Raw genomic sequence first — 132,151 nt, forward strand, 5'->3', positions numbered from 1 at the left:
CCCAAACCTTGGGGAATGTCTATTCCTGTCCCTCGGGGGTGTTGGGAAGGATCCCAAGAGCCTCCGATGGATCCCAGCACGGAGGAGATCCCGGGAACCCTTTTTTCCCAGAGCAGCAGTTGCTCACCGAGGCAGCTCCAAATAATTCGGGATGAATAAATCCCTGGATTCCACCACGCGGCTGCTTCGGGTTTCCCACTGGGAAGTCGTGGTGGGAAGGAATCAACCCCATCCCTGGTTTTGGGGAGCGGGGGGAGAGGCACCTCCGTGCCGTTGAGCGGGACCCAAAGCCCGCCCTGGAAGGTAGGAATTCCATGGGAATTCCGTGGGAAAAGCTGATTCCCTCCGCAGACTCGGGCGGCGCCGTCGGAAGCTCCGACGTCGTGATCCTGCTGCACGGATTCCCGACTTCCAGCTACGACTGGAGCAAGGTGAGGGCAGCCGGGGGCACATCCCAGGGGGGTGAGTCAGCCCCGCTCCAGAGGAGAATTCCCGATTCCTTCCGGAGGCCCCACTCCGGGATACCCGCCCTGTTCTTCCTCTCCCAACAACCCCGCATGGGATCCAAGCTCTCCTCACATTCCCACGCTCCATCCCAAAGCTGGGAAAGACCCACAGCTATTTACTGGAGGGGTTTGGGATTTTTGGGGATGGTCCAGCTGTTTATTGGGAAATTCGGAGCTCCTGCTGTTTTCCCGGAGCTGGAAGATGCTGCCAGGGTGGAGCAATCCCTGGCTGCTCCTTCCGGATGCTTTTTTAATGGATTTCTCCCTCTTCCCAGATCTGGGAAGGGCTGACCCAGCGCTTCCACCGGGTGATCGCCCTGGATTTCCTGGGATTTGGCTTCAGCGACAAGCCCGTGAGTATCTCAGGGAGGAGGATTTTCCTGGATGCTTTCCAGCTCCAGATCCAGGCACTTTGGAGCTCAGTTTTCCCTCCCATTTACACCTGGAAAAGGGATGAGACGTAGGATAACAGGGATCAGTGGGAGGGACGAGGGAGGTTTGTGGTGGGGCCTCACTTGGGTTTGATGATCCCAAAGAATTCCTGGATCCCTTTGGAGCACGGACAGTGTGGACACCACCGGTGATCCAGGACATTCCGTTGCTCAACCCAGGGTCACAAACTCCTGCTTTCCATCCCATTTGGGGGTTTCTCCCAGGATTTGTGGGCTCAGGCTCTCACCGGGGCCCCTCTCCCGCTTTTCCAGAGGCCCCACCGCTATTCCATCTTCGAGCAGGCCAACGTCGTGGAAGGGCTCGCGCGGCACCTCGGCCTCCAGCGCCACCGGATCAACCTCCTGGCCCACGACTACGGGGACACGGTGGCCCAGGAGCTGCTCCACAGGTCATTCCAACCCCTGGCACCCCATGGACACCATTCCAACCCTTGACGCGCCACGGAGACCATTCCAACCCCTGGCACCCCTTCTTGTCCCTGTGGACACCATTCCAACCCTTGACACGCCATGGAGAACCATTCCAACCCCTGGCACTCCTTGTTGTCCCCATGGAGACAATTCCAACCCCTGGCACTCCTTGTTGTCCCCATGGACACCATTCCAACCCCTGGCACTCCTTGTTGTCCCCATGGACACAATTCCAACCCCTGACACCCCTTATTGTCCCCATGGAGACAATTCCAACCCCTGGCACTCCTTGTTATCCTCATGGAGACAATTCCAACCCCTGGCACTCCTTGTTGTCCCCATGGACACAATTCCAACCCCTGGCACTCCCTGTTGTCCCCATGGAGACAATTCCAACCCCTGGCACCCCTTGTTGTTCCCACGGACACCATTCCAACCCCTGGCACCCCATGGAGACAATTCCAACCCCTGGCATCCCTTGTCCCCATGGAGGTGATTCCAACCCCTGGCACTCCTTGTTGTTCCCATGGAGACAATTCCAACCCCTGGCACTCCTTGTTGTCCCCATGGACACCATTCCAACCCTTCCAACCCCTGCACCCTTTGTTGTTCCCATGGAGACAATTCCAACCCCTGTCACCTCTTGTTGTCCCCATGGAGATGATTCCCAGCAATCAGTGGGATCCCCCTTTTCCTCGTCCCTCCCAAGGCTGAGAGCTCTCAGGGTGTGTCATTCCCGAGGGTCCCACCCATCCAAATCCCAGCAGGGATCCAGGGATGACCCGGCAGTGTCCGTGCGACCTCCTGGGCGGTCATTCCTTGGATCCTGGAGAGGTCTGGATGTGTTCCACCTTCTCCTCTGGTGTCCCCAGGTACGAGCACAATAAAACCGGGAGCATCCTGATCAACAGCCTCTGCTTATCCAACGGAGGTGAGGATCTCCTGGAAAGGCGGGATGGGGATCCATGGGATTGGGATCCATGGCATAGGGTGGCCTTCCCACCTCCCTCGCCTGAATCCCAAGGGAAGCGCAATTAAGGTGCCGTGATTAGGAGTCCAATCCTGGCTCCCTGTCCCACATTCCATGGCCCCACGAGGACGGGGAGGGACCGGGAAGTGGGGAGCAAAGCACTTATGGATTTACAGCTCTGTTTTCCCGCCTCCTTCCAGGGATTTTTCAGGAAACATACCACCCCAGGTTCATCCAGAAGGTGAGCTGCTCCCCTCTCTGTCCGGCCTGACTCCCAGTATCCCAAATAAACACCCCTTGGAGCGCCGGTGTCCCACCAGGAGACCTTGTGGGCATCTCCGGGGTTAGGGAGTTGTGGGAAAAGCTCTCCAGGGAGACAGGATTGATCCGTGTGTCCCATCTCCTGTTTTCCCATCTCCCCAGCTCCTCCAGGATGGTGGTTTGCTGTCCCCCCTCCTCCTGCGCCTGATGAACTTCTTCTTCTTCTCCAGAGGGTGAGCTGGGAACAGTCCACAGGGATGGGAGCCAAGCAGGGAAGCGGGAATTCGAAGGGATTCCTGGCTGGGAGGGTGGGGAGGGGCTGGAATGGATTTCCCAGAGAAGCTGTGGCTGCCCCTGGATCCCTGGAAGTCTCCGAGGCCGGGTTGGAGCAGCCTGGGATAGTGGAAGGTGTCCCTGCCCGTGGAACTGGATGATCCTTAAGGTCTTTTCCAAGCCAAACCATTCCATGATTCCATGAATTAGCAGGTGTTGGGGCAGGTGAGGGCATGCCCTGGCACCATCCCAGGAGAGATTTTCTTCTGGATTTGAACCTTGACCTTCCAGGCCATTCCCCCTCCAGGCTGAGCTAATAATAAACCACCACATGGCTTTTTCCCTGCTTTCCTTCTCTCCCACAAGAACTGGAATTCCACATTCCAGAGGCAACAAAACCCCACCCAAGCCCTGCCTTTGGTGCACAGTCAGATTTAGGGATTTTTCCCCCAAAAAAGCCCTCTCCAAACTCCCTTTTTTTCCCAGGCTTGGAGCAGTTTTTGGGCCCCACACACAACCCTCCCAGGCGGAATTCTGGGATATGTGGACGGCGGTGCGGAATAATGACGGGAATCTCGTCATGGACAGGTAGGTCACCACGAATTCCTGCAGGGGATTAGTTGGGACACCTGCTCCGAGATTCCCAGAGCTCATCCAGGCTCTCCAGAGCCTCCAGCTGCTTCTGTTGGAGCCTGGGATCATCTTCATCCCCAAAAAAAGAGCTGGGGTGTGATGTGGGAGCAGGAGTTCCCACTGGGATGATGCAGGGCAGGGAAATAAAGTTTGGAATTGGATCTGAGCCTGCAGTGATCCCATGTGGGAATTTTTTCATCTTTGGAAGTCAAGGGCTTGGATTTGGGGGGGGGTGTTCGAGGACTGGAGATAAATCTGTGGCAGGTGAACGGATCCCTTGGAATTGTCCCAGGAGAGCTTTGCCTCTGGATTTGAATGACCTTGATCTTCTTGGCCATTCCCAGAAGTTCCAGTGCCAAATCTCCAGTTTGGGAGTTTGGGAAGGACCCGTTTGCTCCAATTTGGAAGTTTAGGAAGGTCCTGTTTGCTCCAGTTTGGAGAGTTTGGGAAGGACCCGCTTGCTCCAGTTTGGGAGTTTTGGAAGGTCCTGTTTGCTCCAGTTTGGGAGTTTTGGAAGGACCTGTTTCCTCCAGTTTGGGGAGTTTGGGAAGGTCCTGTTTGCTCCAGTTTGGGAGTTTTGGAAGGTCCTGTTTCCTCCAGTTTGGGGGTTTTGGAAGGTCCTGTTTGCTCCAGTTTGGGAAGGACCCGTTTGCTCTAGTTTGGGAGTTTGGGAAGGTCCTGTTTGCTCCAGTTTGGGAAGGTCCTGTTTGCTCCAGTTTGGGAAGGTCCTGTTTGCTCCAGTTTGGGCTTTCAGGAGGATTTCTTGGCTGTGAGTCCAGCATCCCTGTTCAGTGTGTCCTTCTCTCCTTTTCTCCCCCTGGAAAAACCAAGTCACTAAACTCCGGGATGCTGTTGTGGTGCTGCTGTCCCAGGGAGATCCATGGGAGATGCAGATCCCCCCTCACCATCTGTGGCCCCGGGAGCAAATCCCAGGCTGTGCCACCCCTGGAATGTCCGTAACCAGGGATTTCTCCTCAGTGTTTTGCAGTACATCAACGAGAGGAAGCAGCACAGTGACCGCTGGGTCAGGGCTCTGGTGTCCACCTCTGTCCCACGTGAGTAGGAATCCCTGGAATCCCTTCCTTTCCTGCTTGGGATCGGTGGGAACTGTCCCCTTCCGCTCCTTGCCGGAGCTTCCCGTCATCCCGGTGATGATGATGGAGCTCCAATCCAGGGGGAACATCCCAAACTTCCAGCTCAAGGCTCAGCCACACCTTGGCAAGGGAAGTTCATCCCACTGAGCACAGCAACATTCCCTGAGCGGCTCATTCCAGGTGCTGCTCCAGGGAAGTTCCAACCAGGACCCGGAGGCTGTTGGAGCCCCTGGATTGCTCAGGGCTCCATTGGAAGCTTCCCAAGCTCCACGTGAGGGGGGAATTTGGCCCTTGGCTAAATTTAGGGATGTCCTTGGGCGTAAATTCCTCGTTCTTCTCTCTCCCAGTGCATCTCATCTATGGCCCCCTGGACCCTGTGAATCCACACCCGGAATTTCTCCAGCTTTACAGGTAAGATCCCACCCACCACTGAGTGGGAATGTGCCCCTGGGGCCTCATTCCAAGGGATATTTTGGCTGCCTTTCCCTGCAATCCCGTTCTCACAGAGGCTGTTCTTAATTCCCACCTGGAACCAAGCGACTCCAAGTCAGAGCCTTGTGCAGTTTGGGAACTGTTTCCCTTTTTTAGGCACCAAAAAAATTAAAAATCACCATTTTCAGTCAAACCAGTGACAAATTTTAAAACCACAGAGGGAAGATTTAATCCCCGAGGGAATTTTCTCCTCCAAACTAACCTGGAGGAAATCCAGCACTCGGAAGACTGGCCAACTGGGGCTTTTTTTGATCCCAAATCCATGTTTTGTGTGGAATCCCAGCCCTGCCCTCCTCACTGGTGGCACCGGGCTGAGCCTGCTGCTGGTCCTGTGCTTAAGCTTAAGCTTAACTAACCTTGCTCCACTCTTCCCACAGGAAGCTGCTTCCCATGTCCACAGTGTCCGTGCTGGATGACCACATCAGCCACTATCCCCAGCTGGAGGATCCCACGGGATTCCTGAACTCGTACCTCAACTTCATCAACTCCTTCTGAGCTGCTGCCGCTCCAGTTCTCGCCCTCTGCTTCCCAGTCAGGCTTTGGGGGGCAGGAAAAAAACCTTGGCTTTACCTCCCAGAGCCAACACTTTGAACTCAGGGCTGCACTCGGGCAGTTAAATCCTTTGGAACACCGGGAAAACATCAGGCAGGTGTGGGAAAAGCAAAGAGTTCTGGGATGCCAACAGCTCTCCCACCCTCCGGACCGGCCTAACCCTGGATTTAGAGGTGAACTCGGCATTAAATCAGTGTTTCTTCCTTCCTTCCTCACCCTGGCTTGGTAAAGAAACACCAGTTCAGCAGCAGAGAGGTCCCTCCGTCCCCTCCCCTTCCCAGTTTTTGCTATGGGATGTTTCCCATTCCAGCCCAGTACAGGCTGCACCGGTGTTGGGAATTACCTGACATAAATCTGCCTCAGGAGATGAAGTTCCATCTCTTTTGCACATGGATTTTCCCGCCAGGAAGAACCACAAAGACACCGTCAACCTGCAGGTTTCCCTGTGGTTTTTTTTACCAGCCTATGTTGGGAATTTAATTTGGGAATAAGGGGCTTTTTTTGTTGAACAAAACGGGCCGGGTTTGTTTTTTTTTTTTCTTTTCCTGCGCTGAAAACCAGGCAGAACCAGAACAAGAAATCTCTATTTTATTAACAGTGATTCGTAGGAACCCCGCCGCTCGAACCAGGGGTTATTTTCTGGTAATAAAAACCGATTTTGGACAAAAAAAAAAAAAAAAAAGGCAAACAAAAAAAAAAAAAAAAAGCCTGACTCCCGTTTACCTCACCCACCTGCACACGCCCCCTTTTCTCTTCCCATAAATTAAGTGGGAATGTGTGAGTGGCACGGAGGGAAGGGGACGTGGGAACGGCCAAGCCACCGAGAATGGGACCTCGTAGAAAACATTTTCCCAGATTTTTGAGGAATAAAACCCACATGCAAAAGGACAGAGAGGCCTCTCCAGGGGCCAGGTCCCGGCTCGGCCTCAGCCCACGGCCGCCAGGATGACGTCGACGGCCGCCTCGTCCTTGCTCCTCACCGTCACCTGCATGGTCACCCCGTCCCCCAGCGCCAGCCTGGCCCTCACCAGCACGTCACAGCCGCCCCTGTACACACCTGGGGGCAAAGACAGGCAGGGCTCAGCTTAGGAGAGGCTCTGAGCCAGGCCTAACCCAGCAGCCGACAGCGAGGCAGAGGAGTCACTGCCCCGACGGGTCGCTCCGACCCCGCGGAGCTCCAGGGTGGGGGGAGAGGGGATGGGAAGCTGGGAAAGGCCCTGGGGGGGCTGGTGACAGTGGCCTGGGTGTGCCCAGTGGGGCAGGAGGCCACTGGCACCTGGATTGTGTTGGGAATAGTGTGGCCAGCAAGGCTAGGGAAGGGATTGTGCCCCGGTGCTGGGACCTGGTCCCTCGGTTCAGGAAGGACATGGAGGGGCTGGAGCGTGGGCAGGGAAGGGAAGGGAGCTGGGAAGGGGCTGGAGAACTCCTGGGGGAGCTGGAGGGGCTCATCCTGGAGCAAAGGAGGCTCAGGGGGGACCTTCTGGCTCTGCAAGTCCCTGCCAGGAGGGGGGAGCCGGGGGGGGTCGGGCTCTGCTGCCAGGGAAGAAGGGACAGGAGGAGAGGGAACGGCCTCAGGCTGGGCCAGGGGAGGGTCAGGTTGGATATTAGGGAAAATTTCCTCATGGAAGGGGTGGTCAGGCCTTGGAACAGGGTGGAGTCCCCACCCCTGGAGGGATTTCAAATCCCTGTGGATGTGGCACTTGGGGACATGGTCAATGGTGGGCTTGGCACTGCTGGGGCTGGTTGGACTCCACGATCTCAGAGGGCTTTTCCAACCCAAATGATTCCCTGATTCCAGAAGAAGCTGTGGGTGCTGCAGGGCAGTCCAGGAAGTGTCTTTAGTGACAGGACCTTGGGAAGGAGATGATCCTGGAACTGCCCTTCTGAGATAACCCCGGGCAGGGAATTTATTTGGGTGTCTGCTCTGGAAGTTCTCAGTCCAGAGGATTCCACAGGCAGAATTCCTCCATTCCCAGAGACACAGAGCTCAGCCTGAGCACATCCAAGACAGCAGGATCCAACTTACTGCTTCACTGCAGCCTTTCACAGGGAAAAAAACCCCTCTTTTCTACAGAGCAAAAGCTCCCAAAACAAGAGCAGAACCTCCCAAATAATTTCCCTTCCTTTAGCAGAAATCTGTGGGGACGTGGAAACGTGGGATCCAGCAGCAGGGAACACTCACCAGCCAAGTAGAGCGTGTGGGAATTCTTGTTCTCCGGCACTTTATCCGACCTCTCACAGGGCTGCATTCCCAGGAACTTCACGATGTTGTTGACAGCTTCTGCATTCAGGGATGAAAAAAGGAAATTACCTCCAGGTTAATTCCCTAAAAATATATATCCCAGCCTGGCAGATTTACCACCAACAAATGAGGGGCTGTCTCACCATCGAGGGTTTTGATGGAACTGAGGGCAAAGGTCTCTTCCTTCTCAAAGTCATCTCCCACTTCTTCCCAGGCCGCTGCAAAGTTGGGCTTTAAAACCTTCTGGATGTGGTCGGACACGGTCACTTCCAAGTCTTCCAGCTGAGGGGAAAAGGGAGGGAGATTTTCAGGGCAGTGGCAGGAAAGGAGCCTCGCCCTGGGGAGGGAAAGATCCAGCGGCGTTTTGCCAGGACAGCTCTGCCGTGCCTGGCTTGAATTTTTGGGAGAAGCACGTGACAACGGCTCCTAAAAATGGGGAAAACCTGGGTTTATTCTGGTCATTTGTAAACATGAAAAACATCCACACAGAAGGGACTAAAAGAGAAGAGAAAATCAGGTCATTACTCGGTGGCTTAAAGCCCTTTATAGCCCTCACTGGGCATCCACCAGGAGAGATTTCCTCAGGATCCATGGAATCACACTGGGCTGGGTTGGAAGGGAACTGAAGGATCATCCAGTTCCATCCAGGGACACCTCCCACTATCCCAGGTTGATCCAACCTGGCCTTAGACACTTCCAGGGATCCAGGGGCAGCCACAGCTTCTCTGGGAACTCTATTCCAGCCCCTCCCCACCCTCCCAGCCAGCAATTCCTTCCCAATATCCCATCTCTCCCTGCCCTCTGGCAGTGGGAAGCCATTCCCTGTGTCCTGTCCCTCCATCCCTTGTCCCCAGTCCCTCTCCAGCTCTCCTGGAGCCCCTTTAGGCCCTGCAAGGGGCTCCAAGGTTTTCCTGGATCCTTCTCTTCTCCCAACACTTCCTAACACCTGACTTATATTTCCATGATAAACAGAAGTGCAAAAGCCTGGGGTGGAAAGACTGACTGTGAAAACAAACAGTGGAAATCATTCCTTCCTTTTTTTCCCTGCCTGCCCCCACCAATCCTGTCTCCACAGGGCAGAAGTCAATTTTTGGGGAAGGCTCCAAAACGACAAGTTGGGGAGTATTTTGGCGCTCCAGGCAGGAACATCCTTCCCTCCGAGCGACTCCAAGGTCCGAAAGGAAACCATCCCATGTGTATTCCCAACTAATGGCAAGGGGAAAAGAAGGAAGCAGAGCCTGGACTCACCACGTACTCATCCTCGTAGCCATCCTCCTCTGGCACCCCCGTGTTGGGGTCGCAGTCCCGCACCGTGAACTTCATGGTGCAGCTGAAGGTGCAGGACACTGGGAAGCAGAGAGAGAAATCTGGGATAATCAGTGCCAGAGCCCTCCCTTCCCAAAAAAAACCCCAGAGACTGGAATGAGTATCCATCAGAAATATGCTGATTTTAAGGGGAAGGCCAAAGGGCTGTGGGATAACAAGCACCCTGATTCCCAGTGGGATCCAGGAGGGATTCCACCAGGATTTCAGCCAAGTGGAGCGCGATGCAGAGTTCAGGGAATTCTGATTAGTCCTAATCTTGCCTGCTATTAAAGCAACAACCACTGCACTGACGAGCTGAGTCATGTTAAACCCACTGCAGATCCAGTGGTGAGGGATAAAAGAGAGAAAGGGAAGTCTCGTGGCCAGGAAAATCCCATTCCTACATTTCACAGTTGATTCTAATTCACTAAAGAGAGGAATAATTCCACTGGCCAGTTATATAGAGTCCTAGACTACTAATACTTTTATGATTTGCATTATTTTTTAGTGTTTGTATTTTCCTTTGACTGGTTCTGATCTTTACCATCCCCAAATGTTCATGTGCTCCTCGCCTTGATTCCAGGTACTCAATTCCAGTTTCCACCACCTGCACCCTCTCAAATCTCCTTTAAATCCCAGTTTTAACCACCCAACACCACTCAATGTTTAAAATCCTTTGCACACACACTTGGGTTCTACCCAAAACCCTGTGAGAATCCCGGGATGCCAAACCCCAAACGCTTGGGTGTTCTCCAAACCTTTCCTTTGAGGGATTTTGTGCACAGATGATCCCTCCCAAGGGGTACCTGCAGTGGGGTCGTCCTGGGGGATCCTGACCAGGGTGTAGCACATCCCAGGCTGGTTGTAGGCCAGGCTGGGAGCTGGGATGCAGCAGAGCACGTCGTAGGCGTCCGACGGCTCCACCTGCACCGTGACCCTCTCCAGGAGCTGGTCGTTGAGCGTGTTGGTGCAGTCGAACTGCGGCAGAGCACAGGACAAAAACATTCCCCGTGGAGGGTTATTCCCTGAAAACGCTCCCCTGGCAGGCAGCAGCCACCCCCCAGCTCCCTCCCATCCCGGGAAAAGCCAGGGAGATCCCTCACCTGGAAGACGATGTGGTTCGGGAAGACGTGTTTGACGCAGCGCACGAAGTACTCGGTCTCTGCTTCCGTGAGCTGGACGGGCTCGGAGCACCAGAACAGAGGACCCAGGCTCTGGAATTCTGGGATGGCTGCCAGTTGTTCTGGGGAGGGAGGAGATGAAGGTTAAGGATGGGATTGTCCACTGCTCCCACCGGTGGGGATCATCCCAAGGCTTCACAGGATCAAGGAATGGTTTGGGTTGGAGGGGAACTGAAGGCAGGGACACCTCCCACTATCCCAGGTTGCTCCAGCCTGGCCTTGGACACTTCCAGGGATCCAGGGGCAGCCACAGCTTCTCTGGGAAATCCATTCCAGCCCCTCCCCACCCTCCCAGCCAGCAATTCCTTCCCAATATCCCATCTAACCCCGCCCTGTGGCATGGGAAGCCATTCCCTGTGTGCTGTCCCTCCAGGCCCTCCTCTGGGAGTGAGTGGGGTGGGAAGAGCTCCCTGAGGGCTCCTGGGGGTGGGAAGAGCTTCCTGAACCCTCCTGGGGGTGGGAACAGCTTCCTGAACTCTCCTGGGGTAGGAAGAGCCCCCCAAGGGCTCCTGGGGAAATGGAGAGAGGAGAGCAAGGGTTGTGTGAGCTGGAGGTTGGAAAAAGCTGGACCCTGGAATCACAGAGTGGTTTGGGTGGGAAGGGAAATGAAGGATCATCCAGTTCCATGGGCAGGGACACCTCCCACTAGCCCAGGTTGCTCCAACCTGACCTTGGACACTTCCAGGGATCCAGGGGCAGCCACAGCTTCTCTGGGAAATCCATCCCAGCCCCTCCCCACCCTCCCAGCCAGCAATTCCTTCCCAATATCCCACCTATCCCTGCCCTCTGGCACTGGGAAGCCATTCCCTGTGTCCTGTCTCTCCATGCCTTGTCCCCAGTCCCTCTCCAGCTCTCCTGTCGGAAAGTTCTGGAAACTCACTGCTCTTCTCCTACCTTGAAATATATCCTGGCGTGAAGGAGCCACTTTCTCGGGTTTGTTGGTCACCAGGGCAATCTCTGGGGAGAAAAAACAAAGGCTTTGTGCTCTCAACTACACCAAAACTCTGCCATATCTCCACCAAAAATTCCTTAACCTGTTGGATTCCCACATGTCCTGCTGCAAACCACTTCCAGCCCAGGTCCTCTCTCACACTGAAATATCCTTTTTTAATTTATTTTTGTGAGGAAATATTGGATTTTATGGAGAGAAATAACCCACATTTTAGCCCGGTAAAAAACCAGAAGGAGGAGGAAAAGGGGGGGGGGGGGGGAGAAGAAAAAAAAAAGCCACAAAGCTTTTCTTAAAACACTGTGCAAAGTCAGAATGCAAAAGGAGTTGTGCAAAAGGACATGGAAGAAAGCCAGGGAAGTGACTCAGCACTTCTGGAAGGGAGTTCTTCCAAAGGCTGTGAACTAATAAACCCTGCTTATGCACAGACTTGCCTCTGACAACGAGATCAGGAGAACAACAACGCCCTGAAGGCTCTGAGCTGGGCCTACACCCCGCCTAAGCCCAGCCTAAAGTGGTACCTGCTTTCTGCTCGAAGATCGGGGCCGTGGCCAGAGGGACTGTTTTCATGTCGAAGGGTTTGTCCGAGGGCTCCAGGGTGTATTGGTGCAGGGCCTTCTCCATCCCAGGGACGGACACTGTCAACCCTGCGAGGCAAAAAAAGCAGGAAAACTGGGTGTGAAGAGCAGGAACGGGCCCACAGGGGTGATAAAGGCTCTTTTCCCGGTGACAAACACACACAGAGCACTTGGAGACACCGGGCAGGATAAAACAACCTGCTCTGGAGGTGACACAAAGCTGGCAAGGGTAAACATTTGCCTCGAGCAAAGTCACGCGGAGAGGATCTCAAACGTGTCACTCTGCTCCCATGAACTTTCAGTTAGAGACAGTAAAGCAATTTCACAGCCAAGGCTGGCAGCAAGACGTGTTCTCCTTGTTTTGTCACGGAAAAAAGACGGAGCAAAGGTCAAGAAACCCGTCCCAGGTGAAGGCCCAGTCAGTGAGAAAAGCCCAGCTCAGACTCCGGCCCCCGTTTCCCAGCCAATCCACACCACACTTGGCTGACTCTGCCGATCTCAGCAAGGGCTAAAACCAGAATTAACCCGTGAAAGAAGAGCTCAGAAGTGTTTTGTCCCTCTCACTGACCGTTGAAGATGTAGGCGGCGTTCAGGGCCAGCTGCCTCTGCTGCAGCACGTTCAGGTAGAAGGTGGCTCTGTCCCGCACCTCGTCGTCGCTGTCCATCATGCACCTGGATTTGGGGGGACAGCAGGGCAAGGCTCAGCCCAGGAGAGCCCAGAGCTGAGCTTAAAGTGGCACTGGAAAGGCTGGACTTGATATTGGAACAACACTCAGAGCTCCCTCAGTGCGTTGGCGGCCAGTGGTGTCCCCAGGGATCAGTGCTGGGCCCAGTCCTGTTTAATGTCTTTATTGAGGATCTGGAGGAGGGGATGGAGGGAACCATCAGCACATTCCAGGTGCCCCCAAGCTGGGGGAGTGTTGATGTGCTGGAAGGCAGGAGGGCTCTGCAGAGGGCCCTGGCCAGGCTGGATCCAGGGGCTGATTGCAAGGGGCTGAGGTTCCCCAAGGCCAAGGGCCGGGTCCTGCCCTTTGGCCACAAGAAGCCCCTGCAGCTGCAGGCTGGGCCAGAGGGGCTGGAGAGCAGCCAGGCAGGAAGGGAGCTGGGAGTTGGGCTGGGCAGGGAGCTGAAGAGGAGCCCGAGTGTGGCCAGGGGGGCAAGAGGGCCAAGGGCTGCTGGGCTGGCTGAGGAAGAGTGTGGCAGCAGGAGCAGGGCAGGGCTTGTGCCCCTGGGCTGGGCGCTGGGGAGGCCACCCCTGGAGTGCTGTGTCCAGCTCTGGGCCCTGAGCTCAGGAAGGCCCTGGAGGGGCTGGAGCAGGGGCAGAGAAGAGCAGCGAGGCTGGGGAAGGGACTGGAGCCCAAGTGCTGGGAGGAGAGGCTGAGGGAGCTGGGGGGGCTCAGCCTGGAGAGGAGGAGGCTCAGGGGAGACCTCCTCACTCTCTGCAACTCCCTGCCAGGAGGGGGGAGCCGGGGGGGGTTGGGCTCTTTTCCCAGGCAACCATCAGCAAGACAAGAGGGCTCGGTCTTCAGCTGTGCCAGGGGAGGTTTAGGTTGGATATCAGGAAGAATTTCTTTGCAGAGAGGGTGCTCAGCCATTGGAATGGGCTGCCCAGGGAAGGGGGGGATTCTCCGTCCCTGGAGGTGTTTAAGGACAGACTGGATGTGGCATCAGTGCCATGGGCTGGGAACCACGGCGGGGTTGGATCAAGGGTTGGGCTGGATGAGCTCAGAGGTCCCTTCCAACCCAGCTGATTCTGGGATTTGCAAATGAAGCAAAAAATCTGAAAGGCAGGAGCTGAAGTTTAACTTGAGGCTTAAACCCAAGTGGAACATCGGGAAAACGAGATGAAATCATCTCCTAACAAGAGCCCTGAAATGGGAACACCCCAGAGCTGCTCAGGCAAACACTGAAGTTATTTATGAGTAAACTGGGAATAGATTTTCTTGCTTCAAAGGATGCCTAAAAAATAATAATGTTCACATGTAGGGAAGCTCTGCAGAGGGAGAGTGAGTTTTTATGTGGGCAGGGAGGGATAGGATAAAGGGGAACAGTTTTAAACTAAAAGGGATTTAGGTTGGATATTGGAAAGGAATTGCTGGGTGGGAGGGTGGGGAGGGGCTGGAATGGATTTCCCAGAGAAGCTGTGGCTGCCTCTGTATCCCTGGAAGTGTCCAAGGCCAGGCTAGAGCAACCTGGGAGAGTGGAAGCTGTCAGGGTTGGAACTGGGTGGTCTTTAAAGTCCCTTCCCACCCAAAACTGAGGATGAACAGAAGCTTTTGGGACTGGATCCCTCTGCTCTGGAGCCAGGCTGGGAGAGCTGAGGGGGTTCCCCTGGAGAAGAGAAGGCTCCAGGGAGAGCTGAGAGCCCCTGGCAGGGCCTAAAGGGGCTCCAGGAGAGCTGGAGAGGGACTGGGGACAAGGCCTGGAGGGACAGGACACAGGGAATGGCTTCCCACAGCCAGAGGACAGGGATGGATGGGATATTGGGAAGGAATTCCTGGCTGGGAGGGTGGGGAGGGGCTGGGATGGATTTCCCAGAGAAGCTGTGGCTGCCCCTGGATCCCTGGAAGTGTCCAAGGCCGGGCTGGAGTGACCTGGGATAGTGGGAGGTGTCCCTGGATGGGCTTTAAGGTCCCTTCCAATCAAACCATTCTGTGATTCCGTGATTTGTTACCCACCGAGGAATGTTCCAGACCAGCTCACTCCCACACTTCCCCGACCAATCCCATCTTTTCCCTGCCTGTTCCCAGCAGTTCCTGCTCCCTCCGGCCACGCGGGGAAGGCGCAAAACCGACACCTCCCAATTCCCCCGCCGGGATCGACAAATTCCGGCCTCGCCGCTCCCGTTGTGCCCCCCCAGCTCAGCACACGCCCCCACACCCCCCCACAGCCCCCCCAAAACTCACCTCTGCAGCAGCACCAGGATACTGGGAAGCAGATTCTCATTCTGGGCCCCAAACTTTGCCAGGGCGCTGACGGCGGCTGGAGAGAGAGCAGGGAAGAGAACAGGGAATGCCGGAGGGGGGCTCGGGTCACACCCAAAATTCCCGATTCCCAGCTTCCCACCCCACCCCATAAAACCTTTTGGAGTTGAGGGGGAGGCTAAATTTGTTCCTGTGTTTTCAGTTGTGTGTCAGGGAACGTGACAAATCCGGGGGTTTTCCCACACAACCCCTCAGCAACCACGAGCTCGGCGCCGGCCCGGAGGAATTCCACAGCCGGAGGGAAGAGGGAGGTGTTTGGGGAAGTACAAACCCCAGAAAAATGAAAGAGGGAATTCCCAAGAAAACAGGGAAGTAGCAGGAATTGCCTCTCAACTTCAAGAGACACTCCAAGAAGGGCCTGGAAGACGATATGTTACTTCTAGCCTGTAAAATATCCTGTAAAATATTCTTTAAAATACTTCTAGCCTCTAAAATATTCTGTAAAATATTCTGTAAAATACTTCTTGTCTGTAAAATATTCTGTAAAATATTCTTTAAAATACTTCTAGCCTGTAAAATATCCTGTAAAATACTCTGCAAAATACTTCTGGTATGTAAAATATTCTGTAAAATATTCTGTAAAATACCTTCTGTAAAATACTTCTAGTCTGTGAAATATTCTGTAAAATACATTCTGTAAAATATTCTTTAAAATACTTCTAGTCTGTAAAATATTCTGTAAAATATCCTGTAAAATACATTCTGTAAAATACTTCTAGTCTGTAAAATATCCTGAAAAATATTCTTTAAAATACTTCTAGCTTGTAAAATATTCTGTAAAATACATTTTGTAAAATACTTCTTGTCTGTAAAATATTCTGTAAAATACTTTTAGTCTGTAAAACATTCTGTAAAATATTCTTTAAGATACTTCTAGTCTGTGAAATATTCTGTAAAATACATTCTGTAAAATATACTTCTGGTCTGTAAAATATCCTGTAAAATATTCTGTAAAACACTTTAGCCTGTGAAATATTCTATAAAATACATTATGTAAAATACTTCTAGTCTGTAAAATATTCTGTAAAATACTCTTTAAAATACTTCTGGTCTGTAAAATATTCTGTAAAACATCCTGTAAAATACATTCTGTAAAATACTTCTAGTCTGTAAAATATCCTGAAAAATATTCTTTAAAATACTTCTAGCTTGTAAAATATTCTGTAAAATATTCTGTAAAATACATTTTGTAAAATACTTCTTGTCTGTAAAATATTCTGTAAAATACTTTTAGTCTGTAAAACATTCTGTAAAATATTCTTTAAGATACTTCTAGTCTGTGAAATATTCTGTAAAATACATTCTGTAAAATATACTTCTGGTCTGTAAAATATCCTGTAAAATATTCTGTAAAACACTTTAGCCTGTGAAATATTCTATAAAATACATTCTGTAAAATACTTCTAGTCTGTAAAATATTCTGTAAAATACTCTTTAAAATACTTCTGGTCTGTAAAATATTCTGTAAAATACTCTTTAAAATACTTCTAGTCTGTAAAATATCCTGTAAAATATTCTTTAAAATACTTCTAGTCTGTAAAATATTCTGTAAAATATTCTTTAAAATACTTCCACTTTGTAAAATATCCTGTAAAATACATTCTGTAAAATACTTCTAGTCTGTGAAATATTCTGTAAAATACTCTGTAAAATACTCTGTAAAATATTCTTTAAAATACTTCCAGTCTGTAAAATATTCTGTAAAATATCCTGTAAAATACATTCTGTAAAATACTTCTATTCTGTAAAATATTCTTTAAAATACTTCTAGTATGTAAAATATTCTGTAAAATATTCTGTAAAATACATTCTGTAAAATACTTCTTGTCTGTAAAATATTCTGTAAAATACTCTTTAAAATACTTCTGGTCTGTAAATTATTCTGTAAAATACAGTTGTAAAATACTTTTAGCCTGTAAAATATTTCTACTCTGTAAAATATCCCGTAAAATACATTCTGTAAAATATTCTTTAAAATACTTCTAGCCTGTAAAATATTTATTCTGTAAAATACTTCTGTTCTCTGAAATACATATTCCCTGAAATACTTCTGTCAAATACTTCTCTAAAATACTTCCAGTCTGTAAAATACTTCTAGGCTGTAAAATCCTTAAAAAATTCTGTAAAATCCTTAAAAAAAAAAATCCATAAAATCCTTAAAAAATTCTCTAAAATCCTTAAAAAAATTCTCTAAAATCCTTAAAAATTTCTGTAAAATCCTTTAGAAAATTCTGCAAAATCCTTAAAAAAAAATCTGTAAAATCCTTAAAAAACCCTGTAAAATTCATTAAAAAAATTCCATAAAATCCTTTAAAAATTCTGTAAAACCCTTAAAAAAAAAATCTGTAAAATCCTTAAAAAAAATTCTCTAAAATCCTTAAGAAATTCTGTAAAATCCTTAAAAAAATTTCTGCCAAATCCTTAAAAATGTTCTGCAAAATCCTTAAAAAAAAATCTGTAAAATCCTTAAAAAAAAAATCCGTAAAATCGTTTAAAAATCCTGTAAAATCCTTAAAAAAAAGCCCTGTAAAATCCTTAAAAATATTCTGTAAAATCCTTAAAAAAAATTCTGTAAAATCCTTAATAAAATTCTGTAAAATCCTTAAAAAAAATCCGTAAAATCCTTTTAAAATTCTGTAAAATCCTTAAAAAAATTCTGTAAAATCCTCTAAAAATATTCTGTAAAATCCTTAAAAAATTCTGTAAAACCCTTAAAAAAAAAATCTGTAAAATCCTTAAAAAAAAATCCATAAAATGCTTTAAAAATTCTGTAAAACCCTTAAAAAAATTTCTGTAAAATCCTTAAAAAAAAATTCCATAAAATCGTTTAAAGATTCTGTAAAATCCTTAAAAAAACCACCATAAAATCCTTAAAAAAAAAAAAAGTAAAATCCTTTAAAAAATTCTGTAAAACCCTTAAAAAAATTCTCTGAAATCCTTAAAAAATTCTGTAAATCCCTTAAAAAAAAAAATCTGTAAAATCCTTAGAAAAAACTCCATAAAATCCTTTAAAACTTCGGTAAAACCCTTAAAAAAATTCCGTAAAATCCTTAAAAAAAATTCCATAAAATCCTTAAAAAAAAACTCCCTAAAATCCTTTAAAAATTCTGTAAAATCGTTTAAAGATTCTGTAAAATCCTTAAAAAAAAATCTGTAAAATCCTTTAAAACGTCTGTAAAACCCTTAAAAAAATTCCGTAAAATCCTTAGAAATATTCTGTTAAATCCTTTAAAAAAATATCCATAAAATCCTTTAAAAATTCTGTAAAATCCTTAAAAAAAACCCCTATAAAATTCTTAAAAAAAAAAACCATAAAATCCTTTAAAAATTCTGTAAAATCCTTAAAAAAACCCCTACAAAATTCTTTAAAAAAAAATCCATAAAATCCTTAAAAGAAAAACCCCTAAAATCCTTTAAAAATTCCATAAAATCGTTTAAAGATTCTGTAAAATCATTAAAAAAAACTCCTATAAAATTCTTAAAAAAAAAAAATCCATGAAATCGTTTAAAATATTCTGTAAAACCCTTAAAAAAATTCTGTAAAATCCTTAAAAATATTCTGTTAAATCCTTAAAAAAAAAAAATCTGTAAAATCCTTTAAAAATTCCGTAAAATCCTTAAAAATATTCTGTAAAATCCTTAAAAAAATTCCATAAAATCCTTTAAAAATTCCATAAAAATCCTTAAAAAAAAATCCGTAAAAACGTTTAAAAAAATTCCATAAAATCCTTAAAAAAAAAAATGGTTTAAAAAATCTGTAAAATCCTTAAAATATTCTAAAAAATCCTTAAAAATCCATAAAATCCTTTAAAAATTCTGTAAAATCCTTACAAAAAAAAAAAAACAACTATAAAATTCTTAAAAAAAATCCATAAAATCCTTTAAAAATTCCGTAAAATCCTTAAAAATATTCTGTAAAATCCTTAAAAAATTCTGTAAAATCCTTACAAAATCCTCTAAAACATTAAAAAAAAATCCATAAAATCCTTAAAAAAATTCCATAAAATCGTTTAAAAATTCTGTAAAATTCTTAAAAAAAACCCCTAAAAAATTCTTAAAAAAAAAAAATCCATAAAATCCTTTAAAAATGCTGTAAAATCATTTAAAGATTCTGTAAAATCCTTAAAAAAAATCCCTATAAAATTCTTAAAAAAAAAAATCCATGAAATCGTTTAAAAATTCTGTAAAACCCTTAAAAAAAAAAAACTATAAAATTCTTAAAAGAAATCCATAAAATCCTTTAAAAATTCTGTAAAATCCTTAAAAAAAACCCCTATAAAATTCTTTAAAAAAAAAAAAAAATCCATAAAATCCTTTAAAAATTCTGTAAAATCCTTACAAAAATCCCGTAAACCAGGAGTGGCCTCGCGCCGACAACCATCGCCCTCCCACATTCCCAGCCCCCAAATTCCAGGCGGGAATTGCCAAGCGGGGTGGCCACTCACCGGCCCGGACGGCCTCGTTCTCCAGCACCACCCTGTTGAAGATGAAGCGGATGTACTTGGAGGGGGCGGGCGTGCGCGGCCCCTCCTTGCCCAGCAGGTGCAGGATCTTGGTGGCCAGCACGGTGTGCTCGCAGTCCTCGATGAACTCGCACAGGTGGGCCAGCCCGGCCTCCTTGCTCTCGGGGTTCTCCTCGATGATGCCGATGATGCAGTCCACGATGGCCCTCTTGTACTCGAAGCCGCCCTGGGGGAAGGGGGTGGCACGCTTTGAGAACCCCAAAATCTTAATTCACAGAATAGAATCATAGAATCATGGAATCGATTGGGTTGGAAAAGTCCTCCGAGATCATCGAGTCCAACCCTTGGTCCAAATCCAGTCCATTGACTAGATCATGGCACTCAGGGCCACGTCCGATCTGCGTTTAAAAATCTCCAGGGATGGTGAATCCACCACCTCCCTGGGCAGCCCATTCCAATGCCTGATCACTCTCTCTGTAAAGAATTTTCTCCTGATATCCAACTTAAATCTCCCCTGGCGGAGCTTAAGCCCGTGCCCCCTTGTCCTATTGCTGAGTGCCTGAGAGGAGAGACCAACCCCCACCTGGCTGGAACTTCCCTTCAGGTAGTTATAGACGGTGATGAGGTCACCTCTGAGCCTCCTCTTCTCCAGGCTGAACAACCCCAGCTCCCTCAGCCTCTCCCCGTAGCACTTATGCTCCAGTCCCTTCCCCAGCCTTGTTGCTCTTCTCTGGACCCGCTCCAGCCCCTCCATGTCCTTTCTGAACTGAGGGGCCCAGAGCTGAACACAACACTCAAGGTGTGGCCTCACCAGCGCAGAGCACAGGGGAAGGATCACCCCCCTGCTCCTGCTGGCCACGCTATTTTTGATACAGGACAAGATCCCATTGGCCTTCTTGGCCACCTGGGCAATTCCCTACTCCAAACCCCCTCCCACATCTCAACCCGGTGTGAGACGGTTTCCATGTGGCCACCTCTCTCCACGACAACCTCCTCTTCCGTTCTGCTTGTGACACTGACTCAAAGAAACCTCTGCCAATCTGAAAAGCACTTTTATTACGGCCGGGGAATGCAAAAGGGGGCAGGTGTTCTCCCCAGAGCACTCCCCCGAGCCAAGAAATAACAGAGCCTTTTATACAGTTTGAAAGTAGCAAGCTCAAAATTATCTTTACACACGCTCTTTTTGCAGCCTGTCTTATCTAAACAGACATCTAGTTTTACCTCCTATTCTCACCATTATAGAGTAGTTACCTAAAGTTTTATCATTTCAAACAGTTTCAGGTTATACACCCTACTCTACTGTGCTAAAAAGCTTTTCCCTATTCTCTAAGCTTTTTAAGTTTGGGCAGAGACTTTTAAGCAGTTTTACATTTTGCAAAGTCACACCTTCATAGCTAAATGTCTAATATTTCATTTCATTCTCTATTTCAATGTTTATATTTTGGGTAAAACCTCAAAACTCCAAGGGTCACCACCCCCTGGGGTTTTACCATTTTGTAACTGCAGGGGAAAAACTGTTTCCCCCCCACCACAGGGGGAAAAACCAAGGGCAGTGACCCAACGGTGAAGGACCAGGAATCGGAACGGGGAAAATTCCACAAGTAGAAAAAGATATACAGTGATTGAAAAGACTTTATGATACAGACTTCACAGTTATTATGTATATACACATTATATATATATATACATATTATATATATACATATATATATATACATATTATATATATACATATATATATGTATATACATATTATATATATACACATATATATGTATATACATATTATATATATACACATATATATGTATATACATATTATATATATACACATATTATATATATACATATATATATGTATATACATATTATATATATACACATTGTGTGCTTCCCCAGAATTTGTATTCCCTGGGCATGTCCAGGTTTGTCCACTCCCCTGCTTTCCTGCAGATTGTCTGGAGAAGCTGCAGAGAGGAGGCAGCCTCCATTCACTCACTCCTTTAAAATCCTTTAAAAAATTCTGTGAAGCCCTTAAAAAAAAAATTCTCTAAAATCCTTTAAAAAATTCTGTGAAGCCCTTAAAAAAAAATTCCATAAGATCGTTTAAAAATTCCATAAAATCCTTAAAAAACCCTGTAAAATTCTTAAAAAAAAAAATTCCATAAAATCCTTTAAAAATTCTGTAAAACCCTTAAAAAAAAAAATCTGTAAAATCCTTAAAAAAAATTCTCTAAAATCCTTAAGAAATTCTGTAGAATCCTTAAAATTTCTGCCAAATCCTTAAAAATATTCTGTAGAATCCTTAAAAAAAACCCACGTAAAATCCTTAAAAAAAACCCACGTAAAATCCTTTAAAAATCCTGTAAAATCCTTTAAAAAAAAAATCTGTAAAATCCTTAAAAAAAAAATCCATAAAATGCTTTAAAAATTCTGTAAAACCCTTAAAAAAAGTCCGTAAAATATTCTGTAAGACATTTCTAGTCTGTAAAATACTTCTATTCTCTAAAATCCTTAAAAAATTCTGTAAAATCCTTTAAAAAAAATTCCATAAAATAGTTTAAAAATTCTGTAAAATCCTTAAAAAAATCAATTCGCAAAACCCTTTAAAAATTCTGTAAAATCTTTTAAAAAAGTTCCATAAAATTGTTTACAAATTCTGTAAAATCCTTAAAAAAAAAAAACAATTAGCAAAATCCTTTAAAAATCCTGTAAAATCTTTTAAAAAAATTCCATAAAATCGTTTTAAAATTCTGTAAAATCCTTAAAAAAAAAAATCACAAAATCCTTTAAAAATCCTGTAAAATCTTTAAAAAAATTCCATAAAATCGTTCAAAAATTCTGTAAAATCCTTAAAAAAAATAAATCTGTAAAATCCTTTAAAAAACCCCATAAAATATTTTAAAAATTCTGTAAAACCCTTAAAAAATTCTGTAAAATATCCTGCAAAATATTTCATGCTGTAAAACGCTTCAAGTCTGTAAAATATTCTGTAAGATACTTCTAGTCTGTAAAATACTTCTGTTCTCTAAAATCCTTAAAAAATTCTGTAAAATCCTTTAAAAAAAATTCCATAAAATCGTTTAAAAATTCTGTAAAATCCTTAAAAAAAACCAATTTGCAAAATCCTTTAAAAACCCTGTAAACTCCGACACCCCTCAATAAAGCATCCATTTTGCAACTCTACCTTGTCTGCAGGGTCTCCCTGCACTTTCCAGGATCCACAACTGGGAGGAGACCATTCAGTCCCTGCACTTTCCATCATCCACATCCCACACAGGAGACCCTTCAGTCCCTGCACTTTCCAGGATCCACATTTGGGAAGAGACTCTTCAGTCCCTGCACTTTCCAGGATCCACATTTGGATGGAGACCCTTCAGCCCCTGCACTTTCCAGGATCCACATTTGGATGGAGACCCTTCAGTCCCTGCACTTTCCAGGATCCACATCTGACAGAGGAGACCCTTCAGCCCCTGCACTTTCCAGGATCCACATCTGGGAAGAGACTCTTCAGTCCCTGCACTTTCCAGGATCCACATCCCACACAGGAGACCCTTCAGTCCCTGCACTTTCCATGGCACATCTGACACAGGAGACCCTTCAGCCCCTGCACTTTCCATGGCACATCTGACACAGAAGACCCTTCAGTCCCTGCACTTTCCAGGATCCACATTTGGGAGGAGACCCTTCAGCCCCTGCACTTTCCAGGATCCACATTTGGGAGGAGACCCTTCAGTCCCTGAACTTTCCAGGATCCACATCTGAGAGGAGACCCTTCAGTCCCTGCACTTTCCAGGATCCACATCCCACACAGGAGACCCTTCAGTCCCTGCACTTTCCAGGATCCACATTTGGGAGGAGACCCTTCAGTCCCTGCACTTTCCAGGATCCACATCTGACAGAGGAGACCCTTCAGTCCCTGCACTTTCCATCATCCACATCCCACAGAGAACACCCTTCAGTCCCTGCACTTTCCAGGATCCACATCTGAGAGGAGACCCTTCAGTCCCTGCACTTTCCATCATCCACATCTGACACAGGAGATCCTTCAGTCCCTGCACTTTCCAGGATCCACATCCCACACAGGAGACCCTTCAGTCCCTGCACTTTCCATGGCACATCTGACAGAGGAGACTCTTCAGTCCCTGCACTTTCCAGGATCCACATTTGGGAGGAGACCCTTCAGCCCCTGCACTTTCCAGGATCCACATCTGAGAGGATTCAGTCTCTGCACTTTCCAGGATCCACATCCCACACAGGAGACCCTTCAGTCCCTGCACTTTCCAGGATCCACATTTGGGAGGATTCAGTCTCTGCACTTTCCAGGATCCACATCCCACACAGGAGACCCTTCAGTCCCTGCACTTTCCAGGATCCACATTTGGGAGGAGACCCTTCAGCCCCTGCACTTTCCAGGATCCACATCTGACAGAGGAGACCCTTCAGTCCCTGCACTTTCCAGGATCCACATCTGACCCAGGAGACCCTTCACCCCCCAAACCAGAGCCCCCCAGTGCCCCCCTCTCCAGGTGCCCCACGTACATCATCCCTGAGCATGTTGGACAGGAAGGTCATCATGACGCTGTGCTTCCGAGGGTACTTCTGGCACAGGGCACTGATGGCCTGCACCACCACCACCTGCAGGGCAACACACAAGGACATCACTCAGGGCTGGTTTTCCACGGAAAACGCAGGGTTTCATCTCAATTTGATGAAGTTCATGACCAAGGATAAAAATCAGGTGGTGGATTCTCAGAGTAACAACCTCCTGTCAGCCTGGCTTTGCAAGAGGGACTGGAATTTGGGGTGGACTACAAACCTAATCCTAACCTCCCAAGTCTTTTTTGCCTTGAAAACCCTTTTCCAGTTTCAAATTTGTCTGGTATTTAATTTTCTCATTAAAAAAAAGAATTTAAGGTCACTGTGAGCACACAGTGACTCTGCTGTGCTCTCAGGGCATCTCCATGATGGAAAAGGGACAGGTGATCCATCCTGAACCAATTTAGTACCAGAATTTATAACCTTGAAGTATTACATATTTATAAACTTTAAAAACTAGGTAGAAATTTCATAATTCACGCTGTTTGCTAAATATGTATCAGACTGAAATGATACAGGTTCAACCAGAACAGTTAAAATCCCTCTTCCTCCCCAAAGAGGAAACCAGAAGGCAGGATAAGGTTTTGCAGGATATTGCACAGGAGCCAGGAATCCACCAAAGGACATTTATCCTTTCCTGGAGTGCTGGGAGGAAAGGGCAGAGCCAGGAATCCACCAAATAGCAATTATTCTTTCCTGAAGTGCTGGGAGGAAAGGACAGAGCCAGGAATCCACCAAAGGACATTTATCCTTTCCTGGAGTGCTTGGGAGGAAAAGGACACAACATGGAATCCACCAAATGACAACTCTAGCCCTTCTTGGAATGGTGGGAAGAAAGGACAGAGCCAGGAATCCACCAAAGGACATTTATCCTTTCCTGGAGTGCTGGGAGGAAAGGACAGAGCCAGGAATCTACCAAAGGATATTTATCCTCTCCTGGAGTGCTGGGAGGAAAGGGCAGAGCCAGGAATCCACCAAAGGATATTTATCCTCTCCTGGAGTGCTGGGAGGAAAGGGCAGAGCCAGGAATCCACCAAATAACAATTATTCTTTCTTGGAGTGCTGAGAGGAAAGGGCAGAGCCAGGAATCCACTAAAGGATATTTATCCTTTTTGGGAGGAAAGGACAGAGGATATTTAAGCTGGAAAGCAGAGCATTACACCCCAACTTCAACCTGGCTTTGCTCTGGCAGACCAAGCCACGGCCGGATTAAAATAAAACAACAACGGGAAAAGCTTTGTAAAAAACAAGAAATGGGAGAAAAACCTGCAGGTGGCAAGAGCAGAGGCCTCCAGTGGCACACCTTAAACTCATCTGAGATCTCTGACACGAAGGAGGAGATCTGCTTCATGAGCCTGTCCACGCTGCTCTCGCTGCCCGTCTTGAGCAGCGTGGTGATGGCCAAGGTGGCGATGCTGCGGTTGGAGTCGGTGATCAGGTTCTCCAGGTCCAGGTTGCAGGCAGTGACTGCAGAGGGGTGTTTCATGGCCACCTGCAAGGAAAGGCAAAGCCCCAGTTACATGGCAGCAACATCCCAAAGGCCAAAGATTTCGGGTGCGAGCGACGCTTGGCTGGAAGATTTTGACGTAACGCGCGGGTTCTTTTGTGTCAGCATTTCCAGTGACTTTGAGTCACAAAGTGCTGCTGTGCAGCTCTGAAATCAAGATGTTACTTCCTTCCCACGGATTTTGCAGGGTTAAATAGCCAGCACTCTGCTTCCTCACAGCTGAGAGTTCACAAGTTACCAAAGCACAGCTCGTTGTACCCCCCACAGTCCAAAAACGAGCAAGTGCGGCCTGGATGCAGAAAGGATTTCTGACACCCCAGGATATCCGGCATGGGAAAGGCAATTCTCCAGCCTGGAGCAGCTCCAGACAGAGTAATCACATCACTGGGCACTGCTGGGTTGCTGTGGAGGTTAAAACTTGAGGTAGCTCAGAGGTTTTGGGAGCACTCACTTTGTTCAGGGTGCGAACGGCCGCGTATCTCAGGACGGGCTTGGAGGAGCTACAGAAAAGCTGCAACACTGGGAAAGGAAAAGAGAGCTTCTTTCAAAGGAAGGGAATAAAGAGGGAAATCTAATCCATCTCCATTCAGCTATGCTAAATATTCATGCAGCTCTGTGCATAATTCAGCAGGTTAAAAATAACCTCCTGGGTTTTATCTCCTGATCAATAACAGGGGGGTGGCAGAGTTGGCTGGGGCACGGCTGGGCATCCAGTTCTCTTCTACTTCCCACGGCCTAAAGGGGCTCCAGGAGAGCTGGAGAGGGACTGGGGACAAGGCAGGGAGGGACAGGACACAGGGAATGGCTTCCCACTGCCAGAGGGCAGGGAGAGAGGGGATATTGGGAAGGAATTGCTGGCTGGGAGGGTGGGGAGGGGCTGGAATGGATTTCCCAGAGAAGCTGTGGCTGCCCCTGGATCCCTGGAAGTGTCCAAGGCCAGGCTGGAGCAACCTGGGATAGTAGAAGGTGTTGGGGTTGGAACTGGATGGCCCTTAAGGTCCTTTCCATCTCAAACCATTCCAACACTCCCTCCCACCCCAAATTCCCACAGCTGGACAAAGGCAAGTCCCCCTGTGCCACCTCTGCTGCCCGTTCTCCAAAGCTCGGGATGAAACACGGAAAAGGGATCCAAGTGCTTCTCACCCAAAAGCCCTTTAACTTGGGCACGAGCACTAAACTCAGGGGTTGGGTATTTTATTCATGCTGTACTGTCCCTGCTGTGCTTCACTGCCCTTTTTTTGGTGTCTGAGGGGCACAGAGGGCCCTGCCCCACCTGACACGGCGGGTGCCAGCTCCCTGGCAGTGCAGTTGGGGAGGTGGATGATGGCAGAGGCGGCTTCATAAATCACCATCTCGTGCTTGTTCCTCAGGCAGCTCTCGATGAAGTCGAACAGGGGACTCTCGTGGCTGCGAAAAGAACCATTTGGGCTGGAAAAACACCTCTCCAGAATCATGGAATCCCAGAATCAGCTGGGTTGGAAAAGCTCTCCGAGATCATCCAGCCCAACCCTTGATCCAACCCCACCGTGGTTCCCAGCCCATGGCACTGATGCCACATCCAGTCTGTCCTTAAACACCTCCAGGGATGGAGAATCCCCCACTTCCCTGGGCAGCCCATTCCAATGGCTGAGCACCCTCTCTGCAAAGAAATTCTTCCTGATATCCAACCTAAACCTCCCCTGGCACAGCTGAAGACCGAGCCCTCTTGTCTTGCTGATGGTTGCCTGGGAAAAGAGCCCAACCCCCCCCAGCTCCCCCCTCCTGGCAGGGAGTTGCAGAGAGTGAGGAGGTCTCCCCTGAGCCTCCTCCTCTCCAGGCTGAGCCCCCCCAGCTCCCTCAGCCTCTCCTCCCAGCACTTGGGCTCCAGTCCCTTCCCCAGCCTCGCTGCTCTTCTCTGCCCCTGCTCCAGCCCCTCCAGGGCCTTCCTGAGCTCAGGGCCCAGAGCTGGACACAGCACTCCAGGGGTGGCCTCCCCAGCGCCCAGCCCAGGGGCACAAGCCCTGCCCTGCTCCTGCTGCCACACTCTTCCTCAGCCAGCCCAGCAGCCCTTGGCCCTCTTGCCCCCCTGGCCACACTCGGGCTCCTCTTCAGCTCCCTGCCCAGCCCAACTCCCAGCTCCCTTCCTGCCTGGCTGCTCTCCAGCCCCTCTGGCCCAGCCTGCAGCTGCAGGGGCTTCTTGTGGCCAAAGGGCAGGACCCGGCCCTTGGCCTTGGGGAACCTCAGCCCCTTGCAATCAGCCCCTGGATCCAGCCTGGCCAGGGCCCTCTGCAGAGCCCTCCTGTCCTCCAACACTCCCCCAGCTTGGTGTCTAAATCATCAATAAAGACATTAAACAAGACTGGGCCCAGCACTGATCCCTGGGGACACCCCTGGGGACGGATCCCAGCTGGAAGCAGCTCCATCCCCACCACTCTCTGGGCCCTCAGCCAGTTCCTCACCCAGCACAGGGTGCCCCTGGCCAAGCCCTGGCTGCAGCTTTTCCAGGAGCCCAGCCCTCATCCCAGCACCACCCTACACATGCACCACCTTTCACGTTTCAACCCCGCCCTTACATCAGAGCTCTACATTTATTGTTGTTCATCTTTGCATGATGTTCCTCCCACCAGAAACGCTGCACTCTACAAATAAACACTTCTACCAGTACTTAGAGAAGTGCACTGAAGAGCCAGCTCTCAATTAACAGTCTCGGGCTGGGATCATGGAAAAGGGATCGGGATTTTCTGAAACAGCCGCGTCGTTTCCCACAAGTCACAACTCTCGTTTTCCAAAGGAAAAAAAAAGGGGGAAAAGGAAAAGCAGGTACTTGTTCTGAAGCTTTAAGTGCTCCCAGGATACCACTGATAAAAATGCCAGCACTCAGCTGAGTCATTCTGCCCCTGGGTTTCATTTTAACACAACAGTCCAGTCTCTATGTGTTTTTAAACGTTAAAAAACCGCTGCTGTTGGCTCAAATCCTAATTAATTTGTGTGATTGCCCGCTGCCTTACCCCTCCTCGGACTCCCTGAGGAGCTTGCTGGCGATCCTGATGAGCATGCAGTAGGCAAACTGGGACTTGAGCCCGGACTTGGTGAATTTGTTGAGCATCTTGGAGACGGCGAGCCGGTCGTTCCTCCTCAGGTGGTAGAGCACCCCCAGGGCGTGGTACTGCGGGAGGGGAAGCACAGGGACAGGCTCGGAATCGCTCCTGTTTTCCGGGAGAAATCCCTGCGGAGCTCAAAAGGGACGAGCTTCCCGATGGATTTCTGCCAAGAGCTGCGAGGTTTCCAACCCAAACCCTCCAGTGGTTCCCAACCCAGACACCCTCAAGGGTTTCTGAGGATCCAAAGGGCCCCAGAGGTGATTTACCCCCTTTTCTCCCCTTTAAATATAACTTCAGCTCACTATATATATAATAGATACAATAATATATATTAATATAATATACTAATACAATATATTATAATATACAATATAATGTACACAATAATTGTACATATTATGTAGTCAGCTGAAGTTATATATAAGATATAAAATATATATACACAATTGTATGTATATTGTATATACAATATATCTAATACATTGTATATATTATATATATAATAGAACAGCAACTAAGAATGACTGTAAGATTATATATAATTATATATATCATTAGATACACATAATATATACAATAATATATATAATATACTAATATAATATACTAATATATTATAATATACAATATAATGTACACAATAATTGTATATATTATATAGTCAGCTGAAGTTATATATAAGATATAAAATATATATACACAATTGTATGTATATTGTATATACAATATATCTAACATATTGTATATATTACATATATATAATAGAACAGGAACTAAGAATGACTGTAAGATTATATATAATTATATATATCATTAGATACACATAATATATACAATAATATATATAATATACTAATATAATATACTAATACAATATATTATAATATACAATATAATGTACACAATAATTGTACTAATATATTATAATATACAATATAATGTACACAATAATTGTATATATTATATAGTCAGCTGAAGTTATATATAAGATATAAAATATATATACACAATTGTATGTATATTGTATATACAATATATCTAACATATTGTATATATTACATATATATAATAGAACAGGAACTAAGAATGACTGTAAGATTATATATAATTATATATATCATTAGATACACATAATATATACAATAATATATATAATATACTAATATAATATACTAATACAATATATTATAATATACAATATAATGTACACAATAATTGTATATATTATATAGTCAGTTGAAGTTATATATAAGATATAAAATATATATACACAATTGTATGTATATTGTATATACAATATATCTAATACATTGTATATATTATATATATAATAGAACAGCAACTAAGAATGACTGTAAGATTATATATAATTATATATATCATTAGATACACATAATATATACAATAATATATATAATATACTAATATAATATACTAATACAATATATTATAATATACAATATAATGTACACAATAATTGTATATATTATGTAGTCAGCTGAAGTTATATATAAGATATAAAATATATACACAATAGTATGTATATTGTATATACAATATATCTAATACATTGTATCTATGATATATATAATAGAATAGCAACTAAGAATGACTGTAAGATTATATATAATTATATATATCATTATATACACATAATATATACAATAATATATATAATATACTAATATAACATACTAATATAATATATTATAATATACAATATAATGTACACAACAATTGTATATATTATATAGGCAGTTGAAGTTATATATAAGATATAAAATATATATACACAATTGTATGTATATTGTATATACAATATATCTAATATATTGTATATATTACATATATATAATAGAACAGCAACTAAGAATGACTGTAAGATTATATATAATTATATATATCATTAGATACACATAATATATACAATAATATATATAATATACTAATATAACATACTAATATATTATAATATACAATATAATATACATAACAATTGTATATATTATATAGTCAGCTGAAGTTATATATAAGATATAAAATATATATATACAATTGTATGTATATTGTATATACAATATATCTAACATATTGTATATATTACATATATATAATAGAACAGCAACTAAGAATGACTGTAAGATTATATATAATTATATATATCATTAGATACACATAATATATACAATAATATATATAATATACTAATATGATATACTAATATAATAAATTATAATATACAATATAATGTACACAATAATTGTATATATTATATAGTCAGCTGAAGTTATATATAAGATATAAAATATATATACACAATTGTATGTATATTGTATATACAATATATCTAATACATTGTATATATTATATATATAATAGAATAGCAATTAAGAATGATTATAAGATTATATATAATTATATATGTCATTATATACACATAATATATACAATAATATATAATATAATATACTAATATAGTACTATAATATAGAATATAATATACACAATAATTGTACATATTATATAGTGAGCTGAAGTTATATACAATATATAAAATATACATACAAAATGGTAAATATATTGTATATAATATATACTATATAATAGAATAGTAATTAAGAATGATTATAAGATTATATGTAATTATATATCATTATACATACATAATATATATGCATAATATATTATATATAATTATATATCATAATTATATATATTATATAGAATTAAATATATTATCTACTATTATATTATATAATTATAACCACCAATATATAACATATTATATACTCATATAATAATTATATTATAATTATTATATATATATTATAATATATATACACTATATGTATAATTATATATCTAATTATACATAAGATTATATATATAGTTATATATATGAGAATGACTATAATATAATATAAAATTAAGAATATTATTAATATCATAATAATAGTAAGACTATTATAATAATAATAATAATGCAATGTTATTTTTATATACTTAGTATATATTATATATTATATTTTATATACTTAGTATATATTATATATAATAGAATAGCAATTAAGAATGATTATAAGATTACATATAATTATATATATCATTATATATACATAATATAGATAATATATGATAATGTAGTATATTATATATAATTATATATAATTATATACATAATATAATTATATGTATAATTGTACATAAGATATTTAATTATATATAAGCATTATTATATATAAGAATGACAATATATAAGAAGTATCATCATATAATATTAAGATTATTATTAATATTATAATAATATTAAACCTATAATATTATAATAATAATGTAATGCTACTTTTATATATAAATCATATTATTAATATAATAATATTAACACCCAACAACAATGTAATAATGATTATATATAACATATAACCAGCTCACCACATCACACCTGCATTTCTAACACACTCCACACACCCAGGGTATCCCAAGGCCTTGAAAGGACCACAAAAATCCCCCAGGGATTTAGGCTGGAAGCACAGAGGAACATTCCCCCAGCTGCTTGGAATATTTGGGGGAAAATGCTGCTGATGTGGATTTTTGACTGATATTTGGGCTGATCTTTGGTGGTCCTGGAGCAACCGGGGGACCTTGGGAATCACAATTGTTGTTTTTCAGAGAATGAGGGGAAAACGAGAACCGGGTCCTTTTTCCAAGGGTTTTTTAAGAATTCCCAGGATACCACCAAAACCCCGGAGCCTGTTTAGGGTCCCCCCCAAAACACACCTGCACCATGATGTTGTCACTGGAAGCTGCCTCCTGGGCTTCGTTGATCCACCGTTTGACCACGTCGTAGCTGATCTTCATCATGTGCTGCAAGAAGCCACAAATCCAGACTGCAAACAAACCCACCTCGGGTTTACCAACCTCTTCATCCCCCACAACCACAAACCAGGTGTTTATTACGTTTCAGCCTCAAACTACCACGTTTTCATCTCCTTTTAAATCAAAGTATTAATTAACGAGAGCTTTCCCTGCCTTTTTTCTCCCACGCGAGGGAGAGGAAAATAAGAGTGAACTTCTTCATCTTGCCCTCCTGGCAAAAATGAACCTGAAGGGGTTAAATCCTTAAAATCTTTAAAAAAATTATCTTTAGGGTAGTGGTTTCATGGCCCCTCCCTGCATAAATTAATCTTCTGGACTAATTGGGAGAGAGGTGATGAGATTTCGTAGTAAATTATTATAATTAATGTCCTCTAAAGCAAGAGAATGTTGAAGGAGTTTGAGAAGATAAAGGAAACTCCATTGCCACTGTTTTTATGTCCCAGTGAGGAGATGAAGGGTCATCTCAAGGGAAAAGGAGATGGAGACTCAACTCAAGGGAAAAGGAGATGAAGAAAGAACAAAACAGACAAATCCCAGCCCAGGAGTTTGAGGAGCCAAAGGAAACTCCATTGACACTATTTTTATGTCCCAGTGAGGAGATGAAGGGTCATCTCGAGGCAAAAGGAGATGAAGGGTCATCTCAAGGCAAAAGGAGATGGAGACTCAACTCAAAGGGAAAAGGAGATGGAGACTCAACTCAAAGGGAAAAGGAGATGGAGACTCAACTCAAAGGGAAAAGGAGATGGAGACTCAACTCAAAGGGAAAAGGAGATGGAGACTCAACTCAAAGGGAAAAGGAGATGGAGACTCAAAGGGAAAAGGAGATGAAGGGTCATCTCGAGGGAAAAGGAGATGAAGGGTCATCTCGAGGGAAAAGGAGATGAAGGGTCATCTCGAGGGAAAAGGAGATGAAGGGTCATCTCAAGGGAAAAGGAGATGAAAGGTCATCTCAAGGGAAAAGGAGATGGAGACTCAACTCAAAGGGAAAAGGAGATGGAGACTCAACTCAAAGGGAAAAGGAGATGAAGGGTCATCTCAAGGGAAAAGGAGATGAAGGGTCATCTCAAGGGAAAAGGAGGTGAAGAAAGAACAAAACAGACAAATCCCAGCCCAGGAGTTTGAGGAGCCAAAGGAAACTCCATTGCCACTATTTTTACATCCCAGTGAGGAGATGAAGGGTCATCTCAAAGGGAAAAGGAGATGAAGGGTCATCTCAAGGGAAAAGGAGATGAAGACTCAACTCAAAGGGAAAAGGAGATGAAGAAAGAACAAAACAAACTAATTCAAGCCCAGCCTTAAAATAATTTGGTGCCTTACTTACCAGGGAAGACACCAGAGCAGAACTGGACACACTGGGGACTTTGTCCACGATGGCTTGTTTCATGTATCTCTCGATGGCCTGTAACATTGTTCCCTGGGAAGGGGAAAAGAAGGGGAAAAAAAGAAGTGTGGGTACTTTGGAGGAAGAGAATAAAAGCAGCAGAAATAAAAGCACCCTTTTGTGGTTTAAATCCACCTGTGTCTCCCGGAGCAGGGAGGTGGTTTGTACTCACGTCAGTGATCCTGCACAGCGCGCGGATGGCCGGCCCACGGTAAACATCCTCCTTCCCTGTCATGTCTTTGGTCAGACTGCAATAACCACAGACAGCCTGTTAGAACTGCCTTAATATCTCCAGGATTTGTGACAGATCTCCTTTTATGTCTCCCTTAATATCTCCTTAATTTCCCCTAATATCCCCTTTTATCATCCCCTTAAACCATCTCCTTGATATCTGCTTAAATATCTCTTGATTTCTCCTTTATCATCTTCTTAAAACACCTCCTTATAACATCTCCTTGACATCTCCTTGACATCTCCTTGACCATCTCCTCGACACCTCCATGACCATCTCCTTGACACCTCGACATCTCCTTGAACCATGTCCTTGACCGTCTCCTTGACATCTCCTTGATCATCTCCTTGACCATCTCCTTGACCATCTCCTTGACCATCTCCTTGACCATCTCCTTGACCATCTCCTTGACCATCTCCTTGACCATCTCCTTGACCATCTCCTTGACCATCTCCTTGACCATCTCCTTGACCATCTCCTTGACCATCTCCTTGACATCTCCTTGACCATCTCCATCATCTCCTTGACATCTCCATCATCTCCTTGACATCTCCATCATCTCCTTGACATCTCCATCATCTCCTTGACATCTCCATCATCTCCTTGACCATCTCCTTGACACCTCGACATCTCCTTGAACCATGTCCTTGACATCTCCCTGACCATCTCCCTGACATCTCCTTGACCATGTCCTTGACATCTCCTTAGACATCTCCTTGACATCTCCTTGACATCTCCTTGACATCTCCTTGACATCTCCTTGACCATCTCCTTGACCATCTCCTTGACCATCTCCTTGACCATCTCCTTGACCATCTCCTTAGACATCTCCTTGACCATCTCCCTGACATCTCCTTGGCCATCTTCTTGACATCTCCTTGACCATCTCCTTTTGTGATGCTCATCTCATCTCACTTAGTTGTCACCAATTAAAATTCTTAATAAATAAAATTCCCAGCAAATAAAATTCCCAATAAATAAAATTCCCAATAATGAGTTATTTGAAAGTTATCACCATCAGATTCTGTGGAAACACAGATTATTTCAAAATCCACACTCCATAGTGTTGCTCTGCCACAGGCCTGGTTTAATTAGTCACCCATTCTTAATAGTTCTGCTTGTCCTACCACGTGAAATTTTGATTTAATAATAGTGAAGCTCAGTTTGCTGAACAGCTTAAAAACATACCCAGTAGAAAATATACGTAATATAAACCTATATTATAAAATATAGATAAAAAAATATATAAAATATATCTAAAATAAAGTGTTTGGCACATGCTACTGAGCCAACTTTTGCCCTTGCAACAACAGCAATGATTATTTATAGTCCAAAAAATTGACAGTTCAGTTAGGAGACTGAAAAGGGGCTTTGCTTTGCTTTTCCCTGACACAAAGTGAAGTCACAGCTTAAGCTGTGACAAATCCACAGAGCACCAATAATTAAAAAAAAAAAACCAAACAAAAAAACAAAGTAGGAACCAGCTGATAACTTTTGTAATTTAAAAAAAAAATCGCCCGTAATTAAAAAAAAATCTCATAATTAAAAAAAACCTGCAGCCTTTTGCCCTTTTGGGAAAAGAGAACGTGGGGAGAAGAAAATAACATTTCAGGAGAAAATAACATTTCATGTCCTCTGTGTCACGTTACAAAGCCCAATTTCAGAACTTTGCAGCAGTTAAAATAAACACTTGAAGAGGCAGTTTCAGAGCTCTGATCCTGGTTTGTTTTGGGTTTTTTTTTTGGAGTTCCCCCACCTGCTTGTGACAATGATGACGTCCTCCGAGATGTTGGCCATCTCCTTGATGGTGAGGTAACACATCCTTCGAAGGGTTTGCTGTGGGAGCAGGGCAGAGAAACATTAAAAACTCAATTAAAAACATCAATAATTATTTTCCTAGAAGTTTTAGAACTTGAAAGAAAGCGAAATAAATTTAACTCGAAGAGCTAAAAAAGCTTTTAAACAGAACACATTCTGTTCAAAGTTATGTGCCATGTGTAAAGCTACGTTTGATAACTGGATAACAGCAAAACTCCCTGTTATCAAATCAGAAGAGTAAGAGAGAAATAGCTTGTAAAAGGAGAAGAATAAAAAGAATATTAATTCACATTAATTATATCAGAAGAGATACATCACATCTGCAGGCAGAAGCCTCACAATTATCAGTTAAAAGCTTTGAAAACAGCTTGTCAAAGAAAAACCAGAAAGTGACAGTGTCTTTGAAAGAAATTGGTATTTATATTTTACAAGACCCTCTAAATGTGGATATGAGTAAGCTTTAAACAGCCTGTACTCCCTCACAGTTTTATTCCACCTTAAACACGTGGACAAATCTCTAAAAATCAGACCATTTTTAACAAAAATTAATGAGGTCCATCACATGAAGCATCCCGAGTTTTTAAAAGGGATCCCAGCAGGACTTCTCATCCTGCTAATTCCCAAGTTTAATCCAGCATTTTTAGGATGTTCTCATCCCTCGGCTCGAGAAGATCAAGCCCTGGTGGTGCTGATCCATGAGCAGAGCCCATTGTTGCAGGGAACACAGAATCACAGAATCACAGAATCAGCTGGGCTGGAAAGGACCTCCAAGATCATCCAGCCCAACCCTTGATCCAACCCCGCCGTGGTTCCCAGCCCATGGCACTGATGCCACATCCAGTCTGTCCTTAAACACCTCCAGGGATGGAGAATCCCCCACTTCCCTGGGCAGCCCATTCCAATGGCTGAGCACTCTCCATGGAAAACATTCCTTCCTAATATGCAACCTAAACCTCCCCTGGCACAGCTGAAGACCCAGCCCTCTTGTCTTGCTGCTGGTTCCCTGGAGCAGAGCCCGACCCCCCCCCGGCTCCCCCCTCCTGGCAGGGAGTTGCAGAGAGTGAGGAGGTCTCCCCTGAGCCTCCTCCTCTCCAGGCTGAGCCCCCCCAGCTCCCTCAGCCTCTCCTCCCAGCACTTGGGCTCCAGTCCCTTCCCCAGCCTCGCTGCTCTTCTCTGCCCCTGCTCCAGCCCCTCCAGGGCCTTCCTGAGCTCAGGGCCCAGAGCTGGACACAGCACTCCAGGGGTGGCCTCCCCAGCGCCCAGCCCAGGGGCACAAGCCCTGCCCTGCTCCTGCTGCCACACTCTTCCTCAGCCAGCCCAGCAGCCCTTGGCCCTCTTGCCCCCCTGGCCACACTCGGGCTCCTCTTCAGCTCCCTGCCCAGCCCAACTCCCAGCTCCCTTCCTGCCTGGCTGCTCTCCAGCCCCTCTGGCCCAGCCTGCAGCTGCAGGGGCTTCTTGTGGCCAAAGGGCAGGACCCGGCCCTTGGCCTTGGGGAACCTCAGCCCCTTGCAATCAGCCCCTGGATCCAGCCTGGCCAGGGCCCTCTGCAGAGCCCTCCTGCCTTCCAGCACATCAACACTCCCCCAGCTTGGGGGCACCTGGAATGTGCTGATGGTTCCCTCCATCCCCTCCTCTAAATCCTCAATAAAGACATTAAACAGGACTGGGCCCAGCACTGATCCCTGGGGACACCCCTGGGGACGGATCCCAGCTGGATGCAGCTCCATCCCCACCACTCTCTGGGCCCTCAGCCAGTTCCTCACCCAGCACAGGGTGCCCCTGGCCAAGCCTTTTCCACGGGTGTGCCATGGGAGACGGTGTCAATGCTTTTGATCCACAGGCAACCGTTTAATTCCTGTTTGAGTCGAGCAGGTGGGGATTTATTTGCAGGTAAAAGCACCAATTATAATTATAATTTTTGTATGAAGTCTCTGTCATTATTCACAGCCTTAACAACAGCAATCCAGCTCAGAACCCACCCAAACAACCCACAGGAGAACCACGTGATTATTCAGCCCTTTGTTTCCAAAGCAGGAATTGCCTCCAGGCTCGGAGGCGCTTCCCTCCCACATCCCAAAAATCCAACTGTTGTGCAGTCCCTGCAAGTCCAGGCTAAAGCAGCAGAACACCAGGTACTCACATCATTAGACTGGAACAGCCTGGTCATGGCAAAAAAAGCTTCCGTGGCTTCGGTGGTTCCAAAGTGTTCGCCCTGGAATTCCCATGGAAGGAGCGAGAGGAAAACCAGTGTTGTTACTGAGCTGCCTCCACCTTAATCCCTTCCCACGCACCAGGAATCTCTTCCCACGGATTTTCCCCTCCCTCACCTTCTTTCCCAGGGGATACATGCCAAGTTTACCCCCGGGGTTTCAATATAAATCCCATTCCCAGAGAGGGAATAGTTTGCTGAGCAGTTTTCCTGCTGACAGGATGAGCTGGGAAACTTGTTTCCCACTGAAAGCCGGCAGGAATCAGCCTTGGGAATATTCACTCTGGCTGGGAAGAAATTCCAACAGTTACCTGGTTCAGCAGGTAAAGGATCTTGGTGAGGATGTGAAGGCATCTCCGTGGATTTATGGGGGTCTCATTGAAGATCCGTGCCTGGAAACATGGAATAAATACTGATTTAGTGTAAAGCAACGATAATTATTTCTCTTTCACCACAAAAAGTAAAGAAACCTTCAACCAAGTCACTTATAATTTTCATTCAACTCTAAATATGTGTCCCAGAGAACACATTCCTGTCCTTCAGCTCACCCATCTTTAGTTTGCTGGATCTGAACAACCACTCAATTTACCACCTGGGACTAACAAAAATACCTTAAAATAAAACATTTTTTATTCGGAAACAAAACACTTTTTTCCTTCAGAAAGAGCCCCCTGAGACTCCACGTATCCACATGGGTCACGTCAGATAAAGTGACTTTATTTACACCCTCTGTGGTTTTAAATTAATTACATGAATTTATCCATTCACATTTCCTGAAGGGAAAAAAAAACACCCCAGAGTTAAACAGCATTATATCCTGATTATTCCTACCTCCTGGAGCACAGCACTCTTCTCCAGATGCTGGAAAGGATTGGAGCCACTACCTGAGGAAGAAGAAACCAGTTAAGGAAATGAACTCCTCACAAAACTTTCTTAGGAATCCTTTTTGTTAAGTTGTTATGTTTAGAGCTACAGGAAAAAAAAAAGGAGGGGCATTTTCAACATAGCTGGAAGGTGAGGAGACGAAAGGAGTTTAACAGTTAATTTGCATTAATATCCTTTTACATAAAAGGATTTGCACCTTAATTTTTTTTTTGCCTAGATTCCCTATTTTTATCCCTTGGGGCACCAAAAGCACTAAAAGGCATCAGGGCAAGAGCTGATGATCAGGACCCGAAACAGAAGTGAAACCACATCCCAGAGCCACCATCGGACACAAAAACCCCTCCAAACCCTCCTACTGCTCCTGCCCCTCAGCAGCAATCCCTCCTTTTCTGACCGTTTATTCCTCGTTCTCACACCCCCAGCAGAAGGAAAGCGAAAATGAAACGAAACAGTCCAGGCAGAGGAGATGCTGAAAAGCTTCTCTGAAGCCTTTTGGGTTTTGTTTGCGTATCAAAATGGCTTATGAAGCGTTTATTGTTTTAGATATTACAACGCTGTTCAGGCACGGAAATAAGTATAAATACAAAAATAAACATCTGGAATCTCTTCCTGAAGGGAGGAAGCACCTGCACGGGGCAGAGATGGATAAAATCCTCTCTGTGTGGACACAGGGAGAACAAACAGGCCCCAGTTCCTTCGGATTCAGAAATACTTTGACAGTCAGTTTTTAGGGCTGAAGCACAAATCTCCCCGAGCTGGGAGAGGCGGGAGACCATGGAATGGTTCGGGCTGGAAGGGATTTTAAGCACCATCCAAACCCACCTGGGAGGGGACACCTCCCACTATCCCAGGTTGCTCCAGCCCGGCCTTGGACACTTCCAGGGACGCAGGGGCAGCCTGTGCCTGTTCCTCATCACCCTCAGGCCCCTCCCGAGCACCCCAGGCCCCCCGTACCGGACTCCTCGTCCTTCTTATCGAACTTCTTGATCATGGCGGCCGCGCTCCCTCAGCCGCTCCCGCTCCCTCCGAGCGCCGCCGCCGCCGCCTCACGGCCCCGCAGGAAGCACCGCCCCCGCCGCCCGCCGCGCCCGCTGATTGGGCGGCGGAGCTGTCAATCAACCCCCGGGGCGGCTTCGCGCCTTCGCGGCGCTGAAGGGGCGGGGCCGGAGGGGGGGGGGAGTCTTAAAGGGGCCGCGCGCGTTGTGTGAGGGGAGTGTGAGGGGACGGGCGCGGGGGAAGGAAAAACGCGTGGAAATCGCGTGGAAATCGCGTGGAGCTCCCGTGGCAAAGCGGCCATTTGAGCCCCCCGGCAAAAAAAAAAGAGAACTCATGTGTAAGTCGCGTGTACCTCGCGTGTAAGTCGCGTGTAACTCCTGTAGCTCACGTATAATTCGCACATAACTTACATGTAACTGATAACTTACATGTAACTCCCATGTAACTCCCACATAACTCACAAGTTATTCACGTGTAACTCACCTGTAACTCCCATGTAACTCCCACATAACTCACGTGTCATTAGGAATTAAAAGCTAAAAAAAAATTAGAAATATAGGTCAAAATTTAGGAATTAAAAGTTAAAAAGATTAGGAATAGGGATATGAAAGTTTGGAGTTAAAAGCTAAGAAATTTAGGGATACGGAAAAAAATTGGGAATTAAGAGCTAAAAAAATTAGTAATTCGGATACGAATTTAGGAATTAAAAGCTAAACAAATTTGGAATGAGGATATGAAAATTTGGAGTTAAAAGCTAAAACAAAAAATTGGGATCATGGATAAAAAAATTAGGAATTAAAACCTAGAGAATACACTTAAAAACTTATGAACTAAAAGCTAAGAAAATTAGGAATATGGATAAAAAATCAGGAATTAAAAGCTGAAAAAACCTGTTGCAATATCATTTTCCCCAGTGTTTTTATTCCATGGCTCAGCCTTTGATCCATCCTGCTTAATTATACTCCAACCACATCCAGGTGGAATTTCCTCCTGGAGGAATTCCTGCTCTTTTTATTTGTCCTTAATTCCTTATTATTATTATTATTTCCTTGGAGGGGCTCCATAATTTTGTAGGCAACATGTCAGCACTGCAATTTCTCCCTGGATCAGGGAAACCCTCCCTCCTTCCTTATTTTCAGGGCCCTATTTTGATTTTTCCAGGTGCCTCCATCTTTAGGACAGGGGACTGGGACTGCTACCCCTTGCCTGAACTAATTAACAATAATTCCAATTAGAGCAGGGAAGCAACCTGCTGGGAAATCATTCCATTTACAGTCAGCAGGGGTGAACCACACCCTCAGATATTCCCGGGAGATAAGAAGATTTTTGGGATGAACTCACATCCTGAGGGGGTTTTACAGGGCCTTGGAGCAGGAACACGTGTGGGAGCCGACAAAAAATGAGGGAATTCCTGGCTAATTCCCCAAAGGAAAGCAAAAGCAGATGGATCATTTCTGCTCCTTTGCTGCCCACAACCCTTCCACGTGTGACATCCGAGGACAAACAGGTAAATCCCAACAGAGCTCCTCAACCACTTCAGTGTGTGCTGGTGCATCCCCCCGGCCTCCCCCTCCCTGGAATTCCCACTCCCCATCCCAGATGGATGGCGAAGTGTCCCCTGACCACACCAGGTGGGCAGGACTGCCCCAGGAATTCTTGCCTGGCAAAATTGGGAGTGAATTGTTCCTGCCGGGAACAGCAGCTGCCCAACCGAGGTGAGGAACCAGTTAATCCCTGAAAAAACCTTCCAGTGCTTCCCAGCTTGGCTCATGGCCAGGAGGTGAATTCCATGATGGCTGAGGGCAATCATGGAAATCGCAGAGTGGTTTGGGATGGAAGGGAATTGAAAGATCATCCCATTCCACCCCCTGCCGTGGGCAGGGACACCTCCCACTGTCCCAGGTGGCTCCAACCTGGCCTTGGACACTTCCAGGGATCCAGGGGCAGCCACAGCTTCTCTGGGCAAGGAGGCCTTTATCTCCCTATTTCAAGATTCCTTTATTTCTCTGTCTCTTTGGAGGCTCAGAAGGAAGGGGTCTGGAGTTCATGGCAAAGTTTGATTAGCACTCGCTCTGTCAGGGCCGGGCTGATTGCTCTGACCACTAAATTAATTCAGGTAAAACCCAAAACCAGGCGCCAAGAGAAGCTGGAGAGACACCTAGATCCTAAATATTGGAATTTTGATGGGAGACAGCGTGAAGAAAGGGAAAAGGAAAGAACCCTCCTGCCCTGAGGGACTCACCTCATCCAGGGTGTGGTAGGAGCTGAAGTCGAAGCTGGTGCTTCGCTCCCTCTGGGCGCTCTCGGCCATGTCCTGCTGCTCCTTGTCCAGAACATCCTAAAAGGAGACATTCCAAGGGTGAGAAAAGTCTGCTTCGGTCACAACATGAATTTTAAAACGCAAGTGTTTGTGCTGAGTTAACCAGAGAATTCCTGGAATGGTTTGGGTGGGAAGGGAACTGAAGGATCATCCAGTTCCAACCCCAGGGACACCTCCCGCTATCCCAGGTTGATCCAACCTGACCTTGGACACTTCCAGGGATCCAGGGGCAGCCACAGCTTCTCTGGGAAATCCATTCCAGCCCCTCCCCACCCTCCCAGCCAGCAATTCCTTCCCAGTATCCCATCTAACTCTGCTCTCTGTCAGTGGGAAGCCATTCCCTGTGTCCTGTCCCTCCATCCCTTGTCCCCAGTCCCTCTCCAGCTCTCCTGGAGCCCCTTTAGGCCCTGCAAGGGGCTCCAAGGACTCTGTGGCCCAATTTGGAACTGGAATTTGGGGGTGGTCTGTGCCAGGAGCATCCAGAGCTTTGTTTTTCCTCCTGGATCCAGCATTTCCCTTGGCTGGGAATGGTTAAACTGGAGAGAGACCTGGAAGCACAGGGGATGGAGCTTAAACCTCTTAATTTCCTGGAATCATGGAATGGTTTGTGTTGGAAGGGGCCTTAAAGATCACCCACTTTCAAGCCCAGGGACACCTCCCTCTATCCCAGGTTACTCCAACCCGGCCTTGGACACTTCCAGGGATCCAGGGGCAGCCACAGCTTCTCTGGGAAATCCATTCCAGCCCCTCCCCACCCTCCCAGCCAGCAATTCCTTCCCAATATCCCATCTATCCCTGCCCTCTGGCACTGGGAAGCCATTCCCTGTGTCCTGTCCCTCCCTGCCTTGTCCCCAGTCCCTCTCCAGCTCTCCTGGAGCCCCTTTAGGCCCTGCCAGGGACTCTCAGCTCTCCCTGGAGCCTTCTGTGGGTGGGCTGTTAAGGAAACCCCTTGCTGACGATCTGGGAGCCACCTGAGCTGGGAATGAGGCCCCTTTGCAGCTCCACCCCTCACACCCCCACCCTCAGACCGGGTTTTCTTACGGGATCAATCCCAGGTTTCCCATTCGGAGCCTCCGACCTCTCAATCCTTAAAACGACTTAATCTCAGTGCAATAATTAAATGACAAAACAAGAGCTGGTGGCTCCTGGGGGGGGGGACCCCCAACAAAGGACACCCTGGATTTTTACACCCCCACAGCCTGAGGGTGGGAAAAGTCTGGGATCATCAGGTCCTTCCATGTGTCCGAGTGTCACCGGGATGGGCCACAAAGGTCCCTGTACCCGTCCTGGCTGGGGACATCTCCCAGTTTCTCACCTCAGGGCTCAGCCTGCGGCTCCACCCCAAACTTCCCGCACTGAGAGCATCCCCCAATGTTCCTTAGCCCTAATTTTTCATGGAATTCCAAGGATTTTCCTGGAAATCTACCGAAAACGAGCCGTTCTCCAGCCCGACCAGCACAAACTCCCTCAGGGGTTTCCTGTTCTGGAAGACCAGGAGCTGCACAGCTCATCTGCACCAAAATCCCACCCCAAAAAATTGGGACACCACGGGGTTTTGCCCACGGCTTTGGAAGGAATCTTCGGAAAAGAAGGGCTGAACCATCCCAGGAGTGTTTTCCTCCCCCAAAGCCACATTATCAGCCCCAGTTCTTGCCCGGCCCGAGGCAGTTCTTGCCCTGCCCTTCCCAACCTCCCTCACGTGGGATCCCAGCCTGGCCAGGGTTCATCCAGCCAGCCCTGGGAATCCGGGATAGCCCGGAATTGCCCTGGAACCGGGGCAGTGTTTTCACCTGGAACCTTTCCAGTCACCGCCCTCGGGTGTCTCTGCCTCGTCCTCCAGGCTTTTGCCAGGTTTCTGGGCTCTCAAGGGTAGTTCTCACTCCTGGAGGGGCAGAGGGAGGATTTTCCTGCTTCCCAGGAGGAATTGGCCGGGAAATGCTACGATCCAAATTATCCTTTTCCTTCCCTTTCCTAGATATTGTAGAATATATTTTATTTATTTATTTATTTATTTATTTATTTATTTATTTATTTATTTTCTATCATGTTATTTTATTTATTGTAATACATTTTATATAAAATATATTTGTATATTCATATTCATATATTTATTGATATGTATATTATATATAATAGATATTCATAGTATATAATATATTATATATAAATATATATTTATAATATGTAATTATATATGTAATTATATATATTTATCTATAATTATGTATTATATATAATATAATATATAATATATGATATATAGTTATATAATATATAATAAATAGAAATATATAATATATATTTTATATATAATATATAAATATAATATATAATATATATAATATATTATATATAATATATGATATATATAGTATATAAAATATATAATATATAATTATGTAATATATATTATACGATATTATATATAATACATTATATATTATATATTGTATTATATAATATATAATCATATATTTTATATATATATGAAATATATATAATATATATTATATATATTTATTATATGGAAAGATATATTATATGAAAATGTATATTATATTAAAAATTATATTTTTCTATATCTTTTTTCCCGATGCTCTGTGCCAAGATAAAATTCCAGCTGTCAGAATAAACAGAGGCAGACGAGCCCGTAGCCGGGGAGGATTTGTTGTGAGCAGGATCTGTGGGAATCCTGGGAATGCTGCGGGATGGAGCCCGACACAGGAGCTCTGCAGGTCTCCCTTTGACTTCCAGTTTGGAGGGTTATTTGGGACCAGCAAGTTCCAGTTCCAGCACTGGAACCTCCTGCATCCCCAGGGAATCGCATCCGGATGCCCCCGGGGCGCTGGAGGCAGGAATTGCATCCCGCGGTTCCCGCGGGTGCCACATCCATCCCCCTGGGCAGGGATATCCTGCCGGGATCGCATCCCTTCCCGAGGGATCGCATCCCTTCCCGAGGGATCGCATCCCTTTCCGAGGGATCTCATCCCTTCCCGAGGGATCGCATCTCTTCCCGAGGGATCGCATCCCTTCCCGAGGGATCGCATCCCTTCCCGAGGGATCGCATCCCTTCCCGAGGGATCGCATCCCAGCAGTGCCATGACCCTCCTGGGCACTGCACTTCCCAACATCGCCCAGAGGCTACTTTTTCCCGGGATATCTCACCCCCCCTGCCTTGGGACACCACCCCCCCGCCCTGATTTTGCACCCCCTGCCCTCCAAACATTCCATCCTCCTGCTCTCCCATCCCCTCCCCGGCTATCTCACACCCCCTCTCTGCATGTCATCCCCTCACACTCGGGAATTCCATCCCTCTTCGGGGACCAAATTCCACACATTTCCCCGCACAGGCTTTGTATTCCCTGGTTTTTGCATCCCTCCAGCTACTGCATCCCCCCTCGATATTCCAACCACTCCAGCCCCGGTATTTCATCCCCCCAGCTATCCCATCCCCCCAGGTATCTCATCATCCCCCCGGGCATTGAATTCCCCTCTCTGGGTGTTCCATCCCCTCCTGGGTATTCCATCCCTCTTCGGGGACCAAATTCCACACATTTCTCCCCCCGGCTTTGTATTCCCTGGCTATCGCTTCCCGGTATTTCATCCCTCCCGGGTATCGCGTCCCCGGGATCCCGAATCCCCCCCCCGCGTCCCGAATATTCCCCTGGATCCCGAATATCCCTCAGGGTCCCAAATATCCTCCTGGGTCCCAAATTCCCCCCGGGTCCCAAATATCCCCCCGGGTCCCGGATATACCGTCGGGTCCCGAAGCCACCCTGGGTCCCGAATCCCCTCCCCCCCCCCGATCCCGGATATCTCCCGGGTCCCGAATCCCCCCCTGATCCCGAATCCCCTCCGGGTCCTGAATCCCCCACAGGTCCCGAATATTCCCCCGGGTCCCGAATATCCCCCCGGGTCCCGAATATCTCCCCAGGTCCCGAATCCCCCCCGGGTCCCGAATATCCCTCCGGGTCCCGAATATCCCGCCGGGTCCCGAATATCCCGCTGGGTCCCGAATATCCCGCCGGGTCCCGAATATCCCCCCGGGTCCCGAATATACCCCTGATCCCGAATCCTCCCCAGGTCCCGAGTACCCCCGGCTCCCGAATCCCCCCGGGTCCTGACCCCCCTTCCCTCGGAGCGCATCCCGTCCCTCCCCATCTCCCCATCCCGGCAGGGCGGCGCATCCCTCCGGGTGGCCCCGTGTCGAAAGCGAAAGCGAAACCCTTCCTTGCCCCGGCGGGACAGCCCGGGCAGCGCCCCGGGGCCCCCTCGGAGCCGGAGCCCCTCCAGGCCGCGGAGCTGCCCCCGAGCCGCTCGATGGCGCGGCCGCTGCTGCCGCTGCTGCTCTGCGGGACCTTCTCTCTGCTGCTGCTGCTGCTGCTGCTGCTCCGCGCCGCCGCCGACACCGGTAAGCGGGGCTGCCACGGGCTGCCCGGCGCGCCGGCGGCGGCACCCAGCTCTTCCCGGCGTGGCCAGGTTACTCCCCGGGGTGCCCACTCCTTCCCTGGGGTGCCCACACTCTCCCTGGGGTGCTCGCTCCTTCCCTGAGGTGCCCAGGCTACTCCCTGGGGTGCCCACTCCTTCCCTAGGGGGATCACTCCTTCTCCGGACTGCCCACACTACTCCTGGGGTGCCCACTCCCTCCCTGGGGTGCCCACTCCTTTCCCGGAGTGCCCTCTCCTTCCTTGGAGTGCTCACACCTTCCTTGGAGTGCTCACACCTTCCTTGGGGTGCCTATACTACTCCTGGGGTGCCCACACCTTCCCTGGGGTGCTCACACTTCCCCCAGGGGTGCTCACTCCTTCCCCGGGGTGCCCACACTACTCCTGGGGTGCCAATCCTTCCCTGGGGTACCCACTCTTTCCCCAGGGTGCCCACTCCTCCTCCGGGGTGCCCATTCCTTCCCCGAGGTGCCCACTCCTTCTCTGGGGGTACCCAATCTTTCCCTGGGTGCCCAGGCTACTCTCTGGGGTGCCCACTCCTTCCCCGGGGTTTCTAGCCCTTCCCAGGGTGCCCACACCTCCCCCAGGGGTGCTCACTTCTTCCCTGGGGTGCCCACACTCTCCCTGGGGTGCCCACACCTTCTCTGGGGTGCCCACTCCTTCCCTGGGGTGTCCATACTACTGCTGGGGTGCCCACTCCTTCCCTGGGGTGCTCATACCTTCCCTGGGGTGTCCATACTACTCCTGGGGTGCCCACTCCTTCCCTGGGGTGCTCATACCTTCCCTGGGGTGCCCATACTACTCCTGGGGTGCCCACTCCTTCCCTGGGTTGCCCACACTACTCCTGGGGTGCCAAATCCTTCCCTGGGGTGCCCGTTCCTTCCCCTGGGTGCCCACTCCTTCCCTGGGGTGTCCAGCCCTTCCCAGGGTGCCCACTTCTTCCCCGGGGTGCCCACACTACTCCTGGGGTGCCAATCCTTCCCTGGGGTACCCACTCTTTCCCCAGGGTGCCCACTCCTTCCCTGGGGTGCTCACTCCTTCCCTGGGGTGCCCACACCTTCCCTGGGATGCCCACACCATCCCTGGGATGCCCACTCTGCTTCCTGGGATGCCCAGGCCACTTCCCAGGGTTCCTGCTCCGCTCCCTGGGGAAGCTGCTCCACTTCCCAGGGTACCCAGGCTGCTCCCTGGGCTACTCCAGCTCCCACTCTGAGTGCCCATCCTACTTCCCAGGATGTCCATGCCATACCTGGGGTGCCCACTCCGCTTCCTTGGATACTCAGGCTGCTCCCTGGGATAGCCCAGCTCCCACTGGGGATGTCCCTGCCACTCCCTGGGATGCCCACGCCGCTCCCTGGATGCCCAAACTGCTCCCTGGGTGCCCCAACTGCCCCTGGGGATGCCCAGGCCGCACCCCTGTGCTCCCCTTGCACCTCTCCGGTGCCCACCTCCCTCCTGGATTCCCGCCCCACCTCTCACCAGCGTCCAGGGAAGCTGGGGGGGGGTTGCAGGCAGTGGATCCGTGGGAGCCGTGTGGCTGCGGGATTTCACCCCGGCTGGGCTCTGCGGGTTTTCCGTGGGATGGGATTGTCCGTGGCTGCCGGACTGGGAGCGTCCCGTCACGTCTGGGCCTCTCCAAGAGCACCAAATCATGGAATCACTGGAGCACTAAAGCTGAAAAGGACTTTTAAGGTCGTGGAGTCTGATGATTAACCCGGCACTGCCGACGCCACCACGGAGCCCTGTCCCCAAGTGCCACATCCACAGGGATTTGAAATCCCTCCAGGGATGGGGACTCCACCACTGTGACAGAGCTGGACAGCGCTTTCCAGGAAGGAATTTTCCTCAATATCCAACCTGACCCTCCCCTGGCCCAGCCTGAGGCCATTTCCCCTTGGCCTGTCCCTTGTTCCCTGGAGCAGAGCCCGACCACCCTGGCTCCAACCTCCTTCCACAGAATTTTAGGGAGCCAGAAGGTCCCCCCCGATCCCCCTTTTCTCCAGGATGAGCCCCCCCAGCTCCCTCAGGAATTCTCCAGCCCCTTCCCCAGCTCCATTCCCTTCCCTGCACACAGGGAAAAGCTTTGGGAAAAATCCCATGCCAGAGCAGCGATCCCAAGAACCCCCGGGAGCCTCTGGCAGCCCTGAAGCTGCTATGAAACACTAAAGGAACTGAAAATGTGGGAAGTGGGAAGGATTTGTGTGGAAATACGGCCGGAAGGGAGCGCAGAGCTTTGGGACAGTTCAGTGCTGCCTCTTCTCCAGGCTCCCATCTGCTGTCAAAGCCCTGGAAAATGAACTCATCCCTATTTATAACGGGATGACGGGAGCGGCGAGGGCTGGGGAACATCCTCAGGGACAAAAATAAGCGGGAAGAGCCGCCAGTGCTGGGAACACCCACTAAAAATATCCTTCCCTGAAGTCAACGCCCCCTGACCACCAACCTCAGACCTTGGGACAACATTCCTGGCGGTGGTGATGCAATGAGGACCCACTCGGGGCAGAAAATGTGGTTTTATGGGGTGTTAGAGAACGGGAATTTAGAATTTATTTCTCTTAGTTCCAGTGCTGGATAATTTGGGATGTGCTACTGCATCCCCCTATCCCATCCTCTCCTGCTTTCCAAAAATTTTTACAAAAATATTGTAAATACTTTTCAGTTAAAACATGGGAAAGTTTCATTTATTTCCATGATTTTGGTGTTCCTCGTGAACTCTCCAGGCGTGGGTCCAGACCTCCGAAATTCCCCTTTTCCCAGCTTTTTTTTTTGGCTTACGGTTTTCCGACCAAATAAACCCTGTTGGTGGTGATTTTCCAAGGAGAACAGTCAGGTTTTCACAGTGTGGATTCTCCGGTGTCTGTGGTTGTGCATCCCCCCGGAGCTGGAGGTGGACATGGAATGACATCCCCACATCTGGGATACCCTGGCCTTGTTCCCAGTGTTTTGCTTCCCAACATCCTGGAATTAGCTCCTCCTCACCGGCATCATTCGGGATCGCTGGCGGAAAAGGACAAAAAAAAAAAGCCAAGTAAAAACATGAACTTCATCCCTGTAAACACAGAATTCGGGAATATTGAACGCTTTCAACCTGGATATCTAATCCCAGCAGGATGCAGGGAATTCGGATGGAAACAAGGCAGCTGGAGGCACTTTCCTGGAAAGGCTGGCACCGGGCATTGAGGCTCAGTTGGGATGTTGGCCAAGGAATGGGATGAATCCTTGGGCACTTGGGCTGACACATCCATGGCAAATCCCAACTCCCCACCAAGGGATCAAAGCCCAAATCCAGACCACGCAACTCCAGGGCCGGAAATGGGATTCCCCAAATACTTCCTCCCCTTTTCCCCCCTTGGTATTTTGTCTCATCAAACAATCCACGGCACGAGACGCCGGATTGGGATCCTGGAGAGCGGCGATGTCGGGGTCTCGTCATCCAAGGACCGGGAATTTTTTGGGAAGAGGAGATTATTTTACAGTCGAATCAACTGGGGAAAAGAAAAAGTGCTTCGGAGGGATTGGGAGGCACAAACAGGACTGGCAGGTCCCTGTTTTTCCAGGATGTTTGGATGCCTCTGGCTGAATTTCCTGCAGGAGTTGGAGCTGGAAGAGTTTTTCACTTGCTCCTGGCACGGCCTCAGGTCTGGGGATGGGTGAGCGGGTTGTGGAACAGCCCAGTTTCCTGGGATTCTGCTTCAAGGAGTTGATGTTTCCAGCAACTCCCTCTGGGCACTTGGGGATGTTCCAAGGCCAGGGATCCACCCCGGCGGAGCAGATTCCCCCTGGGATGTTCTGGGGGCACAGGAATTGGGGCAGGTGACTTTTAGGACGAAGGGTTTTATATCTGGGAGTCTCAGCACATTGTGCTCCTGTTCCCATGGTGATCCCATTCCCACTGTGCTTCCATCCCCACTGTATTTCCACCCCCATCATGCTCCCATTCCCACTGTGCTCCCATTCCCACTGTGATTCCATCTCCATCATGCTCCTGTCTCTACTGTGCTCCCATCCCTGTGTTTCCATCCCTATCATGTTCCCATCCCCAACTATGCTTCCATCCCCATCATGTTCCCATCTTCATCCTGCTTCCATCCCCGCAGTGTTTCCATCCCTACCATGTTTCCATCCTCATTGTGCTCCCATTCCCACTGCGTTTCCATCCCCATCCCACCTTGATCCCGGCCCTCCTGGCTGGACACTGCTCCAACCCAGCCGGGTGTCGCTCCATCCATGCCAGGGATCAGCTCATCCCTGCTGTGCATCACATCCCAGCCATGCATCGTTCCATCCTTTCCCTGCTTCCCATCCCAGCCCTGCACTGCTCCATTCTCTGTGCGTCACATCCCATCCATCCCTCACCTCATCCCAGCCATCCCTCACTCCATCCCAGCTATCCCTCTCTCCATCCCAGCCATCCCTCACCTCATCCCAGCCATCCCTCACTCCATCCCAGCCATCCATCACATCCCAGGCATTCCTCACCTCATCCCAGCCATCCCTCACTCCATCCTGGCCATCCCTCACTCCATCCTGGCCATTCCTCGCTCCATCCTGGCCATCCCTCACTCCATCCTGGCCATTCCTCGCTCCATCCTGGCCATTCCTCGCTCCATCCTGGCCATTCCTCGCTCCATCCTGGCCATCCATCGCTCCATCCCGGCCATCCCTCTCTCCATCCCAGTTCTCTCTCCATCCCAGCTCTCTCTCCATCCCAGCCATCTCTCACTCCATCCCAGCCATCCCTCACTCCATCCCACCTATACATCACATCCCAGCCATCCCTCACCCCATCCCAACCACCCTCTCTCCATCCCAGTCATCCATCACTCCATCTCAGCCATTCATCTCTTTATCCCAACCACCCCTCACTCTATCCTGGCCATCCCTCTCTCCATCCCGGCCATCCATCACATCCCAGCCATACATCACATCCCAGCCATTCATCTCTCCATCCCGGCCATTCCTCTCTCCATCCCAGTCATCCATGGCTCCATCCCGGCCATCCATGGCTCCATCCCGGCCATTCCCTCTCTCCATCTCAATCATCCATCGCTCCATCCCAGCCATCCATCACATCCCAGCCATCCCTCACTCCATCCCAGCCATCCCTCACTCCATCCCACCCATCCATCACCCCATCCCAGCCGTGACCCCTCCATCCCAGCCCTACTCTGTGTTATCCCCACTGCACCTCTCTCCATCCCAGCACTGGATCATCACCTCTCCGTGCTGGCTCCCATCGGGATACAGGCGCTTCCAGCAGCTGGGGTCATGGATGAGCCATTCCCACTCTCCAGCAGGGATCCTGGTGCCGGCATAACCTTGGAGAAACCAGGAAAGGGGCGAGACTTTAACAGCCCGTTGGGAAATCAGCCTCAAGCTGAGGCCAAAGGGGAAAGCAAAGCCATAACTCACAATCCCGGGATGCTGGATCCCAGCTGCAGCCTCCAGAGGGGGAGAAAAAACCCTGGGAACCAGCTGGAGGATTCATGGAGCATATGGAATTTTTCATGTCCGGCTGGAAAGTGAAGGGAGGAAGGAGGAGGTGGGGAAGTGCAGCAGCTGGTGGCCGGATGGAGCCGGGGCTGCTGTCCTGGAATGGTCTGAAATGGGGATGGAATGACTGAAAGGGGACGGAATTCCACAAACAGTCTTTGGTGGATGGAGGAGCTGCTCCAGGTGACCACAAGGATGCTGGAAATAGAGTTTTCCCTCTCCCATTCCCTGGAGGAGCTGCTCCAAATGACCACAAACATGCTGGAAATAGTTTTCCCCTTCTCAGCCCTTGGAGGAGCTGCTCCAAGTGACCACAAAGATTCCAAAAATAGAGTTTTCCCTTTCTCCATTCCCTGGAGATGCTCCAAGTGACCACAAGGATGCTGGAAATCAAGTTTTTCCTTTCCCAATCCCTGGAGGAGCTGCTCCAAGTGACCACAAAGATTCCAAAAATTGAGTTTTCCTTTTCTTGATTCCCTGGAGGAGCTGCTCCAAGTGACCACAGAGATGCTGGAAATAGTTTTCCCTTTCCCAATCCTTGGAGGAGCTGCTCCAAGTGACCACAAAGATTCCAAAAATAGTTTTCCCTTTCTCCATTCCCTGGAGGAGCTGCTCCAAGTGACCACAGAGATTCCAAAAATAAAGTTTTCCCTTTCTCCATTCCCTGGAGATGCTCCAAGTGACCACAGAGATGCTGGAAATCGAGTTTTCCCTTTCCCAGTCCTTGGAGAAGATGTTCCAAGTGACCACAAACATGATGAAAATACAGTTTTCCTTTTCCCATTCCCTGGAGATGCTCCAGGTGACCACAAGGAGGCTGGAAATTGCGTTTTCCCTTTCTCCATTCCCAGGAGGCGCTGCTCCAAGCGACCACAAGGATGCCAGGGATGGTTTTCCCTTTTTAATTCCTGTGTACAGACACAGCCATCCCGGATTATTTCTGGAGGCTGGATGAGGCTCTCCCAGCTCCAGGGCAGCATCCAATCCCTACATCCACCCCTAGCCAGGATTTCCTGGAATCACGGGATGGTTTGGGTTGGAAGGGACCATAAAGCCCATCCAGTTCCAGCCGTGGGCAGAGATACCTTCTGCTATCCCAGGTTCCTCCAGCCTGGCCTCGGACACTTCCAGGGACGTTCCCGGCGGTTTCCCGGTGTCCCGGTTGCGATTCCGTGTGTTTTCCATCCCTCTCCAGCGCGATGCAGCCGCCCCAAGGCCGTGGCCAACGCCCACATCGAGGTGGGGAACAACACGGGGCTCCACGCCCTGCTGCGCTATTCCTGCGACCCGGGATACAAGCGGAAAGCCGGGACTTCCAACCTCATCCAGTGCGTCCTCCGGGATGGATCCGCCCGGCCCGGCTGGACCGACCCCACGCTCCAGTGCATCCGTGAGCTCCCTGTGGGAATCGGGAACTGGGAAGTGGGAATTCCACTGCCGAGGGATGCGGGGAGGGGTTGTGTTCCCCGTTCAGCGTTTTGAGAGGAGATTTAATCCCTGGAATAAGTAATGGATGACGGGGGGTTGGAAAAGCAAATCCAAAGGTTAGGGCTCGCCGGATTCGGCGCTCCCGGAGCCGGGGGGAAAAAAGATGGGAAAAAAGATCCGTCTGGGGAAAAAAAAGATGGTAAAAGGACTGAAAATGGGGATTAACTGGAATTAATTAATTAGAACTAATTAGAGTGAGAATTAATAACGAATAGAGGATGGAATATTAATTAATGAACTGATGGGCCAATCAACACTAATTCCCAAAAACGGTTAAAAGTTTGGATAACTGAGGGATGTTTTTGTGGAGTGACCCCCCAGTCCCTCGTATTGGATGATGTCCCTTTCCCATCCCAACAAACCGGGGTCGGAGGGTTTATTCCCTGTTTTCTTGGTGGTGTTTTCCCACAGGAGACCCGGCGGCTCCTCCTCCACAAACCCCCGTCCCCGCGATCCCGACGGAGCCGAACATGGAGAGCACCACCTGGAGGGGTGAGCAACTCAAAAATTTCGGGATTTTCGGGAGACACAAACCACCCCCCCCCCCCATGGTGCGGGAAGCGAAATATTCCAACGGTGCGGCTGAATCCATGAAATCCCTCCCATGGAATGGCACCGCTTTGGGGGCCGCTGGATTTGGGGTGTTTTTCGATTTGGGAATTGGAAATGGAATTCAAATGGAATTTTACACCCTTTTCCCTGCAGGAACCAGCCCCACTTCCAGCCCTTCTCCGGCGGGAAAGCCCGGAGCTGACGGGACACGCCCGGAGACATCCACACCGGGAGAGGGGACAACCCCGCTGCCCAACGCCCCCTCGGACAATGCCACAGGTTGGGATGCTTCCCACGGGAATATACCCCCCCTCTCCCGGGGATAATTCCATCCATGAAAAAAGCTCTTTTTCTTTTCCCAGTGGATTTTTTCTTTCCTTCTCCCCAAAACTCCTTAGCGACGCTCTTCCCACTATCCCGACTTTTCCAGCTAAAAAAAAGGTTTCTCCCTTCTTTTCCAGCTTCCAGCCAGACCTTGGCCTATTCCATTGGTAAGACGAGCTTGTTTTGGGAAGCAGGGGCTCATTTTCCATATTTTTTAAGCTTCCAAGCCCTCGGGGCCGTGGGAGCTTTTATTCCTTGGGAATGTCACCAAGGTGGGAAGGAGGCAGCACCCAAACTTCTCCCTGGAAAGGAGAATTCCCAGTTTTATCCCTGCCAGGGTGGGGAGGGCACCTTGGGACTGCATCCAAGGTTTTTATGGCTCTTTGTGGAGCTGTTTGGTTTGGAGCCGGGCTGTGCCCTCATCCATGACCTGGAAGACCCTCATCCATCCCTGTGGCTTTTCCACAGGGTTCCCGGCGCTCCTGGTCACCGGAATCGTGGCCTCCTTCTGCTGCTGCTGGAGGAGGAAAACGTAAGTATTCCCAACCCCACCAGGTCTTCCCACCCCAGGGATGAGTTTTCCTCGGCCTCCGTGCTTCCCTGAGAGCCGAGGAAAGGCCTTGGAATGCCGGGGATGCTCCTCTTCCCTTCCACAGGCGCCCACGGCAGGGCTACGACGTGACACCCGGGGACATTCCCATGGTGGCTCCGGCCCCCAGGAATGAGGAGGTGACACCCGGGGACATTCCCATGGCGGCTCCGGCCCCCAGGAATGAGGAGGTGGCATCCCCCGGGATCGTTCCCACGGGATGAGCGCCCGCAGCTGGGAAACTCGTGCGCCCACCAGCCCCAAGGATGCTCCAGGATCCCACGGGAAGCCGGAGGCTTCCCTGAGCGGTGGCACATCCCGAGCTCCACACGGAGCAGCCTCATCCCAAGGGACGCGTGGCTGCTCTTCCCAGCCTGAACCAGTGATTCCCATGGATGGCACGGCTCCAGGTCCCACGGGCGAGGGGGTTTTCCGGGATTGGGAGCAAGGATTTGGAGGAATTGGCCCCCTGTGGATGGTGGGGGGTGGCAGGGAGCGGGAGGGGGGGTCTGTGTCCCAGGGGAGGGGGTGGGATGCTGGGATTCAAGTGTTTGGGATGCTGGGATTTGAGTGTTTGGGATGCCAGGATTTGAGTGTTTGGGATAATGGGGTTTGGGATGCTGGGATTTTGTGCTTGGGAGCTGGGATTTGGGTGTTTGGGATGCCGGGATTGGGGTGTTTGGGATGCTGGGATTGGGTGTTTGGCATTTGGGATGCCAGGATTTGGGTGTTTGGGATGCTGGGATTTGAGTATTAGGGATTTGGGCATTTGGGATGCCGGGATGTTGGTGTTTGGGATGCTGGGACGTGGGTGTTTGGGATGATGGCATTTGGATGTTTGGGATGCTGGGATTTGGGATGCCAGGATTTGGGCCTTTGGGATACCGGGATGTGGGTGTTTGGGGTGTTTGGGATGAAGCTGAGCTTCCCTGCTCCAAGCAGTGCCCATTCCCTATCCAGCAGCACATCCAGAGCTGCCCAACCGGACACCAACCCCACCCCTAGAGCGGCTTTGCCCCCGAATTCCCTGAGATCCCGGGAATTAGGTGGAGAGGGCCCCATCCAAAGATCCCTCCACACATCCTCACCCCTTTCCTGCTCTTTTCCAGCCAAGGCTTCCAGCCCCATTCCGCCCTCGGACGCAGCTCAGGGATCCTTTGGAAGCACTTCCAGCACCGATCCAGGCTCCGGATTCCTGATCCCCCCTGGCTCTGGCTGCTCCCAGGGATCCCAACCCGGAGCACTTTCACTACAATTTACACTTCTCGAGAGACCAAACTTAGGAAATATTCCAAGGAAAAATATTTCCAGGACGCGACTCAGGGAATATTTCCCTCGCTGTGGTTTTCCTTCATCCCTCGGTGGTTTTTATCCACTGTTTTCCTTTATTTCAGGACAGGCAGCTCTGGTGCCTTTTTTTATGTATAAATATATATATTTTATATAAAATCACAGAGAGCAGTTGATTGTTGAACTGACTGGGGGGTCTCAGCCAGGATTGGGAAGGATTGGATTGGGATGAAATCCATCTCCACAGCACCGAGGGCTCATCAGGCACCGGAATTCCCATCAACAGCCCAAAATTCCATGTTCTTTCCCGCCTGCTGTGCCTTGTCCTCCTGTTTGTGGGGAAGGAATCGGCACCATGGATGTGTGACAGTCCAGACCCTCCAGCCATGGAAGTTGGAAGTGCCTCTCTCCCACGGGATGGTCGGAAAACAGCCGGGATGGAGCACCGGAGGTTCCTGCTCCGACGTCCACGTCCCAATCCAAGCGGGAATTCCTGCCCCCAGGGTGAGCGGAGCAGGGAATGCGCTCCTGGAGTCAAACCCTTCCAGCAGCTCCCATGGGAATAACAGGATGCATGAGGCTCTTCCTGCTCCGGGCCTGGATCCAAGGGCAGATCCCTTCCAGAACCACTTTCGGTTTCGCTCTTCCGTGGCACAGGCTCTGGAATTGCGGCACAACCGAGCACGACCCACCAGGATTTTCCCAAGAGCTGGAATTCAATGCAGCCAAAGCACTTGTTAAAGAAGAGGAAAACGAGGAAGTTTTAAGGCTTTTTTTTTTTTTTGGTTATAAATGGAGTTTTAGGATTCAAAACTCTCTCCGGTTTGTCTCCAGGTCAAACCGAAGCAGTTCTTCCCTCACGGTTTGGTCCTGGGAAAAGGGAAGCAAAGTCTGGGAAAGCCCTTGGCTGCCAGGAGGGGGAATTCATTCCCTGGGAGGGATTAATGATTTCCTCCCATTGCTGGCCAGGGAAAGTCCATTTCCCAGAAATAGCCTGTTCCTTTGGGAGCTTTCCAGGGTTGCATTTCCTCTTCTTCCAGCGAATCAGAGGGATTTCACGGAGCGCTGACGTCAGGGAGGAGGGAGGGATATCCAGGGAAGTTTGGTCGCTGTGATGGAGGTACACAGGGATAATGCTCCAAAATTAATGCTGATCCAGTTCCTAAAGTGCATATGCTTTGGAATATTCTGCTTCCCAGCTCCTAGAAGGCAAGGCAGGGCTGCAGGGAAGGTCTCCCAGAGCCTACGGGGTTCCTCCGGAGCCGGGCTGGAATCCCATTCCAATATCCACCCAAATCCCGCTCCAATATCCACCCGATTCCTGAGCTGGGATGCGCCAACGGGCTTTGGGAAGCTGGGAGGGCTTCCCTAGAGCTGGCAGGGCTGTTCCTGGAGCGCCGGGAAGGAGGTGAGTGGAGCCAGGGAGCCGAAGCGCTGCCGGGTGCAAGGCTGGCACAGGAATCCCCCGGGATCGCGGCTGCCGTTGCTCTGCGGGAGGGAGAGACGGGAATTTCAGGGAAGAGGGAGCTGCAGGGACACCAGCTCCGCTTCCAACCTCGGCCACGAGCCCCTCCCGCCCAGGGAAGAGAACGGTGATGCTCACAAAGCATGGAAATCCCTGATGGAGTCATGGAATCGCTTAGGTTGGAAAGATCTCTCTGAGATCGAGTCCAACATTCCCCGGCACTTCCAAGGCCACCACTAATCCATGTCCCCAAGTGCCACATCCACGTGGCTGTTAAATCCCTGCAGGGATGGGGAATCCACCACTGGACAACCCTTTCCAAGCAGGAATTTTCCCCAGTATCCCACCTAAACGTCCCCTGGCACAGATCGAGGCTGTTCCCTCCTGTCCCGCCCTCGTGTCCCTGGGGATGGATCAGAGCCATCTGTTGTCCCCTGGACGTGGAGCTTCCCAGATTTTCCATGTGGTCACTCCAGAGCTTGGCCTTCATGGTACCCTCTGGATAAGGCTCCACCCCAGAGCCAGAGGGTGGGATCAAAGGTAAACCTGGACCCCAAAATCCGACTGTCCCTGGGGTGAGGGGTGCTCTGCCAATCCCATGGGATGCTCCATGGGCTCAGCAGAGGCTCCAAGACTCGGGTGTGGGATCTGACACAACAAAACCCCCAAACTGTCTCCACCTAAGATCACACAAAGCCTCAGATGAGAAATCTGGGAACTAAATGGATCTGTGGGAAGTGCAACACCACCCGGAATCCCCCCGGGAAGTCACGAGGATGGGGAGCTGTGGGGGGGAGATCCCGGCTCAGAACAGGGACTGGAGGCTCCCAATCCCAAAATCCCAGGGAAAAGACGTACGTGAGTCAACGGGAGCTTCCTCACAACCAGCCTGGAGCTGGGATCCAACATGTTTGTGCATCTGGACACACAGCAAGTCCGGGATGCTCCGACCTTGGCAGCCTCACTCATCAGCTCCACCCGAAGGAATCGCTCCTAAAAAACAAGGAAAAAGGGGAATAACACCCCTCGGAGGGAGCTGAGATGCTGGAAGAGGTTGTTCCCTTATTTTTTTTAACCCTTTGGAAATGATTTGCAACAGGATGGGCTTTAAAAAAAAAAAAAAAAACAAACAAAATCCCAAATTCCTGGTGATAAAAAAAGTCAAGGAGAAGCCAAAGGGGAAAGGAGGAAGGAAATAAGGGAAGAGCTGGCAGCCCCACAGACAGGGAAAAGGGGATCTCAGAGGGAAGAACTCAGGATCTGTGGAAAACAACACCCAAATGCAAGAACTGTGGGGGGAAAAAACTGCTGCAATCTTGTGTTTTCCTGCTGGAATCATGGCATGGAGCAGCAAAACGTGGGAAAAACGTGACCTCGGGTACTGCCAGCACGGATCCACCTGAAACTTGGGATCGGGGGGATAATCCTTAGGGGCAGGTATCCTAAATAACCCCGCTGAAGGGGTTTTCCTGCCTTGGGAAGGATTTCACTCACCCCAGCCAGGGCCAGGAGGTCTTCCAGGGATTTGGAGAGCAGGAGACACTTCTTTGCCCGGGTCACGGCGACGTAGAGCAGGTTCCACTCGTCCTCCGGGATGGCGCCTGGCACGGAGCAGACACGATCCATGGATTTAGGGAGCAAGGAGGAACAGCCCTGCCCTCCTTCCCATGCTTCGTCCAGGTTGGGTAAGGCTTGGAGCAACCCGGGATAGTGGGAGGTTTTCCCTGCCCACGGCAGAGGGTGGGATGGGATGGGCTTTAAGGTCCTCCCAACCCAAAGCATTCCAGTGTTTCTCTGGGAAAGCAGGAATGTGCAGGCCCTGTTTGCTGTGCGGGTCCTGACGCCATCCAAGCTCCTGCCTCGTTCCACATTCCTCCCTCCGGGCACAGGCAGGGAGCTGCTCCCAGCTCCGTGTTTTCCTGCCTGTGGAGCACAGGCTTGGCACTGGGGGAGTTTCCCGGGGCCTGGATTCCCTCTGCTCCCGGGGAGAGCCCAGCTCCTCCAAAAAACAGGAACCTAAGGGAAGCAGTGGCCCTGCCAAGCCTGGAGTTGGTCTTTCCCTGTTGCTACATGGCGACAGTTGCAGGAATATTCATGGAATCACAGAATCCTTAAGGCTGGAAAAGGCCTTTAAGACCATTGATTCCAACCATTCCCAGCTCTGCCGAGGCCACCACTGACCATGTCCCCAAGTGCCACATCCACAGGGATCTGAAATCCCTCCAGGCGTGGGGACTCCACCACCTCCCTGGGCAGCCCCTGACCTGCCAAGGCCTGACCACCCTTTCCACGAGGAAATCTTCCTTGATATCCAACCTGAATTGTCCTGCAGGTCCCACAGCTTCTTCTGGAATCAGGGAATCATTTGGGTTGGATGATCTGAGATCGTCGGGTCAAACAATCCCCAGCAGTGCCGAGGCCACCACTGACCATGTCCCCAAGTGCCACATCCACAGGGATTTGAAATCCCTCCAGGGATGGGGATTCCAGGCTGTTCCAAGGCCTGACCACCCCTTCCATGAGGAAATTTTCCCCAATATCCAACCTGACCCTCCCCTGGCCCAGCCTGAGGCCGTTCCCTCTCCTCCTGGCCCTTGTTCCCTGGAGCAGAGCCCAACCCCCCCCTGGCTCCCCCCTCCTGTCAGGGAGTTGCAGAGCCAGAAGGTCCCCCCTGATCCCCCTTTGCTCCAGGATGAGCCCCCCCAGCTCCCTCAGGAGCTCTCCAGCCCCTTCCCAGCTCCCTTCCCTTCCCTGCTTTCCCAGGAGCTGTTCCCATACCAGTGGCCAGGTTGGTTCTCCTCTGGGAAGCGTCGCTCCCACACTGGGCCTTCACAAAGTCATCGGCCACCAGCACGGTGTCGAATTCCAGGCCTTTGGCTTGGTGGACAGTCCCAATGAGATAATCTGGATCCAGCACATGTGGGAACACAGGAAGGAAAAAAAAGAAGGAATAAAGATCAGCCACGGCGGCAAAAACAGTGGTTTGGAATTTCATCTCATTCTCCATGAATTTTAATTTCTCCCCCAAATATAGATCAGGAGCTCCTCTGTCGGGAATCCTAAAGGGCTGAAGGGACTTGCCAGCCCTGACTTCCAAATGGGAATGTTCTTTGTTTGAGGAATTTTCTACCTGACTGATTCGTGTCCCCCCCCCATGTTTCAGTCAGGGCAAGTGAAATATCCATGGAACCATAAAACCATGGAATGGTTGAAGGAGACCTTAAAGTCCGTACAGTTCCATGGGCAGGGACACCTCCCGCTATCCCAGGTTACTCCAACCCGGCCTTGGGCACTCCCAGGGATCCAGGGGCAGCCACAGCTTCTCTGGGAATTCCATTCCAGCCCCTCCCCACCCTCCCAGCCAGCAATTCCTTCCCAATATCCCACCTAACCCTGCCCTCTGGCACTGGGAAGCCATTCCCTGTGTCCTGTCCCTCCATCCCTTGTCCCCAGTCCCTCGCCAGCTCTCCTGGAGCCCCTTCAGGCCCTGCCAGGGGCTCTCAGCTCTCCCTGGAGCCTTCTCTTCTCCAGGGGAACCCCCCCAGCTCTCCCAGCCTGGCTCCAGCCCTAAAGCTCCCGCTCAACCTCCCTTCTCCCTAAAAGTCCAACTCGACCCAAACTCAGCCTTTTTCCCGGGATCAGTTGGACTCAGGACCGAAAGGAGACCCGGCTTTGCCCCTTTATCCCTGGATTTACCCGCCAGGGATTCCCGGGACACGTGGGACCTCTCGATCCCCTGCACCAGCTCCGGGATGCGCTCCCGGTATTTCTCCACGATGGAAATCTTCCCCGCCAGGTCTCGGTCGTCCACGAGCTCCGCGTATTCCTTCAATCCCCAGAACCCCTGAGCTTCCCATTTCTGGAGAAAGGAATCGTGGATCACCAGGTTGGCTGGAAGGAAAGGGGACAGCAGTTCAGTTTAGCTATAGGAAATTAGAATTAAAACTTAATTATAATAAGTATTATTACATTATAGAGTTTAATTTATTAATTTTTAATTTATTATTATTTTTATTATTCTTTATTATTCTTATACTATAGAGTTTAGTTTAGTTATATTAAATTAGAATTAAAATTTAATTATAAGTATTATTACATTATATAATTTATATTATCATTTATCATTATTTAGTATTATTTATTTATTATTATATTATATAGTTTATTTCATTTAGATTAAGTTAGAATTAAAATTTAATTATAATAAGTATTATTGCATTAAATAACTTATATTATTATTTATTATTTATTATTATATAAGTTATTTCACTTATATTAAGTTAGAATTAAAATTTAATTATAATAAGTATTACTACACTACATATTTTATTATTATTCATTATTATTATTTATTATTCTTATATCAAATAGTTTAGTTTATTTATATTAAATCAGAATTAAAATTTAATTATAATAAATATTATTACATTATATAGTTTATATTATTATTTATTACTATTTATCCTTATTTATTATTATTATGTATTTATGATTATATTCTATAATTTATTTCATTTACGTTAAATTAGATTTAAAATCTAATTATAATAAGTATTATTACATTATATAATTTATATTATTCATTATTTTTATTTATCATTATTCATTATTATTATTATATTATATAGTTTATTTAATTATAAGTATTAATATATTATATTATTATATATAAATACATTATCAGATTACAATACATTATTATATTTATTATGTGTCATATTATACAATAATATAATATAATTATAACATGTTTATATTATATGTGTATATTATATATAAAAATATTATCTGATATATTATAAAATAAATAGAATGTAATAAAAAGAGTAAATTATTTATATGAGTTTATGTTATTATTTTTATTTTAATTAAATTTGAATAATGATATATATTTGTTTCAGTTGCATTATTAACAATATATTAATATATCTTAGTAATATATTAATAATATATTAAGAATTAGTAATATATCAAAATATGCTTTAGTATATAATAACAATATATTATTTTAAAACCAATATATTATATTAATAACAATATAATATTATATTAATATATAACAATATTTTAATATATAACAATATTTTAATATATAACAATATTTTAATATATAACAATATTTTAATATATTTTATCACTATATAGGACTAGATAGTACTAATATTTCTAATTACAACTATAAACAATAAATACATGTTGTCTATCATATATTAAAAAATTATATTATAAATTAATTATATAATAATAGACTAATTATATAAATTTATAATTACTACTATTAATATAAATAATATTAAGAATAACATTAATTGATAATATCATATTATAACTATGCTATAATTATATAATATTTATATACTATATATCATATTATATTATATTATATTATATTATATTAATTAGATTATATTAATTATATATATTATATTATATTATATTTATTATATTATATTATATTATATTTATTATATTATATTATATTAATAATATACTACTACTAATTTAATTTTAATTAAAGGCTTTAGTGTGACTTCAGGGCATAAATCCCACTTGTTATCCCGGAGCCAGGGAGTTTTCCTGGCCCCTCACTTCCCAAAAACCCTGGAACAACATCCCTATAATCCCCCAAAAATTCCTTTCTTTTCCTTGTTTTTCCTTTGATTCCTGCAAAGGAGGGATTTTTATCCCAAATTTTACCAACTGGGGAAAAGAAAGCAGGATTTCAACAACCCGAAAGAAAAGAGGGGGGAGCTTAAGGCAGAATAAAAATGACCTAAAAATCGGGAAAAATTGGGAAAAACATCCCAAACTCGGGGTTTCCGGGATAAGCTTCCAGCCAAGTGGAAATCCAGGGAGGGATCCGAGACACAGATCCCAAAATTTTGGCATTCCTGGTGTTAAAAATGAAGATCCTTGAAGCTGCCAAAAATAGCTCGGATATGAATTAAAAAAAACCTTAAAAATAATCGGTTTTTTCCCCCCCTCGAGAATTCCCTGAGGGAACGGAAAAGGAACCAGGAAAAAGGACAATACTCACATTTTTCCCTGACTTCTGCAGGTTGACTGAGCTTCCAAATGTCATAAATCCTGCTCAGGCCAAAACGAGCCAAGCCCTAAAACAACCAAAAAAAAACCCGGAGCTTTTTATCCCAAAATAAAAGCGGCTGTTCCAGGGAAAATAAAAATGCGAAAAATAAAAAGAAAAATCTCAGTTTCAACATAAATTGACCCAAAAAGCTCTTTATTTTTGAGGGCATTTTTACTTTCCAAAAGTATTTTTTTTCACCCCCTTATTTCTAAATCCCTTTTGGTTCGTTCCATCCGAAGGAAAATCGGGATAAATTAAATACATCCCAGATTTATCGGGATAAATTAAATTTATCCCGAATTTTTCTTTGGGGCTGGGCGGCCACCCCTTCGAAGGCTTATCTGGTTTTAATTTGCAGCTTTCTGGTTGGAAAAAAAAATAAGGTGAAAAAATTGGGAATATGGGCCTAAAAATTCCGAAGATTGGCTCGAACAGTTCCTCCAATTCCGGCTGCAAAATTCCCAAATGGAAGGAGGTTTTTCCCTATTCCGTGGGATTTTATCGGCCATTCAGAGCTCGAAGCCCGGTGATTCCCGAGGCTTTGGAATGTGGAGCCGGGTTAAAACCCTCCTGGAATTCCAGCCCAGGGATTCCTGCAGGTGTGGGCACACACATTCTCCTCCGGCTCCGCTTTTTTGGGAATGAAAATCCAGGGAAATCCCGGGGCCTGTTGCTCCCTCAAGGGGTTGATGTCTGCGGAAAATCCTGATTTCCCTCCCCAAAGAGGCCCCAGTTTTCCCTGGATTTCCTGGGTGGATTGAGCCAGGGATCAAAGCCCTCCAGGGCTGGGAATCCACGATGATCCCGGCACATCCCAAGGTCGCTTCCGGCTTCAAACGCTGCCATTGTCTCCCAAGAAAACGTGGAAAATGTTTATTCTTTCCCTGTTTTTACGCTCAATTCCGGCTGATTTTTAATTCCAAAGGCACCAGAACCGCTCCAGCTCCTCCAAAGACTTCCAGCCACTTGTTCCATCCCCTCTTTTCCCGCCCCAATCCTGGTCATTCCTAAACCCAAATGACACCATTCCCATCAAACCATTCCTTGAAATCCTGGTCAATTCTTAATCCCAAATTATCCAATTCCCACCGAGCCATTCCTAGAAAATCTGGTCATTCCTAAACCCAACTGATACAATTCCCACCAACCTTCTGGAAAAGTTTTCTCCTGGAAAAACACCCAAATACCTCCCAACTATTCCTAGAAATCCTGGTCATTCCTAAACCCAAATGATACAATTCCCATCAAACCTCCTGGATAACTTTTCTCTTGGAAAAGCACCCAAATTCCCTCAAATCTATTCCTAGAAATCCTGGTCATTCCTAAACCTACACGATAAAATTCCCACCAACCTTCTGGACATCTTGGAAAAAGCACCAAAATCTCCTCAAACTATTCCCAGAAATCCTGGTCATTCCTAAACACACATTATACAATTCCCATCCCACCCAAGCCGGATAAAACCGGGATAAATCAGCCTAAAAATGGGATTTGGCCCGCCCGGATTTGAGGATAAAACGGCCCCAAATCACTTCCCGGCCGTGCCAGATTCCTGCTTTTTTATGGAATATCGATTCCAAAGGTGGGAATTGGCCTTGGCTGTCCCCACCTAAGCTGGACAAAAACGGGATAAATCAGCCTAAAAACGGGATTTGGCCCATTCGGATTTGACAATAAAATGGCCCCAAATCACTTCCTGGCCGCACCAGATTCCTGCTTTCCGCTGGAATATCGATTCCAAAGCGGGAATTGGCCTTGGTCGTTCCCACCCAAGCCGGATAAAACCGGGATAAATCAGCCTAAAAACGGGATTTGGCCCGTCTGGATTTGAGGATAAAATGATCCCAAATCACTTCCTGGCTGTGCCAGATTCCCGCTTTTAGCCGGAATATGGACCCCAAAGGCAGGAATTGGCCTCGAGCGTCCCCACCTACCCCGATGACGTGGATGGGGATGGGTCTGTCCCTCCCGGTGAGTTTGACGGCGTCGTCGAAAACGCTGGAATTGCTGCGGGAAAGGACCGTGATCTTCCCTTCCAGGGAGCCCCGGACGGCGCCTGCACGGACACATTCCCGGGATCCCGGAATCAGGATCCGCATCCCAGGGACTCCACAGATCAGTATTATTTATTTAATTATTTCTCCTTTATGGATCGTATTTATCTTCAATTTCATAAATTTAATTGATTAACAGATTTGTTAATATATTTAACATGTTTTTGTAGATGAAAGGGATTATATTTCTGTATTAATTAATATATTTAATGAGGTTACTGATTTATTAGTTTGATAAATTTAATCAATTTTTCATGCTAAATCCTAAAGTTCATTTAGAAAATAAAATTTAAATAAAATAAAATTTAAATAAAATAAAATTTAAATAAAATAAAATGTGAATAACAAAGAATTTAAGGAAAACAGAATTTAAGGAAAACAAAATTTAAGGAAAACAAAATTTAAGGAAAACAAAATTTAAGGAAAACAAAATTTAAGGAAAACAAAATTTAAGGAAAACAAAATTTAAGGAAAACAAAATTTAAGGAAAACAGAATTTAAGGAAAACAAAATTTAAGGAAAACAAAATTTAAGGAAAACAAAATTTAAGGAAAACAAAATTTAAGGAAAACAAAATTTAAGGAAAACAAAATTTAAGGAAAACAAAATTTAAGGAAAACAAAATTAAAATAAAATGTAAATAAAATAAAATGTGGATAAAATAAAATGTGAATAAAATAGAATTTAAGAAAAATAGAATTAAAGGAAAAGAGAATTTAAAGAAAATAAAATTTAAAAATTAAAATAAAAATAAAATAAAATGTGGATAAAATAAAACTTAAAGAAAAGAGAATTTAAAGAAAAGAGAATTTAAAGAAAAGAGAATTTAAAGAAAAGAGAATTTAAAGAAAAGAGAATTTAAAGAAAAGAGAATTTAAAGAAAAGAGAATTTAAAGGAAAAGAAAAGAGAATTTAAAGAAAAGAGAATTTAAAGAAAAGAGAATTTAAAGAAAAGAGAATTTAAAGAAAAGAGAATTTAAAGAAAAGAGAATTTAAAGAAAAGAGAATTTAAAGAAAAGAGAATTTAAAGAAAAGAGAATTTAAAGAAAAGAGAATTTAAAGAAAAGAGAATTTAAAGAAAAGAGAATTTAACGACAGGGAGGAATATTTAAAGAAAAGGAGAATGGAAAGAAAACGAGAATTTAAAGAAAAAGAGAATTTAAAAGAAAGAGAATTTAAAGAAAAGCGACTAGAGAATTTTAAAGAAAAGAGGGACTTAAAGAAACGAGAATTTAAAGAAAAGAGCATTTAAGGGAACACAGAATTTACGGGAAACAGCATTCATGACAGAAAACAGAATGTAACGGAGCGAACATAAATTAAACACATTAAAATTAAACTAAAATTACATAAAATAACACTGCGAATTAAACATTTTCTGGGGTTGGAATTACGGAAATAGATTTAAAGGGAACTACAATTTACAAAATTAACCTAAATAAAGTAACAGTGGATAATAAAATAGAATTTAAGGAAAATAGAATTTAAAGGAAATAAAATTTACAAAATTAAAATTTAAATAAAATAAAATGTGGATAAAATAGAATTTAAAGAAAATAGAATTTAAAGAAAATAGAATTTAAAGAAAATAGAATTTAAAGAAAATAGAATTTAAAGAAAATAGAATTTAAAGAAAATAGAATTTAAAGAAAATAGAATTTAAAGAAAATAGAATTTAAAGAAAATAGAATTTAAAGAAAACAGAATTTAAGGAAAACAGAATTAAAGAAAATAGAATTTAAAGAAAACAGAATTTAAGGAAAATAAAATTAAAAAAATTAAAATTAAAATAAAATTTAAATAAAATAAAATGTGGATAAAATAGAATTTAAAGAAAATAGAATTTAAAGAAAATAAAATTTAAAGAAAATAAAATTAAAATAAAATTTAAATAAAATAAAATGCGGATAAAATAAAATAAAATGCGGATAAAATAAAATGTAAATAAAATAGAATGTAAAGAAAAAATAATTTAAAAACTAAAATTCAAAAAATTAAAATTAAAATAAAATTTAAATAAAATAAAATGTGACTAAAATAGAATTTAAAGAAAATAGAATTTAAAAAAATTTAAGTAAAATAAAATTTACATAAAAAACATGTAAATAAAATAGAATTAAAATAAAAAAGATTTAAAATAAAATAGAATTTAAAACAATAGAATTTAAATAAAACAGAATTAAAAAATAAAATTTACAAATAATAATATTTACATAAAATAAAATTTACATAAAATAATATTTAAATAAAATTTATTCATAAAATAAAATCTATTAATTCAACTATTAATATTATTAACATCATTAGTTTATTTTATTAATTAAATTATTAGCTAATTATCAACAACTATTTATATACTATTACGATATAATATTTTATGCATAATAACTATATATTAATTATTAACTAGGCCAAACTCAAATGTCATTTCAAATTTCACTTTGAAATGAAATTTAACCAATTTAACGTAATCGATTATGAATTATTAGTAACTTTATTATACATTATTTATTGCAAATATTTACTCCTAATTGAATTTTATAAATTAATTATTAATTTGTAAATTAACTGAATTTTATAAATTCAATCACCTTTTTAAACGTTGAACTTAAAGAGCAAACCTGAATTTACATTTTATAATCGAATTTTATTAATTTAATTTATTACAATCGATATTCATATTTACTATTTATGGTGTTATTAGTGAATAAAATTAATTATTATTTATTAAAATTAATTTTATTCAATGGCCCTGAGCTGAGAGAGCACAACTCACCCTTTTGGTTCCCACCCACCAACGTCTTATTCCGGATCCCTTTGCAAACATCCAGGATTGTTGCTCCAACATAAGCAATCTCGGGACCAAATCGGAAACTCTGCGTGGAAAAATCCAGGAAAAGGCAGGAAAAGACGAGGAATTTGTTAGAACCCATAAAAGTATTGCTATGTCTGGAATTATACAATTCCCACCCACCTTCTGGACATCTTTTCACTTGGAAAAAGCACCAAAATCTCCTCAAACTATTCCTAGAAATCCTGGTTATTCCTAAACGCAAATGACACCATTCCCATCAAACCATTCCTTGAAATCCTGGTCAATTCTTAATCCCAAATTATACAATTCCCACCAAACCATTCCTAGAAAATCTGGTCATTCCTAAACCTACATGATACAATTCCCACCAACCTTCTGGAAAAGTTTTCTCCTGGAAAAACACCCAAATACCTCCCAACTATTCCTAGAAATCCTGGTCATTCCTAAACCCAAATGATACAATTCCCATCAAACCTCCTGGATAACTTTTCTCTTGGAAAAACACCCAAATCCCCCCAGACTATTCCTAGAAATCCTGGTCATTCCTAAACCCAAATTATACAATTCCCATCAAACCATTCCTTGAATTCCTGGTCATTCTTTCCCTTGGAAAAACACCCAAATACCTCCCGACTATTCCTAGAAATCCTGGTCATTCCTAAACCTACATAGTTTGGGGGAATTTGGGTGTTTTTCCAGGAGAAAAGTTGTCCAGGAGGTTGGTGGGAATTGTGTCAGTTAGGAATGACCAGATTTTCTAGGAATAGCTTGGTGGGAATTGTTTGGGAATGACCAGGATTTCTAGGAATACTTCTGAGTCATTTTGGTGCTTTCTCCAAGAGAACAGTTGTCCAAGAGGTTGGTGGGAATTGGGTTCAAGAACCACCAGGATTTCTAGGAACAGGTTGGTGGGAACTGTTTGGGAACGACCAGGATTTCTAGGAACGCTTTGGCAGGAACTGTTTGGGAACAATCAGGATTTCTAGGAACAGTTTGATGGGAGTGGTTTGGGAACGACCAGGATTTCCAGGAACAGTTTGGCAGAAATGGTTTGGGAACGACCAGGATTTCTAGGAACAGTTTGGCAGGAGTGGTTTGGAAACAACCAGGATTTCTAGGAACAGTTTGGTGGGAACTGTTTGGGAACGACCAGGATTTCCAGGAACAGTTTGGTGGGAACTGTTTGGGAACGACCAGGATTTCCACAAACAGTTTGGTGGGAACTGCTTGGGAACGACCAGGATTTCTCGGAACAGTTTGGCGGGAACTGTTTGGGAATGACCAGGATTTCCAGGAACAGTTTGGCAGGAGTGGTTTGGGAATGACCACGATTTCTAGGAGCAGTTTGGCGGGAACTGCTTGGGAACGACCAGGATTTCCAGGAACAGTTTGTCGGTACCACTTGGCCCCGCGGAGTGTTTGCCGTTGGACGCCGCCCGCGGGAGGCCGCGGGGCCTGGATTTCCCCTGGATTTCCCCTGGATTTGGGATGCCCCCCTGGAAGCCCAGCCCCTACCTGGGTCAGGTAGTAGACGTGGGTGTGGGGCACGGCCTGCAGGGTGTTGACGGCGCCGCGGAAGGTGTAGATCTGCTGGTGAGGGTCTCCCACCAGGATGATCCCGCACGGCTGGGACAGCACCACGTCCACGATGGCTGCGGGAAAACACCGGGAACGTCACGGAGCAGCCACGGAGCAGCCCCGTCACCGAGCCAGCCCAAGCAAGCCAGGGCTCGGTCCTAACCTCACAGCCGGGTTTAAGTTGAACCGTGCTGCTCCTTGGGAATGCTTCCCTGTGGGAATGCCGGAGCTCCGCTCACCTGGAGTGCAATCCTGGGCCTCGTCCACGAAAACGGCGTCGTAGCCCGACAGCTTGGGCTTGCTGAGCTGCCACAGCTTCAGGTATCCTGAGGGGAAAACACAGGGATGGCAGGGAAAAGGGAATTTTCCTCGGTGGAACCCCCCATGATCCTCAAAATAAACCACTTTTTTCCTTGGCTTTTTTGGGTTTTTTTTCATGTTTCTGGCCCTTAAAATAAATCCTTTTTTCCTTTTTTTTTTTATTTTATTTATTTCTTTTTGTTAAAAAAATGTTTCTGTCCTTAAAATAATCCCTTGTTCCCTTTTTTTTTTTTTTTTATTAATAATTTTATTTATTTATTTTATTGATTTTTTTTTTTTAACTTTTTCTTTTTTTTTATGTTTCTGGCCCTTAAAATAAATCTTTTTCCCCTCTTTTTTTTTTTTTTTGGTATTTTTTTCATGTTTCTGGCCCTTAAAACAATCCCCTTTTCCCTTTTTTTTTGTTTGGTTTATTTTTTTTAATTTTTTTTTTTTAATGTTTTATGGTATTATATTCTTTATAATATAAGAATTGATATTTTCTTCTCTTTTACCATCACAAGTCATCTTGTATCTCTTCTCCACGTCCCCATCCAGCTTTTTCATGTTGTGCCATATTTCTTTGGCCTCCTCCACGTTGATCTGGAGAGGGGAAAAAACACAGGGAAAACTTGGACAAATTGCTCTGAGCAGACAAATATTCCAAACACGGGAGATTTTCTCTGAAGTCTTTTGGGGTTTTGATCTAAAATCACCTAAAAAGATGTTTATTTTCTTTATTTATATATATATATAAAGAAAATAAATATATATAAATATGTAAAAATATAATTAATAAATAAAATAGAAATAGAAATACCATATATAAATATCATATATATAAAAATATAACTATATAATAATATATATAATATAGAAAATATAGAATAATATATAATAGGTAATGTGTAATATTATATAATATATATGTAACATTATATAATATAAATATATAAAATAGACAAATTATATATTGCACAATATATAATATTAATATAACAATAATATAATATATAAATAATATATATAAATAATAAATAAAAATAAATTTAAATATAAATATATATATCACTGTTCAGGCACTGGTATAAATATAACATCAGTGTTCTGTCTATTTATATTGTATTTATTCATCATATAGAATACATACTTATTTGCTTATAAAATCTTAATATAATATGATTATCAAAATATAAATAGAATCTAAACAGAATCTAAATAGACTCTAAACAGAATCTAAATAGAATCTAAGTAAAATCTAAATAGACTCTAAATAAAATCTAAATAGCATATAAATAGAATATAAATATAATCTAAACAGAATCTAAATAAAAGATAAATAGAATCTAATTAAAATATAAATAGAATCTAAATAGAAATAAAATAGAAATAAAATAGAAATAAAATAGAAATAAAATAGAAATAAAATAGAAATAAAATAGAAATAAAATAGAAATAAAATAGAAATAAAATAGAAATAAAATAGAAATAAAATAGAAATAAAATAGAAATAAAATAGAAATACCTGCCCTGGGCAGAGCCAGGGATAAAATCCTGCCTCAAACCAGCTCCACAAACAAGGAGAATGGGCCCCGTTTCCTTCAGATTTGTCACCAGTGGGGAAAAAATATTTGGACAGTTAATTGCTAAAGGTGAAGCCCAAAGAGCCCTGAGCTGGGAGAGATGGGAGATCATGGAATTCCGGAATGACTTAGGTTGGAAGGGACCTTAAAGCCCAGCCAGATCTTCCCTGGTTGGAATTCCTTCTGTCCCACAACCTTCTGTTCCTAAATCTGTTATCTCAGAGGTGTTACTGTTGCTTCTGACGGGCTCAGCCTTGGAATCCTGTCCCAGAGCAGCTGGAATTGGCTCCATGGGACAGGGGGAAGCTTCCGGCAGCTTCCAAGAGAAGCCACCCACACATCTACCAAACCCCAGCCACAGAATTTCAGCCTGACCACAAAATCTCACCCTCTGTTCCACGAGGCTGACGAGTCTCCTGTCCCTGTGGGTGTTTTTGAACCACACGGGCACCTGCTCCTCACAAATCTCCTCCTCACTCCTGACGGGTTCGGCCTTGGAATCCTGTCCCGGAGCAGCTGGAATTGGCTCCACGGGACAGGGGGAAGCTTCCGGCAGCTTCCAAGAGAAGCCACCCGCACATCTATCAAACCCCAGCCACAGAATTCCACCCGATCCCAAAATCTCACCCGCTTTTCCACGGGGCTGACGAGCCCCCTGTCCTTGTGGGTGTTCTTGAACCACACGGGCACCTGTTCCTCACAAATCTCCTCCTCACTCCTGACGGGTTCGGCCTTGGCCGGTGGCAGGAATCCTGTCCCGGAGCAGCTGGAATTGGCTCCACAGACAGGGGAAGGTTCTGGCAGCCTCCCTCGACACCCGATCCCAAAAATTCACCCGTTTTTCCATAGGGCTGATGAGCCCCCTGTCCCCGTGGGTGTTTTTGAACCACACGGGCGCCTGCTCCTCACAAATCTCCTCACAGATCTCCTCCTCACTCCTGACGGGCTCGGCCTTGGAATCCTGTCCCAGAGCAGCTGGAATCGGCTCCACAGGACAGGAGAAACTTCCGGCAGCTTCCAAGAGAAGCCACCCACACATCTACCAAACCCCAGCCACAGAATCCCACCCCAATCCCAAAAATTCACCCTCTTTTCCGCGGGGCTGACGAGCCTCCTGTCCCCGTGGGTGTTTTTGAACCACACGGGCACCTGCTCCTCACAAATCTCCTCCTCACTCCTGACGGGCTCGGCCTTGGAATCCCGTCCCGGAACAGCTGGAATTGGCTCCATGGGACAGGGGGAAGCTTTTGGCAGCTTCCAAGAGAAGCCACCCACACATCTACCAAACTCCTCACAAATCTCCTCACAAATCTCCCCGTCACTCCTGACGGGCTCGGCCTTGGCCAGAGGCAGGAATCCCATCCCGGAGCAGCTGGAATCGGCTCCATGGGACAGGGGGAAGCTTCCGGCAGCTTCCAAGAGAGCTCCCCCACTACCAAACCCCATCCTGATCCCAAAAACTCACCCTTTTCTCCGTGGGGCTGACGAGCCTCCACTCCCCGTGGGTGTCTTTGAACCACACGGGCACGTGCTCCCCACAGATCTCCTCGTCCGAGGAGGCGAAGAAGCTCTCCAGGGTCTGCGAGACCGTTTTCCCCCTCACGAACAGGGCCTGGCCCTCGCGGTTCTGCAGGAGGCGGCTGACGGAGAACACGGACATCTTGGAGAAGTTCAGCCTCCCTCGCTCTTTGTAGCTGGGAAAAACCCAAAAAATAAGGTGTCAAAAGGTGCAGGGAAACCTCCTGTGGCACGACAGCACCTCAGAATCCCTGTTTTATAACCCTGATTTGGACTAATGGCGGAATATCTCTAAAATTTGCACGTTTTTAAATGGAGTGCCTTGAAAATCTGCACGTATTTGCAATGGAATATCTTTAAAATTTGTGCATATTTTAACGGAATATCTTTAAAATCTGCACCTATTTGCAATGGGATAACTTTAAAGTCTAAATATCTTTAAAATCTGAACCTATTTGTAATGAAATACCTTTAAAATCTGCACTTACTTGCAATAAAATATCTTTGAAATCTGCACTTATTTGCAATGGAATACCTTTAAAATCTGCATATCTTTAAAATCTGCATTTATCTGTAATGGAATATCTTTAAAATCTGCATATGGTTAAAATCTACACATATTTTTCACGGAATACCTTCAAAATCTGCACATAGTTGCAAAGAAATATCTTTATAATCCGAATATCTTTAAAATCTGCACATATTTTAATGGAATATCTTTATAATCTGAATATCTTTAAAATATGGACATATTTGCAATGGAATATCTTTAAAATCTGCACATATCTGCAACAGAATACCTTTAAAATCTGAATATAATTATAATCTCCACCTATTTCTCACAGAATATCTTTAAAATGTCCACCTATTTGGAAAGAAATACCTTCAAAATCTGCACTTATTTGAAAAGAAATACCTTTAAAATCTGTGCTTATTTGCAAAGAAATACCTTTAAAATTGGCACATATTTGCAATGAAATATCTTTAAAATCTGCACATATTTGTAATGAAATATTATTCAAATTCACACCTATTTGCAATTAAATACCTTTAAAATCTGCACCTATTTGCAATGGAATACCTTTAAAATCTGAGTATCTTTAAAACTGGGAAATATTTGTAATAGATTATCTGTAAAATTTGCACCTATTTGCAATTAAATACCTTTAAAATCTGCACCTATTTGGTAATGAAATATCCTTAAAAACTGCACCTATTTGTAATGAATTATTTAAAATCAGCACATATTTGCAATGGAATACCTTTAAAATCTGAATACCTTTAAAATCTGCACCTCTATGCAATGGAATACCTTTAAAATCTGAATATCTTTAAAATTTGCACATATTTGCAATGAGTATCTTTAAAATCTGCACATATTTGTAATGAAATACCTTTAAAATCTGCACCTATTTGCAATGGAAAATCTTTAAAATTTGTACATATTTTAATGGAATATGTTTAAGATCTGCACATATTTGCAATGAAATACCTTTAAAATCTGAATACCTTTAAAATCTGCACCTATTTGTCACAGAATATCTTTAAAATCTGAATATCTTTAAAATCTGCACCTATTTGTCACAGAATATCTTTAAAATGTCCACCTATTTGCAGTTAAATAACTTTAAAATCTGCTCCTATATTTAATGGAATATCTTTAAAGGAATATCTTTATAATCTGTGCATATTTGCAATGGAATAACCTTAAAATCTGCACTTATTTTTGTGGAATGTCTTTAAAATCTGCACATATTTTAATGGAATATCTTTATAATCCGAGTATCTTTAAAATCTGCACATTATTTGTCCCGGTAGAAGCACAAACTTGCTGATTTTATACATTTTATAGAGGAAAAAAAAAGAAAAAAATGGAGCTGGAGGGATATTCCCAGTATTCACCCCTGCCAGGTAACGGGAATTCCCTCTTTTTTTCCAGCTCTGCACTTGAAATGTGCCATCATGGGACAGGAATTGGATCATTAAAACGACTCAGACAAAGAGAATTATTCCCCTGTTGGAGAAAAGCAACGTTTGGAAAGGTTTTCCCACTGACACGGGAAGGGGAAGCGGAGAAAAAGGAATTCCCAGTGGAATTTTATCTCCCTGGGAATCGACCCCAAACCAGGGAAATGAGGGTTTTCCCGTGGATCCTAAAACCCCTGGAGCATCCAACTGGGTATCCATAAATCCCAACTCCCAGCCTGGCTTGGAGCAGGTGAAATAATCTCCCCCCTCCCCTCAGATCCCCAGAGGTTTTAATTCCAACCGATTTTTCCCGCCGCGTCCCTTTTTTTTTTTTTTTTTTTTGGGATCTAAAAATCCCAACTCACTGCTTCCCGACGCTCCCGAACGCCAGGGAGTGGAAAGTCTTGCAGGTGACATTCCTGGGAAAGGCCCTTTTCCCCTTCTCCACCACGGCTTTGTTGAAAGCCACGTAAAGGAAGCTCAGCTCCGGGAATTTCTCCGCGTACTTGGCCAAGGTGGAGGTTTTCCCCGTGCCTGGAGAAGGGAAGGAAGCAGAGGATGAGGATTCCAGAGTCGGGAATGTTGGTGCCTAACGGAGCAAATCGGGTTTACAAAAAAATTCCAATCTGTAGCCTGAAAAGTTTTAAAAAAAAATAAAAAAGAGGGAAAATAGAATGGAAGGTTCGTGGGTTGGGATAAGGATGGGGCGGATCCCTCGGGAATTCCCGCCATGGGCAAAACGGGCTCGACTCGAGGGAATTAATTTAATTTACTGGCAATTAAATCAGCAGAGGGAAACGAGGAATAAAAGCTACAGCCTAAAACACCTTCTCCTCGTCCCTCCCCTCTGCCCAGGCTCCGCTTCACTCCTGATTTCAGGGAATCAGGGAATCGTTTAGGTTGGAAAACGGATCGGCTCCAGGGTGAGTCCCTTTTTTTCCATGGGGTCAGTCCTTCAGGAACAGCCTGCTCCAGTATGGATCCCTCTTTTCCACAGGGTCAGTCCTTCAGGAATTGTTCCAGCACAGATCCCTGTTTTCCATGGGGTCAGTCCTTCAGGAACTGCTCCAGCACAGATCCCTGTTTTCCACGGGGTCACTCCTTCAGGAACTGCTCCAGCACAGATCCCTGTTTTCCATGGGGTCAGTCCTTCAGGAACTGCTCCAGCACAGATCCCTGTTTTCCACAGGGTCAGTCCTTCAGGAACTGCTCCAGCACAGATCCCTGTTTTCCACGGGGTCAGTCCTTCAGGAACTGCTCCAGCACAGATCCCTGTTTTCCACAGGGTCAGTCCTTCAGGAACTGCTCCAGCACAGATCCCTGTTTTCCATGGGGTCAGTCCTCCAGGAACTGCTCCAGCACAGATCCCTGTTTTCCACAGGGTCACTCCTTCAGGAACTGCTCCAGCACAGATCCCTGTTTTCCATGGGGTCACTCCTTCAGGAACTGCTCCAGCACAGATCCCTGTTTTCCACGGGGTCAGTCCTTCAGGAACTGCTCCAGCACAGATCCCTGTTTTCCACGGGGTCAGTCCTTCAGGAACTGCTCCAGCACAGATCCCTGTTTTCCACAGGGTCAGTCCTTCAGGAACTGCTCCAGAGTGGGTCCCTTTTTTCCCATGGGATGCAGGCAAATCCCTGCTCCAGCCCCTGGAGTCTCTCCTCTTCCACCCTCCCTGCCCTCAGGACCTGCAGGGCCCTTCTCCCACATATTCCCACTCCTCTCTCCCCTGTTTTTGTTCCCATTTTTGGGGGCTTTTCCCTTCCATTTGTTATCCCAGAGGAGCAAGTTGATCCCTCTGGAATCCCACAGTCCCTGGGCCGGGAGGGAAGGGCCAGACTGAGGTTCTCCTGTTCATTTTTCCCACAGAATTTTTGGGATCTTACCTGCAAACGCCATAATTTTCACTATCTGCCCGGGCTCAATCCTGTGATTCAAAATCCTCTGCTGCTCGTGGGTCAGTGGAAAACTGTGGAAAAAATCGGGGAAAAAACAACAATAAATGGATGGAAAAGGAATTAAAGAAAATAAATCCTCCCACACAACTCCATTAACGAGGAAATGGGGTTATTGATCCCATCCCAGGAGCGGGAATTTGGCACTGGAGCAACCTGGTTCTTGGGGAAAAAGGAGAAAAGAAGGGAATAAGAGAATATTGGAGCAAAAATAGGGAGTAAAACTCTTATTATTGAAGAATCCAGAAGAATTTGGAACCCGGAAATCCCAAATCCCAGCCTGGCTTGAAGAATCCAAAAGGTCACACGGGAAAAGATCTTCCCAAATTAAAATTAATTAATTAAAATTAATTGGGCAGCCTGGCTCCTTAAGCTTATTAAAGACCACCAGCTTTATCTTGGCCAGGGATGGAATCACAGCATTCCCATTCCATAGGAAAGGATAAGGAATAAATGAGTCAATCCAGGGGAAATGCAGCGGGAAGGGAACCAAGCCTGGATCCCCACAGGCCAGGGAAGGGTTTCACTCCTTGTTGTCCTTCTTTTCTAGGCAGCAAGTAGCCAAAAAATATTAATATTTAACATATAGATCAATACATTTTAATCTATATGTCCATGTATAGATATATAAATTACGTATAATTATAAATTATATCATGTCTAAAATTAAAATAGATATAAATATATCAATATATATAATATTTATTAATATAAGATAAATATAAAGCATATAATTTAATATATATAATATATAATATATAACATAATATAATATATATTATATAATATATATTACATCTATGTATATACAATACATATTATATCCATGTATATATAATATATATTATATATTATATCTATGTATATATAATATATATTATATTATATATATGTCCTTCTTTTCAAGGCAGCAAGTAGCAAAAAATATTAATATTTAACATATAGATAATAACTATATAATACATATTATATAATATATATTATATTATATAATATATATTATATAATATAATATATATTATATTATATATATGTATATATAAAGTATATTATATATATGTATATATAAAATATATTATATTATATATATGTCCTCCTTTTCTAGGCAGCAAGTAGAAAAAATATTAATATTTAACATACAGATCAATAAATTTTTCTCCCTCTCTCTATATATGTATAAATATATAAATTACATATAATTATAAATTATATCATATCTAAAAGACATAAATATATCAATATATAAAGTAAATATAAATTTATTAATATATAAAATAAATATAAAGTACAAAATATAACATATAATAATATATACTATATACTATATAATATAATATACATAATACAATGTAATAGAAATATAATATAATAAAAGAAATATAATGCATATAATATAATATAATGTAATATAATAGAAATACAATATAATAAAAGAAATATAATGCACACAATATAATATAATGTAATATAATAGAAATATAATATAAAAGAAATATAATGCACATAATATAATATAATGTAATATAATAGAAATATAATATAATAAAAGAAATATAATGCATATAATATAATAGAAATATAATATAATAAAAGAAATATAAAAATATAATAAAATAAAGATAAAAATAATAATAAACAATACAAATATAAATGATATCCAAGCCAGCAAATAAATCCATGTTAGTATTAACACTTCTCTGGCAGGATCCAGAAAACAGGAGTGGAGTCAATATTCCAGTCCCTTGTTTCTTTCCTGGTGTTCAAAAAGGAAAATCCACATTTTTTTGGGGCTGGGGGAGCATCAGCAACAACCCAACCCCCTGCTTGGGCTGCCTGGACTTCGGGTCTTAAAATTCCAGCAGGGACTTCCCTCCTTCCCGAGCTCCTCATCCGTAGGGAAAGGGGTGATCTGGGAGGGTGTTTGGGGGGATTCGGACTCTGTGAGTGCAGAGAACTGGGTTCCACCGATCCGTGAGGTGGAGCCAGGCTGGGAGAGCTGGGAATGTTCCCCTGGAGAAGGGAAGGCTCCAGGGAGAGCTGAGAGCCCCTGGCAGGGCCTGAAGGGGCTCCAGGAGAGCTGGAGAGGGACTGGAGACAAGGGATGGAGGGACAGGACACAGGGAATGGCTTCCCAGTGCCAGAGGGCAGGGTTAGATGGGATATTGGGAAGGAATTGCTGGCTGGGAGGGTGGGGAGGGGCTGGGATGGAATTCCCAGAGAAGCTGTGGCTGCCTCTGGATCCCTGGAAGTGTCCAAGGGCAGGTTAGAGTGACCTGGGATAGTGGGAGGTGTCCCTGCCCATGGCAGGAGTGGCACTGGAGGTTTTTAAAGTCCCTTCCCACCCAGACAATCCTGTCATTCCATGATTCTGGATTCCCTCTCCTCTGGAGCCAGGCTGGGAGAGCTGGGAATGTTCCCCTGGAGAAGGGAAGGCTCCAGGGAGAGCTGAGAGCCCCTGGCAGGGCCTGAAGGGGCTCCAGGAGAGCTGGAGAGGGACTGGGGACAAGGCAGGGAGGGACAGGACACAGGGAATGGCTTCCCAGTGCCAGAGGGCAGGGTTAGGTGGGATATTGGGAAGGAATTGCTGGCTGGGAGGGTGGGGAGGGGCTGGAATGGATTTCCCAGAGAAGCTGTGGCTGCCCCTGGATCCCTGGAAGTGTCCAAGGCCAGGCTGGAGCAACCTGGGATAGTGGGAGGTGTCTCTACCTACACCAGGGGTTTGGAATTAGTTTATCCTTAAGGTCCCTTCCAAACCATTCCATGATTCCACGACAGACCCATCAGTCTGTGCCCGGCAATCCGATTTTTCCAGATTTAAGGCCCCAGATTCTGGTTTTCCTCTGGGAATTCAGGGGGCAAGGAGCAGGATAAGGAGTTGCACTGTCCCTGGTATTCCCTGGAGTGCTCAGCATTCCCTCAGGACCCCGGGGAACCGCTTGGATCACTTGGAAAAGCCTCACCTGGACCACAAGTCCTGCCTGCAGCGCGAAGCCAGCGTTTCCTCTTCCACATTCCCAACGGCTCCAGAGGAGTTTTCCATCAGGTACAAGCAGTAGAAGACGTTGTAATGGATCCTGGGAGAGAGGAGAAACCAGAAACTACCACTGGAAATCCACGAAAAACAAGGGAAACCTCATAAAAAAAACCACCAATGCCTCGGATAATTCCAACGGAAAGCCTGGAGCGCTCAGGGAGCTGCGGGAGATTATGGATAATTAGATAATTAATTATTAATATTAAAATAAAGCGCTAATTGGGCCTTGAAAAGTCCCTGCAAGGGCACCAGGGCAGGGAGGAGACGTGGCAGGGAAGGGGGTTGGAAGGAAAGCTCCTGGATTTGAGGGAGCACAAAGAATGGGAATTGTTTCACTGGCTGCAAACCAGGCTGGGATTTGGGATTTCTGGGTTCCAAACTCTTCTGGATTCTTCAAGCCAGGTTGGGATTTGGGATGTTTGGATTCCAAATTACTTTGGATTCTTCAAGCCAGGCTGGGATTTGGGATTTATGTGTTCCAAATTCTTTTGGATTCCAATTCTTTCTGGATTATTCAAGACAGGCTGAGATTTGGGATTTCTGGGTTCCAAATTCTTTTGGATTCCAATTCTTTTGGGATTCTTCAAGACAGGCTGGGATTTGGGATTTCTGGATTCCAATTCTTTTGGGATTCTTCCAGCCAGGCTGGGATTTGGCACTTCTGGGTTCCAATTTATTTTGGATTCTTCCAACCAGGCTGGGATTTGGGATTTCTGGGTTCCAAACACTTCTGGATTCCAATTCTTTTGGATTCTTCAAGCCAGGCTGGGATTTGGGATTTATGGGTTCCAAATTCTTTAGGATTCTTCAAGTCAGGCTGGGATTTGGGATTTATGGGTTCCAAATTCTTTAGGATTCTTCAAGTCAGGCTGGGATTTGGGATTTATGGGTTCCAAATTCTTTAGGATTCCTCAAGCCAGGCTGGGATTTGGGATTTCTGGGTTCCAAACACTTCTGGATTCCAATTCTTTTGGGATTCTTCCAGCCAGGCTGGGATTTGGCATTTCTGGGTTCCAATTTCTTCTGGATTCCAGTTCTTTTGCGATTCTGCAAGCCAGGTTGGGATTTGGGATCTCCAAAATGAACAAATCTTGATTTTTTTTTTCATCTCCAAAATGAACAAATCTTGATTTTTTTTTTCATCTCCAAAATGAACAAATCTTGATTTTTTTTTTCATCTCCAAAATGAAACCAATCTTGATTTTTTTTCCTTCCAAACTGCCAAATGACAATCTTGATTTTTTTTTTCATCTCCAAAATGAACAAATCTTGATTTTTTTTCTCATCTCCAAAATGAACAAATCTTGATTTTTTTTCATCTCCAAAATGAACAAATCTTGATTTTTTTTTCATCTCCAAAATGAACAAATCTTGATTTTTTTTTCATCTCCAAAATGAACAAATCTTGATTTTTTTTTCATCTCCAAAATGAACAAATCTTGATTTTTTTTCATCTCCAAAATGAACAAATCTTGATTTTTTTTTCATCTCCAAAATGATTTTTTTTCATCCCAAAATGAACTTGATTTTTTTTTTCATCTCCAAAATGAAAAAATCTTGATTTTTTTTCATCTCCAAAATGAACAAATCTTGATTTTTTTTTTCATCTCCAAAATGAACAAATCTTGATTTTTTTTTTCATCTCCAAAATGAACAAATCTTGATTTTTTTTTTCATCTCCAAAATGAACAAATCTTGATTTTTTTTCATCTCCAAAATGAACAAATCTTGATTTTTCAACTGACATCCCGTCTGCCACATTTTCTGCAGGTGTCTTCCTCGAATTAATGACTTTATCCAGCAATTATCCATCCCTGAGAGGCCAAACAAGCATCCTAATTTCCCTGGGCCCAAGGCTGAGGAAACAGGGGATAAACCCTTCTCCTGGATTATAACTCACAGCTCTCAGGACCACCCAACTCCTGGCTATAAATTCATTTTCCAGAGCACTTCCTTCCCAGTTTTTTTCTCCTCAGAAGAATTTATCTGTGTCCTTAATCCTCATTTTATCCTCACTGCAATCCTGAAGGGTTTTACCTGCACCACCAGGTGAACAAAAGGCACAGGATGGATCCCAAAAAATGTGGACAAGGATCCCATGGGACTCAGAGTGAAGTAAATAACAAGTGTCAGGGGGGTAAAAACCACATTAAACCGTTGTGGTTGATGTGCCTCCATTCCTGAGCAGGAAGTTTCTACAGTTGCTTGAAAACCTGCTTTTATTTCTGAAAAAAAACTGGGTTTTTTTTGAACACACGTCCACGGAAGGAGGGCCCGGAGCGATGGGACAAGGGGGAACCACAGTCAGAAGGAGGAGGGAAGGTTTGGTTGGATACTGGGGAGGAATTCTTGGCTGTGAGGGTGGGGAGGCCCTGGCACAGGTTGCCCAGAGAAGTTGTGGGCTCCTCACCCCTGGAAGTGTCCGAGGGCGGGTCGGAGCGAGCCGGGATAGCGGGAGGTGTCCCCGCCCGTGGAATTGGGATGGGATGCTCCTCACCTGTTGGTGATGGGAATATTCCTGTCCCTCATGGCAAACAGGAGCGTGGCAATGCAGTAAAGCACCTCGGTCACCTCCAGCACGGAGAGGTTGGAGCGAGGTCTCCTCAGACATTCCAGCAGCCTCTGGATGTCGCCGACGCTGTCGGAGAACAGCACCATGACTGCAACGATGGCCCACATGTTCTCAGCCTGGCAGAGGGGAAAGACAAGGAAAAACTCAGAGTTTTCAGGAGCAGGGGGAACTGTTTCAACCCTCAACCCCCCCTGCTAATTCCATGATAAATAATTCAATCCTCCTCAGCCTCAAGGAACAACCCCGGAGGGAGAACCTTCGGACGCGGGAACGCCCTCAAAGTTTAAATAAAGCTTAAATAAACGTGAAATTTATTTAATAAATGTGAAGTAAACGTGAGATAAATGTGAAACCCACCCCTGTCTTGCTCTGCAGGTGGGGCAGCTTGTTGGCCACGCACACTTGGGCCTTGGAGAAGAGGTGGTGGCTTCCCAGACACCGGAGAACCGCGTCGGGATCCACCTTCCCCCTGACGGGCGTGGCCGACACCAACCTGGGCAGGAGGACAAGAGTTAATGAGTGAATCATGTCCCCAGGGCAACAATGTCCCCTTCAAAGCACCCCCAGGGAGGCTGCAGCAGGTTGGACTGTCCCTGGCTGGGTGTTATCCCAAATTTGGACCGGTTGCGACTTGGATTTCCGGCCCATTCCGGTGCCAAGAGACATTTAGACAAGAGATTCCCAGTTCTAAAATATTCTAAAATACTTGGGATTTGCAGCCCATTCTGTGCCAAGAGACATTTAGACAATCAATTCCCAGTTCTAAAATATTCTGAAGTCTTCTAAAATACTTGGGATTTCCAGCCCATTCCAGTGCCAAGAGACATTTAGACAAGCCATTCCCAGTTCTAAAATATTCTAATACTTGGGATTTCCAGCCCATTCCAGTGCCAAGAGACATTTAAACAAGTGATTCCCTGTTCTAAAATACTTGGGATTTCCAGCCCATTCCAGTGCCAAGAGACATTTAGACAATCAACTCCCAGTTCTAAAATATTCTGAAGTCTTCTAAAATACTTGGGATTTCCAGCCCATTCCAGTGCCAAGAAATATTTAGACAAGGGATTCCCAGTTCCGAAATACTTGGGATTTCCAGCCTATTCTGTGCCAAGAGACATTTAGACAATCAATTCCCAGTTCTAAAATATTCTAAACTATTCTAAAATACTTGGGATTTCCAGCCCATTCCAGTGTCAAGAAATATTTAGACAAGGGATTCCCAGTTCCGAAATACTTGGGATTTCCAGCCTATTCTGTGCCAAGAGACATTTAGACAATCAATTCCCAGTTCTAAAATATTCTAAAATACTTGGGATTTCCAGCCCATTCCAGTGCCAAGAGACATTTAGACACATGATTCCCATTTCTGAAACAGCTGCATCTGGAAATTCCTTCTGGCTCTCTCCAGGTCTCCTTCCAGTGGAAGGTGTCCCTGGGTTGGAACAGGGGTTTTGAACTGGATGATTTTCGAGTCCCCTTCCAACCCACACCATTCCATGATTCCAGAAGACAGATCCACCCCGTTCCTAACCCAGTTTGGCTCTTATTTGCCACACAAAATTGGCCTCTGGACCACAGAGATCTGAGCAAAGCACTTGGTTTTATCGAGGGCTTGTCTCGGGCTTGCCGGGAACTGTGCAGGAATTTCTCCATGGAAAGGGTGGTCAGGCCTTGGCAGGGGCTGCCCAGGGAGGTGGTGGAGTCCCCACCCCTGGAGGGATTTCAAATCCCTGTGGATGTGGCACTTGGGGACACGGGTCAGTGGTGGCCTTGGCACTGCTGGGAATGCTTGGACTCCATGATCCCACAGGTTTTTTTCCCACCTAAATGATCCCATGATTCCACGATCACACGCTCCAAACAGAGCAAGAAAAGCAAGGGAAAGTTTTTTCCCCCCATTTTCCAGAACCCTCCCAGTGATTTTTACCACTAAAATAATTTCCTCTCCCTCATTTTCCTGCACGTTTGGGGAGACAAACCCATCCCTCTCCTGGCAATTCCTGGGATAAAATGGAAGAAGCCCCAAAGCAGGGAAGGCCTGGGGATCTCCAGGTGAATGGGACTCACCTGATCAGCCCCAAGACACATCCTTCCTGCTCCTTTGTGATGGAGAAATCCTGCAGGATCTGCTCAACTCTGCGCAGGGCCGAGTCCTCCCTCATCAGGTACTGGTGGTACAGCTTTTTCCAGGGAATGAACTGGAATGGGAAGCACAAACCACCGGCTTTCACCTCACAGCACTGCCAAAGAGGTTTCTTGTGGTAAATAAGCCCCAAAAAAGGTGATTTCCAAAGACCTGAAGTTCAAAAAGTAGCTTGGTGGGGACAGATACCTGACAGGAGATTGGGAAGGAAAGAGGAAACTTAGGAAAGAAAGGCTCAAAGCCTGGAAATAAGTCCATAAAAAGATGGTTTTTCCTAGAATGATGGGAACAGGGTGATGCTGGTTCAGTTGGAAATATCGAAGCATGAAATAAATGGGGATCTTTTCAGCCCAGATCTCACTCCCCAGATCAGCCCCAAGCAGGGTCTGAGTGCTTCAAATCCCTGTGTCCGTGAAGCCCTGTCCTCCCACAGCTGCTGCTGGGATTTCTCCAGGAAAAACAGGGAGGACACTGCATTTGAGGCTGTGTTGGGCTGGGCAGGGAGCTGAAGAGGAGCCCGAGTGTGGCCGGGGGGGCAAGAGGGCCAAGGGCTGCTGGGCTGGCTGAGGAAGAGTGTGGCAGCAGGAGCAGGGCAGGGCTTGTGCCCCTGGGCTGGGCGCTGGGGAGGCCACCCCTGGAGTGCTGTGTCCAGCTCTGGGCCCTGAGCTCAGGAAGGCCCTGGAGGGGCTGGAGCAGGGGCAGAGAAGAGCAGCTCAAGTCCTCTCCCAGGTCTGCTCTTCACAGAATCCCAGAATCAGCTGGGTTGGAAAAGCCCTCTGAGATCATCCAGCCCAACCCTTGATCCAACCCCGCCGTGGTTCCCAGCCCATGGCACTGATGCCACATCCAGTCTGTCCTGAAACACCTCCAGGGACGGAGAATCCCCCACTTCCTTGGGCAGCCCATTCCAATGGCTGAGCACTCTCCGTGGAAAACATTCCTAATATCCAACCTAAACCTCCCCTGGCACAGCTGAAGACCCAGCCCTCTTGTCTTGCTGATGGTTCCCTGGAGCAGAGCCCGACCCCCCCCGGCTCCCCCCTCCTGGCAGGGAGTTGCAGAGAGTGAGGAGGTCTCCCCTGAGCCTCCTCCTCTCCAGGCTGAGCCCCCCCAGCTCCCTCCGCCTCTCCTCCCAGCACTTGGGCTCCAGTCCCTTCCCCAGCCTCGCTGCTCTTCTCTGCCCCTGCTCCAGCCCCGCCAGGGCCTTCCTGAGCTCAGGGCCCAGAGCTGGACACAGCACTCCAGGGGTGGCCTCCCCAGCGCCCAGCCCAGGGGCACAAGCCCTGCCCTGCTCCTGCTGCCACACTCTTCCTCAGCCAGCCCAGCAGCCCTTGGCCTTTTTGCCCCCCTGGCCACACTCGGGCTCCTCTTCAGCTCCCTGCCCAGCCCAACTCCCAGCTCCCTTCCTGCCTGGCTGCTCTCCAGCCCCTCTGGCCCAGCCTGCAGCTGCAGGGGCTTCTTGTGGCCAGAGGGCAGGACCCTTGGCTGGTGTCCCATCTCCAAGGACAGCTGCAGCTCCCTGCTGTGCCAGCACCAACCCTGCTCCAACATCTGAGCTCCACAGCCCAGGTTAGATGAGGACACTGGCATCAGAAAAAGGATTTTCCTGCCTGGCAGGACTTGCCTCTTCCTAGGCTCTTCCCTTCTCTGGAAATCCAGCTGGCAGCCTCAGGAAGGGCTCTGCACCCCAGAGAACTGGACAGTGGCACCCACTGACCTGACCCAAAGGTCCTTCAGCAGCACCCAGGGAGGGCTGGGCTTTGCTGGGGGAGCAGCTGCCTCTTCTCAGCTCTCCTGGTGCTCTCAGAACGTGGAAATCATTAACTGGTTCAGTCTCTGACAACACTGATGACTGATGAAGGAGGGAGCAGGACGCCTCCTGCGTTGTGTCCGGCCTTTCCCATCCAAATTTACGGGAATGGCACAAAGGAGAACTCGGATCTCCACAAGAATTTGGGCTGAGATCAGTCCCCACCACTCCCAAGTCAGGCTGAGAAACCTCTTGGTCCAATTCCAGGGTGAACAGTGAGGGGAGAGCTGCCTCGGAGACACCTTTAACTGGGATTCAGGGATCCTTCCTCCAGCCAAAACAGGTTCCCAACTTTATCCGGACTTCAGATGAACCAAACTCCATAAAAACAGAGTTCCAGGCCTTTCCTCTAAACCCATTTGGCCACAAGAGCCACCGTAGAGGCTGGAGGACACAAGAAGGCACTTCCCAGTCTTCCAGCAGGAATTCCCTGCAGGGCTGCATGGAAAAGAGCAGAGGGGGATTTTGTGGAGCCTTACAGGATGCTCTTTTTCCATGTAGGGGAAGAATGCAACAAGGGGTGTTGCCTGGATACAGGTTGGCACCTGAAGATGGTCGAGGAGACCAAAAAATGACAGAGGACCAAATAAAAAAAAGGAGCAAAAAAAAGGATGTAAAGGAACAGAGAGAGACAGGCAGAGCATGGATGGCTGGGAGGAGCCACAAAAAGACAGGACAGAGCAGGAGGAGAAGGGCCAGGCTGGAATTCATCCCCAGGGAATTCCTTACCAGTGGATCCCTGACTATCTCCCTCCAGCAGCGACACACCAGGCTCAGGTTCTGGTACAGGTCAGTCACGGGAAGGAAGGCAAAGATGTGCCTGAGGACTTCCACAGGCAGCTCATCCAGGTTTCCCTGAGGCTCTTCCCAGGTCCGAGTGCCCAGGAGTCCGTAGTGTGGATCAGGGACTGGCTCCACTTCCACCTCATCCGGTTCCTGCTTGACCTGGTCGAGCTCTGGAGGAACCGGGGGCTTCTCCTCGGGCTCCCCCCACAAATCCTGCTCCGGATTGAGAATTCCTGAGGTTGCACTGGCAAGGGGCCGCTTCCTGGAGCTTCCCCTGGGAGCTGGCACGAAGTCCTCATCCTCCAGGAGAGCTGAGGAGTCGCTGCCGAGGTCCGTGTGGCTGCTGAAGGAATCGTCAGCTCCCGGGAAAAAGGGATCCCGCGGCTCCTCTTTGATCCCAGCGGCACCCGCTTGTTCCTTCTGGGATTTCCCGAAGAAATCCAGGATGTTCTTCTGCTGGCGTTGTCCTGCACGAGGAGGAAGAGCAGGAGTGAATTCCGTGGAAAGCTGAGCTGCCAGGGACGCCCGAGGCTGGGGGAGGTCGGAGTTATTTCCACAGGGCTCCTCCTTTTCCTTGTGTTCCTCCCGTGGGAGCTCCAAGAGTTGGACACTTCCCAAACCTCTCTCAGGTTGCTCCTACCACAACTCCAGGAGTAGGACACTTCCCAAACCTCTCCCAGGCTGCTCCTACCACAACTCCAGGAGAAGGACACTTCCCAAACTTCTCCCAGGCTGTTCCTACCACAACTCCAGGAGAAGGACACTTCCCAAACTTCTCCCAGGCTGTTCCTACCACAACTCCAGGAGCAGGACACTTCCCAAACCTCTCCCAGGCTGTTCCTACCACAATTCCAGGAGTAGGACACTTCCCAAACCTCTCCCAGGCTGCTCCTACCACAACACTTGAGGGAAATCAACACCTTTAAGAGGATAAAAACCCTTTATTCCCAGATATTTCCTGGCTGCAGCCTCAAAAAGCACCAGAGACCTCGGAGTAAATCCAAATTATGCTCTCACATTCCATGTAGGACATGGACTAAACTCCCCAGCACGGATTTATTCCTTCTGTCCTGTTCCTAAATCTGGAAAATATCCTGATTTTGGCTAAGAGGTCACTCAGGAATTAAAAAATCCCAGGCTGGTTTTAAGGCCTTTTCTTTCTGGAAGCTCAGGAAGGCTTGGATTAAACAGGGCTGGAAAAGAACAACTTCCCTGCTAAGGTTTTAAGTCTAAATCCCTGAAACCTGCAGCATGTAAATCATCTAAATCTGAATTATTGGATTTTTTAAAGTGAGATAAAGAATGAAATAAAAATAAAATAAAAATAAATAAAATAAATAAAATTTAAAAAAATAATGGAAATAAAAATAAAATAAAAATAAAGTAAATGAAATAAATAATATAAAAATAAAGTAAAATAACAAAAATAAAATAAAAATAAAAACAAAAAAAATAAAAAAGTAAAAAAAATAAAGTAAAATAAATAAAACTAATAAAAAAAATGTAAAATAACAAAAATAAAAATAAAGTAGAATAAAAAATAAGATAAAATAAAGTAAAACAAAGTAAGTAAAATGAATAAAATAAAAATAACAAAATAACAAAAATTAAAATAAAAATAAAATAAAATAAAATTAAAAAAAGTAAACCAAATAAAATAAAGTAAATAAAATAAATAAAATAAAAATAACATAAAATAACAATGATTAAAATAAAAATAAAGTAAAATAAAAATAAAATCAAGTAAAAAATAAAATTAAGGAAAATAAATAAAATTAATAAAATAAAAATAATGTAAAATAACAAAAATACAAATAAAATAAAAATAAAGTAAAATAAAAAATAAAGTAAAAAAATAAAATTAAGTGAAATAAAGTAAATAAAATGAATAAAATAAAAATAACGTAAAATAGCAAAAAATAAAAATAAAATAAAATAAAAACAAAGTAAAATAAAAAATAAAATAAAATCAGGTAAAAAAATAAAATTAAGGAAAATAAATTTTAAAAAAATGAATAAAATAAAAATAACATAAAATAAGAAAAATAAAACCAATAAAATAACAAAAATAAAAATAAAATAAAAATAAAGTAAAACAAAAACAAAATAAAGGAAAATAAATAACATTAATAAAATAAAAATAATGTAAAATAACAAAAATAAAAATAAAATAAAAATAAAATAAAATAAAAAATAAAATTAAGTAAAAATAAAATTAAGTAAAATAAAGTAAATAAAATTAATAACATGAACATAATATAAACTAAAACAATGGTAAAATAAAATAAACCTATCTGAAAACAGCTCTTTGCCCTTCAGTTTGAGCCCTGATCTCTGTCATGTCCAGACTAGCTCAAAGTCTTATCAGTCCCCAAAAACCCTCAGAGGTTTCAGCCCTTTTGAGATCCAAGCCCAGGAGTTGTTTATCCCACTGTTCCCCACTTCCAGGAAAGCCAAAGCTCATCATTGTCTGTTAATGCCCAACAACGTTTTTGTAACCCTAAAAAACTCAGCAGCTCGTTATTATTTAATGATGACATTCCATAATTAGCTTAAAGAGCAGCTCCCAGCAGGAGTCCCCTCGTTAGCAGTGTCCAATTCCAGAGGCTGGCTGGTTCCCCAGGGAGAGCTGCTGCTCTTCCCAGGGATTGTCCCACAGCGCAAGGACAGACAGGGAGACATTTGTGCTGTGGGGAGAAACCCAACTCCTGTGGACACAACAGGGGGATGTAGCCAAGGGAACTCTTTGCCATGGAATTATGGAATGGTTTGGGTGGGAAAGGACCTTGAAGATCATCCAGTTCCAATCCCAACACCTCCCACTATCCCAGGTTGCTCCAGCCTGGCCTTGGACACTTCCAGGGATCCAGGGGCAGCCACAGCTTCTCTGGGAAATCCATTCCAGCCCCTCCCCACCCTCCCAGTCAGCAATTCCCTCCCAATATCCCATCTCTCCCTTCCCTCTGGCACTGGGAAGCCATTCCCTGTGTCCTGTCCCTCCATCCCTTGTCCCCAGTCCCTCTCCAGCTCTCCTGGAGCCCCTTTAGGTCCTGCCAGGGGCTCTCAGCTCTCCCTGGAGCCTTCTCTTCTCCAGGGAAACATTCCCAGCTCTCCCAGCCTGGCTCCAGAGGAGAGGGAATCCAAAATCATGGAAGCCCGGGATTGTTTGGGTGGGAAGGGACTTCAAAAACCTCCAGTTCCACCCCCTGCCATGGGCAGGGACACCTCCCACTATCCCAGGTTGCTCCAACCCGGCCTTGGACACTTCCAGGGATCCAGGGGCAGCCACAGCTTCTCTGGGAAATCCATTCCAGCCCCTCCCCACCCTCCCAGTCAGCAATTCCTTCCCAATATCCCATCTAACCCTGCCCTCTGGCACTGGGAAGCCATTCCCTGTGTCCTGTCCCTCCAGGCCTTGTCCCCAGTCCCTCTCCAGCTCTCCTAGAGCCCCTTCAGGCCCTGCCAGGGGCTCTCAGCTCTCCCTGGAGCCTTCCCTTCTCCAGGGGAACATTCCCCGCTCTCCCAGCCTGGCTCCATAGCAGAGTATTCCCAAACCAACACCACCCTCCCTGGCATCTCCGTGTCCGGTGGGCGGGATGAAGGCCCTTATTCCCGTCTCCTCTCCCTCGTCTCTGGCTCAGGGGCTGCGTGAGGGCGGACGAACCTTCCCCGCTCCGGGAGAGGGCTTCGCACTCGGGGGCCGTGAGGTGCCTCTTCTTGAAGGGCTTCATCCCTTGGGCCGCACAGAGAGAAGGGAGAAAAAAAAATCCCAAAATCCCAAGGCGTTTAGGAAGCACACAGTGCACCAGGCCCACGTGTTTTAGGGCACCAGGGATAAAAAGAGTTCCCCCTCAGGAATTTTGAGGGTCCGGCCCCGGGTTTCGGGCGGGGGGGTTGGCTCTGATAAAAACAGGGCCCTGGGAAAATGGCGGAACAGGATGGAATAAGATACTTTGGTCGCCTTTTCTTTTCTTTAAAAAAAAACTGACACAGAGTAGGCTGTAGTTTCGGGATATTGGGGAAAGGAAGGAATTGCTGGGATGGGAGGGTGGGGACGGGGATGGGAATTGGATTTCCCAGAGGAAAGCTTGGGCTGGCCCCTGGATCCCGGACAGTTTCAAAGGCCAGGGTTGGAGCAAACCTGCTCGTGGAAGGTGTCCCTGGATGGAACTGGATGGGCTTTATGTTCCCTTCCAACCTAACCCCTTCCATGATTCCATGATTCTACTTGCAGTCACTCCAACATGGATTTCACCCCCTGTCTCTGCTCCACACACTCTTTGAACCAAGCAGACCACAAAAAAATCAAGACTCCTTCCAAGTTTTCCAGCTTTCTCTCCAACACAGTGTGGAGGAAGCAGCCACAACCTCTGTGGAAATGCTAAAGTATACCAAAAGATCTCCAAGGACGTTGAACCCCCCGGGAGTGACAACAGGGATTTGCCCCTGGAAGGTCAAAGCCAACATCCAAACACATCCAAATCGACCCTCTCCCAAACAAATCTGAGCTGGGATCCTCCATTAGGGAGGAAACACGACCCACTTCCACTCAAGGAGCAGCACAGCACTCTCTCTCTCTCGAGTTATTGGAATAAAATATAAAAACCTTACTTGAAATAAGCAGAAATAATTCAAATTCCTTCTCCCAAAAAGCCTCGGGAGAAAACCAAACCCAGGGCACGGGATGAGCTTCCTCCGGCCTCCACCCACGTAGTTTCACTTTTGCTTTCTTTAATTAATTAATTAATTAGCTTGTTAATTCATTAACTCATTTAGAGCAGCCACAGATCGACCCGCTGACCTCCTCCGGCAGGATCCAAGGATCAGCTTTGTTCATCCCTGGGGATAATGGGGGTGGGTTTGAGGATTTTGGGGGTTTTTTGGGGTTTTTTTTCAACTTCCTCCTTTTCGGCCGCGCCAGCTCAGCGTTAAAACCGCGCCGAGCTCCCTGGGGAGGCTCTTTTCTCCTTCCCGTTTTCCCCTCAAAACATGGAAAAGGAGGCCAAAAAAAAAGCAGCACGGGCTTTTCCCGTGGGATTGAGGGGGAGGAGGGATGAGGAAATGGTGGGACTCGGTGATCTTAAGGCTCTTTTCCAACCTAAAGGATTCTGCGGTTCTACTTAAAAATGGGATTTCTTGCTTGGAATTGGAATTTTTTTTGGATTAGACAGCACAAAGGTCACTGAAGGACCTAAATAATTTCAAGCAGAAGGTCCTGACCAGCGTCAGGCTTGAGATCCCAGCTCCGTGCCCATTCCTGGAACTGTCGGACACCGATCGGATCCGGAGCGTTTAGGATTGGGGGAAAAACAACCTCTGCTCCCCCATCCCCGGGACCACAAAAGTGTCTCCCACTGGAGAGGATTCACGCCCAGAGATGCAGCACAAACCGTTCAGGCTTCACCTGCATTCCCATTTTTCCCGTTTTCCCAAGGTTTTCCGTTGGTGGCGGCAGCAGACACCGGCGCCGAGCAAGGGTTGTGCTGCAGGGCCTTGTCAGGGGTCAGGGCTTCAATCCCCCTAGGAATGTCAGCCGGGAGGAGACATTCCAGCTCTGAAGGGAGAGGATCAGGACGGGGGGAAACCTTCAGGGGGATAAGGAATATCTGGGAGCAGGTCGGGGTTGCTCCCCCTCCCCTTCCAGCACGTTCTTCCCAAAACCCTTTCCCAACGTGGATGCGCTGATCCCATGGCACCCACACAGGGAGACCCCCAGAATGGCCCAGAGCAGCTCCCCCAAATCCAGCCCCTGTCCCAGGACTGCTGCCCCCCTTTCCAACGCCCCCTCCTCAAGTTCCAAAGGTCTTCTCGTTCCTAAGTCCTCCCATGTCAAGCTCCCCCATTCCCAGGGGCCCCTCAATGCCAAGGGTCCCCCCACAATTCCAAGCCCCCTCATTCCAAGACCCCCTCAATTTGCCAAGGGTCCCCCCAATATCAAGCCCCCCATTCCCAAGGGCCCTGAAATCCAAGTGTCCCCACCATTCCAAAGCCCCCTTCATTCCCAAAGGCCCCCCCTAAGCCAGGGGAGGGCCCTTTTAACCCTTCTCCAGCCAAGGACCCCCTGCTCGCCCCCCTCCAATTCCAAAGGACCCCCAATTGCCAAGGGTTCCCCCGTTCCTAAAGACCCCCCATTGCGGTCCCCCATTTCAAAGGCTCCCCCCAGTGCCAAAGGGGGACCCCCCCCTTTTCAACCCTTTTCTCAACCAAAGGCCGCCCCAGCTCCCCCAGTTCCAAAGGGGGGACCTCCCACAATTCCAAGGGTCAACCAAGGCCAAGGAGGCCACTCCTTTACCAAGCCCTCCCCATTGTCAAGGCTCCCCTGTGTCCCCCAGTGCCAGGGGACCCAACTTTCTATTACCTTCTCAGGCAAGGGCCCCTCTGCTCGCCCCCTCTCAATTCCAAGGCCCCCCAATGCCAAGGGTCCCCCCATTTACCAAGTCCCCCCCCCAATTTCCCAAGGCCCCGGCCCCAATTTCCCAAAAGGGTCCCCCCCAGTGGCCAAAAAGGCGACCTTTTTAAAACCCCTTCCTCAGCCAGGACGGAAAACTCCTGCTCTCTTCCCCCTTCAATGCCAGCGTGCCCATTCCCAAAAGCTCCCAGTCCGAAGTCTGCCCATTCCCTGACACCCCTTCCCACTCTATTCCCAAGGCCTCCCTGCTGCCCAGGGGGCCCCACCAAATTGTCCCAGGGACCCCTTTTAAGCCCCTCCTCATCCCGGACCCCCCTTACTCCACCACCCCACCCCAACCGCTCCCCAAAATGCCCGGGGACCCCTCCCCGACCCCCCCCGTGTCCACAAAATGGTCTCGCCCACCCCAACTCACCCCCTCCCGCCGCTCTCACGTCCTTGCTCCCCCGGCCGGCCCGGTCCCCCTCCCCAACCGCCGACAATCCAGGAGACGCCACCGCCCCCCGACCGTTGGACCAATAAGCGCCTCACCTTCCGGGTTGGGGCGGGGGGGACGCGGTCCCGCGGGGCCCCGCTGTGGAACGTCACGTCGGCCGGGTTTGGGGGGACGTCATGCGGAGGCGGCGGGTGGGTTGGGGGGGGGAAAAAATAGGTTGGGGGAAATGATTTCCCTTGGGGTGGGAATTGAGGGGGAAAAGGGGGGGAATCTGGGGGTCCACCAACCTGAGTTGGAAACCGGCCGATTCCCGGGATTTTCTTCGGCGGGATTAAAAGGGGGAATTCGGCGTTTTCTCTGATGGCAAAGGAAATTTTTCCCGTTTTTTTGGGAGGGAAAAAGGGGGAATTCAGTTTTTTCCTTTTTTTTTTTTTTTTGCGGGAATAGGGGGGACATTTACAGCTTTTCCTGGAGGAGGGACGCTGGTGTCTGGTGGTTTTTAAAGGGAGAAGGAGATTGTTAATTTTCCATAAGAAGTAAGGGAAATTCCTGTTTTCCCGAGGGTGGGGGGGTGGGGGAGGCAAAGGGAAATCCCTGGATTTCCAACTGTTTTCTGGTTTTCCTAAGAGAAAGAGGGATTTTTCTAGTTTTCCTAAAGGGAATGGGAATGTCTGTGTTTCCAGAGGGGGAGAGGCTGCTTTCTAGTTCTCCCGAGGGAAGATTAAATTCCTGTTTTTCCTGAGGGAGACGCCGATTCCAGGTTTCTCAGGTGGAAAAGGAGAATCCTGTTTTTCCCGAGGGAGTGGCTATTTCCTTGTTTTTCCAAGGGAAAAAGGAAGTTTCTGGTTTTCGAAAATTCCAAGTTTTTCTGAAGGAAAAGGAAATTTCTCTTTTTCCTGAAGGATGGTCCATTTTCTGACAACTCCTGAGGGAAGAAAAGGAATTACAGATTTTCTGGAGGAAGAGGCAGGTTCCTGGTCTTCCTGAGTGAAAAGGAATTGCCTGGTTTTCCTGGGGAAAAAAGAGGAATATGTGTTTTTCCTGAGGAGGAGGCGGGTTCTTGGTTTTCCTGAGGAAAGGGGAATTTCTGGTTTTCTGGAGGGAAAGTTTGGTTTCCATTTTTCCTGCTGGAAAAGGAAATTTTTCCTGAGGAAGAGGCCCGTTCCTGGTTTTCGTGAGGGAAAAGAACTTCCTTCTCCCATGGAAAATTAACTTTGTTTTTCCAGTGGGAAAAAGACATTTCTTTTTTTCCCAGTGGGAAAAGGAAATTTCTGGGTTTTTTTTCCAGAGGCAGAAGCTGGTTCCTGGTTTTCCTAAGGAAAAAGGGAATTTCTTTTTTCCTAGAAGATAGAGCAGTTCCTTCTTTTCCTGAGGGAGAGGCTGGATTCTGCTTTTCCAGAGGGAAAATTTAATTTCCTGCTTTTCCAGAGGGAACCTTTGGTTCCTGTATTTCCCAAGGGAAAAGGAATCTCCAGGTTTTCCCAAGGGGAAAGGCAATTTCTGTTTTTCCTGAGGAAAAGCCCAAATCCTGATTTTCCCGAGGAAAAGCAAATCTTACTCTCTGGAAGGAGAGACCACTTCCCAGTTTTCCCAAAGGAAGAGGAAATTTCTGGTTTACCAAGGGATTGGCTGGTTCCTGGATTTCATGAAGGGAGAAGAAATTCCTGGTTTTCCTGAAGAAATCTGGTTTTCCGGAAGGAAGAGGAAATTTCAGGTTATCCTGAGGGAAAAGGAAAATTTTAATTATCTTGAGAGAGAAGGAAATTTGTCCTGAGGGAAAAGGGAATTTTTACTTATCCTGAGGGAGAAGGAAAATTTTAATTATCCTGAGGGAGAAGGAAATTCCTGGTTATCCTAAGGGAAGAGGAAACTTCTGGTTATCCTGAGGGAAAAGGGAATTTTTAATTATCCTGAGGGAAAAGGGAATTTTTACTTATCTTGAGGGAGAAGGAAAATTTTACTTATCCTAAGGGAGAAGGAAACTTTTTATTATCCTGAGGGAGGAGGAAACTTCTGGTTATCCTGAGGGAAAAGGGAATTTTTAGTTATCCTGAGGGAAAAGGAAAATTTTAATTACCCTGAGGGAAAAGGAAAATTTTAATTATCCTGAGGGAAAAGGAAAATTTTATTTACCCTGAGGGAAAAGGAAAATTTTAATTACCCTGAGGGAAAAGGAAAATTTTAATTACCCTGAGGGAAAAGGAAAATTTTAATTACCCTGAGGGAGAAGGAAATTCCTGGTTATCCTGAGGGAGGAGGAAACTTATGGTTACCCTGAGGGAAAAGGGAATTTTTATTTATCCTGAGGGAAAAGGGAATTTTTAATTACCCTGAGGGAAAAGGAAAATTTTAATTACCCTGAGGGAGAAGGAAATTCCTGCTCATCCTGAGGGAGACGCCATTTTGTGGACTTCCTTGGGAGAAAGGAACTCCCCGTTTTCCAGGAGATTCCTGAAGGCAGAGGCCAAATCCTGCTTTCCCTGAGGGAAAACCTCACTCCCGCTCATCCCAACCCCCAGAACATCCCTCCCTTTCCCCCTCTAATCCCGATTTTCCCCCTGTTTTCCCCCAGCGCCGGGTCCATGGCGGAGCGGGAGAGGCCGCGGCGGCTCCTGCGGCTGGTGCAGGAGGGGAGGCTGGATCTCCTGAGGGACGAGCTGCATCCAGAGGACATTCCAGAGGCAAGGAGCCGGCGCTGGGGACGCCTGGGGGACACCCTGCTGCACCACGCGGCGCGGCTGGGACACAGGGACGTGCTGGAATTCCTGGTGCGGGAGCTCGGCATGGACGTGGAGGTGGCCAACGGGGACTACAAGAGGCCCATCCATGAGGCGGCTTCCATGGGGCACGGGGAATGCGTGTCCTTCCTCCTGGAGCGCGGGGCCAGCGTGGACTGCCTGAAGAAGGGCGACTGGTGGGTCCGGGATTGTGGGGCGCGGGGATTTCTGGGGTGGGGAAGGTGGAATCGTGGAATGGTTTGGGTGGGAAGGGACCTTAAAGGGATCCTGAACCTACAGTTCCAACCCCGACGCCTTCCACTATCCCAGGTTGCTCCAGCCTGGCCTTGGACACTCCCAGGGATCCCGAGTCAGCCACAGCTTCTCTGGGAATTCCATTCCAGTCCCTCCCCACCCTCCCAGCCAGCAATTCCTTCCCAATATCCCACCTAGCCCTGCCCTCTGGCACTGGGAAGCCATTCCCTGTGTCCTGTCCCTCCCTGCCTTGTCCCCAGTCCCTCTCCAGCTCTCCTGGAGCCCCTTTAGGCCCTGCCAGGGGCTCTCAGCTCTCCCTGGAGCCTTCTCTTCTCCAGGGGAACCCCCCCAGCTCTCCCAGCCTGGCTCCAGAGCAGAGGGAATCCAGCCCTTGCAGCATCTCTGGATTTGCTCCAGCAGCTCCACATCCTGCTGTTGAGGACCCCAGACCTGAATTCCATGTGGGATCTCACCTGAGCAGGGCAAAGAGGGGAAATCCCTCCCTCTCCTGCTGCCCACACTGTGGGATCAGCCCAGGATCCAGTGTCTTTTTGGGATAAATTCCAGCTTTATCACTTATTTCCCCCTGTTTCTCCTAAAAGTTATAAATTATTGCTCCCAAATCCAAGCCCGGGAAGCTCCTCTAGAGCTGAACCGACGCAATTCCAAAGGCAGCATTCCAGTGCTGGGAATTGAGGCTGTGCCAGCCTGGATCTGACATCAGGGGGAGCCGAGGGAGGCCGAGATTCCATGAGCTGCCCGTGCCTGGATTTGTGTCACAGGCCCACAGTGCCCTCCCGTCCATCCATGGATTTAAAAACTGGGATCTGGGTGCTTCCTAACCTTTGGAAAAAGCCTCAGTGCTCTGAGGGATTGTGTGGAAAAGGAGCTGCACTCTGTATTCCCCGCATGGAAAAGCAGTGCTGTAAAATCCCCTGGATCCCTGTGCACCTGGATCCAGGTGGGACATCAGGCCTGTTCCTCCCTGTCTCCCGGGTTATCCCATTGATTCCAGTCCCGGATTTTCTTTCCAGGACTCCCCTCATGATGGCTTGCACCAGGAAAAACCTGGAGGTGATCAGATCCCTGGTGGAGCACGGAGCCAACCCGCTGCTGAGGAATAAGGATGGCTGGAATTGCTTCCACATTGCCAGCAGGGAGGGGCATCCCGAGGTGCTCCGGTACCTCCTGGATGTGTCCCCAGGGATCTGGGACACGGAGAGCACCATCAGGAGGACACCCCTGCACACGGCAGGTAAAGGGGGGACCCCTTGGAAGCAGCTGGGTTGGAAGAGAGAGAATGAGAAAGGGATGTTGTTCCTGGGAAAAGGGATGTTGTTCCTGGGAAAAGGGATGTTGTTCCAGGGAAAAAAGGGATGTTGTTCCAGCTTGTGTGGATTTTGGAGAAGCAAAACCACAGGGAAAGAGTGGTGGATCCTTCCCAGGAGATCCTCCGCTGGCTTTGGCCTCCTTGGAACGAGGTGTCCATCTCTGCCTCCCTGTCATGGATATATCCAAGCTCCCACATCTTGGAATACCTCCCAACACACTTTTCCTTGCTGGAGTGTAAAGCTGTGAATTGCCCTTGGGAAAATCCAAGGATTTGCCTGTCGATGGCACTGGGAAGCCATTCCCTGTGTCCTGTCCCTCCATCCCTTGTCCCCAGTCCCTCTCCAGCTCCCCTGGAGCCCCTTTAGGCCCTGCCAGGGGCTCTCAGCTCTCCCTGGAGCCTTTTCTTCTCCAGGGGAACATTCCCAGCTCTCCCAGCCTGGCTCCAGAGCAGAGGGAACCCAGAATCATGGAATCCCAGGATTGTTTGGGTGGAAAGGGACCTTAAATACCTCCAGTGCCACCCCCTGCCATGGGCAGGGACACCTTCCACTATCCCAGGTTGCTCCAGCCTGGCCTTGGACACTTCCAGGGATCCAGAGTCAGCCACAGCTTCTCTGGGAGATTCATTCCAGTCCCTCCCCACCCTCCAGCCAGCAATTCCTTCCCAATATCCCATCTATCCCTGCTCTCTGGCACTGGGAAGCCATTCCCTGTGTCCTGTCCCTCCCTGCCTTGTCCCCAGTCCCTCTCCAGCTCTCCTGGAGCCCCTTTAGGCCCTGCCAGGGGCTCTCAGCTCTCCTCTGATCAGTTAGTGTGTCCTCAGGGGCCTCAAGCTGCTCCAGGGGAGGTCTAAGTTGGATATTGGGAAAATTCCTTCCTGGAAAGGGCGGTTAAACATCGGCAGGGGCTGCCCAGGGCAGTGGTGGAGTCCCCATCCCTGGAGGGATTTCAAATCCCTGTGGATGTGGCACCTGGGGACGTGGATTTGTGGTGGCCGTGGCAGTGCTGGGGGACAGCTGGGACTCCGTGACCTCGGAGCTCTTTTCCAACCCAAATGATTCCACAATTCCAGTCATGGATTCGAGGTTTTGCCGTTCTCACCTCGCTCCCAAGAAGGAATTATCCCATGGTGAGATATCCAGAGTTCCCTCCTGCGAAGGGGAGGGATCATCCCTGCTGGGAATACACAGGAGCTGCTGGAGTTGGAGCCCACCACGCCCAATTCCCATTCCCTGCCCTTTTCCTTGCTTTCAAAGGATATATAAAGGATATCTAAAAGGAAATATCCAGAGAGGGACGTGGTCGAGGGATCCACAACCATCCCCAGGTTTGTGGGGAGGAGAAGGACACAATCCCCATCCCAAGTGGGATTTGGCTGCATATTCCAACATCTCCACAGGAGAGATGACCTTTGGCTGCTCCAAACTCCTTTCCCAAAGAATGTAGTAGGGATTGACTCTCTGGAAAGACCCGAGGTGCTGTGAGCCCCCCCCCCCCTTGCTGTGCTGTAATTAATCTGTTGGATGTGCTGCTCCTTTCCTGTCATTCCCATTCCTTTTCCAGCCCTTGCTCCGTCACACTCTGCTCCATCAGCACTGACAATTCCAGCCCTTGGGCACCAACTGCACCTGAAGTCCTTGTGCTTGACCTGGGAATGGAAAAACAAGGGAATGAGTTGTTTGTCTCAGGCTTTGCCCGAGTGGGAAACGCCGGATCCTGATTTTTTTTTTTGGTGTGTGTTCTCCTGTCCCAGCCCCATCCCGGGTTTTGTGTTTCCCTGGAGCTGGCAGCTCCCTCTCAGAGAGCTGGGTGTTGGAGTGGGATTTGGGGAAAGGATTGGGAGCGGGGTGAGGATTATCCTGTGGGAAAGGAGGGATTTTTGGACCTGGAGTTGGAAGCCTCCTCCCTCCTAGCACTTGGGATATGGGAATACAGACAACATTGGGATACAGCACCCAGTTCTCCTGCTCCAAAGAGGTGTCTCCTCCTCTGTGTTGTCTCCTCTGTCTGACTTCCCTGTGGAAAAGCCACATATCCATGATTTTGGGTTGATTCCTGGTCTTTTGCTGATCCAGGTGTGGGAGCGACTGGGAAGTGGGAATGGCTGGAGCTGCTTAAACCACCACTTCCCCCAGTATAACTTAAACCAGGATGATTCCAGAGGCAGCTGCTCCAGGAGGTACCAATATCCCCATTTCCCTCCCCCTCCCAATCCCAGTGGAAATCCACAGGGATGGAGGGGCTGGAGCTGCCAGGGGCAATCCCATCAAGACAAACTCCCCTATCCATGAGTTCCCATCCCAAGGGGGTGGATATGAGCTCACTGACCCGTGGCCAGTCCAGCTGGCTCCCTGGCACACTTATCCTTGGATCATTTTCCTCCCCTGGGCTTGGTTCCTTAAGCTTTTGCTGCTTCCTATATCCGTAGCCTGAGGGAAGAGAGCTGGGAGGGTGGAATGAGAGGAGGTGGAATTCGGCAGGATCTGAGTGTGGCAGCTTTTCCTGCTGCTGGTAAAGGATGGAGTTTTTTTTAAATTGGATTTTTTTTTTTTTAAAGCCAATCCATTCGAAAATCCCCCCAAAATTCCCAGCCCGTGTTTCCATCAGCTCAGGGCTCAGAAGAGCCAAAATCTGGGAGGATGGGATTGGGATTTCAAGGAGCATCTGAAGGTTGTTCCTGGTAACACACATTTCCCAGGGGCCCTTTTCCCATCTCCTGATGGAGCAGCTCCAGGCTTCCTTTGATATTATTATTATTATTTTCCTTAATATATTCCATTTGTTTTACAAAATGACCTGCAGGGAAAACCAACAACAACAAAAAAAAAAGGCTGTGTGATGGGAAATGTTTAAAAAATGGGAATGAACCGGGAATATTTCAGGGCAGGGTGTTCAAATCCTCCCCCGCTGTTGTTGTTTTTCCCTCTGAGCCGGTGCCTGGGTGAGGATCCTTCCTTAGGATGATGGGATGGGAGTGGCTGAGGAGGGGTGGAAATGCCATCCCAGCTCTTCCCCCAGCTCCCTGCTTTGTGTCCCTTCTGCTTCTCCCTGGACTTCCCATCGGGAATCGACAAATCCTTGGGAGAAAAGGCTCTTTGTGCCGGTTTAATTCGGTTTAATCCACTGCAGGTAGAGCCAAACAGCGCCTGTGTCGTATCTTTTCCCTGCTTTATCTCCCGTTTTCCTGGGAGATCAAGGAAAGGCTTTTTTAATTTAAAAACTCCCAGTTCCCAGCCTCTTGGAGCCCTTTCCCTGATCCACGACCAGAAGGATCAGAACCCTGATCACCGGTGGGTGGGCGCCGTGTATTCCCACGACTGATCCGTGTATTCCCTCTCTCTCCCAGCCATGCACGGCTGTTCCCAGGTCGTGGAGCTGCTCCTGGAGCGGTAAGCAGGCTCTTCCCAGCTTTTTCCTCCCCCTCCTCCCACCCTCTGCCAGGCCGGGGGGACACAAAGGCCGCTTGTGCCGCTTCCCTTGGGGAAGCAGCTGCGATCCCGGCGCTCTCTCCCGGCGCTCCAGGTTTTTCCCAGCTGGCTGGGGGAGGACAAGGGCTCTCCCTGGATGTGCTGCCACGGCTGTGACACAACCCCCAGTTATGTAACCCGGCCTTTCTTTTCCCTGCTGATTCATTCCCGAGGCCGGATGGGCAACAACAACGCGGCGGATTTCTGGCGGCTCAGAGCCGGGGGTGCAGCTTTGCTAGGCTGGGCTTATCTTTTGTTTTTGGGCCGTGGAGTGGCTTTAAATCAGCCCAGTCATGCCTGATGTGTTCCCTTTCCCTGGGAATTGCAGCTAAGCCCAACCTTGTTAATACCAGCTCTGTGGTTTGAGCCAGGCTTAATTCAGCTTTAATTCAGTTTTTTCTCTTCTCAGTGACATTTGTGGGCTCTGATTTTTCCCACATCATTACACGAGGATCCAGGTTTTTTTCCCTGCTTCCAGGGCATACCTTGCCCATCCTGGAGACCCTCTGGGCATGGGGGAAAGGGAATTATAAATCATCTGCAGAAGCCTGGCTTGCCCAAATCTCTGACCCCAAAAAAACCCCCCCCAGGCCCTAAAACACCGAGACAGGTTTATCCAGTAGGGTTTATATGTTCCATTTTTGATCCCAGCTGCTGACAGCCTCTTTCCATGAGGATTTGATTGCTGCCAACAGCTCTGTCTTGGCTTTTTTTCTCCTCTCCCAGGTGCCACTACCGACCTGACAGCAGGGACAAGTGTGGAGTCACTCCCTTCATGGATGCAATCCAGAACGGGCACCTCGACATCGCCCGGATGCTCCTGGAAAAACACCAGGTTGGTGCCCAAAAAAAACCTCTCCTGCCCCCTCCAGGAGCTGCCAGGACAGGGAAGAAGGAAAATTTGTGTCGTAAAGAAGAAAATTCCCAGATTGTAAAGAAAAGGGGTTGTATAAAAAGGGAGATTCCCCTTGGAGGTGAGCAAGGTCACCAGGACTCGGATCCAGGTGAAGATCTCACCCTGGGGCAGGAATCGTGGAATCCTGGGATGGTTTGGGTTGGAGGGACCTTAAAGGTCATCCAGGTCCAACCCCAGCACTTCCCACTCTCCCAGGTTGCTCCATCCTGGCCTTGGACACTTCCAGGGAGCCAGGGGCAGCCACAGCTCCTCTGGGCACCAAGCTTTGCCCCTTGGGTGCTGCCCAGCACAGAGAGAAGGGGCCAGAGGTTGCCTGAAATCCCTCTTGGAATCTCCAGATGTCCAAGCCCAGGAGATCTTGAAAGGCTTCTCTGAAGCCTTTTGGGCTTTGCTGGGTCTCAAAATGACTAAAAACCATGTTTAGTGTCTTGACATGTCCCCCAGCACCATTCAGGCACTGAGAGAACTATAAATCCATGGAATCTCTGCTCCTGGCAGGGAAGGAGCTCCTGCACTGGGCAGAGCCAGGGATCAAATCCCCTCTGTGCAAACAGGAGAACAAAGAGGCCCCAGTTCCTTTGGATTTGTCACCATTGGGAAAAAACAGTTTGAGAGTCAATTCTTAGAGGTGAGGAACAAACACCCCTGAGCTGGGAGAGATGGGAGATCATGGAATGGTTTGGGATGGAAGGGGCCTTAAAGACCATCCAGTTCCAACCCCAACACCTTCCACTATCCCAGGTTGCTCCAACCTGGCCTTGGACACTTCCAGGGATCCAGGGGCAGCCACAGCTTCTGTGGGAGATTCATTCCAGCCCCTCCCCACCCTCCCAGCCTGCATTATTTATTGATCATTTATTGATGGCAGGAGCCAGCCCCCTGCATTATTTATTGATCATTTATTGATTGCTGAGCCATCCGAGCCGGCTGGGGCCCCCTCAGGGCTCATTCCCACGGGATTGGGATGTTCCCTGACGGTTTCAGTCGCACATTTCGGGCTCTGAAGGTGGGAGAGTTGGTTTAATTCCCTCAATTAACCTTGGCCATGGAGCAGCACTGGGATCACTGGAAGGGTTGGTGCCTCCTGGGTTTTATAAAGCCTTAAGTCACCACCAGCCCTCAGGAAATTGGGTGATATCCTTGGGGATGAGTGCACTGTGTGTTAACTCCATCACTTCCCATAATTCCAGGCCTGTCCCACAGCCATGGATGCCCTGGGAGCTCAGGCTCTGAGTTCCCTATGTATTAATTCCATGACTTTCCATAATTCCAGGCGTGTACCACAGCCATGGATGCCCTGGGAGCTCAGGCTCTTGAGTGTCCTGTGTATTAATTCCATGACTTTCCATAATTCCAGCCCTATCCCACAGCCATGGATGCCCTGGGAGCTCAGGCTCTTGAGTTCCCTGTGTATTAATTCCATGACTTTCCTTAATTCCAGCCCTATCCCACAGCCATGGATCTCCTGGCAGCTCAGGCCACAAGTGCCCTGTGTGTTAATTCCATAACTTTCCATAATTCCAGGTGTGTCCCACAGCCATGGATGCCCTGGGAGCTCAGGCCACGAGTGCCCTGTGTAATTATTCCATGACTTTCCATAATTCCAGCCCTATCCTACAGCCTGGGAGCTCAAGCTCTGAGTGCCCTGTGTGTTAATTCCATGACTTTCCATAATTCCAGCCCTATCCTACAGCCATGGATGCCCTGGGAGCTCAGGCTCTGAGTTCCCTGTGTGTTAATTCCATGACTTTCCATAATTCCAGGCGTGTCCCACAGCCATGGATGCCCTGGGAGCTCAGGCTCTGAGTTCCCTATGTATTAATTCCATGACTTTCCGTAATTCCAGGCGTGTCCCACAGCCATGGATGCCCTGGGAGCTCAGGCCCTGCACAGGGCAGCTGTGACAGCCCAGGATGGATCCATCCAGTTCCTGGTGTCCGAGCTGGGGGTGGATGTCAATGGAAGAGCCACTTCCCTGCGGATCCCGGCCCTGCACTACGCGGCCAAGGTTGGTCCCTGTTCCCAGAATCCCTTGGAAAAGGGATCTTTTGCCAGGCACCTCAAACAGCCTGGTTTGGGTGAGCGAGGAGTTGCATTCCGGGCTCATCCTCTGTCCCTGTCCACCTGCTCCTGAGCAGTCCCATTCCCTGTTTTCTGGGCAGGGTTAGATGGGATATTGGGAAGGAATTGCTGGCTGGGAGGGTGGGGAGGGGCTGGAATGGAATTCCCAGAGAAGCTGTGGCTGCCCCTGGATCCCTGGAAATGTCCAAGGCCAGGCTGGAGCAACCTGGGCTAGTGGAAGGTGTCCCTGCCCATGGCAGGGGTGGCACTGGAGGTTTTTAAGGTCCTTTCCCACCCAGACAATCCTGGGATTCCATGATTCTGGAGCCCCTCTGCTCTGAAGCCAGGCTGGGAGAGCTGGGAATGTTCCCCTGGAGAAGGGAAGGCTCCAGGGAGAGCTGAGAGCCCCTGGCAGGGCCTAAAGGGGCTCCAGGAGAGCTGGAGAGGGACTGGGGACAAGGCCTGGAGGGACAGGACACAGGGAATGGCTTCCCAGTGCCAGAGGGCAGGGATGGGTGGGATATTGGGAAGGAATTGCTGGCTGGGGGGGTGGGGAGGGGCTGGAATGGATTTCCCAGAGAAGCTATGGCTGCCCCTGGATCCCTGGAAGTGTCCAAGGCCGAGTTGGAGCAACCTGGGATATCAAAGGATGTTCCTGTTGGACCAGATGACCTTTAGAGGTCCCTTCCCAGCCGAGCCATTCCATGATTCCATGAGTGTGTCCAGCTGTGCAGAGGGTTGCAGGATGTGCCCTGACGTGGGAAGGCAGTGGGAGCTCCCAGAGCTTATCTGTGTCCTTCACTCCGGAGCTGTTTTGAATTCCAGGCAGTGAGAATCCTTGGAGCTTTCTCCTCCTCCTGCGGGGGAAGCGGGGCCTGATGGGCTGCGAGTCCTGCAAAGCAGATCCCCAAATCCTGCTGACCAGGATTCCCTCCTGCCTGGAATTGTCGCTCCATGCCGTGCTGGCAACCGGCAGCCAGGGAACATCCCTGCCCGGATCCCGGGATTTTAAACCTCCCGGGCTCGAACCTGCAGCGCTCAGAGCCTGGTCTAGACTTGCAGTGGGAATAAAGCAGCATCCCAGTGCCCCCACTCCTATGAAAACCTCCCCTGGGAATGCTGGCAGCGGGATCCAGCCCCACAAAGGAGCCCTTTCTCCCGGCTCCCCTTTCCCTCCTTGCTCCCAGAAAACCCTTCTGGTTGCCAAGGGGACGTTTTTGGGGAATACAATGTGCCTTGGAGAAGATCCCAGCTCCGTCCTGGCCGATTAGGGAAGGGCTGGATGGGATTCTCTCCCTGGCCCGGGCTCGGTGTCACTTTGGATTTAACCATAATTTCTTTGGTTTGTTTTTTTTTTTTCCTTCTTTTCCTTCTCTTCCTTTTATCCTTCTTTTCTTTTGGCCTTTATTAAACACGGGAAAATCGAATTATGGGGTTGTTTTTTTCTCAACTCAATTTGCTGCCCAGGCTGTGGCAGCTGAAGCAGTTCCTGGCTCCACGTCTTTGCCATGGAAAAGGGAGTGGAGCCATGGAAAATGCAGCAGGGAGAGGGGAGCCTCGGGCACGGGGAAGATGCTGTGGAATCCTGTGGGAATGAGGGAAAAGGGGATAAAAAAGAGCTTTCCATTCTCATCCTGCACGACAGAGGCTAATTGATGGCATTGAAGAATTCCAGGATCAGGTATGTTATTAAGGGAGACAGGATTTATTTATGGAGAGAGGAGAGGGGTGGGGGCTGTGCTGTGTTTTCCCCTGTGGAGTCTGGAATTCCGGGCAGAGGAAGGAGGGAGGACACCGGGGGTCATGGCTGGCTGTGTCATCTCACAGGGCATCCCAAATCCTGGAGCAATCCTTTGGGAAATCCACAGCCCGCGTGAGCAGCAGCTCTTGGAGCTGAAATAACCCCGGGAAGAGCAACTGGGAGTTACAGGGATAGGGAATTGAAAGCTGGAAAGGGACTTTGGACAAGGCGTGGAGGGACAGGACACAGGGAATGGCTTCCCAGTGCCAGAGGGCAGGGAGAGATGGGATATGGGGAAGGAAGGGGAGGGGCTGGAATGGATTTCCCAGAGAAACTGTGGCTGCCCCTGGATCCCTGGAAGTGTCCAAGGCCAGGCTGGAGCAACCTGGGATAGTGGAAGGTGTCCCTGGGGTTGGAACTGGATGGGATTTGAGGTCCCTTCCCACCCAAACCATCCTGGCATTCCATGAAGGTGCCTTGTGGCACCTCTCTGGCCCATTCCCGTGGGATAACAGCAGTGTTCCTGCTGTGCCAGGGGAATTCCTGCATCGTGGATCCACCCTGCACTTCCACAGGCACCTAACCCCGACTTTCCATCCACTCCAAGCTCCAGAGGATCTTGGAGCAGCTCCTGGTATCCTCAGATTTGACCATGACGGGGCAGATCCGTGCCCTCCCAGGTGAGGGATCATCAGAGCTGATCCCGAATTCCCTGTTTCCCTGCAGGAAGGACACGGACACACCATCCTGACGCTGCTGTCCCTCGGCGCCGATCTCCGGGCTCAGGACGGGAAGAGCCGTTCCGGTAAGGAAGGAGCTGCTCCTTCCCCCTCTGCGTGACCCCCAGAGCTTCCATAAATGCATCCCAACCTCCAGGTCACCCTGGAGCACGCAGGGAGATCCCAAATCCATGGATACCAAAGGCTCTGGGAGCAGCATGACGTAAAAACAGAGGTTTTGGTTTGTTTTTTTTCCCCGGTTTTCATTCACTAATTTTCTCCTTGCTGGAATTTCTGGTGCTTCTGACTCGAGGGCTTTTCCCTTGGGGAAGAGCAGAGATGTTCCTTGGGGGAAGAACAGAGATGCAAACCAGGGCTTTCTCTTTATCCACCTCCTTAATTTTTTCCATGAGACTTTTCCGGAGCTTCGATTCTCCGCCTCGCCGGAATTTGGCTGGAACGAGCCCGCCTGGAGCGGGTTGGGTGGATGAATCCAGGGACTTCCATGAGCTCTCCAGCCTCGATTTCCCAGCAAACAGCCCAGAAATGGGCTCATGAGCAAATAATAACACAGGGCTGGGACGTAAATAGAGTTGCCATAGCGATGCCGGAGTCGGCATTCCCGGCGGGAGAGGCTCCGGCAGCTCCTGCAGCAGCATCTCTGTCTCGGGAACAAAACCCACAGAAAGGGTTCCAGCCAAAATTGCCAAAATTGGCAGCTTTTAACCAGTCCTCAGGTTTGGTTAAAAACACCTGGGGGGATCTCTCCATCCGTCCCCTCCAGGAGGGAATCCCGGCTCTGCGGAGCTCATCCAGCCCTGGGAGGTTTTCCATGGCTCCTCCTGCCTGTTGGATGCTGTGTCAGTGTCCCTGTGTCCTTGGGAAGCTCCTCATCCCGATTTGGCATTGCATGGATTATCCATGGGGATCAGGATGCACGTTAGATCAAAGGAAGACAGTTTTTCCAAGGAAGGTGGTGAAACACCGGGATTCCCATCCCTGGGAACGTCCAAGGGCAGGTTCAGGGAGTAAATCCCGGCTCTGCTGAGCTCATCCAGCCCTGGAATGTTTTCCATGACTGTGTCAGTGTCCCTGTGTCCTTGGGAAGCCCCTCATCCTGATTTGGCACCTGCATGGATTATCCATGGGGATCAGGATGCACATTAGATCAGATAGAAGGAAGAAATCGTTTGCAATGAGGGGGGTGAAACACAAGTTTCCCGGAGAGGAATATCCAAGGAATCCCTGGGAATATCCAAGGGCATGTTCAGGGAGTAAATCCCGGCTCTGCTGAGCTCATCCAGCCCTGGGATGTTTTCCATGGCTCCTTGTGCCTGTTGGGTGTCCCATTCCCTGGCACCTTTCCTGTGTCAGTGTCCCTGTGTCCTTGGGAAGCTCCTCATCCCGATTTGGCACCTGCATGGATTATCCATGGGGATCAGGATGCACATTAGGTCAAAGGAAGACAGCTTTTCCAATGAGGGTGGTAAAACACCGGGATTCCCATCCCTGGGAATGTCCAAGGGCAGGTTCAGGGAGTAAATCCCGGCTCTGCTGAGCTCATCCAGCTCTGGGATGTTTTCTGTGGCTGTGTCAGTGTCCCTGTGTCCTTGGGAAGCTCCTCATCCCGATTTGGCACCTGCATGGATTATCCATGGGGATCAGGATGCACGTTAGATCAGATAGAAGGAAGAAATCGTTTGCAATGAGGGGGGTGAAACACAAGTTTCCCGGAGAGGAATATCCAAGGAATCCCTGGGAATATCCAAGGGCATGTTCAGGGAGTAAATCCCGGCTCTGCTGAGCTCATCCAGCCCTGGGATGTTTTCCATGGCTCCTTGTGCCTGTTGGGTGTCCCATTCCCTGGCACCTTTCCTGTGTCAGTGTCCCTGTGTCCTTGGGAAGCTCCTCATCCCGATTTGGCACCTGCATGGATTATCACGGGGATCAGGATGCACATTAGGTCAAAGGAAGACAGCTTTTCCAATGAGGGTGGTAAAACACCGGGATTCCCATCCCTGGGAATGTCCAAGGGCAGGTTCAGGGAGTAAATCCCGGCTCTGCTGAGCTCATCCAGCCCTGGGATTTTTTCCATGGCTGTGTCAGTGTCCCTGTGTCCTTGGGAAGCTCCTCATCCCGATTTGGCACCTGCATGGATTATCCATGGGGATCAGAATGCACATTAGGTCAAAGGAAGACAGCTCTTCCAATGAGGGTGGTGAAACAGAGATTCCCATCCCTGGGAACATCCCAGGGCAGGTTGGACGGGGCTTGGGAGCAACCTGGGGTAGCGGAGGGTGTTGGGGTTGGAACTGGATGATCCTTGAGGTCCCTTCCGAGCCGAGCCATTCCCTGATTCCATGACCCCATCCCACATTCCCAGCCCTGCACGCGGCCGTGGCCGGGCAGCAGGCGGAGGCCACGCGGATCCTGCTCCGTGCCGGGCTCCGGGACACTCCGGATGGCTCGGGAATGCTGGCCCAGCAGCTCGCCAGGAAGCCAGAGGTCATCCAGGTGTTCCAGGAATCCCAGGTCACCACGTGAGGCACGAGGAACGGGAGGAGCCCGGTGGATTTTCGGCCGGCGCGGTACGTCGGTGGTCGCGGAACAGCGTTCGGATTTAGGGAAATTATCTGTTTAAAGTGGTGGGATTTTCACCCAAAATCGAGGGGAGGAGCCAAGCTTGGCACTTGGGAATGTAATAAATGTAATATGAAATGGGATTATCTCAAAAAGATCACGGGTGTGATGGGTCTGGGCTCTTCCCCGGGAGGGCGGGGAGGCCCCGGCACGGGTTTTCCAGGGAAGTTGTGGCTGCCCCTGGATCCCTGGAAGTGTCTCCCAGGCCAGGTTGGAGCAACCTGGGATAGTGGGAAGTGTCCCTGCCCATGGCAGGGGTTGGAATTGAGATGAGCTTTGAGGTCCCTCCCACCCCAAACCATTCCATGATTGTGTCTCGCTCCTGACCCATCGTTGGAAATTTTACGGCTCTTTCTTCCTTCCCTCCCAAATTCCAGGGCTGAACTTCCTCCTGGTGCAGCTCCCGGAGCATCCAAACAGCTGAGGCTGCAGCTTCCTGCAGGGAAATATCCAAGGAAGATGCCACCTCGTGGGACCTGCCTGGCTCCTGCTGGGACATTCCCGCACCGTGGACATCCCGAAGGAGAAGATCCACCCGGAATGTTGAGTTTTATGGCCCTTCATGGACCTGCTCTCCACTAAATTCCTTTAACTGCCATCTCTTTGGACAAGGACAGGGAATCTTCAAGCTGCATCAACCTTTTGGGATCCCAAAGCTGATCCCAAATCTTGCTGGAATCCATAGTGGGACCTCAGCCTTGCAATGACATTGAGGGTCTTTGGATCGGGCTGAAAAAAAAAGGAGCTGGAATTGCAAATTCCATAGAAACACGGACTGCCCTTGTTTGTGCCTAATGCCAGGGGGGAAAACCAACAGGATTCTGCTTTTTTGGGGTAGGAGAGGTGGAAAATCAGGCAGGGAGTGAGTTGAGTGGTCTTGTTTCTCCATCTGTGGAGAAGGAGGAGAAATTCTTCCCCAGGAGGAAAAAGGAATTGCTGAAGGTGCTGGTGGGTGGTGGGAGCTGGATCAGTCCCTGGCTGGGCAAGGGAGTGCTTTTATCCCTATAAAAATCCCAAATCATTCCATAAATCTGGTCCTGGCCTCCATGCAGTGTGTGCAAATCCCATTCCCAAATCTGTGGTTTGGGTGGGAAAGGACCTTAAGGATCATCCAGTTCCATGGGCAGGGACAACCTTCCAGAATCCCAGGATGCTCCAACCTGGCCTTGGACACTTCCAGGGATCCAGGGGCAGCCACAGCTTCTCTGGGAAAACCTGGGCCAGGACAACCAAGTCCCACTGACCCACGTCCCCAAGTGCCACATTCAGGTGTCCTTTAAATCCCTCCAGGGATGGGAATTCCACCACTTCTCCCTTAAATCCCTCCAGGGATGGGGACTCCAACGTTCTCCCTTAAATCCCTCCAGGGATAGAGACTCCAATATTCTCCTTAAATCCCTCCAGGGATGGAGACTCCCAACATTCTCCTTAAATCCCTCCACGGATGGGAATTCCACCACTTTTCCCTTAAATCCCTCCAGGGATGGAGACTCCAACCTTCTCCCTTAAATCCCCCAAAAATGGGGACTCCAACATTCTCCTTAAATCCCTCCAGGGATGGAGACTCCCAACATTCTCCTTAAATCCCTCCAGGGATGGGAATTCCACCACTTTTCCCTTAAATCCCCTAAAAATGGAGACTCCAACATTCTCCCTTAAATCCCTCCAGCGATGGAGACTCCAATCTTCTCCCTTAAATCCCCTCAAAAATGGGGACTCCAACCTTCTCCCTTAAATCCCTTCAGGGATGGAGACTCCAATCTTCTCCCTTAAATCCCCTCAAAAATGGGGACTCCAACCTTCTCCCTTAAATCCCCCAAAAATGGGGACTCCAACCTTCTCCCTTAAATTCCTCCAGGGATGGGACTCCAATCTTCTCCCTTAAATCCCTCCAGCGATGGAGACTCCAACCTTGTCCCTTAAATCCCTCCAGGGATGGAGACTCCAACATTCTCCCTTAAATCCCTCCAGGGATGGGGACTCCACCACTTCTCCCAGGCTTTCCTCAGGTTGGTGGCCACGTATCCCCTTGGGATGTGCCTTTTCCTACCTCTTAGGAGCTGGTGGTGATTTCCTTACCCATCCTGTTCCCCTCCCCTGTGAGTTCCAAGGATTCACCCTCTGGTTGTCTCCCAATCCTGATGTCCCTGGTGGACATGATCCAAGAGCTCGAGGACACCACCAAGTCCTGTGCCACGTCTTCTCCTTGAGTCCTCCACTCCCATCCCGAGCTGACTTTTCCAACAAGAATTCCTGGAGGCGGCCGGTGCGGAGCAATGGCTGTTCCTTCATCCATGGATCTTCCCCATGGATACTGGAAGAGGTAGGAAGCCTTTCCCTGCTGCTTGGCCACCGGAAACGAGGCGTCTCCAACAGATCCATCTCCTCATCCATCTCTTCCCAGTGTCCAGCTCATTTCCAAGGAGGGATTTAGGAGCATCACCCGGCTCTCCACCATTCCCAGAGTCCTGGCAGAGGCAGGGAATGCAGCCCTAGGATCAAATTAAGAGGTCTTAAGGTTCCTAATCCATGTCCCCGAGAGCCATAAGCAGCTTTTCCGCCTTTTCCGTGCTCCCTCCCCGGGGTGCTGATCCAGGGGGTGTTCCAGCCCCAGCCTGGGGGAATTCCTGGCTCCTGCGGGGAAGGGGGCGGTGGAGGATTTAAAAAAAAACCCTCTGAAATGCAGGGAAAAGCTCAAATCTTCTGGAAAACTGAGGGGTTTGGATGTGGATGGGCAGGATCCGGGTGGGATTTTCCACACCGGGCGTGGTCCTGGGTGAGAGGAAAAGTGGGTTTTGGGGGGGGGAAAGGAGGAAAATCCCAAACCTCCATTTGGGAGGTAGAAACACACTGGAATTATCACTGATTGTCATTAAAGTGAGGGCCCCTCCTAAACTGAGGGATCCCCTGAATTGAGGAACCCCCCAAATCTGAGGAACTCCCTAAACTGAGAGATCCCCCTAAATTGAGGGATCTCCCTAAATTAAGGAACCCCCCAAATTGAGGGACCCCCCAAATTGAGGGATCCCCTCAAATTGAGGAACCCCCTAAACTGAGGGATCCTCCCAAACTGAGGAACTCCTCTGAATTGAGGGATCCCCCTAAATTGAGGAACCCCCCAAATTGAGAGATCCCCCTAAATTGAGGGATCTGCCTAAATTGAGGAACCCCCCAAATTGAGAGATCCCCCTAAATTGAGGGATCTGCCTAAATTGAGGAACCCCCCAAACTGAGGAACCCCCCAAATTGAAGATCCCCCTAAATTGAGGAATCCCCCAAATTGAGGGACCCCCCTAAATTGAGGGATCCCTCCTAAATTGAGGAACCCCCTAAACTGAGGATCCTCCTAAATTGAGGGATCCCTCTAAATTGAGGGATCCCTCCTAAATTGAGGAACCCCCCAAATTGAGGGATCCCCCCAAATTGAGCATTCCCCTAAATTGAGGAATCCCCCAAACTGAGGAACCCCCTAAATTGAAGGACCTCCCAAATTGAAGAATCCCCCAAATTGAGGGACCCCCCCAAATTGAGGAACTCCTCTAAATTGAGGGATCCCCCTAAACTGAGGAAACCCCCAAATTGAGAGATCCCCCAAATTGAGGGATCTGCCTAAATGGAGGAACCCCCCAAATTGAGGGATCCCCCCCAAATTGAGGAACTCCCTAAACTGAGGATCCCCCTAAATTGAGGGATCCCCCAAATTGAGGAACCTCGCAAATTGAGGAACCCCCCTAAATAGAGAACCACCCCCTAAACTGAGGACCCCCCCATGAAATAAGGAACTTCCCCAAATTCTGGACCCCTCCTCCCCCCAAACTGAGGTCACTCCCCAGACTAAGACCCCCTAAATTGAGGAGCCCCTCCCCCAATCGAGGACTCCCCCCAAATTAAGGAACCCCCCCCTAAATTGAGGAACCCCCTAAAGTGAGACATCCTCCCCTAAATTCTGGACCCTCCCCCCAAATTGGGGACACCCCCCAGACTAAGAACCCCCTAAATTGAGGAGACCCCCCCCCTAAATTAAGGAACCCCCCAAATAGAGGGTCTCCCCCAACTGAGGACCCCCCCTAAATTGATGACTCCCCTAAACTGAGGAAACCTCCCCCAAATTGATGACTCCCCCAAATTGAGACACCCCCCCAAAATCCTGCCTCCCCCCCCAAGTTAAGGACGACCCCCCCCCCAGTTGAGACCCCCCACCAAATGGAGGACCCCCCCCCTTTAAATCGAGGAAACCTCCCTCAAATGAATGATCCCCCCAAACTCAGACATCCCCCAAAATCCTGGACACTCCCCCTAAATTAAGGACCCCCTAAATTGAGGAGCCCCCCTAAAGTAAGCGCCCCCCCCTCCCCAAATAGAGGACCCCCCAATTGAGGACCCCCCCCCAAACTGGTGATCTCCCCTAAATCGAGGAAAACTCCCCAAATCAAGACACACTGCCCAGCATTTCCCCCCCCCCCCCCCCCCCCAAAAAAATTGGGGACCCCCCGATCGGATCCCGGGCGAGGAGGGCGAGGGACCGCACTGCGCATGCGCGCCGCGCCCCCCACCACGGTGGCAGCACCGCCCACACCCGCCGCGCGCCCGCCCTTTGATTGACAGCCCCGCCGGCCAATGGCACGGCGGACCGGGCGGTGATTGGCAGGCGCGTGGGCGGGGCGCGGGCGGCCCGGCCCCGCCCCCCCCGGCGCGGTCCCCTCACGGCGGCGGCTCCATTTTCTCGCGCTCCCGCGGCCCCCGCGCAGCGCCCGCTCCGCCTCAGCCCCCGGCCCGGAGACACCCGCCGCGACACCGCCGCGCCGCCATGAATGAGGAGTACGACGTGATCGTGCTGGGCACCGGCCTCACGGTGAGGAGCGGCCGCCGCCCGCTCGCGCCTCGGGCCTGCTGCGGGCGGCCGCCGCCCTGCCCCGCCCCGCCGCCCCCCCCCATCCTCCCCCAACCCCCGCCATCCCTCGCCTCCTGCGGCTGAGCCCCCTCCCCATCCCTCACCCACCGCGGCCCCGCTGTCCTTTCGTGTGGGTATCACCTGATTATCTTGCCCAGCTTGGCTCTGAGCCCCCCGGCCTCGGGCACGGGGGTCCCGGTGCCCCCTCGGGGGCGGGTCCCTTCGCCAGTGTCTCAGCTGATAATCGCCCCCCTCACCCCATTCGGGTCGTTTTCTTCGGCTGTGACCTCTGCGTCGGAGCTCCCCCTTAACTCTGTCCTCGTCCCTGCCCCCTCCCTCTGCCCAATATTACCCTCGGGGTCTGGTGTGTGGGACCCCCCGGGACCCCCGGGGTCCTTCCCCATCCTTAATGCTCACAGTAGCCCCCACCTTCAATCCCATCCTCACCCCATAATCCTTCCCCCCTCATTCCAGCCTTGTCTGGGTTCCTTCCTCCCCCCATCCCCAATATTATCTGGGGGTGTGTGACCCCCCAGGGACCCCCTTGGTCCTTCTCTCCATCACTAATTCTCCCAGCACCCCCCACCTTCAATCCCACCCTGGATCCTTCCCTCCCATTCCAACCCTGTGTTCCTCCCCCCCCCCCATCTCCAGTATTACCTGGGGTGTGTGACCCCCCCGGGCCCCCTGCATCCTTTCCCCCATCATTAATTCTCCCACCTTCAATCCCACCCTGGATCCTTCCTTCTCATTCCAACCTTTTCTGGGTTCCTCCCCAACCATCCCCCATATTACCTGGGGGTGTGTGACCCCTCCCAGGACCCCCTGGATCCTTTCCCCCATCATTAATTCCCACAGCACCTCCCACCTTCAATCCCACCCTGGATCCTTCCCTCCCATTCCAGCCCTGTGTTCCTTGCCCCCCCTCCATCCCCCATATTATCTGGGGATGTGTGACCCCTCCCAGACCACCTGGATCCTTTCCTCCATCATTAATTCTCACAGCACCCCCCACCTTCAATCCTACCCTGGATCCTTCTCCCCTCATTCCATCCCTGTCTGGGTTCCTCCCCAACCATCCCCCATATTATCTGGAGATGTATGACCCCCTCCCAGGACCCCCTGCATCCTTTCCCCCATCATTAACTCCCACAGCACCCCTCACCTTCAATCCCAGCCTGGATCCTTCCTCCTTATTCCAACCCTGTCTGGATTTCTCCCCAACCATCCCCCATATTATCTGGGGATGTGTGACCCCCTCAGGACACCTGCATCCTTTCCCCCATCATTAATTCCCACAGCACCTCCCACCTTCAATCCTACCCTGGATCCTTCCTTCTCATTCCAACCCCATGTTCCTTCCTCCTCCCATCCCCAATATTACCTGGGGATGTGTGACCCCCCAGGACCTTCTGGGTCCTTTCCCCCATCATTAATTCCCACAGCACCTCCCACCTTCAATCCTACCCTGGATCCTTCCTTCTCATTCCAACCCCATGTTCCTTCCTCCTCCCATCCCCAATATTACCTGGGGATGTGTGACCCCCCAGGACCTTCTGGGTCCTTTCCTCCATCATTAATTCCCACAGCACCTCCCACCTTCAATCCCACCCTGGATCCTTCCTCCTCATTCCAACCCTGTCTGGGTTCCTCCCTCACCATCCCCCATATTATCTGGGGATGTGTGACCCCCCCCCGGATCCTTTCCCCCATCATTAATTCCCACAGCACCCCTCACCTTCAATCCCAGCCTGGATCCTTCCTCCTTATTCCAACCCTGTCTGGGTTCCTTCTCCCCCTGCATCCCCCATATTACCTGTGTGTGTGTGACCCCCCAGGACCCCCTGGATCCTTTTCCCCATCATTAATTCCCCCAGCACCCCCCACCTTCAATCCCACCCTGGATCCTTCCCTTCCATTCCAACCCTGTGTTCCTCCCCCCTCCATCCCCAATATTACCTGGGGATGTGTGACCCCCCTGGACCCCCTGCATCCTTTCCCCCATCATTAATTCTCCCACCTTCAATCCCACCCTGGATCCTTCCTTCTCATTCCAACCTTTTCTGGGTTCCTCCCCAACCATCCCCCATATTACCTGGGGGTGTGTGACCCCCCAGGACCCCCCCTGGATCCTTTCCCCCATCATTAATTCCCCCAGCACCCCCCACCTTCAATCCCACCCTGGATCCTTCTCCCCTCATTCCAGCCCTGTCTGGGTTCCTCCCCCTCCATCCCCAGTATTATCCCGGGGCTCTGGTGTGTGGGACCCCCTCCCCCAGGACACCGGGGTCCTTTCCCCCATCATTAATTCCCACAGCACCCCCCAGTTTCAATCCCACCCTGGATTCTCCTCCCCCATCCCTCACTGACCCCCCAGGTGGGGTTTTTACGTGATCATAACACACCCTCGTGTTTGGATACCCCCCTTTCCCGATCCCAATCCACCTGGATACCCCCCTTTCCCCGATCCCAATCCACCTGGATCCCCCCCCTTTCCCCGATCCCAATCCACCTGGATCCCCCCCCAGCTCCCGGGGGGCCCCAGGAAATGCGGTTGTTTTGCGGAGGGAGTGCGGGGGGCGGGGGGGGAGGACTCGGACAATAAAACGCCGACGGGGATTTATCGCCTTTCCTTTATGTTCTACGTTATCATCCGATTTTTTTTTCCCCTTCACGCATCCTTCCTACCCCCCCTAAACGCGCCGTGGCTGCAGGTCCGTGCAGGGTGGAGGCAGCCGCGGTTATCCCCCCCTCTCCATCCCCGTTCCCGCTCCGCCTTTGCAGCCTTCGGCTCCATCCAGCCCTGACTGCAGCAGGAGGGGGATGGGAGAGGCTGGCGAGCCTGTCAAATTTCCCTTATTCCCCCCCCCCCCAAAAAAAAAACCCCACAACCCTTTTTCCTGCTTCATCGCGGTGCTCCCTGAGGAGAGCTGACAGCTGACGGGGGCGCGGCGCGGGGAGGGGGATGAGCCGTGGAGGGGCTTTGTCCTATTGTGGAGGATGCAGCCCGCGCCGCAGGGAGAAAAAACATGGCAGTGCCGCTGCTCCCGAGCTCTGCTGGAGGATCCTCCCGCTTCCTGCGTCCCTGGAGCCCCGGGAGATGCCGCGGGAGGGCGGATCGCAGGTTACAAACACGAGGCATTGTTTGAGGAAAGGGGGGGAAGAGAAGCCGATATGGTGGAGGAGAAGGTTTTCCTCGCTGTGAAACGGCCCTTCCTGCTTTTGTTCCCGGCTTTGAGCCAGGAAAGGTGCCCGGACAAAGGGATGTCTGTGGGGTTTCCCCCACTTCCCCCCTCGGGGTGGGGATTAAATTGGAATCCACGAGTTTTCCTCCTGTCGTTTTGGGATTGATGGGGCTGCTGGCACAGGGCACAGCTGGGTTCTCGTCCCCCTCTTTTGGGGTTGGGAAGAACGGGAACAAACCTGGGATGTGGCACAAAGGAGACCTGCAAAGTGTGGGAGCGTCCTCCCGGCTGCTGCCGTGGGGGAGACCCAACTTTCCTGGTTGCTTTCACTCCTCCCTCCCAAGGCTCTTCCTTTGGAAGGCTTAGGAGGAAGAAGCTTCTTCCCTTTGATAGGGAAAGCTGGAGTCTGCCCTAAAAACCTGTCCCTGGCTCAGCAAAGCGGGAAAATTTGGGGAGGTGAATTATGAGCTTCCAGTGGAGGGGCCTCCAATAGACCCGAGCTCCATTAAAATGGTAATTTATGCTTTAGAGCGATCGGGGTATCAGGTTGGTGAACACGGGGGCTTAATCTCAAACTGACAAATTCCAGTGTAAATTTGACAAAAGGCCCCTTGTGAAATCACTTTTAAGACAAGCTCCTGCTAATGAGCAGCAGTTGAGTTAAAAGGAATAAATTATGGCCTTATTTTGAGGTGTGCTGACCAAACTCCAGAGCCTGGGAACGTGCAGGGGCGCCCGATTTTCCTTCTGATGTGCCGGCCTTCCCTCTGAAATACTAATTAGGATGGGCTTCATCTGCTCTGGAGCAGCTGCTGTGGAAAAAGAATGGAAAGCAGAGGTCCTGGTGCAGCCAGGATGTTCCCCATCCTAAAATTCCCAGTGTTGGCTCATCCACTGTGGCTGGCAAGTGGTGTTGGAGCGGAGCTGGGTCAGGCTGGGCTGCAGGACTCCTCCACAGGCAGATGAGGCAGCTGGAAGCCTGAAGGTTGCTCCCCCAGCAACCTGGTCAGGTTTCCCAAGGAGAAGGAAGTGGAAACACTTCCAGTCGTTTCTTTCCTTTTCCAAAGAGCCTTGAGCTGTCAGGGAAGTTCTGGTGATGTTCCCAGAGCGGAGTCTGGTCCTGGAGCCCCACCAGGCCGCTGTTGTAGCCCTGAGGTTGTGCCTCTGCTGCTGCTGCTCTGGAGGGGATTTTCTTTCCCTTTCCCAAGTGAGAGTTCAGGTGGTGGTTTAAAGGGGAAAAAGGAGTCGTTGGGGCCTTTGTAGGAGAGCACAAACACACCCACTGCCCTGGTGGTTCTGGTTGGGTCTGTGGGGCTGAGCGCACGTGGGAATTCCGCTGGGGCGGATCTGGGAGTGCAACACGAATATTTCAGGTGTTAATCTCTTCCTCAAGCAGCAGGGAGGGACTAAGGCAGCTTTAGGACTGGGATTACTGGCGCTCCAACTATTTCAGCTTTTCCCTTCTGCGTGCTAATGAGAGACCCCCTCGCAGTGCCAAGCTCCTGGAGATGTGTCTGAGCCCCCTGGGGGGGTGGGGAATAATCCTGGTGCATTTTTAGTCCTGAATTACTGCTGATACAACAGCCTCCGACTTCCACGAGGTGGGATTAACTCCAGGGCTCCTCCTGAGCCCCTGTGTGCTGGGGGCAGGTGTTTCCTGCTCCAGAGCTGGCTCATTCCTGGTGGGAATGGCTCCTCCAAGGTGCTGGAGTCCTAATAGCTTTAAGGCCCTTGATTAGGCTTGTCATGTGTGTTGGGCATTGTGGATTAGGGATCATCTTCCTGCAGACCTGCTGCACAAGCAGGTTTTAATCTGGCACAGGGATCCCAGGCTGGAGAACTCCTCGGGTTTGGGTTTTCACACTTGGTTTTTCAGCTCACCTTAATTTGCACCTCTCGGGTCTGGAGGTCTGGAAGTGGCTTGGTAATTCCTCACTGGGGTCTTTGGGAGTTGTGTTGTGCCCCGTGATGGGGTGTTCGTTCTCTGCCCTCGGTGCTTCTCCCTTATGGATTATTTTCCCTGAATTCTGGGGATAATCAGCCCATCCTGTTCAGCCCCAGCAGGTGAACGCCGCATTCCTGCTGGGGTTTCACTCTTTGCAGGCTGAACTAAGCTTCTTACCTGCCAGCTGCCTCCCTGCCTTAAAGCTATTTAAATCCATCACAGGGGTGCAGATTCACTTTCGGGGGGAGCAGAGGAACCACACTCTGGGTCGGGATATGTTTAGTCCTTGTGGAAATAAAGCACCTCCAAGTGACTGCGAGGACCAAGTGGGGACTCACCATCCTCTGGTAGCTCAGGGATTGTCCAGGGGCAGTGAGGGGTTTGTAGGATGAGCTGAGGGGATTCTCCTGGTGCAGTGAAGGGTTTGTAGGATGAGCTTGGGGCTGTCCAGGGGCAGTGAGGGGTTTGTAGGATGAGCTGAGGGGATTGTCCAGGTGCAGTGAAGGGTTTGTAGGATGAGCTTGGGGTTGTCCAGGGGCAGTGAAGGGTTTGTAGGATGAGCTGAGGGGATTCTCCTGGTGCAGTGAGGGGTTTGTAGGATGAGCTCAGGATTCTTCAGGTGCAGTGAGGGATTTGTAGGATGAGCTCAGGATTTTCCAGGGGCAGGGGGGGGGTTGTAGGGTGAGCTTAGGATTCTCCTGGTGCAGTGAGGGGTTTGTAGGATGAGCTGAGGGGATTCTCCTGGTGCAGTGAGGGGTGCTTTGGCAGTTTGTAGGATGAGCTATGGGGTTTGTCCAGGTGCAGTGAGGGGTTGTTTGGCAGTCGTAGGAGGAGCTATGGGGGTTGTCCTGGTGCAGTGAGGGGTTTGTAGGATGAGCTATGGGGGTTGTCCAGGTGCAGTGAGGGGTTTGTAGGATGAGCTTGGGTTTGTCCAGGGGCAGTGAGGGGTTTGTAGGATGAGCTTGGGTTTGTCCAGGTACAGTGAGGGGTTTGTAGGATGAACTCAGGATTGTCCTGGTGCAGTGAGGGGTTTGTAGGATGAGCTATGGGGTTTGTCCAGGTGCAGTGAGGGGTTGTTTGGCAGTTTGTAGGATGAGCTGAGGGGGTTTGTCCAGGTGCAGTGAGGGGTTGTTTGGCAGTCGTAGGAGGAGCAGAGCTCTGGATCATGCTGGAATCTGACACGACAGATGTAGCCAACGTGTGATGGGTGGGCACCCACCGGACGAGTTCCTGTGTCACCTGGACCAGAGGATCTCCAGAGGTCCCTCCCAACCCCAAATCCTGTGATGTACTGGCCCCAGCCCGGCCCTGATTTCGAAGAAAGAGCCCCGGTGGTGGCAGAGCCCGTTGTGGGAGCCGGAGGGACCGTGCCCCGTCCCGCCCTCAGACGGAGCAGCGCTGGCTCGGGTTTCCGTCGGTCTGTCTGAGCCTCTCTGAACTGCCGCCCTACTTGGAGGCAATCCATGGAAAGCTCCTCGCCTCCCTCCATTCCTCAAGGCTCCTGCCTGCAGAAGGTCCATTCACAACCGGTCCCTGCTCACGAGGGAAGAGCCGATGCTCTCAAACAAGCCTGGAAGCACCGGTACCTTCGAGTCGCTCCTGTTGTTTTTTCCCATGGATTTGTGCCCTCTCCACATTCCCGGTGCCCCTTTCTCCCTGGTGCTGTGCTCTCCAGCCATCTGAGCAGCCAGGGTGGTGCTGCAGACGCCAGGACTTGCTCTGCCATTGGCTGGGACACAGCGAGCTCCCGGGAGCTGTCGGAACCTGACCTGGTGGAGCTCTGGATTACAGTCCCTTTGCATGGAGACCATATTCCATCCATCCCTCTGGATACCCGGAGCTCTCCCTGCCCTGCCCTGGTGCTGCTCCCAGCAGCTGCTCTGCCTTCCTGTTTGCTTGACGCTGATATTTACACTCAGCCAAAACCCTCCAGATTTGAACTCTGACGCTTCCCCTTTTTTACTTGAAACCCTTCCCAGCCCTTCCCACATCAGCCCAGGCCGCTTGTTTTCCTCACCCAAACCACACCAGGACACAGATCCAGCGGTTCCAGCGGCCGGGGAGAGCTCCAAAGGAACTGCTGAGCTGGGAGGATGAATCCATTGTGCACCCCGTGTGTTTTATGGCTCGTGAGAGGCCCGGGTGGGATTCCAGCGCTCCGGGGCCCCGCAGGAGCTGGGTGATGGAAGGGACGTGTTTAACGAGCCTTGGATGAAATAGGAGCGGGATATCTCCACCTCAGTGCCCGTAGGGGTGTTTAATGGGTAGGAAAGAAGATGGAGGAGGTACTTAAGGGCTCTTATATCTCCTGCTGGTACCCAAATCCAACCTGAGGAAGGGATACAGGCTGGCTGTGTGCATCACTGGGAAGATGGAGCGAGGGCTGCTTTGAAGTTAAATGGAGGCAGGAAATCAGCTGACAGCCAGAGCAGCGACTGGAACTTCTGCTGTGGTTTAACTCCTGCCTTTGAGACTCATTTGGTGTGAAATCCTGGTTGGCTTCCAGCGTGGACACTCTCAGAGCCCTGTGCCACCATCTGGCAGAGCTGGTGAGATGTTCCAGGGTGGAGCAGGGAGCCCGAGGCCAGGGCTGGGAGGAGCTGATGAAGTTGGTGTGACAGCCCCACGTCACACGTGGTTAACCAGTGACAGCAGAGCTGACACCCCGCAGCCACCCTCGCTCCCGCGGTTCCTCGCCCTTGGAGGCCTTGAGGAGTGTCTTAGCAGAGGGTTTGGGGCTCTCTGCTTGCTCCAGCCTGCGTGGGAAAACAGGAGGAGCCTTGTAGGACTTGTGTGGAAGGTGCTGGGAGGAGGTTTTGTGGGAGGTGCTGTGGCCAGCTCTTCTCGACCCAGCTGGTGATCACAGAGCCGTGTGGGCACCGTGTTTGCCATCCAGGGATTCCTTGCCGTGCACTGGGCAGCTCCAGCTTTGTCCTCAGCTCCTTGGCTGGATGAGGGTGGCACCCTGGTGGGTGACAGACTGGCCAGCAGTGCCTTACTGTCCCAGCGGAGAAGGTTTGCCCGTGGCCACCTGGAAGCGCCAGGACAGCAAACCCTCGTGCCAGCAATCCCTGCCAACCGCCCCCACACCTTCAGAACCAAATAACCCCCCCTCAAAGCTGCCTTGGGAGGGGTTGGGGAAGTTGTAGATGATTTTACAGCTTCCTTTACACCGAGGGTTGCCTGGAGTCGGGATTTACGCGGCGTGTAAACAAGACGCGGCGGGAGACTTCTGGTGTTTGTGGTTTGCCTCGTGTGACCGAGCGACACCTGCCTTGGCCAGGGTTGCTGTGGTGGAAATAAAGCTCCTGAAACCCAGTTGGGGGGGAAAGACACAGGAGGAGAGTCCTGGGAAAGGTGCTCGTGGAGGGAACGTGAAGGATCTCAGGGAGACACGGATCTCTGCCAGGAGGGCCAAGCTGTGAGTGAACATCTTCCCCACTCCTGGGAGTGGTGGCATCTCCCAGCAGCTGCATGGGGGGGTTTTACAGGCTGAATGGTGAATGCAGAATCATGGAATGGTTGGGGTTGGAAGGGACCTTGAAGCCCACCCAGTCCCACCCCTTCCAGGCAGGGAACATTCCGGTAGCCCAGGTTGACCCACCCGTGATGTGAGATGTGGCCGGGACCTCCCAGTTAGACCTTGCTGATGGTGAGCAAGAGCTCAGCTGCACATGTAGTTCTGCTCTTGGGGGGAGCTGAGACAGAGCAAGATCAGTAAAACCTCCCTGCTAAGCTGTCCTAAGCATGCAGACATTCAAGTTTTCCTTAAGCTCTTTGGCTGTGAATGCCAGAGCCGTGTTTGGTGGGGATTTAGCGAGGCCTCGGCTGGTTCTGCAGGTCGCAGCTTGTGTGTGTGCTCTGTGCTGAGTCTCAGACCCAGCAGCTGATCAGCTGCTCCAAGGGATCTCTGGATGCAGAGCAAGGATAGCAAGGCCTCTGCTGAGGTGATAAACCTGCCAAATGCCTCCATTTATTCTTTATAAATAGATAAAGAGAAGCTGTTGGTTCTCCCACGTGTCCCAGCGTGGCAAATATTAATGGTTGAGGTTTTGAGGAGAAGTCCAAGTAAGATTCCATGCTCCTGCTGCCTCGTCCTTAAGTTGACAGGTGGTGGCTTAGGAGGAGAGGTTTTCCAAGTCTGCCCTAAATGCATGAAATTCCCAGGAATTTCCTCAGTGGAGGTGGTGGCTGTGTAGTTTTAACCCCTTGGTCGGCTCGCCCAGGGCACACAGACCCGGCGAGGGGCTGATCTGCTTCCAAGAGGTGTCTGAATTCCAGAGTGTTTGTTTCCATGGGATATTTCCGGTGCCTGCACGCAGTCAGCTGCCTGAACGTGCTCTTCCTTAGGAAAACTGGGAAGGAGGAGGCTCCAGTGCACTAACACGGCCCTTGCATCCCTTCCTTTCTGCAGGAATGCATCCTCTCCGGGATCATGTCCGTGAACGGCAAGAAGGTCCTTCACATGGATCGTAACTCCTACTATGGAGGGGAAAGTGCATCCATTACACCCCTGGAAGATGTAAGTGTGGAGCTGGCACCCACTGTTGGAAAAGGGGCTTTATTCCCAGTTATCCCAGGGGTGGATTCCCACGTAATTAACTCTCCAGGGTTTCCTTGGAGCGAGGATGTTTTATGGTGTTAATAGTAGGGGAGACACCAGTGTGTGTGTTTGTGGTTGTAGACAGCACTTGTTTTCTGGAATTCCCGGCTGGAATTCCAGCGTGGAGCACTCCAGACCTGTAATGCTCAACAGCTGGGTGTTAAAACCCCAACTAAGCTGTAAATATTGACTAAGATATGTCACATTACACAGTATTTTGCTTCCTCGGGTTTCAAATTCCCAAACTTTAAGCCTTGGAGGAAGAAAGACTGGAAGAGCAGAATAACTCTGCCTGGTTCTCGCTGTCCCAGCTTCCTGTATGTGTTTGTGTGCTGCATCAGAAGTCAAACTGGAGCTGAAACTCCGGCCAAAAACCGGCTCTGAAGGGCTTGTGTTCGGCCGAGAGCCGTGGGGGTGGAAAGTGTGTCCATGTGTGGGAGAAGTGACACCCAGGGAGCTACAATAAGTTCTGTGTTCTCTCTCTCTCTCTCTCTCTCCAAAGCTCTACAAAAGGTTTAATCTCCCGGGGACTCCACCAGAATCCATGGGGCGGGGAAGAGACTGGAACGTGGACCTCATTCCAAAATTCCTGATGGCTAACGGTGAGTGATCCTGGGCTCCCAGATGTCCCTTTGCCAAAACCCAACCCCTTTTTGCTGGAATCTCATCCCTGGGGCATGAGGGCATGGATGTCTTGTGTGGTACCAGTCTCAGGCTCAGGGTTAGAGAGATCCCAGGCAAGGCCTGGTCGCTCTAGTCCCAGCTCACCTCTGGTGTGCTGCGGGAGTTGAACGTGGAAGGGTTTGGAAGGGCTGCCCTGGGAGCAGCTCTGGCTCCAGCCCAGCTGTCTGACCTGTGCCAAACCCTCCTGCAGGTCAGTTGGTGAAGATGCTGCTCTACACAGAAGTGACTCGTTACTTGGACTTCAAGGTGATCGAGGGCAGCTTCGTCTACAAGGGGGGCAAGATCTACAAAGTCCCCTCCACCGAGGCAGAAGCTCTGGCATCCAGTGAGTAGCTGCACCTTCTTCGTGTCCTCCTGGGGCTCCTGTCCCTAAACAGAGGCAAACCCCACCTCTCGGGACGTTCTTGGTGCTCCTCATGTTTTAAGGAGCATCCTCAGGGTTCTCCTGCACCTCTTTGACTTTAAACACCACTTGGGAGTTGTAGCCTTGGGCTTCCTGAGCCTTGAGTGGCAGTTTGTCTCGGAGCTTCCCAACAGAGCTGCCTGTTCCGGTGGCCCCTCTGGTGAGAATCTGGTGGAATAAGAGGTTTTTACCTCTGGGGTTTTGTGCTCCCAGCTCTGCCATAAAGACTTAACGTTGGATCCTTGTTGGAATTGTGCGTGTGGAAAAACGTCCCAGGCAAATTAGAGCGACTAATTACAACTCAAACCTTAATTGCTGCCTGCTTAAATTTCACCCCTCTTCCCAATAAAACCACTGCTCGTTCACAGTGGCTCAGGAAATCCTTTAGGAGCTGGTGGAGGGCATTCCAGGAGCTCCAGGTGTGGGATGTGTTCAGTGGCACCTCTAAAAAGCCTCGTGGTAAAGTGACTCCTGCAGTCAAGGCTCCGGAGGTCTGAGCCTTGTCCATGGCAGATGTTCCTGTTTGGTCTCCCAAGAGACTCATCCTGGCAGGAGCAGGGGGTGCTGCCTCTACCCTCCTGCTCCAGCGAGTCCAGTCTTGCCTCCCAGTTTGTGGAAAAATTATAAATTGCCCTGTCCAGTGTCGTGTTTGAAGTTGGAAGTGATGGGACAAGGGGGATGGGCTTAAGCTCAAGGAGAGTTAGATGGGATATTGGGAAGGAATTGCTGACTGGGAGGGTGGGGAAGGACTGGAATGGATTTCCCAGAGAAGCTGTGGCTGCCCCTGGATCCCTGGAAGTGTCCAAGGCCAGGTTGGAGCAACCTGGGATAGTGGGAGGTGTCCCTGGGGTTGGGACCAGATGGTCTTTAAGGTCCCTTCAACCCAAACCATTCCATGATTCCACATGTGAAACCCTCAGCGGTTCTTCCCCCCCGTGTGGCCACAGAAAAGCCCCGTGGTGTCTCCAAGAGTCCTGAGCAAATCCCTCGTTTTCAGGCTTAATGGGGCTGTTTGAGAAGCGCCGGTTCCGGAAGTTCCTGGTGTACGTGGCCAACTTCGACGAGAACGACCCCAAGACCTTCGAGGGCGTCGACCCCAAGAAAACCACCATGAGGGACGTGTACAAGAAGTTCGACCTGGGCCAGGACGTCATCGACTTCACCGGCCACGCCCTCGCGCTCTACAGGACTGACGAGTGAGTGATCCCGCCGGCGGAGTCACTCCCGCCCCGAATCCTGGGATCGGAGTCACTCCCGCCCCGAATCCTGGGATTAGAGTCACTCCCGCCCCGAATCCTGGGATTAGAGTCACTCCCACCCCGAATCCTGGGATTAGAGTCACTCCCACCCCGAATCCTGAGATCAGAGTCACTCCCACCCCAAATCCCAGGATCAGAGTCACTCCCGCCCCGAATCCCGGGATCGGAGTCACTCCCGCCCAGATCCCAGCGTTGAAGTTACTCCCGCCCTGAATCCCGGGATCAGAGTCACTCCCGCCCCAAATCCCAGGATTGGAGTCACTCCTGCCCTGAATCATGGGATTGGAGTTACTTCCACCCCAAATCCCGGGATGGGAGTCACTCCCACCCCGAATCCTGGTGTCGAAGTCACTCCCGCCCCAAATCCTGGGATCGGAGTCACTCCTACCCTGAATCCCGGGATCAGAGTCACTCCTGCCCCGAATCCTGGGATTGGAGTCACTCCTGCCCCGAATCCTGGGATTGGAGTCACTCCTGCCCCGAATCCTGGGATTGGAGTCACTCCTGCCCTGAATCCCGGGATCGGAGTCACTCCTGCCCCGAATCCTGGGATTGGAGTCACTCTTGCCCTGAATCTTGGGATTGGAGTCACTCCCGCCCCAAATCCTGGGATCAGAGTCACTCCCACCCCGAATCCCGGGATGGGAGTCACTTTCACCCCGGATCCTGGGATCGGGGTCACTCCCACCCCAAATAATGGGATCGGAGTCACTTCCACCCTGAATCCTGGGATCAGAGTCACCCCAAATCCCGAGACTGGAGTCTCTTCCACCCCAAATCCTGGGCTTGGAATCATTTCCAATCCGAATCCCAGGATCGGAGTCACTCCCACCCCAAATCCTGGGATTCCAGTCCCAGCCCTGGGATTTGGGGCAGCCGTTGAACCTTCGAGCATTCCCGGGGTTAACGAATCATCTCCATGATCCCCCAAAGGGGACTCCCAGGAGCAGCAGCCGGAGGGTGGGGAAGGAAACCCCCGGGGGGGAAGTGCTCCGGGGGTGTATCCCGCTGGAAGCGCTGGCTTGGGAAGCATCCTGAGGGATGTCCCTGTGCTCCTCAGCTACTTGGACCAGCCCTGCCAGGAGACCATCAACAGGATCAAGCTGTACAGCGAGTCCCTGGCCCGGTATGGGAAGAGCCCCTACCTGTACCCCCTGTACGGGCTCGGAGAGCTGCCCCAGGGATTCGCCAGGTGAGAGCTGACCCCGGATCCTGTGTCCACCCTCGGGATCCTGTGTGTGCAGGGAGTGGCTGGGAGGGGGTTGTCACCAGCACATTCCAGGTGACCCCAAGCTGGGGGAGTGTTGATGTGCTGGAAGGCAGGAGGGCTCTGCAGAGGGCCCTGGCCAGGCTGGATCCAGGGGCTGATTGCAAGGGGCTGAGGTTCCCCAAGGCCAAGGGCCGGGTCCTGCCCTTTGGCCACAAGAAGCCCCTGCAGCTGCAGGCTGGGCCAGAGGGGCTGGAGAGCAGCCAGGCAGGAAGGGAGCTGGGAGTTGGGCTGGGCAGGGAGCTGAAGAGGAGCCCGAGTGTGGCCAGGGGGGCAAAAAGGCCAAGGGCTGCTGGGCTGGCTGAGGAAGAGTGTGGCAGCAGGAGCAGGGCAGGGCTTGTGCCCCTGGGCTGGGCGCTGGGGAGGCCACCCCTGGAGTGCTGTGTCCAGCTCTGGGCCCTGAGCTCAGGAAGGCCCTGGAGGGGCTGGCGCAGGGGCAGAGAAGAGCAGCGAGGCTGGGGAAGGGACTGGAGCCCAAGTGCTGGGAGGAGAGGCTGAGGGAGCTGGGGGGGCTCAGCCTGGAGAGGAGGCGGCTCAGGGGAGACCTCCTCACTCTCTGCAACTCCCTGCCAGGAGGGGGGAGCCGGGGGGGGTTGGGCTCTTTTCCCAGGCAACCATCAGCAAGACAAGAGGGCTGGGTCTTCAGCTGTGCCAGGGGAGGTTTAGGTTGGATATCAGGAAGAATTTCTTTGCAGAGAGGGTGCTCAGCCATTGGAATGGGCTGCCCAGGGAAGGGGGGGATTCTCCGTCCCTGGAGGTGTTTAAGGACAGACTGGATGTGGCATCAGTGCCATGGGCTGGGAACCACGGCGGGGTTGGATCAAGGGTTGGGCTGGATGAGCTCAGAGATCCCTTCCAGCCCGGCTGATTCTGGGATTCTGTGATGTGGGGAGTCAGTCCTGGAGCTTCCAGAGCATCAAAACACTCAGGTCATTAATGGTTCTCTCACTGCCTTAATCCAGAACTAATCCTCCCTGTGAGGTTCCTTCCTCCTGGGCTGGTTTCTGGCAGTGGGAGATGCGGGTTTGCATCATCCAGCCCGTCCAGGAGGTCTGTGCAGGGCTTCTCTAGAGCAAAAAGATGCATAAATGTGGCTAAATTCCTAGTGAGGTTTCATTTTTTGAAGGATCTGTTCACAGCTTTGCTAGCCAAATTCAGGGAGGAAAAAAAAAATAGAAACAGCACAGTCAATGTTGAATATTTCAAAAGAATCATCAGTAAAAAATGCTTTGCCTCAACTGCCAAAATTATTTATTTTTCACGTGTAGGTCAAAATCTCACTTGCAAATAAAATGAAGGATGCCTTGGGAGCATTAAGTGACCCCTGGCTGGGGTTTCTCAAAGTAGTCAGAGGTTTGGAGGGTCTGTTGCTGGTACAAAAATACAGATTTACAGCTGTACAGAAAGAAGAAGTTGGGTTTGTGCAGAAATCTGAAGTTACGTTGGCACAGGAACACGAGGTTGTGCTTGTGGTGAGATGTGAAGTTACAGCTGTTCGTACCTTGCCAACCTCAGACTTCCTATCAGGAACTCAGGGAGAGGGCCCTGGACACTCAGAAATCAAATCCATTGAAGGCATTCAAGGTCAAGGCTTTGAAAACCAGGAACTCCTGACGCTCAGTAGCTGTGCCTGGAAATTTCCGGGCCTTTGTACTCCAATATTCAGAGTGTAACTTCGGAGGTGTTGCTCCCAGCATTTGATTAATCCAGAAGCAGGTCACAGCCCCACCCTGGAGCTGTGGAAGGGGCTGAGGGGAGTTAAACCCAACCCTGGAGCTGTGGAAGGGGCTGAGGGGAGTTAAACCCGACCCTGGAGGTGTGGAAGGGGCTGAGGGGAGTTAAACCCAACCCTGGAGCTGTGGAAGGGGCTGAGGGGAGTTAAACCCCACCCTGGAGGTGTGGAAGGGGCTGAGGGGAGTTAAACCCAACCCTGGAGGTGTGGAAGGGGCTGAGGGGGGTTAAACCCAACCCTGGAGCTGTGGAAGGGGCTGAGGGGGGTTAAACCCACCCTGGAGGTGTGGAAGGGGCTGAGGGGGGTTAAACCCACCCTGGAGCTGTGGAAGTTTCCCCCTGCAGGCTCAGCGCTATCTATGGAGGCACCTACATGCTCAACAAGCCCATCGAGGAGATCGTGATCGAGAACGGCAAAGTGGTCGGGGTGAAGTCTGAAGGGGAGGTACAGTCCCTTCGATTCATTCCTTACTCCCTACCCTCCATGTTTCCCCTAAAAACTGAACCTTTTGGCCATAGATTGAACAGTTGCAGTAGAAACCCTGTTTTCCCAAGGGCCAGACCTGCTGGGCTGGTGCTGTTCTCCAGCTCACTCGAGGCACGTTGGTGTCCCCATGAGGAGGATCCATCCAAGAGCCCCTCTCCAGGGCTTGGGATGGAGTATCCATGCCCTGGCAGGGTTGTCCTTGAATAACTGAGTAAATCAGGAAGGAATTTATTCCATGTTCCTGTGTCTAACCTGGACACCCACCTCTGCCCTTCAGCAGCTGGCACGTGGCCTTCCTGCAGCTGCTTCCCCACCTGGAGACACAAAACTGGGAATGCTGTGAGCCCTTGGAAGTTCTCCATGTGCTCCTGACCGGAGCAGGCACTCGGGGGGGCAGCTGAGCTCTTGGTGACATGTCCCCTCGGGGTGGAAATGTGGGAGTGGAGGTGACAACCCACACCACGGAGTGATGTGACCGAGTGTGGGTGGCCTGGGGGGGCTCCAGGTGGGTCAGCTGTTAAACAGTTCCTGGAAAAGGGAGTTGTGAGGTGTCCTGGTGTCCCGTGTCCCCCCCCTGTCCCAGGTGGCTCGCTGCAAACAGCTCATCTGCGACCCCAGCTACGTGTCCGACCGCGTGACCAAGGTGGGCCAGGTGATCCGGGTCATCTGCATCCTGAGCCACCCCATCAAGAACACCAACGACGCCAACTCCTGCCAGATCATCATTCCACAGAACCAGGTCAACCGGAAATCAGGTGCGGGGGCAGCTCTGGGGAGGGGGAACCACACGGGAAAACGGGCACCAGGGTCCTTGTGTCCTCACCCAGGAGTTTTCCGGCCCGGCGAGGCTGGGCTTCGGTTCTGAGCAGGGATGGGGGAGGTGGGAGGAGCCTGTGGTGGGAAA

At 48.6% G+C, this 132,151-nt stretch overlaps 7 protein-coding genes across 19 annotated transcripts; 5 read left to right on the top strand and 2 right to left on the bottom strand.

Annotated features, from left to right (window-relative positions):
- Positions 1-19: 19 nt before the first annotated feature.
- MEST lies at positions 20-5,851 on the top strand. Of its 2 annotated transcripts, none has more exons than XM_039389388.1 (10): positions 20-431; positions 782-859; positions 1,211-1,347; positions 2,242-2,300; positions 2,540-2,580; positions 2,763-2,833; positions 3,360-3,461; positions 4,485-4,561; positions 4,948-5,011; positions 5,470-5,851. In XM_039389388.1, exons 1-10 carry the CDS (start codon positions 315-317, stop codon positions 5,585-5,587), a joined length of 864 nt encoding a protein of 287 aa, XP_039245322.1. In that variant the 5' UTR covers positions 20-314; the 3' UTR covers positions 5,588-5,851. The 2 variants fall into 2 exon arrangements, with proteins under 2 accessions (XP_039245322.1, XP_039245323.1); XM_039389389.1 differs by having other exon boundaries at positions 1,241-1,347.
- A 632-nt stretch (positions 5,852-6,483) lies between these two features.
- COPG2 (COPI coat complex subunit gamma 2) lies at positions 6,484-42,274 on the bottom strand. Of its 2 annotated transcripts, XM_039389387.1 has the most exons (25): positions 42,172-42,274; positions 40,402-40,465; positions 38,880-38,932; positions 38,360-38,440; positions 37,980-38,051; positions 35,778-35,857; positions 33,962-34,037; positions 33,730-33,822; positions 32,310-32,396; positions 28,440-28,597; positions 26,726-26,859; positions 25,904-25,971; positions 25,249-25,437; positions 23,889-23,984; positions 19,329-19,572; positions 14,806-14,881; positions 12,468-12,571; positions 11,843-11,968; positions 11,267-11,329; positions 10,295-10,434; positions 9,998-10,169; positions 9,135-9,232; positions 8,030-8,168; positions 7,827-7,925; positions 6,484-6,701 (listed from the first exon to the last, which is right to left on the bottom strand). In XM_039389387.1, the coding sequence occupies exons 5-25, from the start codon at positions 38,004-38,006 to the stop codon at positions 6,571-6,573; spliced, it is 2,400 nt and encodes a 799-aa protein (XP_039245321.1). In that variant the 5' UTR covers positions 38,007-38,051; positions 38,360-38,440; positions 38,880-38,932; positions 40,402-40,465; positions 42,172-42,274; the 3' UTR covers positions 6,484-6,570. The 2 variants fall into 2 exon arrangements, with proteins under 2 accessions (XP_039245321.1, XP_027585172.1); XM_027729371.2 differs by lacking the exons at positions 40,402-40,465; positions 42,172-42,274 and adding an exon at positions 39,888-39,924.
- Positions 41,738-47,994, top strand: LOC120324842 (basic proline-rich protein-like). The gene is made up of 5 exons (XM_039389390.1): positions 41,738-41,754; positions 42,200-42,288; positions 44,858-44,984; positions 45,600-46,660; positions 47,978-47,994. Exons 1-5 carry the CDS (start codon positions 41,738-41,740, stop codon positions 47,992-47,994), a joined length of 1,311 nt encoding a protein of 436 aa, XP_039245324.1.
- Positions 47,995-49,343: 1,349 nt separating this feature from the next.
- FBH1 (F-box DNA helicase 1) lies at positions 49,344-93,627 on the bottom strand. Of its 8 annotated transcripts, none has more exons than XM_039389376.1 (24): positions 93,504-93,627; positions 91,664-91,832; positions 88,043-88,565; positions 85,428-85,558; positions 83,718-83,853; positions 83,286-83,476; positions 80,715-80,828; positions 77,686-77,768; positions 76,165-76,333; positions 73,779-74,007; positions 71,246-71,333; positions 70,670-70,756; positions 70,368-70,504; positions 68,814-68,913; positions 65,918-66,039; positions 63,933-64,008; positions 61,592-61,786; positions 60,674-60,799; positions 59,390-59,496; positions 58,754-58,888; positions 56,229-57,918; positions 53,273-53,586; positions 51,912-52,012; positions 49,344-49,691 (listed from the first exon to the last, which is right to left on the bottom strand). In XM_039389376.1, exons 2-21 carry the CDS (start codon positions 91,828-91,830, stop codon positions 57,799-57,801), a joined length of 3,036 nt encoding a protein of 1,011 aa, XP_039245310.1. In that variant the 5' UTR covers positions 91,831-91,832; positions 93,504-93,627; the 3' UTR covers positions 49,344-49,691; positions 51,912-52,012; positions 53,273-53,586; positions 56,229-57,798. The 8 variants fall into 8 exon arrangements, with proteins under 8 accessions (XP_039245310.1, XP_039245311.1, XP_039245309.1 ...); XM_039389377.1 differs by having other exon boundaries at positions 51,912-53,095; XM_039389375.1 differs by having other exon boundaries at positions 52,107-53,586.
- On the top strand, positions 51,791-55,364 carry IL15RA (interleukin 15 receptor subunit alpha). The gene is made up of 6 exons (XM_027729376.2): positions 51,791-53,577; positions 54,087-54,167; positions 54,381-54,506; positions 54,689-54,718; positions 55,020-55,083; positions 55,208-55,364. The coding sequence occupies exons 1-6, from the start codon at positions 52,695-52,697 to the stop codon at positions 55,362-55,364; spliced, it is 1,341 nt and encodes a 446-aa protein (XP_027585177.2). The 5' UTR covers positions 51,791-52,694.
- A 1,900-nt stretch (positions 93,628-95,527) lies between the features above and the next one.
- Positions 95,528-111,822, top strand: ANKRD16 (ankyrin repeat domain 16). 4 transcript variants are annotated; one of them, XM_039389383.1, is made up of 10 exons: positions 95,528-95,972; positions 97,517-97,858; positions 98,951-99,171; positions 102,595-102,637; positions 103,442-103,550; positions 105,478-105,639; positions 107,338-107,373; positions 108,160-108,238; positions 110,536-110,740; positions 111,170-111,822. In XM_039389383.1, the coding sequence occupies exons 2-9, from the start codon at positions 97,527-97,529 to the stop codon at positions 110,694-110,696; spliced, it is 1,143 nt and encodes a 380-aa protein (XP_039245317.1). In that variant the 5' UTR covers positions 95,528-95,972; positions 97,517-97,526; the 3' UTR covers positions 110,697-110,740; positions 111,170-111,822. The 4 variants fall into 4 exon arrangements, with proteins under 4 accessions (XP_039245317.1, XP_039245319.1, XP_039245320.1 ...); XM_039389384.1 differs by lacking the exon at positions 95,528-95,972 and adding an exon at positions 96,325-96,658; XM_039389385.1 differs by lacking the exon at positions 107,338-107,373.
- Positions 111,823-115,472: 3,650 nt separating this feature from the next.
- GDI2 (GDP dissociation inhibitor 2) lies at positions 115,473-132,112 on the top strand. Its single transcript, XM_039389371.1, has 8 exons — positions 115,473-115,644; positions 125,228-125,335; positions 125,919-126,018; positions 126,291-126,425; positions 127,501-127,699; positions 128,823-128,954; positions 131,106-131,205; positions 131,831-132,112. Exons 1-8 carry the CDS (start codon positions 115,600-115,602, stop codon positions 132,110-132,112), a joined length of 1,101 nt encoding a protein of 366 aa, XP_039245305.1. The 5' UTR covers positions 115,473-115,599.
- Positions 132,113-132,151: the final 39 nt, after the last annotated feature.

This window comes from Pipra filicauda, unplaced genomic scaffold (genome assembly GCF_003945595.2).
Source record: "Pipra filicauda isolate LSUMZ 115617 unplaced genomic scaffold, ASM394559v2 scaffold722_size180822_pilon, whole genome shotgun sequence".
NCBI lineage: Eukaryota > Metazoa > Chordata > Aves > Passeriformes > Pipridae > Pipra > Pipra filicauda.

What these genes read in the sequence shown, in the direction of transcription:
- MEST (XM_039389388.1), top strand. Translation starts at nt 315, where the DNA reads ATGGGAATTCCGTGGGAAAAGCTGATTCCCTCCGCAGACTCGGGCGGC. An exon ending in CCAGCTACGACTGGAGCAAG is followed by an intron (nt 432 to 781) that starts GTGAGGGCAGCC and finishes CCCTCTTCCCAG; the next exon opens with ATCTGGGAAGGGCTGACCCA. An exon ending in GCCCAGGAGCTGCTCCACAG is followed by an intron (nt 1,348 to 2,241) that starts GTCATTCCAACC and finishes TGGTGTCCCCAG; the next exon opens with GTACGAGCACAATAAAACCG.
- COPG2 (XM_027729371.2), bottom strand. Translation starts at nt 39,924, where the DNA reads ATGATCAAGAAGTTCGATAAGAAGGACGAGGAGTCCG. An exon ending in CGCTGTGCAGGATCACTGAC is followed by an intron (nt 33,823 to 33,961) that starts GTGAGTACAAAC and finishes TCCCCTTCCCAG; the next exon opens with GGAACAATGTTACAGGCCAT. An exon ending in GAACGAGGCCGTCCGGGCCG is followed by an intron (nt 14,882 to 19,328) that starts GTGAGTGGCCAC and finishes CTCTCTCTCCAG; the next exon opens with CCGCCGTCAGCGCCCTGGCA.
- LOC120324842 (XM_039389390.1), top strand. An exon ending in TAAAAGGAGACATTCCAAGG is followed by an intron (nt 42,289 to 44,857) that starts GTGAGAAAAGTC and finishes CTCTGTGCCAAG; the next exon opens with ATAAAATTCCAGCTGTCAGA. An exon ending in CCGACACAGGAGCTCTGCAG is followed by an intron (nt 44,985 to 45,599) that starts GTCTCCCTTTGA and finishes TTCCCCGCACAG; the next exon opens with GCTTTGTATTCCCTGGTTTT.
- IL15RA (XM_027729376.2), top strand. Translation starts at nt 52,695, where the DNA reads ATGCTGGAAATAGTTTTCCCTTTCCCAATCCTTGGAGGAGCTGCTCCA. An exon ending in GGAGAGCACCACCTGGAGGG is followed by an intron (nt 54,168 to 54,380) that starts GTGAGCAACTCA and finishes TTTTCCCTGCAG; the next exon opens with GAACCAGCCCCACTTCCAGC. An exon ending in TGCTGCTGGAGGAGGAAAAC is followed by an intron (nt 55,084 to 55,207) that starts GTAAGTATTCCC and finishes TCCCTTCCACAG; the next exon opens with GCGCCCACGGCAGGGCTACG.
- FBH1 (XM_039389378.1), bottom strand. Translation starts at nt 91,830, where the DNA reads ATGAAGCCCTTCAAGAAGAGGCACCTCACGGCCCCCGAGTGCGAAGCC. An exon ending in AGATAGTCAGGGATCCACTG is followed by an intron (nt 85,559 to 88,042) that starts GTAAGGAATTCC and finishes TTCCCATTCCAG; the next exon opens with TTCATTCCCTGGAAAAAGCT. An exon ending in TCCCCATCCACGTCATCGGG is followed by an intron (nt 64,009 to 65,917) that starts GTAGGTGGGGAC and finishes TGGTTGTTTTAG; the next exon opens with GGCTTGGCTCGTTTTGGCCT.
- ANKRD16 (XM_039389383.1), top strand. Translation starts at nt 97,527, where the DNA reads ATGGCGGAGCGGGAGAGGCCGCGGCGGCTCCTGCGGCTGGTGCAGGAG. An exon ending in CCCTGCACTACGCGGCCAAG is followed by an intron (nt 105,640 to 107,337) that starts GTTGGTCCCTGT and finishes CCTGCACGACAG; the next exon opens with AGGCTAATTGATGGCATTGA. An exon ending in TTGAAGAATTCCAGGATCAG is followed by an intron (nt 107,374 to 108,159) that starts GTATGTTATTAA and finishes GTTTCCCTGCAG; the next exon opens with GAAGGACACGGACACACCAT.
- GDI2 (XM_039389371.1), top strand. Translation starts at nt 115,600, where the DNA reads ATGAATGAGGAGTACGACGTGATCGTGCTGGGCACCGGCCTCACG. An exon ending in CCATTACACCCCTGGAAGAT is followed by an intron (nt 125,336 to 125,918) that starts GTAAGTGTGGAG and finishes CTCTCTCCAAAG; the next exon opens with CTCTACAAAAGGTTTAATCT. An exon ending in GGCAGAAGCTCTGGCATCCA is followed by an intron (nt 126,426 to 127,500) that starts GTGAGTAGCTGC and finishes CCTCGTTTTCAG; the next exon opens with GCTTAATGGGGCTGTTTGAG.